Source organism: Ranitomeya variabilis, chromosome 3 (assembly GCF_051348905.1).
Source record: "Ranitomeya variabilis isolate aRanVar5 chromosome 3, aRanVar5.hap1, whole genome shotgun sequence".
NCBI classification, from domain to species: Eukaryota; Metazoa; Chordata; class Amphibia; order Anura; family Dendrobatidae; genus Ranitomeya; species Ranitomeya variabilis.
In genome coordinates this window covers 261,184,816-261,328,994 of record NC_135234.1, presented here as the reverse complement: position 1 = coordinate 261,328,994, position 144,179 = coordinate 261,184,816, and positions in this window count along the sequence as shown.

Below are 144,179 nucleotides of genomic sequence, written 5' to 3'. Positions count from 1 at the left end.
GTATGTATATTTACAATAGCATGTGATGGCCAATACCTAATTATGGATTAATGTGTGGTAAGTATATAGAATTGGCAGTAACTATCAGTTGTCCTTACATCAATACTTTATACCACAGATTATTCATACAGTATAGTTTCAAAGAGGCTTAGAGTGACCCCAACCCAGTTATTTATCCGACATATACCAGATATAAACCAACATTCCAACTCATAATTTGCATCCAGATTTACCAATTCAAATTGTCTATTAGGTTAGTCACTGTCAATAAATATGCATAGCAGCAAAATGGAGGCTTAATTAATCAAACAATGACTATGAACCTACATATATGGGACCGTACTACCCCATGAACCTTTATCATGAGCGTCCCTTATGTTCATAACCATATAGTCTTTGTATTCCTAGAGATAAGCTGTATTTTCATAAGACGCCAGCATATACATAAAATGCATCATTTAGCAAACCCATCACTCTGGGTGGATCTCACCCGAAGTTGCAGAGAATCCACATGTCTCTCGAAGAGGGTGAGAGAAGCCTCCGTTACATATGGCGTCTCCCGATGCGTTTCGTCCAATGGGACTCTTCAGGGGAGCGTGCTGACCTGCAATAGCCGCCTTACAGGTATCCCCGCTTCTGTGGTTTAAAAATACTGCATACGGAGGCGCGCCCGAGAGACTCCGCCCCTCGCGTGTGACGCACTTCCGGTGCTTTGAAGGCCACTTCCGGTATACGGAGCTCTAGTACGGAAAGAGTGAGCATCGGTAGTCATGGAAATAGATCAATGGCTGCACTCAAAATTTACTGTGCTAAGGCAAGGAAATGTGTAATACATGAAATGTGAATAGCATAATGGCTTGTGAAATTTATGAAAAAACACATGAGATTCTTAGCACAAGATTTGGCCAAAAGTTGTGAGCCCATCCACCAAACGTCAAGGTAATCTCAAAACGGATGGGTACCTGAGCTGACTGCCTAGTGTGAACACTTACCTATGGCTAATAACATGGTAAAGCCTGCTTTTATAGGAAGCTCAGAACCAACTGTGTTTGGATGTAATTAAAATCACAGCATGGTGAAGGGTGGGGCGTGTTGTGGATTCTGTTTGTGGGCTCCCTCTGGTGGTTACTGCTGGTTTTTTTGATTAGGGTTTTTTGCTGACCGCTCAGACCCCTTTTGTATCGTTCTGCTTTCTAGTTTACAGCGGGCCTCAATTTGCTAAAGCTATATACATCATCTCTATGTGTGTGCCTTCCTCTCATTTCACCGTCAATACATGTGGGGGGCAACTATATCTTTGGGGTCCATTCCTCTGGAGGCAAGTGAGGTCTTTATTTTCTCTGCAGTACTAGTTAGCTCTTAGGCTGGTGCGTGGCGTCTAGAACCAACGTAGGCACGCTCCCTGGCTATCTCTAGTTGCGTTTGTCAGGCGTAGGGCAGCGGTCAGCCCAGTTTCCATCACCCTAGAGCTCGTCCGTTATTTATTTGTACTTTGCTTGTCCTGTGCTATCCCTAGCCATTGGGGATTCATGACAGTATAGCCGGCCCACAAAGTGTTAATTGTTTGGGCTGAAGCAGGAGAAAAAGAAGTGTTTAAGGGAAAATTTTTTTTTTTCCCTTCAGAGTTTTGCTGCCTAGCCCTTAATTGCTGTCTAGCTGCTTCTTACCTCCTCTTAACCCTTGAATGGCTCTGATCTTAGCTGTTTAACATGGATGTCCAGAGTTTGGCTTCCAGCCTGAGTAATCTCGCGGCAAAAGTTCAAAACATACAGGATTTTGTTGTTCACACTCCCATGTCTGAACCTAGAATTCCTATTCCAGAGTTCTTTTCTGGAGATAGATCTACCTTCCTGAATTTCAGGAACAATTGTAAATTGTTTCTTTCTTTAAAATCTCGCTCCTCTGGAGACCCTGCTCAACAGGTCAAGATTGTAATATCTTTCCTGCGGGGCGACCCTCAGAATTGGGCATTTGCATTGGCACCAGGGGATCCTGCATTGCTCAGTGTGGATGCATTTTTTCTGGCATTGGGATTGCTCTATGAGGAACCTAACCTGGAGATTCAGGCTGAAAAGGCTTTATTAGCCCTCTCTCAGGGGCATGATGAAGCGGAAATATATTGTCAAAAATTTCGGAAATGGTCGGTGCTTACTCAGTGGAATGAGTGCGCCCTGGCTGCAAACTTCAGAAATGGTCTTTCTGAGGCCATTAAGGATATTATGGTGGGGTTCCCCACGCCTACAGGTCTGAATGAGTCTATGGCTATGGCCATTCAGATTGATCGGCGTTTACGGGAGCGCAAACCCGTGCACCAGTTGGCGGTGTCTTCTGAACAGGCACCTGAGACTATGCAATGTGATAGAATTCAGTCCAGAAGTGAACGGCAAAATTATAGGCGGAAAAATGGATTGTGTTTTTATTGTGGTGATTCAGCTCATGTTATATCAGCATGCTCTAAACGCACAAAAAGGGTTGATAAATCTTTTGCCATTGGTACTCTGCAGCCTAAGTTAATTTTGTCTGTGACTCTGATTTTTTCACTGTCTTCCATTTCCGTCGATGCCTATGTGGATTCGGGCGCTGCCCTGAGTCTTATGGATTGGTCATTTGCTAAACGCTGCGGTTTTAGTCTGGAGCCTCTGGAAGTTCCTATTCCTCTGAAGGGAATTGACTCTACACCATTGGCTATGAATAAACCACAGTATTGGACACAAGTGACCATGTGCATGACTCCCGTTCATCAGGAGGTGATTCGCTTCCTTGTACTGTATAATTTACATGATGTACTAGTGCTTGGTCTGCCATGGTTACAAACTCATAATCCTGTCCTGGACTGGAAAACAATGTCTGTGTTAAGCTGGGGATGTCAGGGGGTTCATGATGATGCACCTCCGATTTCAATCGCTTCATCTACTCCTTCTGAGATCCCTGCGTTTTTGTCTGACTATAGGGATGTTTTTGAGGAGCCTAAGCTCAATTCGCTCCCTCCTCATAGAGAGTGTGACTGTGCTATAGAATTGATTCCTGGCAGTAAGTTCCCTAAGGGTCGTTTATTTAATCTGTCACTGCCAGAGCATACTGCTATGCGGAATTATATTAAGGAGTCCTTGGAAAAGGGACATATTCGTCCATCTTCGTCCCCTCTGGGAGCAGGTTTTTTTTTCGTGGCAAAAAAAGATGGTTCCCTGAGGCCTTGTATAGATTATCGCCTTCTGAATAAGATTACAGTCAAATACCAGTATCCATTGCCATTATTAACTGATTTGTTTGCTCGCATTAAGGGGGCTAGGTGGTTCACTAAGATAGATCTTCGCGGTGCATATAATCTGGTGCGGATAAAACAGGGTGATGAGTGGAAAACCGCATTTAATACGCCTGAGGGCCATTTTGAGTATTTGGTAATGCCTTTTGGACTCTCCAATGCTCCGTCAGTCTTTCAGTCCTTTATGCACAATATTTTCCGTGAATATCTGGATAAGTTTATGATTGTGTATTTGGATGATATTTTGGTGTTTTCTGATGACTGGGAGTCTCATGTTCTACAGGTCAGGAAGGTGTTTCAGGTTCTGCGGGCCAATTCTCTGTTTGTGAAGGGCTCAAAGTGTCTCTTCGGAGTCCAGAAGATTTCTTTTTTGGGGTACATTTTTTCTCCTTCTACTATTGAGATGGATCCCGTCAAGGTTCAGGCTATTTGTGACTGGACACAACCTACATCTGTTAAGAGCCTTCAGAAGTTCTTGGGGTTTGCTAATTTTTATCGTCGGTTCATTGCTAATTTTTCCAGTATTGTTAAACCTTTGACTGATTTGACTAAGAAGGGTGCAGATGTTGCTGATTGGTCTCCTGCGGCCGTGGAAGCCTTTCGGGAACTTAAGCGCCGGTTTTCTTCTGCTCCTGTGTTGTGTCAACCAGATGTTTCACTTCCTTTTCAGGTTCAGGTTGATGCTTCCGAGATTGGTGCGGGGGCGGTTTTGTCACAGAGAAGTTCTAATGGCTCGGTTATGAAGCCATGTGCATTCTTCTCTAGAAAATTCTCGCCCGCCGAGCGCAATTATGATGTGGGTAATCGGGAGCTTTTGGCCATGAAGTGGGCGTTTGAGGAGTGGCGTCATTGGCTTGAGGGTGCTAAACATCGTGTGGTGGTCTTGACTGATCACAAGAATCTCATTTACCTTGAGTCTGCCAGGCGTTTGAATCCTAGACAGGCTCGTTGGTCGTTGTTTTTTTCTCGTTTCAATTTCGTGGTTTCGTACCTGCCAGGTTCAAAGAATGTGAAGGCAGATGCTCTTTCCAGGAGTTTTGTGCCTGACTCTCCTGGAGACTCTGGGCCTACTGGTATCCTTAGGGATGGGGTAATATTGTCCGCCGTATCCCCAGACTTGCGACGTGCATTGCAGGAGTTTCAGGTGGATAAACCGGATCGTTGTCCACCAGAAAGACTGTTTGTTCCGGATGATTGGACCAGTAGAGTCATCTCCGAGGTCCATTCTTCTGTGTTGGCTGGTCATCCTGGAATATTTGGTACTAGAGACTTGGTGGCCAGGTCTTTTTGGTGGCCTTCCTTGTCTAGGGATGTGTGTACCTTTGTGCAGTCTTGTGAAGTGTGTGCTCGAGCTAAGCCTTGCTGTTCTCGAGCCAGTGGGTTGTTGTTATCCTTGCCCATCCCGAAGAGGCCTTGGACGCACATTTCCATGGATTTTATTTCTGATCTCCCGGTTTCACAGAAAATGTCCGTTATCTGGGTTGTGTGTGACCGCTTTTCTAAGATGGTTCATTTGGTGCCCTTGCCTAAGTTGCCCTCCTCCTCTGAGTTGGTCCCTTTATTTTTTCAGAACGTGGTTCGTTTACATGGGATTCCGGAGAATATCGTTTCTGACAGGGGATCCCAGTTTGTGTCTAGATTTTGGCGGACGTTTTGTGCCAAGATGGGCATTGATTTGTCTTTCTCGTCTGCATTCCATCCTCAGACGAATGGCCAGACGGAGCGAACTAATCAGACCTTGGAAACTTATTTGAGGTGTTTTGTTTCTGCTGATCAAGATGACTGGGTTGCTTTTTTGCCACTGGCCGAATTTGCTCTTAATAATCGGGCTAGTTCTGCCACGTTGGTCTCTCCTTTTTTTTGTAATTCGGGGTTTCATCCTCGTTTTTCCTCTGGTCAGGTGGAGTCTTCGGATTGTCCTGGAGTGGACGTGGTGGTGGACAGGCTACATCAGATTTGGAATCAGGTGGTGGACAATTTGAAGTTATCTCAGGAGAAGACTCAGCAGTTTGCTAATCGCCGTCGCCGCGTGGGTCCCCGACTTCTTGTTGGGGATTTGGTGTGGTTGTCTTCTCGTTTTGTCCCTATGAAGGTCTCTTCTCCTAAGTTCAAGCCTCGGTTCATCAGTCCTTATAGGATCTCGGAGATTCTTAACCCTGTATCTTTTCGTTTGGATCTCCCAGCATCGTTTGCTATTCATAATGTGTTCCATCGGTCGTTGTTGCGGAGGTATGAGGTGCCCGTTGTTCCTTCGGTTGAGCCTACTGCTCCGATGCTGGTGGAGGGAGAATTGGAGTATGTTGTTGAGAAGATCTTGGATTCTCGTGTTTCCAGACGCAAACTCCAGTATTTGGTTAAGTGGAAGGGTTATGGTCAGGAGGATAATTCCTGGGTGGTCGCCTCCGATGTTCATGCGACTGATTTGGTCCGCGCCTTCCATAGAGCTCACCCTGATCGCCCTGGGGGTTCTTGTGAGGGTTCGGTGACCCCTCCTCAAGGGGGGGGTACTGTTGTGGATTCTGTTTGTGGGCTCCCTCTGGTGGTTACTGCTGGTTTTTTTGATTAGGGTTTTTTGCTGACCGCTCAGACCCCTTTTGTATCGTTCTGCTTTCTAGTTTACAGCGGGCCTCAATTTGCTAAAGCTATATACATCATCTCTATGTGTGTGCCTTCCTCTCATTTCACCGTCAATACATGTGGGGGGCAACTATATCTTTGGGGTCCATTCCTCTGGAGGCAAGTGAGGTCTTTATTTTCTCTGCAGTACTAGTTAGCTCTTAGGCTGGTGCGTGGCGTCTAGAACCAACGTAGGCACGCTCCCTGGCTATCTCTAGTTGCGTTTGTCAGGCGTAGGGCAGCGGTCAGCCCAGTTTCCATCACCCTAGAGCTCGTCCGTTATTTATTTGTACTTTGCTTGTCCTGTGCTATCCCTAGCCATTGGGGATTCATGACAGGGGCGTTCAAGTCAGAAAAAATAGTACATAGTAAATATAAGAAAACTGACTGAACAACCATATAGTCTGAACTGGTGGATAACCAGAAAAGTCATATAGCAAATAGATCAATGGCCTTAGCACAGTAAATTTTGAGTGCAGCCATTGATCTATTTGCTATATGACTTTTCTGGTTATGCACCAGTTCAGACTATATGGTTGTTCAGTCAGTTTTCCTATATTTACTATGTACTATTTTTTCTGACTTGAACGCCCCGCCCTTCACCATGCTGTGATTTTAATTACATCCAAACACAGTTGGTTCTGAGCTTCTTATAAAAGCAGGCTTTACCATGTTATTAGCCATAGGTAAGTGTTCACACTAGGCAGTCAGCTCAGGTACCCATCCGTTTTGAGATTACCTTGACGTTTGGTGGATGGGCTCACAACTTTTGGCCATATCTTGTGCTAAGAATCTCATGTGTTTTTTCATAAATTTCACAAGCCATTATGCTATTCACATTTCATGTATTACACATTTCCTTGCCTTAGCACAGTAAATTTTGAGTACAGCCATTGATCTATTTGCTATATGACTTTTCTGGTTATGCACCAGTTCAGACTATATGGTTGTTCAGTCAGTTTTCTTATATTTACTAGGTAGTCATGGAAACGCATAGCGCTCATCTACTACAACCATACGCCGCACCGGAGATGATAACCACTTTATATGCTCCTTACCTTGCAGCCAAAATAAATGTGCAAGGCTCATATAGAGCTCTCTTGCACATTTTGCTGTGCCCCTACTAAGCATAACTAAATGTTTATAATAGAAATGAATAGGGTTGAGTGAAACGGATCGGTCAATTTCATAAATCGCCGACTTTCGGCAAAGTCGGGTTTCGTGAAACCCGAGCCGATCCCAGTGTGGGATCAGCCATGCGGTCGGCGATCTTCGCACCAAAGTCGCATTTCATATGATGTGTTCAGCGCCATTTCTCAGCCAATGAAGGTGGATGCAGAGTGTGGGCAGCGAGATGACATAGGTCTCGGTCCCCACCATCTTAGAGAAGAGCATTACAGTGATTGGCTAGCTTTCAGCGGCGTCACAGGGGCTATAAAGGGGCGTGCACGCCGACCGCCATCTTACTTCTGCCGATCGTAGCATAGGGAGAGGTTGCTGTAGCTTCGTCAGAAGCAGGGATATTGTTAGGGAGGAAATATAAACCCCCAAACTGCTTGTGCTGTAGCGATTTCCACTGTCCAACACCACCTTTTCTTTGCAGGGACAGTGGAGGCTAGATTTCTGTGCATCAGCTCTGTAGCTTATAAGGCTGCCTGATAGCTGCATTGCTGTTTGTACGCCGCTGAGCAAACCAACTGCTTTTTTCAAAGCAAAAATCCTGTTGCTTCTTTCTGCACAGTTCTCTTGTTTCTTTGTTTGTCCACACTTTTGTGTGCAGCAGTCCTTTTTACTGCTGGCTGCCATACTTGTCCTGAGATCATTGTAGGGAGATTGTTATTGTAGCACAGTCCCTTTTTTTATATATATCAGCTAGCCACTGTCTGCCACTGAAGCTGTGTAATGTAATACAGTGGGCCTGATTTTTCCAGCAGTCTCCCACACCTATAAAGGGAAATTTCTATTGCCACTAAGTGCATCTGCGTCAGTCCTGTTTGTGGCATATCTGTCAGCCACTTTCTGACACTGAAACTGTGTAGTGTAATACAGTGGGCCTGATTTTCCCAGCAGTCTCCCACACCTATTAAGGGAAATTTCTATTGCCACTTAGGGCATCTGCGTCAGTCCTGTTTGTGGCATATCTGTCAGCCACTTTCTGACACTGAAACTGTGTAGTGTAACACAGTGGGCCAGGTTTTTCAAACAGTCTCCCACACCTATAAAGGGAGATTTAAATTCACAACAAGTTTACGTACACCTTCTACCTGGTTTTACAGTACCATATAACGGTTGTTAGTTTGGTTACATTTTTCCAAGAATGAGGAAGTCTGGAGGAAGAGTTTGTGGCCGTGGGCAGTCATTGCCAGCTGGTAATGATGGTATTGGTGGTGGAGCATCAGGTGGTCGTGGGAAAAGCAAAATAGCACCTAAGTCTCGAGTTGTTGAGCCAGCGTCATCGTCTGGCTACACAAGGCCTCGAACGCTCCCTTTTCTGGGAGTAGGAAAACCGCTTTTAAAGCCGGAGCAGCAGGAAAAAGTTTTGGCTTTCCTTGCTTACTCTGCATCTAGCTCTTTTGCCTCCTCTTCGGAAAGTGCAAAATTTAAAAGCAGCGCGTCGTCAGTGGATGCTCCCGGTCAGGAACAAGTCCCTTCCTTGTGTCCTTCACCCAGAACAACAGTGAAAGATGCGTCAGGCGACACAACAGGTTACTCCATGGAGCTCTTTACACATACCGTGCCTGGGTTAGAAAGGGAAATTGTTAACAGGCCATGCCCATTACAAGATGAATCGGACATGGAGTGCACAGATGCACAGCCACAGCTAGATTATTATGCTGTTCCATTGACTCAGATCACAACATTGCCCTCGCAGTGTACTGAGCCACAATCTGACTCTGATGAGACTATAGTGCCCCGTCGCGAACGCCATAGCACCGGCTTACAAGGTGACACAGAGGAAGGTGCACAGAACATAGAAGAGGAGGTGATAGATGACCCAGTTGTTGACCCCGATTGGCAGCCATTGGGGGAACAGGGTGCCGCTGGCAGTAGCTCTGAAGCGGAGGAGGAGGAGCCGCAGCAGGCATCAACATCAAAACATCTTTCATCTGGCAGGCCCGTATCTGGCCAAAAACGTGTGTCAAAACCAAAAACATTTGTAGGACAGCGTGGCCATCCGGTTAAAGTAGCACAGTGTGCAATGCCTGAAAAGGTATTCGATAGTAGGAAGAGTGCAGTCTGGCAATTTTTTAACCAAGATCCGAATGATCAGTGCAAAGTGATCTGTAAGAAATGCTCAAGGACCTTTAGCAGAGGTCAGAATGTCAAAAATTTAAATACAACTTGCATGCGTAGACATTTAATCGCCATGCACTTGCAAGCCTGGACTAACTACCAAACGTCCCATAACGTTGTTGCACCCGCTGACAATGAACCTAGTCAGCAACGCTACATTCCTTCCCTCACTGTAAGCCCACCGTTTACGACACCACCAGTAGCAAATGTGGAGGTATCGTCGCAAGGCCAAAGCAGTCAGGGAATCACCAGGTTCTTGGTAGGAAACACTGTATGTAGGCTAACAGCAAGAATACCATCACCAACCCTCTCTCAGTCTGCCATGTCCACCACCACCACCCCTAGTTCCACCATATGCAGCTCTCCAGTCCAGCTCACCCTACAAGAGACTCTCATTAGGAAAAGGAAGTACTCGTCCTCTCATCCGCGTACACAGGGTTTGAACGCCCACATTGCTAGACTAATTTCGTTAGAGATGATGCCCTACCGGTTGGTTGAAAGCGAAGCTTTCAAAGCCCTGATGGCCTACGCAGTACCACGCTATGACCTACCCAGTCAACACTTCTTTGCGAGAAAAGCCATCCCAGCCCTCCACCAGCATGTCAAAGAATGCATTCTCCATGCACTCAGGCAATCTGTCAGTAGAAAGGTGCACCTCACAACAGATGCATGGACCAGTAGTCATGGCCAGGGATGCTACGTGTCCATCACGGCACACTGGGTTAATGTGGTGGATGCAGGGTCCACTGGGGACAGCCATATTGGGACAGTTCTGCCTAGCCCACGGTCTAGGAAACAGTTTGCTGTAGGCGTTCGCCACCCCTCCTCCTCCTCCTCATCCTCCAGCAGAAGCAAGAGCTCGTCCACAGACCGCAGTCGCATGACCACTCCATCCGCAGCTGCCAGTGTTGCACACGAGGTGTCCCATTATGGAACAGCTAGTGGTAAGCGTCAGCAGGCTGTGTTGGAAATGAAGTGTTTGGGCGACAACAGACACACCGCGGAAGTTCTGTCCGAGTTCTTGCAGCAAGAAACTCAGTCATGGCTGGGCAGTGTACATCTTGAGGCAGGCAAGGTAGTCAGTGATAACGGAAGGAATTTTATGGCTGCCATAGCCCTTTCACAACTGAAACACTTTCCTTGCCTGGCTCACACGTTGAACCTGGTGGTGCAGTGCTTCCTGAAAAGTTATCCGGGGTTACCCGCCCTGCTCATGAAGGTGCGAAGACTTTGCTCGCACATCCGCCATTCGCCCGTACACTCCAGCCGTATGCAGAACCATCAGCGATCTTTGCAGCTTCCCCAGCACCGCCTAATAATCAACAAGGTGGAACTCCACACTGCACATGCTTCAGAGGCTGTGCGAACAGAGGCGTGCTGTTATGTATTTGTGGGAGGATACACATACACGGGCAGGCAGTTGGATGGCAGACATGGAGTTGTCAGGTGTGCAGTGGTCGAAGCTACAAAACCTGTGTCAAGTCCTTCAGTGTTTTGAGGAATGCACACGCCTAGTTAGTGCAGACGACTCCATCATAAGCATGAGCATCCCCCTAATGTGTCTGCTGATGCAAAGTTTGACGCACAGAAAGGAGCAGGCGTCTGCAGCTGAGGACGAGGGAAGCCTTGATGACAGTCAGCCATTGTTTGCTCAGGGAAGTCTCCTGGACGAGGTGGCGGACGAAGAGGAGGAGGACGAGGAGGATGATGGGGATGAATATTTATGGGAGGAGGAAGCTTCTCAGGGGGCAATAGAAACTGGTGGCATTGCAAGGTCAGGTACAGGGTTTTTGAGGGAGACAAGTGATGTTGATTTGCCAGAAAGTGCTCCTCAACCCAGCACAAGCAGTGAATTGACACCTGGAACATTGGCCCACATGGCGGATTATGCCTTGCGTATCCTAAAAAGGGACCCCCGCATTATCAAAATGATGACCGATGACGATTACTGGTTGGCCTGCCTCCTGGATCCACGCTATAAAGGGAAATTTCAAAATATCATGCCACATGAGAACCTTGAGCAAATATTGGCTACCAAACAAGTAACTCTTGTAGGCCGTTTGGTTCAGCCATTCCCAGAACACAGTGGCAGTGATGGTTCTCACACAAGCTGCAGGGGGCAACATGGCAGAGGTGTTAGAGGTGCACAAATCCGAAGTGGCGTTGGACAGAGGGGTTTTATGACCAGGTTGTGGAGTGATTTCGCAATGACCGCAGACACGACAGGTACTGCAGCATCAATTCAAAGTGACAGGAGACAACATTTGTCCAGTATATTTACTAACTATTTTTCCTCCCTTATCGATGTTCTCCCTCACACGTCATTCCCATTTGATTACTGGGCATCCAAAATAGACACCTGGCCTGAATTGGCAGAATATGCATTACAGGAGCTTGCTTGCCCAGCTGCTAGTGTGCTATCAGAAAGAGTATTCAGTGCTTCTGGTTCAATACTGACCGAAAAAAGGACTCGTCTGGCTACACAAAATGTTGATGATCTAACCTTCATTAAAATGAACAAATCATGGATTTCTAATTATTTTGCCCCACCTTTCCCTGCTGACACCTAGCTTCCCTGTTAAAAGGTCTTGCTTTTGGACTCGTCTTACAGACTTCTCCAATTTCTCCATTTGCAGCTGCTGTATGTCCACGGTAGGCCATTTTTACACCTCCCTAAATGGGCTGACTCCCCCCACGGGGCCGTGGTCACCACTTGGCGCAAGCACCCGTGCGAGTGCTGTTTGGCTGAACAGGTGGGTGTGCCCACTTTTGGGTGACGGCACTGGCACAGGGTCCCTCATAGTACAATGAAGTGTCTCTGGCCGTGGTGGTGCACACCCAACGTCAGACACACCGTCGTAACATGAGGGGCCCTGGGCCAGTAGCGCCGCCCACGAGAGTGTCCCCCCCAGCTCAAACAGTGCTCTACCACTTGCAAAATTACCTCTCACTGCTCCACCACTGTTTAGTCTGTGCTGTTAAATCCTTCAATGGCACTGCCAATACCAATTTGTTGACATGATTGATGCTAGTAAAAATATTCAGGGGCCCTGTCCTACATTTACACCAGTTAATACTTTGCGCCAACTACCACTGTCTGCAAGTCAGCAGAGGAGCCCACCTATGTACCTAGGTATGCCACCTGTTTATTTGTGAAATTTTTTTTTTGCCAGACCTTAACCTCACTTTATTATTTTGGCCTACTAACTGTGTCAGACACTCCTTACAGTTGTCCTCCACTGAACAAAGCTAGGCCGCCTGCATACTCCTGTAACCTATTTTTAACTGCATTTTGCCTATTACTTTTTTGGTCCTACTAACTGTGTCTGCCCCTCGTTGCAATCGTCCTCCGCTGAACACACCAATGCTGCCTGTGTACCCCTGTAACCTATTTAAAACTGCATAGAGCCTACTTTTTTATTTTAGGCCTAGTAAGTCTGTGCCACTCCTTCCAATTAAAATGAAAAAATAATCTCCAGCATGGATCTTCTAAAAAGTCAATTTATTGGAAACACTTAAAATGCAAACATTTGCAAAATACAAATGGGGATCCCAGGTGGTCAACGCCGACGCATTTCGACCATCAGGTCTTAGTCATAGCATGAAAATGGAACCACATATTAACATTTTATACAACACAGAACACTAAAACAACAAGTGCTTAGATTAAAACTCAGGTGGGCAATCAGGACATTCATTATATTAACCCTCTATGAACCGCAAAAGAGAAAGACATAGCCATGGAAAAAGAACCACATCGGTGTATCAAAAAATTACACTCGCCGGAATAATAGAACCAATTCACAGTGTGTACAATATTAAATATCACCTTCTTATGGAAAAAAAAAATATATATATATAGCCACTGCTACATGAGTCTGCTGGTACATTGACCCAGACCACTACATTCCCCTTGCACTCTACAAAGCCAGAATCTGACCCTGCTGAAAGTCAGGTTCCCCTTCCCGCATACTATACCACCTTACACGGGGACAAAGAGGAAGGCGCAGATGAAAGTGCAGGTTCCTTCATCAGGTGGGGAGGGCATACTCGTTGGCGACGTCACTGTCACAGGGCCCCTCATAGTACGCAAAAGTGTCTCTGCCGGTGGGAGGTGCCCCCGCCATCAAACACAACGCCGTACTTTGAGGGGCCCTGTGCCAGTGCCAATGCGAACGAGTGGGCCCCCCCTGCTTGTTCAGGATCACAGCACTTGCAAAGTTGAAACACTGACCTCTCCCTGCTCCACCGCCATGACGTAGTCCGCGTTTCCTGGGCCCACGAAAAACTTGAGACAACCCTACCTCCCCCACAACTTTAGCCAAATGACCCCCAATTTTCAATGCCTAACTATTATTATAAGGTAAATTAAGATTCACAAGTTTAAGTGACACAAATTGATGTTTTTGACATTAAAATGGGCACTATAGGTGTTTTCCTGTCCTCCACTCACTGCCGACTTTGCTTCCCCATTGACTTACATTGGGTTTCGTGTTTCGGTCGATCCCTGACTTTGAGCGATAATCGGCCGATTTCACTCGACTCGACTTTTGACAAAGTCGGGTTTCGCAAAACCCGACTCGATCCTAAAAAAGTAAAAGTCGCTCAGCCCTAGAAATGAGTATTAGGCACCACATTTGAAAGGACATACTACATCATTAATACTCTGTGATGTCCACCCCTTAGGGTATGATTCAGCATTTCCTCAGATTATTCATATAAACACCCACTACAGCCGTTCCATAAGGAAAGATGTAAAAAGGACCAAAGTTATATGAATATAGTATAAAGTATTAGAAATTATAAATAAGGCCAGATGATGACCTAGGGGAAAGTGGAGAAAGTATCGCCAGCAGCAGCTGTATATATTATGCTGTTTTTAAGATATGGATCATGGTAAGAGGGATTTTGTACGGGACACAACCTAGGACCTAAAGATAGAAAAAGAGGCAGAATTACCCTATTATACCCTATATCAAGGTAGCCTACACTCCTATTCCTGCCTATGGCGGAGGTTGGCACCCTAATAAGAAACCTGCGCATATGGCGCCCCCGCTCAACGTGGGCTATCCCTATCTGGCTGTCCCTATTCACCCTATGCTCAAATAAAGAAATATAGAAAAAGCGGGTACACACCAATAAAGTAGGATAAAGGCCCAAAACATACATAGGAGGGGGGAGGGTAAATTTTAGTGGGTGCTATTGTAGGAAGCTGTATGCAATGTAGCCAGGAAAAATGTGCCTGAATAATATGTAATGCAGAAGTTGGTAAATGAAGTCTCAAAACCTGCCTAACACGGGGGTTGGCACCCAGTTGGCCAGTCCTCGTGGCTGGACAGTTTTCAGGTTGAATATCCATTTGCTCTCTTTCTGGAGTATCCGTTTGTCCCAATCACCCCCTCTCATAAGAGGTAAGATTTTATCTATCCCCACAAATGTAATCTTTTTGAGATTGCCCTGATGGAAGGAGTTCATATGGCTTGCCACCGGAGTTTCTCTCTTATTAGCAATGTCTCGTATGTGCTCGCCCACTCTTTTGCGAAATTCCCTCTTTGTTTTCCCTACATACTCCAAACCTCATTCACATGTGGCTTTATAAATAACTCCTTTTGTGCAGCAATTGATGAAATGTTGAATGGAGTAGGTGGTACCAGTGACATTGCTAACAAATTTCTTTATGGGTGTGATGGAGGCACAGGCCTTGCAGCTCCCACATTTATAACAACCTCTGACCTGAGAAACTGAATTTCCCTTTTCGTCATAATGGCTATGAACCAACCTGTCACCTAAAGATCTCCCTTTCCTATAGGTGATTTGTGGAGATGGAGAAATGTGTTCTTTTATGTCCTTATCCATCAATAGGAATGGCCAATGCCTTTGGAAGATATTTCTGATATCACCTGCTCCATTACTGTACCCAGTAATGAACCGTATGGTCGTGTCGCCCTCTGATTTCAATTTCGGGGACAATTATATTAGATCAGGAATTGTCCCTCGACATTTAAGAATTACATTGACACCAGGTTATCGCTACAAAAACCCAGCTTTATTGGCAAAGTGGGAGAAATAGGCTATGGAAAGTTCAATAAGGCTGATGAAATTACTGCTAGAGGAGGAAAAGCAGAATTTGGTTGGTCTTAATGACTCTTTAAAGGAACAAATAGAAGTCACAAAAAAATTTGCTTCCGAGCCTGATTTCTCTAAAAAGGAAATACAGTTACAAAATTCTGTAGAGAGATTTCAGTACCATCTTAAGGAAAAAAAACATAAATTCTTTATAAGAGATCTCCAAGAATTTAAAGAAAATAAAGCTTACTCTTTTTCTACAACTAGGCCTCCCAGAAGAATTGAGACGGATATCTCTTCTTCAGATACTAGGCCAAGTGGACAGAGGGGCAGAGGAAAAGGAAGGGGAAGGGGCAATACTTGGGGGCGAGGTGGCAACAAGAGATCCCCTCCAAGAGGCGTTTTTTTAGAACTGAGCTACCCCCTCAGAAATCGTACCAATCCCCCCACCTAAAAACTCAGGTCATTAATTTATCAACTAGACCATTGAGTACAGAGGAGACACTTTTATTGGGGAAGGGTCTCTCATTTGTTCCAACTTCAGATATGGATATTTTTGAAATAATCAAGGACCTTAATTTGGTTGTGAGACGTCTAAAGTGGAAGAAATTCTTCCTGAAAGAGGATAAGAGACAATGTGCTGAAATAGGCATTTGTCACGGGAGACCTAGGTAGAATAGAGCTAATAACCCAGGCCCCTGCGATTTCCCTCAGACTAGGGAAACCCTGACTGACCCTCTATCCAGAGTTTACACTGATGGTGTGCATGTCTGAGCCTCCACCCTCGCCCTATCTCCTGTTTCAACCCTAGGCTGAAGCCACCACCCAGTGAAGAGATAATACTCCAATACCCACAGTTAGCACAGACAAGGATAAAGGAAAAAAAAGCACCATGCCGCAGTCACTCAGGAATACACTAAAGTGCAAAGGGCAACACAAATACAAATATGGGAAGGAGAAAATAAGACAAAGGGAAATACACCACCAGCAACGATACTCCAACTACTAGCTCACCACTCCTGACCGAGGTAACAACGCACAAGACAGAAGCTATAATCGGCGACGCCCAATGTTCAGGAGAACTATTTAAAGGCAGTGGGCATGGCCCAGCTTCCAATCCGATCACCAGGTAAATTAACCCCGGACCAGCTAGATAAAATCTAGCCGTCGCCAATGAGCGCATAGTGGACAAAAGCGGAATTACTGCTGTCTGTCGGACGGCCTGGTCTGAACAGCGTCCAACATGACAGCATTGCAGATGATCTACTGCAAGATGTTCAGTTACTGTTCCATCTGAGTGACCCGATTCCGAATTTAGATGGTATTGGCCCATTCACAGACCTTAGAAATAAGAGTTCCAAAATGCCCCCGCCAATGGGAGATCTTGGCTCCATTGATATATTTCTAAATTTGGTCACAGAGGAAATTATGAAACTGCCAGATTTGCAGAGGAGATACTAATATAACCTATCCAAGAGTGAAATGGCATGTTTATGCAATCTCGAGAAGGACCATAGTATCACAATAAAACCCTCTGATAGAGGGGGCAATGTGGTCATCTTAGATACTACTAACTATCGGTCCATGTGCCTTTCAATATTGGACAGGGATGAGGAGTACAAGGTTTTGAGTTACAACCCAACAGGACGCTTTCTGGAAGAATTAAAAAGCATAATTGAAAGAGGCTTTATGGATGGTGTGGTGGGGAAAGAGGAGAAAGATTTTCTGGTGCCCAAAAACCCAGTCACCCCCACCTTCTATTGCCTCCCCAAAATACACAGGGGGACAACTCCCTTAAAGGGAAGACCCATAGTCTCCGGTAATAATAGCCTCACAGAGAGACTGGGTATCTATATTGACAAAATACTCAAACCTTTTGTATATGCTTTGAACTTCTATGTGTGGGACACCACCGACCTTTTGGGCAAATTGGATGGGGTGTACTTGGAACAAGACATGATATTGGCCAGTATAGATGTGGAGGCATTATATTCCTCCATTCCGCATGACAAAGGCCTGATGGCTGTGAACCATTACCTAAGCACCAGAGGCAGACAGTACGATAGACATAACAAATTTGTGCTGGAAGCTTTGAAATTTTGCCTCACGAGAAATGTGTTTCTTTTTGACCGTAAATACTTCCACCAGCTCAGGGGCACTGCAATGGGCAGCCCTTGTGCGCCCTCGTATGTAAATTTGCTCCTTGGCTGGTGGGAGGAAACTGTTGTTTTTGGGGACACAGTCACCGGTCCTGATGAAAGGATTGTACTATGGTTACGATACCTTGACGATGTTTTTGTCATTTGGAAAGGAAGTACTAATGATTTTGATAACTTTGTAGAAGGCCTGAACGTAAATGATATAGGCCTACATTTTACGCATGAGGCCAATCCAACAAAATTGGCATTTTTGGATATATGTATAGAGAAGGACCAAAGTGGGGCAATTTCTACCAGGACCCACAGAAAGGATACGGCCACAAACGCATTACTCAGATGGGAAACTAGTTATCCGGTTTCCTTGAAAAGAGGTATCCCTAAGGGCCAATACTTAAGAATCCGCAGGAACTGTTCAAATCAGAGTTCCTTCCAGGAACAGGCCAAGGATCTCCGAGGCAGGTTTCTGGAAAGGGGATACCTGGATGGAGTTTTGAGAAAGGCCTACAAGGAAACTGTAAGGAGAGAGAGAAAGGAACTATTAACCTTGAAATTAAAATCAGAGGGAGACACGACCATACGGTTCATTACTAGGTACAGTAATGGAGCAGGTGATATCAGAAATGCCAAAGGCATTGGCCAATCCTACTGATGGATAAGGACATAAAAGAACACATTTCTCCATCTCCACAAATCACCTATAGGAAAGGGAGATCTTTAGGTGACAGGTTGGTTCATAGCCATTATGGCGAAAAGGGAAATTCGGTTTCTCAGGTCAGAGGTTGTTATAAATGTGGGAGCTGCAAGGCCTGTGCCTCCATCACACCCACAAAAAAATTTGTTAGCAATGTCACTGGTACCACCTACTCCATTCGACATTTCATCAATTGCCGCACAAAAGGAGTTATTTATAAAGCCACGTTTGAATGCGGTTTGGAGTATGTAGGGAAAACAAAGAGGGAATTTCGCAAAAGAGTGGGCGAGCACCTACGAGACATTGCTAATAAGAGAGAAACTCCGGTGGCAAGCCATATGAACTCCTTCCATCAGGGCAATCTCAAAAAGATTGTATTCGTGGGGATAGATAAAATCTTACCTCCTATGAGAGGGGGTGATTGGGACAAACGGATACTCCAGAAAGAGAGCAAATGGATATTCAATCTGAAAACTGTCCAACCACAAGGACTGAATGAATTACAGCCCTTTAGCTGTTTTTTATAAGCGTTTATTTACCTTCTTTATCATACCATACTCTTATGTCCACCTTATCAAGACAGTAGGGACAGTTAGGGAGGGATAGCCACCGAGGACTGGGGGCGCCACTTGCGAAGGTTATTAGGGTGCCAACCCCCGCGTTAGGCAGGTTTTGAGACTTCGTTTACCAACTTCTGCATTACATATTATTCAGGTACATTTTTCCTGACTACATTGCATATAGCTTCCTACAATAGCACCCACTAAAATTTACCCTCCCCCCTCCTATGTATGTTTTGGGCCTTTATCTTACTTTATTGGTGTGTACCCGCTTTTTCTATATTTCTCTATTTGAGCATAGGGTGAATAGGGACAGCCAGATAGGGATAGCCCACATTGAGCGGGGGCGCCATATGCGCAGGTTTCTTATTAGGGTGCCAACCTCCGCCATAGGCAGGAATAGGAGTGTAGGCTACCTTGATATAGGGTATAATAGGGTAATTCTGCCTCTTTTTCTATCTTTAGGTCCTAGGTGGTGTCCTGTACAAAATCCCTCTTACCATGATCCATATCTTAAAAACAGCATAATATATACAGCTGCTGCTGGCGATACTTTCTCCTCTTTCCCCTAGGTCATCATCTGGCCTTATTTATAATTTCTAATACTTTATACTATATTCATATAACTTTGGTCCTTTTTACATCTTTCCTTATGGAACGGCTGTAGTGGGTGTTTATATGAATAATCTGAGGAAATGCTGAATCATACCCTAAGGGGTGGACATCACAGAGTATTAATGATGTAGTATGTCCTTTCAAATGTGGTGCCTAATACTCATTTCTACTATAAACATTTAGTTATGCTTAGTAGAGGCACAGCAAAACGTGCAAGCAAGAGAGCTCCATATGAGCCTTGCACATTTATTTTGGCTGCAAGGTAAGGAACATATAAAGTGGTTATCATCTCCGATGCGGCGTATGGTTGTAGTAGATGAGCGCTATGCATTTCCATGACTACCGACGCTCACTCTTTCAGTACTAGAGCTCCGTATACCGGAAGTGACCTTGAAAGCACCGGAAGTGCGTAACACGCGAGGGGCGGAGTTTCTCGGGCGCGCCTCCGTATGCAGTATTTTTTAACCACAGAAGCGGGGATACCTGTAAGGCGGCTATTGCAGGTCAGCACGCTCCCCTGAAGAGTCCCATTGGACGAAACGCATCGGGAGACGCCATATGTAACGGAGGCTTCTCTCACCCTCTTCGAGAGACATGTGGATTCTCTGCAACTTCGGGTGAGATCCACCCAGAGTGATGGGTTTGCTAAATGACGCATTTTATGTATATGCTGGCGTCTTATGAAAATACAGCTTATCTCTAGGAATACAAAGACTATATGGTTATGAACATAAGGGACGCTCATGATAAAGGTTCATGGGGTAGTATGGTCCCATATATATAAGTTCATAGTCATTGTTTGATTAATTAAGCCTCCATTTTGCTGCTATGCATATTTATTGACAGTGACTAACCTAATAGACAATTTGAATTGGTAAATCTGGATGCAAATTATGAGTTGGAATGTTGGTTTATATCTGGTATATGTCGGATAAATAACTGGGTTGGGGTCACTCTAAGCCTCTTTGAAACTATACTGTATGAATAATCTGTGGTATAAAGTATTGATGTAAGGACAACTCTATATACTTACCACACATTAATCCATAATTAGGTATTGGCCATCACATGCTATTGTAAATATACATACTGAATATATAAGCCTCGGTAGAAGGAGTTGGTACACCTTGGATGGTTTTATATTTACATAGGAGTGATAGAGGGTGGCATACTTATGGATGATTTATAAGAGGCTAATGGTTGTCATACTAATAATTTGACATAGTAACTTGGTGGGATGATTGTATCCAGTATGATTCTTCTATTTACCTATCTATAGTTATAGGTTTTGAGATCAGCCAACACTGTCAATAAATTTTGTCTGTTCTTTTTCCTTTTCCCTATCCTGTTTTGGTTTGGGTTCACACAGGCACAAGGGTCCTTCCCTTTCCCCTGTTTTGTATACGTTATATGTGTATTGATTTTACCTATACCAAATAAAGGTTAAGTTTTATATCTTCATCCAATTGCTATTTATATACGGTTTGCGATGGCCCGTACCGACGGATTACTGTGAAAGTAGCCTTAATCAGGCTTCCGTGAGAAGTCCATGTTCAGATTTGAGCACTGGACAATAGGTGTCTGGTTCAAACCCTGAACTATACAGTTTGAGTGGGCTCATCTGTACATACTAACTTTTCTAGTGGGAATACACTGGAACTGGTCTTCTCCAAGCTCTGCTCAGTGTATGATTTTACTATCACCTCTGTAGCTCTCTGACCACAAGATTCCATAGCGTCTTCCGGCATCTCCTCATGGTTCCTCTGCTCCCTCCATGCTAGGATGCCTGCATATTCACCGTCCCAGCCCTGGCTTGGTCCTTGACGTGCTGCTGCTTCCTGGTTGTGTGCACTGCAGTTCCCGACAGCGTGCACCTAATACGTGTGTGAGAGCACTTCCCTGCTTTTAAAAGGCATCTATATATATATAAGAGGCATTGTGATTACTTGCTAATCCCGCCCCCTGCAAGTAGCTCCGCCCCCCATCACATCACCACACATAATCCTGCCCCCCATCCCATTACCACACACAATACTGCCCCCCCACCACATCACCACACATAATCCCGCCCCCCACCACATCACCACACATAATCCTGCCCACCCATCACATCACCACACATAATCCCGCCCCTTCAACACATCACCACACATAATCCCGCCCCCAACACCTCACCACATAATCCCGCCACCCCACCACATTACTACACATAATCCCGCCCCCCACCACATTACCACAGATAATCCCGCCCCCCACCATATTACCACACACAATCCAGCCCCCACCATATTACCACACATAATCCCACCCCCACCACATTACCACACATAATCCCACCCCCCACCACATTACCACAGATAATCTCGCCCCCCACCACATTACTACACGTAATCCCGCCCACCACCACATTACTACACATAATCCCGCACCCACCACATTACGACACATAATCCCGCCCCCATCACATTACCACACATAATCCCACCCCCCACCACATTACCACACATAATCCTGCGCCCCCACCACATTACCACACATAATCCCACCCCCCACCACATTACCACACATAATCCTGCGCCCCCACCACATTACCACACATAATTCCGCCCCCCACCACATTACCACACATAATTCCGCCCCCCACCACATTACTACAGATAATCTCGCCCCCTCACATTTCCACAGATAATCCCACCCTCCAAAACATTACCACACATAATCCCACCCCCACCACATTACCACAGATATTCCCGCCCCCCACCGCATTACCACACATAATTCCACCCCCCCACCACATTACCACACATAATCCCGCCCCCCACCACATTACCACACATAATCCCGCCCCCACCACATCACCACACATAATCCCGCCCCCCCACCACATCACCACACATAATCCCGCCCCCCACCACATTACTACACATAATTCCCCAACCACATTACCGCACATAATCCAACCCCCCACCACATCACCACATAATCCCGCCCCCCACATCACCACACATAATCCCGCCCCCCACCACATTACTACACACAATCCCACCCCCCACCACATTATCACACATAATCCCGCCCCCCCACCACATTACCACACATAATCCTGCCCCCCACCACATCACCACACATAATCCCGCCCCCCACCACATCACCACACATAATCCCACCCCCCACCACACCACCACACATAATCCCAACCCCCCACCACATCACCACACATAATCCCACCCTCCACAACATTACCACACACAATCCCGCCCTCCCACCTCATTACTACAGATAATCCCACCCCCCACCACATTACCACACATAATCCCACCCCCACCACATTACCACACATTATCCCGCCCCCACCACATTACCACACATAATCCCGCCCCCCACCACATTACCAAACATAATCCCACCCCCCACCATATTACTACAGATATTCCCGCCCCCCACCACATTACCAAACATAATCCCACCCCCCACCACATTACCACACATAATGCAGCCCCCCACCACATTACCACACATACTCCTGGCCCCCACCACATCACCACACATAATCCAGGCCCCCACCACATTACCACATATAATCCTGCCCCCCACCACATTACCACACATAATCCCGCCCCACCACCACATCACCACACATAGTCCCGCCCCCACCACATCACCACACATAGTAGATCACCACACATAATCCCGCCCACCACATCACCACACATAATCCCGCCCCCCACCACATCACCACTCATAATCCTGCACCCCCAACACATCACACATAATCCCGCCCCCACCCCATTACCACACATAATCCTGCCCCCCACCCTATTGCCACACAATCCCTCCCCCCACCCCATTATCACACATAATCCCGCCCCCCACCCCATTACCACACATAATCCCGCCCCCCCACTACATTACCACACATAATCCCGCCCCACACCCCATTACCACACATAATCCCGCCCCTTCACCCCATTTCCACACATAATCCCGCCCCCACCACATCACCACACATAATCCCGCCCCCAACACATCACCACACTATTGTTATTAACTTCATTTTAAGTTAATTCACCACCTGCGTAAGCGCTATTGAATGTTGCCATTATTTACTTTAGTTTAATCACCAGCAGCGTTAATTAGATAGCAATGAGCGTGCCGAGCGTTAGCTGGCTGGAAACATCTAGTCTTATATAATAGGCACTCTCCCCTATAGGGAGGTGGCTGAGCATCTCCTATAGTTTAGTTTTAAATGTGTTAGTGTGTGCCTAGTCTGTTAGAACCATTCCTATATCCTGTGTTCCCTAAATCTATTATTGAGATTTGACATCCTTTACTATCCCTGTAGTTGTAATAAAACAAAACCACAAAGGGCCACATCCATATAAAGGTGCCACTAAGACTACTCCCCATGTGGTTGTCTTAAAGATACACCTAATGGACTCTCCCAGAAACTACTTAACAACGCAGAAAAATAGGAGTACCAAGTCCAATTATTTAAGAAAATTTAAATTTTCTTAATCACAACAAATAAAGTATTACAGACTAGGATCAGGTAGTGATGGGATGGCTACCAATGCCCAGACATTCTGATAATATAATAGGCAGTCAATAGGGTGCTTAGTGCATAGATATATTTGAGGGAATCGACATTAAAGGTACAAATGTTACCAAAAGATCATTGTAAATGTGCGCTTGATCAAAGGAGCCCATAGTCCCCTCAACATAATATATCAGTGTCTGAGCACGCGTCACGCCAACACCGACGCACGTTTCGCCTTTCTTTCTCAAGGTTGGGTGGGTTAAAATTTTTAAAACCTGCTTTTTTTCCAGTACGGTTCACATAATATTTTTGTTCCAAAAATTGACTATTGTCATATATACTGTAGAACCCGCTCTCTCTGTGAAATTTCATTGGTTAGAAATAAAACCAAAAATTGTCATGCTATAGGTGTACAAATTTGGTTTTTGAAAAATTAAAAATTGACTATTGTCATATACACTGTTGAACTTGGTTTATGGGAAATTTAGTTTGTTTGAAATAAAGAATAAAAATTGTCCTGCTATAGGTGTACAAATTTGGTCCCTCCGTACTCTGGTCCCCAGCCGCCACTGTTTCTCCTGCTGTGATGTGGTCTTATACCAGCACCTGTTCAGGAACTGTACCAGTGCCCTTACCAACACAGTAACTGTGATTGTCCACTCAAAGATTGACATATGGACAAGCGCTTGTGGCCAGATTGTGGAAGTTGGGGCTGAGTCCCACCCTGTCATGGCACAAGAGCTACCGTTGCTGAGGATTGCAGGCCCTACTTCAATCAGGGTTTCCTCCCCCTCCTACAGCAGTTCCTGCACCCCATCCATCTCCTCCTCAGCCTCCATATCTGTTATGCTATCCACATCAGCTGGAAGCTCTGCAGCACTGCTTCAGAGAAGCAGCAAGAGGCTCTGCTAAAGCTAATTTGTCTATCAGACAAACAGTACACTTTGGGAGAGTTATTGAAAGGAATAACAGACCAGACAGTTCAGTGGCTCTCGCCAGTGAAACCTACTATCAGACAAGGTCGTGAGTGATAATGGGCGTAACCTGGTGGTGGCTGTGAAACATTTCAAGCTCACACATGTACCATGTGTTTCAGCATACAAGTTCCAGCTCACTAATTGGTGTGCAACATGACCACACTGCACATGCTGGCAAAGCTTTGTGAGCAGCAGAGGTAAGTTGTGGAATACCAGCTTCAACACGCTGATTGGTATTCTGGTCTGCCTCCACATATAACAAATGAAGAGTGGACTTTGAGTACTCCACAAAGATGGTGATTGGCAATGACTAGTGTTGAGCGATACTGTCCGATACTTGAAAGTATCGGTATCGGAAAGTATCGGCCGATACCGGCAAAGTATCGGATCTAATCCGATACCGATACCCGATACCAATACAAGTCAATGGGACTCAAGTATCGTACGGTATCCCTGATGGTTCCCAGGGTCTGAAGGAGAGGAAACTCTCCTTCAGGCCCTGGGAACCATATTAATGTGTAAAATAAAGAATTAAAATAAAAAATATTGCTATACTCACCTCTCCGACGCAGCCTGGACCTCAACCGAGGGAACCGGCAGCATTCTTTGCTTAAAATGCGCGCTTTTCCTTCCTTCCGTGACGTCACGGCTTGTGATTGGTCGCGTGCCGCCCATGTGGCCACGACGCGACCAATCACAGCAAGCCGTGACGTAATTTTCAGGTCCTTCTAGGCATTCAGCATTTTAAAATTACGTTCCGGCTTTGTGATTGGTCGCGTCGCGGTCACATGGGCGGCGCGACCAATCACAAGCCGTGACGTCACGGGAGGCAGGACACGTGCGCATTTTAAATATTAGCAATATTATCAGCGCAATGATCCCGCTTCTGTGCCTACTTTAAAAATTGCTTGATGGCAATTAAACATGAAGCTTTAAATGTAGACCAGGTGCAGACAGAAGAAGACCTGAGACAAGGAGATATTATCCAGCCCAGCATCATCTCATCTGCTCAGCACCGACTGGGTAACATTAAGGAGATGGAGGCTGAGGAAGAGGAAAAGGAACAGGAGTTGGCAAAAGAGGCTGGTACTCACACAAACTTTGCCCCGCCTCTTCTACGTGTTTGGGCTGAGGAGAAGAATGAGGAGGAAGAGATGGAGTAGGAAATGGAGAGTAGTCATCAAGGTGGAGACAGGGAAGTGTTGGATGTAGGGTTCTTGGCACATTGGCCAGCTTTATGTACTGCTGCCTTTCCTGTGACCCTCATGTTAAATTAATTTCATCCGAAAAAGAGTACTGGTTGTTCACTCTGCTAGAACAATGCTTCAAGGAATACTTTGCATCTCCTCTTCCTAAGGTGGAGAAGTCTTTTAAAATGGTGCTATATCAGAAGACCATTGTTGAAAATATGTTGAAAGAATTTCCTCAGACAATGCTAGCCACAGGGGCAAACTTTCAACCAAGGAGGAGAGGTAAGGGAGACACACATCATGTTCAGCAGAGGCAGGGGTACTCTGCCAAAAGTCTGGGCCAATTTATGACACCCTCCCAGTGTCCATGCCCTGATGACCAGGAATTTTTGACAAGGTGGGAAAAGTTTTTAAAAATTGTCAAGCAGTACCTGGTAGACCAAACTAGCGTACTTCCTAATTCCTCTGCGGCCTTCAGCTACTGGGTCTCAAAGCTGGACTCCTGGCATGAGCGGTCACTCTATGCCTTAAAGGTTTTGTGCTGCCCTTCCTCCTAGTGTGAGTGAGTCTTTATTGCCAAGGAAGGGGGGTCACAACAGACAGGCACTGGACTGTCAACAGAAAGTGTTGACAGGCTCACTCTGATAACAGTGAACTAAAGGCCCCGTCTCACACAGCGACGCTGCAGCGATACAGACAACGATGCTGATCGCTGCAGCGTCGCTGTGTGGTCGCTGTGTGGTCGCTGGGGAGCTGTCACACAGACAGCTCTCTCCAGCGACCAACGATCAGGGGAACGACTTCGTCATCGTTGAAACTGTCTTCAACGATGCCGAAGTCCCCCTGCAGCACCCGGGTAACCAGGGTAAACATCGGGTTACTAAGCGCAGGGCCGCGCTTAGTAACCCGATGTTTACCCTGGTTACCAGCGTAAATGTAAAAAAAAAAAAACAGTACATGCTCACCATCTGTTGCCCGTCAGGTCCCTTGGCGTCTGCTTCCTGCTCTGACTGATCCAGCCGGAAAGTGAGAGCGCAGCAGTGACGTCACCGCTGCGCTCTGCTCTCACTGTACGGCGGCTCAGTCAGAGCAGGAAGCAGACGGCAGGGGACCTGACGGGCAACAGATGGTGCGTATGTACTGTTTGTTTTTTTTTTACATTTACGCTGGTAACCAGGGTAAACATCGGGTTACTAAGCGCGGCCCTGCGCTTAGTAACCCGATGTTTACCCTGGTTACCAGTGAAGACATCGCTGGATCGGTGTCACACACACCGATTCAGCGATGTCAGCGGGACCTCAACGACCAAAAAAAGGTCCAGGCCATTCTGACACGACCAGCGATCTCGCAGCAGGGGCCTGATCGCTGGTACGTGTCACACATAGCGAGATCGCTACTGAGGTCGCTGTTGCGTCACAAAACTTGTGACTCAGCAGCGATCTCGCTAGCGATCTCGCTATGTGAGACGGGGCCTTAAGCCTGGATTAGACTCGACTTTTCCACACCACCAGATGACATCAGCACATAAAGTAAAGTGCTTTTAATGTCTAAGATTTGAATGGGGCCCCCCAGTTGTTGCCTTCAAGGGTGCATGGATGATCCTGTTTGTAATTTTTTGCAGGATTTGCATTTTGCATGTAGCATTTACGAGTCTAGGAGTACCAATACATTACAATTTGAACAGAATGTGTATGAGGCCCTCCTTTATGTCTAATAAAGGTGGTATATGAGTCCCTAGGAGTCTCTAATTTTTGGCACTTCTTGCTTCCTTTATAAATTCCATTGAAGTTTTTATTTTTTTAATAAAAAAATCTTTTTTTACTTAAATTATAATTTTTGTTAAATCCTTTTTAAATTTTGCCTTATATGCACATCATTATACAGGAAAAATGTTTCTTAACTTTTTTCCTGTAAACTCCAATTTCTTCAAATTATTTTTATTCATTTTTAAAGGGAAGGGTTGCAATGCACACATAAGAAAATATACATAGAAATAATATATGTAACAAGAAAAATAGAAGGAAAAGGGAAGGGAGAAACAGAAAGCAGATAAGAGGGACATAGGAACATAAATAAAAACATATACATAAATGGTCAAATGAACCTACTGCACCTTATACAATATTTGCAGAAAAAACAACTTAGTATATTAAGTCGTAAAATAAATGGTATAGATTCCCACTATGCATATTTTGATCATATGTTTTATTTGTAGGACTTCTATTCATGAGGATATATCGAGTTCCATATGGACCATTTAAAGTCATAACTTGAAAGTGAGTTATTTCTGATTGCTTATGTAGATTCAAACGAATTATTGTTCATAATTCTGTCTATAACTTCTGTCATAATAATGTTTGAAAAATAATATGCATCTAGGATTGCTACACCTACACCACCTTTTAATTTTTACTGAAAGAGTAGAGATGAGCCAATATTTAAATGTTCGGTTCAGATTATGATTGACGAATTTGTAATATTTGCCAATTTACTCTTCGAATATTCGCCAAACATAGCCGAAAGCCATTCAAGTCAATGGGAGGCAAAAGCAAACGCATGCACAACTCCTTCTAATGGCCCCAAAAGCTAACAAAACATATCAAATTAGGGGCAGAAACCAGGAAAGTGGCCTTAATTTAATCACAGTACAAATTGTAGCATGGCACTGCAGCAATCAACCATGCATGCGGTATCGTTGTCTGAGCCAGCAATTACAGCTTTCAACTGAACGTCAGAGGATGAGGTGGGTAAGCGATCGGTGTAGGACTGCTGTGCTGGGAGCCCTGATACCATCTACAACAGATGAACCTGCATTCATGCTGAGTCACATTCAGGTGGCACAAATATCAGATTCATAAACTAAAATTGTCAGAAAACTATAAGGATAGTAGTAACACTGGTAGTTGACTCCAATGAAGTGGAGGCCTAACGGTTTCGGAAGCCTAGTGCTACAGGTATTACACATGAAGGAGACCCAACCAGGAATCAATACATTTAAAAACAATATTGGCAGACATCACCAAAGTGGAATCAATTTAACCACAGTATAAATAGTACAAAAGGGACTGACAGGTCTTTCACTACTCCCAACCCAATAGATGGACACCCAACCAGGAGTGTTCACATTTCCAAAAATTATTGGCAGACAACACCAAAGTAGCATCAATGTCACCACAGTATAAGTAGTAAAATAGGTACCGACAGGTCTTCCACTACTCCCTACCCAGCAGTTGGACACCCAACCAGGAGTTTTCACATTTCAAAAAATGATGGCCTGATACTACCGAAGTGGCATCAATTTTACGAGAGTAGAAATAGTATAATAGGGACCGACACATCTTCCACTACAGCCATCCCATCAGATGAAGACCAACCATGACTACACATTTCCACAAATTTGTGTTATCTGCAGCAGCAGCAACAGCAGGCTCTGGAGCCACACTAAAGATATCATAGAGTGCAGGTACGCAAGATTAATGCAGCACACTAAAAGATTCAACATTGCCTAGTCTGTACAGTCTACGATTGGGGTGCAAAAGTCCTTTGAGATCCATGGCTTGTTCATCTTGATGAAACTTAGGCAGTCTACACTTTCAGGGGACAGCCTGCTGTGCTTATCCATCAGCATACCAACAGCAGTGCTGAAGACATGTTCTGGGAGAACACTGGCTGCCATGCATGATAAAACCTCCAAGGCATGTGAGGTGAGCTCAGGCCACTCATCCATTTTGGAAGACCAAAATGTGAAAGGGTCCAAACCCTCCCTGATGATTTTGAAATTCAGTTCTAGATACTCCTGCACTATCCTCTCCATTTGTTCACAACGTGTAAGACTTGGACTCTGTTGTGTTGGTGCACGAGCTGGTCTAAAAAAACTGTCAAAAGACTCACAGAAATTGCTTCTTGAACTTACACTACTGCTGCTGCTACTAATGTTTTGGCATTGACAAATTGACGTGCCGGACATTGAAAGTCTAGAGCTGCAATGCGCATTGTGTGTTTCTACGCTGTCTTGGGGAAAAGCTCTCTTAAGGTTGTGTAAAAGCATTTTTCGATACTCCAGCATTCACAGGTCCCTTTCCAGGGCAGGAAGATCTGGCAAAATTTGGTTTTATAACTTGGATCTAACAGAGTGGCAACCCAGTAGTCAGCACTATTTTGAATCATAAGTATACAGGGATCATGTTGCAGGTAGTGCAGCAAGAAGGCGCTCATTTGTTGAGTTCTACCATGAGCTCCAACCCATGCTGTGTTGGTGGCTGGGTAACAATGATGCTTGTTTCCTCCGTCCCCTCCCACCAACCACAAACAGAGCGGGGATGATTATCCTCTTCGTCTCCTTACAGTTTTTTGCCCATCATCTCTTCCACCTCCATTTGTTTCTTGGATTTTGTACATTCACTAACAGTTTTTCTGTTATCACCAACCCCCATCGATCACAGTAATCCACTCTCCCTTGACACCCGCCTGTGTGATGACAGTCTGGGACTTTGAGACAATTTTACCTCTTCCGCATCCTCCTTTGCTTCCTCCTCTTCCTCTGGGACTACCACTTCCTTCCGCATGCTATTCAAAGTCTACTCCAGTATGGCGTCATCAGCGCTATCCATCTTAACAGCCATTTCGAAACTATGCAGAAGGGTTCAAAGATCCTTAATCTGTGCCCGCTCTATAAACATGATATGCATCATGTCTTTTCTGCGTTGGCCCAGGCTACGTGACATGACATACTGTGTCTGGGCTCGTTACTGCTGCCACAGTCACTGCAACATGTTTATAGTGGAATACCATCATGTCGGCACATCGCATATTAAAATGTTAACTTGCATGGACAAAGACCCGTGTATCGATGCAGGTCGATGACCTGAGGGGTACAGACGCTGGAAGTAAGCACACAGCTTACATGCTTTCTGCACCAGCTCACCCAGGCCAGGATAGTGGCGAAGAAAGCGTTGTACCACCAGGTTGAGGACATGAGTAATGCAAGTCAAGTGCGTGAGCTTGCCTCGCCATAGGGCCACCAGGTTTTCACCATTATTGGACATGGCCTTCCCTTGATGCAGGTTCAGCAGAGACAGACATTGTTCAAACTATGCTGTTCACAACTCTTCAGCTGTATGACTGCGATCTCTACGGCATATCAATTTTAACACTACCTGATTGCAATGAGCTCTGGCTGCACAGTACAGAGGTGGTGGGGACTCGCTCTGCACTGATGGAACTTGTGTCTCATTAAGGCAGAGGGTGAGGGTGAAGGTGGAGGCCCTAGAGGAGATAGAGGAGGAGGCAGAAGCTGTCCATGAAGTGTTAAATATGGAGGTTAGTCCTGCAAGCCTTGTGGATTCCAAGACTTGTGGAGCAGCACCTGCAACCACACCCACTAGAGTCACCCAATGCCCAGTCAGCGAGATGTAACGCCCTTGGCCATGCTTACTCGACCAAGTGTCTGTGGTGAAATGCACCCTAGTAGACATATATTTCGTCAAGTAATGGGTGATGTTGTCTGTGACATGCTTGTGTAGTGCAGGCACAGTTTTCTTAAAAAAGTAATGGCGACTGGGCAAATGGGGGACTGTGACAGCCATCAGTTTTTGGAAACCGTCTGTATCTACCAGGTGGAAAGGCAGCATTTCTGTGGTCAACAGATTGGAGATGTGGAGTTCAACCTCTTAGCTTTTGTCATGCATAGGAGGAAACAATCTTTTATGTGACCACAACTGCGATCTCATGGGCTGGCTGCAGAGTTGAGAGAGGGCCGAGTATGGTAAACTGGACCATGACAGAGGTGTAGGTGGAGATGCTACTGTTGATTGAGAAAGTTGTGGTGTGCTTATTCTCTGAGATCTGTTAAAAAAGGCAGGCCTGTCCAATTCCATTACAGCTGATCACGGTCTTTCATGCAGCCTGACTGGAGCGTGTAAAGAACCCAAGGTTCTGCTGTCAGACACCTGCATTACAATATTTGGCACGGTAACAGAGAAGAAGGAAGAAGCAGCAGATGTGATTGATGGGGTGGCTGATAAGGTCGAATTGTCCACATTATAAAGCAGTAAGATTCCCAGAGTAACGCATGTTGTTTGTGCATGTGAAGGTTCATACATGTAGTAGTCAAATTATTGCACTTTTTACCTCTACTCAGGTTTTTTTTTTTGCAAAGTTGACAGATTACGTGAGTTGGCTCATCCTTTGCAGTATCAAAAAAGCCCAGGCTAGGTGTTAGGACTGGCGGAATGCACAAATAATAGCAATAAAGAATATGAGGTGCGTTCGCAGTCTGGGGTCCACCGTGCAGAGATGACACCTGCTGCTCGGTATATGGCAGTATAGAGAAAATACTCACATGGGTTAACTTCACCCGGTAAGAAGGAAGCGTACCCTGTTAATTCACAGAGACACAATACCACACAGAGAGTGTAAGCTAGAGTCACAAAAGCCTGTCCCTAGACTCGGGAAGAATTCCTCTAGACTTTCTACACTCGAGAGTGCGTAGAGCACCGCACTGGCGGGCACTACAAAGAGACGCTGTAATGTGTGCTGAGTGTGCAGGTTAGCACTGTCGGGCGCTAGGTAGCTTCCACCATTCGCAAGCAGTCATCAACACTAGGGATGGGAATGATTCGGAGCTTTCATCCATCGACAGACATTCATATACACACACACGTTAGCAAGTTTACACTAGCACATGGCCGAGCGGCCATGCAAACCTTTTATAGCAGTAGCACACTGGGACCTTCCAGATGGTCCAATAGGAACCGCAACAGGACCTGAACATGTGACCCCCGACCTCCAATGGGAGGTCGTCCCGTGGGCATGCTCAGTATGAAAAAGCGGCACTTAGTCCCAGAAAGGCCTGCTCTCTGCTGATCAGTGCTGGCTACAAAGGCAGAGCCTGGAAAGGCAGCAGTAACCAGTCACACAGTATCAGCTTGAACCAGACACTGGGACCAACGTCTCTGCTGAGCAGGTTTCACTGCGGCTGAAGAAGAATGGGAGACTGCAGTGGACATGGTCCGAGATTCGCCCTGTGCAGCAGCGGGAACTCGACACCTAACACTAGCCTTTGTCACCTCTGCAAGCTGCAGACCTGCGGACACTGCTGGTCACACCCTCATTGTGGCTGAGGATGAATTGCTCGTCGTGGCAGCATGACTGCGTATCTGTGAAGTACAGCGCAATGTAATCTCGCTTTCCTCCTCAGATGATCTAGTCAGCTGTGTGCCTCTGTGCCCATGCCAACTGGGATCTAATACCTCCTCATCATCATCCTTTGTGTTATCACATTACTCACCCTTGGAGTCGCCTGCCTTCCCTTCCAGCCCTGACAGCACAGTACAGTCCACATGAGCCTCAATTTTCTGAGTCTCATCAGGACCCCCGGAGGTTAACATCTGTTGATGATGGTCAGGATCCTGCTCGGTCCCTACTTCGTCCTGCTCCGGATCAAAGCTAAAAAAATTTTGGGGATCGGTGCGGATCTCCTTTTGAATCTTTGAAACTTTTGAGTACACTTCTGATGACCATGGCATAGAATATTTTAACATCTCTTCAGACTGACCCATCTGTGGTTCCGTACAGTCAGTTGTATGACATGACATGACATGATATGACAGCTTTATATCACTGCCAACCACAAAATTACAACGTGAATTATGGTGTGCTGTATCACATTTAGCAACAGAAAAAAATAATATTTTTTAGTGCGCTTGAGCCTTGCATACAGTGGAATTTCACCACCACTAAATAACAAGGTGAGATATGGCTTTGAATCACAGTAGCAACTACCCCAAGAAAATACTTCTTCATGCACAACAGCTCAAAGCACAGAACAATATCACCACACCACTAAATGACATGATGGGATATGGCATGCTGTTTCACATTTAGCTATTGAAAAAATAAAATTTAGAAGGCTATACTCGTGCATGGAGCACAATAGAAGCAGTACATATCACACTTATATGACATGTGCCCTGTTATCTTTGACTGTGAACCTCAGTAATGGCAAAAAAAATTGCTGGAAGGTCGATTTCACAGCCATATAGGACACTACCCAGCTAAACTATCTGAGTAAGAAACAACTGCCTAGCTAACTAGCTAAAATCTAGCTGCTAACATTGCCCAAGTTAGGAGCAGCCTCTCTGTGCTGTTACAGTGTCAAGATGGTGCTAAAACAAGATGTCTACTCTTTGTATAGAGAGGGACATGTGATTTCAGCAGCCAATGACACAAGCTGTTGTGTCTGGTCATTGTGGATGTTTCGTGCACCCTGATTGACTAGCTGCAATGTGCACACATAAAGTTAGGAGAAAAAATTCCTGTCTGCAGCACCTCACGCCTCTGAGTTCTGCAAGCCCCCTCCCCTCATCAATCACATTCCCCATGCTCACGATACACCATTATCGTTGCAAAAGTGATGCAAATACTTTTGTGGCAACGCAATTATTTTCCTGCACTTTTTACCGAATGTTATCTATTTTTCCCAATTTTATAAAATTTTGCTAGTGTTTCCAATCATGAAACCGACTGTGCCATGTTGGTGCCAAATTTAGGATTGGCAATCGTTTTCTGAACAAATTCATTCATCACTATTTAAGGAGAATATGTTTAGCAATCCTTGGAGATTTGGTACTCCAAATAAGTTTGAATTTGAGTTCTTGTAATTTTTTTAACCAAATTCCTTGAATAATTATGGGAATCGAACGAAAGATAAACTGGAATTTTGGTAGAAGAGACAATTTATAGAGAATAATCTTCCATAACCAATAGGTTTCTATTTTTCTCTTTTGGATATGTCATTTTGTAGATCTTTCGAAATATCAGTTAAGTTTTCATCTATTATTTTGATTTTGCGATTTGTTCATTTTATGCCTAGATATGATATATTATGTTCATCCTATGATGAAGGGGATTCATTTTTAATAATATTGGATCATTTCGTATCTATGTGGTAACCTAACATTTTTTATTTACTTGTGTTTAATTTATATTACAATATTTTGGAGAATTTCTCTATTATATTAGATATTTCACGGACGGAATTACTGTAAGTGGGTCAGTCAAACATAAAATTACATAGAGACCTATCGTATTTTGCCTAGAATTAGTGGCTATTACTTTTAAAACATTATTTATTCTAATTGTTTCTGCCAGGGTTTTATACTAAATGAAAAAAGGATCGAGAAAAGTGGGCCTCCCTGTCTTGTTCTATTTGAAATGTTAAGATTTTTGGATAGAAGATTATTGACTAATAATTTGGCTGTAGGAAAAGAATATAAAGCTATAATGACATTAAGAATTCAGCCATTAAATGCTAACTTAGATAATCCTGCTTGCATATATTTCCAATTCAATCATTGAAAAGCTTTTTTAGAATTTTAATGGAATTATTGTGGCTGGTATTTTTTCTTTTTCCATGTATGAAATTAGGTCAATAGTTCGTCTTGCACCATCAACGGATTGTCTGTTTTTTAAAAATCCGAGTTTACCTGGGTGAATTAAGTTGAGAAGAAATTGTGAAATTCTGTTTGCTACAATCTTGGCGAATATTTTAATATCAGTATTTAATAATGATATTGGACTATAGTTTAGCACTGGAGTAGGATCTGATTGTTGTTTGAATAACTGCAACTGTGGCTTGAAGATTTTCAGGTGGTAATTCACTATCAGAAATTGCTTGGTTATACATTTTCGGTAAGGGTGAAGTAATTAGCTGTTCAAAAGTTGAGAACTAGTCATTCGGAAAACCATCTGGTCCAGGGGCTTTATTTTCTTTTAAATTATTTTAGCAAATTCTACTTCCTTATTTGAAAATGGAGAATTTAGGTAAATTAATTGTTCTTCCGGAAGTTCAGGAAACTGAATTCTTGATAAAAGGTGTTCTATATCCTCTTCTTTGGATTCCGACATTTCTTTATTGTCTTTGAGATTGTACAAGGAGTGATAGTACCTAGCAAGAGCATCCGAAATATCCTTCAGGTTAGAAAGTAAATAATTAAATTTTTGAATATATGAGATTATTGTTTTCATTGTTTTTGTAATTTTATTTGCCATTCATTTTGACATTTTGTTATATTGAAAATAGTCTTTAGCTTTTATTGATTGTGTCATCTTGTCAAATTTTTCTAATAATAAATATTTGAGTTCAAACCCAGTCTCCTGATCTTTTTATGTGTGTTATGTGAAGAATGGGATTGTTGCTCTTTTTCCTCTTGTTGAATAGTATTAATAACTCCTTATACCTCTTCTTTGACTCATTTATTAGATTAAGTATTTAGTTATATTAGTTTGCCCCTTAATACAGCCTTGTGTGCATTCCATACTGTTTTTTGTAATATGTCTTGTGTAGTATTTTCTTTGAAATAATTTTTCTATTGCACAGTTGATGAGATGAGTTGCATCTACATAACTTAGGAATGGGGCTTTGTTGCAAAATTGAAACGTAGCAAATACCGGAGAATGATCTGACCAGGTGATCTTCCCTATTGAAACATCCTTAAATCTTACTAAAGAATGGATGTTTGTTAGAATCAGATCAATTTGGAAAAAGTGTGGAATCTATTTGAATGAAAGGAAACTTTCTTAAATGTCGAATTTAAGCATCTCAAAAAATCATATAAATCTTCTTGTTCTTGGTTGATTCATTTTTAAACTCCAATTTCTTATCAATTTTGAATGTTTTATTGTCATTCCTTAAAGTGGAGTGAAAGTGTGGCATTATTGTCCTTAACAGCAATCTGGGAGTCATAAATGCTTCCAGAGGTCTTCCACATTCTGTTCTCCTTCCATGCTAGGATTTCCAATTAACTCCTAATATACTTGCTACTCAAAATGAGCATCCCAGTATTAGGAATTGATCGTTTCGAGTAATGAATTTTAATTTTAAAATGCTCGCTCATCTGTAACAGGTAACCATCTTCTGTTCCAGAGTAGCATCACCCTGTCTACTTTCTTCCTCTATCGCCACCTGCTCTGCATGCAAAGCTTAATTTTTCGCTGTGAGCAGTGAGTATTTGAGTAGACACAGAAGAGAAATGATAATGCTAATTATGTTGTCATCACCGCTCACCATCTTGGTTGATTCCTTGAAGTTTTGGAATATCGCACATATGTCAGACATCAATGGGAATTTGTCAGTTGTTATGTACAGAGGCTTAGCGGAATACCAATGGGAATGTTGAAGCTAGTATTTTACTACCATCTTCTGCTGCTCACAAAGCCTTGCCAACATACGGCGACATCTGTAGCTGACTTGCGGAAATGGTCATTCACATAGGGTACTTTGACAAGAAGCTCAGGCAAATTGGGTAGGTATTTACAAAGTGCTGAATCACTAAGTTGAGCATGTTGGCCAGGCATGGCAAGTGTGCAAGGTTGCCAAGCTTCAAAGCCACTGCCTGGTTACACCTATTATCACACATCACCATGCCTAGTTGTAGGTTCAGCGGCCAGAGCCACAAATCCTGCTGGTCTGTTAGACCCTTCAACAACTGAGCTGCAGTGTGCTGTTTGTCACTTAAAGTTTAAGCAGAGCCTGTTTCTGCTTTGTCGAGGATTCATATGTGCATTAATCACAATATTCCATATATATTTAGATAACCAATAACAGAAGAGCTAGACAATATGGTAATTAACTAACCACCCCTAACTACTCCTTTCTATATGCAATTATAAAACTATGTATGTACAATAAATTGTCAGTATTGATGGAATGTTATTGACACAATGGTGTGCAGTCTCATTCCTTGAGTGCTCAAAATACTCAGTCTTATTGGGAACGGCCACAGCACACACAGAGATAGATTTATCCAAACCAAATTTCAATAACAACTGGCGCCCAATGTGGGGCATGGATGAAACACACAGGGGACCCTGCTGACCGGAGAGACGGAGGTGCTGGCCACGGCCTTGGTTCACGGGACGGAGACTGCGCAGCTCCATAAGTAAGGTAAGAAAATGTTATCATCTTACCTGAAAGTCCCCTGTGCCCAGTCTGGGTCTATGCCTTTTGCCGGTCAGGTGTGGTCACCAGCGCATTCCCAGGTAGTGTAAAAAGTCCAAGCCCGTATCCAACAAACCCTGGGATATAAGTCAAGGTGTCTGCTGTGTGCCGTGTATGTGTTCCATGTTTGTGTAAGATCCAGGAGAAAGTTGAAACGGTGACTGTTTTGCTTGTGGTTGCCGGGTAACAGACCGCAGGATGTCAAATCTCTTGATAAGTTATTGCAGGATTCCCATGCAACAGGAGGGACAGGTCGTCCCGGGGACAGGTGTTCCCAGGCTCCAGGCTCAGGTAGTGATGACTTAGAGGGCTACTGCAGATCCCCGTAGTGCCGGCGAGCCAGTTAAGACGACCGGACCAGGGTGGTAGATTTCCCGCTTGTTGTGTTTCTCACTCAGGCAGCCCGGGCACAGTTGTGCCCAGTGCGATTGGCAGTAGTCTCTTCCCAGAGCAACCTGCACATGTCACAAAACAATAAAAAGGGCATCGGTTCTCCAGGACGTGTATCTGTTTGTTAATGTCACGTATTGCTGCTTTAAGTGATAACAGTTGTAAGTGCATACAATTGTAAAGGAAAGTTTTTTTTCTCTTTTCTGAACTTCTTCTCCACGCTGCAAGCAGAGATATATGCATTGTAAATCACACTGTCACATCTGTTTTTGCAAAGCTTCCTGTTTCTGCATTCTGAGTAGTGCTATGGTGTAGCAATTTTTGAAGAAGTGAAACTAAATGGTATCTATCATTTTTGCTGTGACATACTTGTTCTCAGATACATGATTTTAGACATTGGATACGGCAGCATAAGAAAAGGGGAAGTGTGTGTGTCTGACTGCGTTTGAGCACAGAGGAAAAAAAAGTGAAAAGCCGTTTTAACTTTTTACTCTTTTGAAGGTTTTCCTTCTGTCTTTTTTCATTTTAAAGGTTTTTTTTTAAGTTTTTTTATTAAGTTTTCCAAAGTTATCCTTTCTGTCTCTTTTTTTTTTTTTTTTTTTATTCCTTATTTAAATTTTCAATAAACAAAAAACAGGTTACAAGAACTGGTGCTCACAACATTTCAGGTCTAAAGTGGATAGCCTTAGGTATAAAGAAACAATAAAGAAAAATATGAGGCTAAGAGATGTGACAGGAAGGACTGTGAGAAGGCTAGTTAATATTATTGATATTTGAGGAAGGATAAATGGCATATAAAGTGACTAAATCAAGCTAGTATTGGGTATCAAAACGGAGGTGGGGCTGGCCAACGCAACGCCCTTGGAGATGTTTAGTGGGGGAAGGGAAAGCCTCATAATGGTGTACAAGTGGAGACATTTTTCAGGAAGGATAACCTTATCCAGAACCAGAGGGAGGAGATGAAAATTTAACCAAGGAAGCCAAGAGGTATGAAATTTCTCGTGGGTGCGTGTTTCCCAGCTGGACAGTTCCTCTAAGCGGTACAAGTCTTGGACCTTAAGGGTCCATTCCTTTAGCGTTGGGGAGGTTACCCGTCTCCAGTGCGTTGAAATCAAATGTTTTGCAGCTGCTAGTAGAATGGGTAGCAAATCGTGTTTTCTTGGATTAAAAGAGGAAGAAGGGAGGGAGAGTAAGACATCCTGGGGAGCAAGGTCTCGATCCATTAGGTCCATACTGTGAAGAGATTTGTTTATGTCAGACCAAAATGGCACTAATCCCGGACAATACCAGAAGATATGTGCTAAGGAACCCACGGAACGAGAACATCTCCAGCACAGTGGGGAGTCCGCTAATCCTAAATGAAACAACCGATCTGGGGTCCGGTACCACCTAGAGAGAATTTTAAATGCGTTTTCTTGCAGTAAGATACATCTGGAGAACCCATGAGAGTTGGCAAGCACTTGTTGGGTTTCCTGGGGGGATAGTGTAATCTTCAGCTCTGATTTCCAAGAGGAGAGGTATAAGGGTTTAAATTGAATTGGGTCTATGAGGAGGTTTGTATATAATTTAGAAACCAGTCTAGTGATTGGTGTTTTTAGTCTCACTAATAGATCGAGCCAAAACCATTCTGAGGAGTGACCCACATCTGATTTGAATTTCGTCATGATGCGGTGTATGTGGTATTTCTGGAGAAAATTAGAAGGTTGTTTTGTGGTATTGGTCGGCCAATTATCATTGCAAGGTATCTGATTTGATAGAAGTTGGGAGATTGGAACATTTGGTAGGGCTGTCCAAAGTCCAAAAACATCTTCATATTTAGGGTCCACCAGCCATGGTATGACTTTAATCGGAATATTATCGAGAAAATAACAATACAGAAGTTGGTTTGGTATAAGGGAACGTCTTATAGATAAAGTGTTATGTAAGATCTCATCAAATTTTCTTTGTGGGTGGAAGAAGGACAACCAAAGATAAAGATCAGCCTCTTCTCCCAGCAGAGAGAGTTCTAGGTTTGTGTTAAGGTTGTCTGGATTGGGTTTCAACAGACTCATCCAACTGGCGAGTTGTATGGCTTTATAATAAATTTTGATATCAGGTAGACCAAGACCACCCCTACCTCTGGGAAGAGAAAGGATTTTTAAAGGGAGTCTAGGTTTTTTATATTTCCATACAAATTGAGAGATCAATAGGTTAGCTGAATGGAAGAATGAGTTAGGAAGGGGTATAGGGACCATGTTCATGGTATAAAAAATTTTTGGGAAAATATAAGATTTTATGACATTGATTCTTCCTATCCAGGATAAGTATGGTAGATCATAATTTTTTAGATCTGTTTGGAGTTGTACCAGGAGGGGAGTATAATTGTATTTGTATAGGGAAGAGGGATCCGCCGTTAAATAAATTCCAAGATATTTCAATTTTTCTGTGGGCCAATTGAAGGGAGTTTTTTCTTTCAACTCCGAAATGTCTGAAGTCTTTGACGAGACATTTAAAGCTTCAGACTTATTCGCGTTTATTTTGAAATTAGAGGTCTCGCCGAAATCAGCGAACAGAGTCATAAGCTTAGGAAAAGATGTTTGGGGGTTAGTGGTCAAGATTGAAAGGTCGTCAGCAAAAGCAGCCGCTTTGACTTCCAACTTGCCCATCGTAAGGCCCTTAATATCAATGTCTTGTCTTATCTTTTCCACCAGGGTTTTCATGACCATGATAAAGAGGGCGGGTGAAAGAAGACAGCCCTGTCTAGTGCCATTGGTTATTTTAAAGGGTTCAGAAAAGATACCATTTACCCCGACTTTAGCAGATGGTTCCACGTAAAGGGACATTACAGCGTCTATAAGAGCTGGTGGGAAGGCAAATTTTTGCAATGTGCAGACCATATAGCGCCAACTAATTCTGTCAAACGCTTTCTCAGCATCTGTTGACAGAATGGTTAGTGGCGTCTTAGTTCTCCTTGCATAAGAAATGGCATGAAGAATTTTAGTGGAGTTGTCTTTGCCTTCACGACCCCTCACGAAGCCCACCTGGTCAGGGCGAATGATTCCACCCAAGACACCGTTGATCCTTGAAGCCAATACCTTAGCCCACAATTTCAAATCAGTGTTGAGCAGTGAGATGGGACGGTAGTTGCTACACAGGCCGTCATCCTTCCCCTCCTTTGGTATAATGGCAATGTAAGCCTCCAATGTTTGGCGAGGTGGGAGCTTCCCTTCAAAAAAGGAATTAAAGAGATTTACTAGGTGGGGGAGAAGAATGTCAGAAAATTTTTATAGTAACCCACCGGAAAGTCGTCTGGGCCAGGTGCCTTACCACTAGGGGTGATTTTTAAGATGTCCTCCAGTTCTTTTAGTGTAATTCTAGCCATAAGAGCTTTACAGTCTTCAGGGGAAATTGTCGGAAGGGAGAGAGGGGCCAGGAAATTTTGAATTTTGGCTGCAGCTGTTGAACAATCTTTCATGTCATCAGAGAGGGGTAAATTGTAGAGGGATTCATAATATTGACGAAAAGTCTCAGCGATCTCTCTGGAGTCTACTACTCTCTTATTTGCCTTCGTGAGGATACTTTTTATGTATTTTTTCTCTTTTTGTTGCTTTAGCATCTGTGTGGTGAGTTTGCCACTTACATAGTTACATAGTTACATAGTTATTAAGGTTGAAGGAAGACTTTAAGTCCATCTAGTTCATCCCATAGCCTAACATGCCCTAACATGTTGATCCAGGGGAAGGCAAAAAAAACCCATGTGGTAAGAGTAAGCTCCACCATGGGGAAAAAAATTCCTTCCCGACCCCACATACGGCAATCAGACTAGTTCCATGGATCAACGCCTTATCAAGGAATCTAATATATATACCCTGTAACATTATACTTTTCCAGAAAGGTATCCAGTCCCCTCTTAAATTTAAGTAATGAATCACTCATTACAACATTATAAGGCAGAGAGTTCCATAGTCTCACTGCTCTTACAGTAAAGAATCCGCGTCTGTTATTATGCTTAAACCTTTTTTCCTCCAGACGTAGAGGATGCCCCCTTGTCCCTGTCACCGGTCTATGATTAAAAAGATCATCAGAAAGGTCTTTGTACTGTCCCCTCATATATTTATACATTAACATAAGATCACCCCTTAGCCTTCGTTTTTCCAAACTAAATAGCCCCAAGTGTAATAACCTATCTTGGTATGGCAGACCCCCCAGTCCTCTAATAACCTTGGTCGCTCTTCTCTGCACCCGCTCCAGTTCAGCTATGTCTTTCTTATACACCGGAGACCAGAACTGTGCACAGTATTCTATTACCATGCATATAAAAGCGGTGTCTGCAATACATGAACAATTTAGCTGATTTCACATTTAGCAGGTCTTTGAGTTTGTTACGAAGGAAACTAAGTTCTTGGTGAGACCCAGGTGATTTAGTAGTTTTATGGGTGCGCTCTGAAATATTTATTTGATGGAGAAGAGATTGGATTTCTTTATCTCTCTGTTTTTAATGTACGAGCTAAGTGAAATTAAATTAAATAGGAGTGTAAAGACAGTACACAGCTGGTCTGCACAAACTTTAAGGACACGTGAGCTGAGTCCATCAGGTCCAGCAGCTTTACCAATGTTAAGTGACTTAAACTGCCTCCTCACATCATTTTCGGATACTCTAAAATTAGTCTGCTCCTCCTCCAATATCGATGTTGCAGAATTGGGGGCAAATTCTGCAACATCGATATTGGAGGAGGAGCAGACTAATTTTAGAGTATCCGAAAATGATGTGAGGAGGCAGTTTAAGTCACTTAACATTGGTAAAGCTGCTGGACCTGATGGACTCAGCTCACGTGTCCTTAAAGTTTGTGCAGACCAGCTGTGTACTGTCTTTACACTCCTATTTAATGGAAGTCTACAAACACAGAGGGTACCTGTGTTATGGAAAACTTCCTGTCTGGTGCCGGTACCCAAGACTTCTTCTCCTGCAACCCTAAATGACTATCGTCCTGTAGCCTTAACATCTCACGCTATGAAGGCCTTGGAAAGATTAGTGCTTGCTCACTTAAGACCAAGGGTCAATGCTTTTATCGATCCCCTTCAGTTTGCTTACCGACATAGATTGGGGGTGGATGATGCTATTCTTTCTCTGTTACATAGTGTACATTCATTTCTGGAGACTGACGGAACCATGGTGCGAGCGATGTTCTTTGATTTCTCGAGTGCATTTAATTCTCTGCAGCCACCTTTACTACACAAAAAGATGACTGATGTGAAGGTGGAGGTGGGGATGAGAAATTGGATAACTGACTACCTATCAGATCGGCCACAGTTTGTACAGATGGGAGCAGTTGTGTCAAGCAGATTATTGAGCAGTGTAGGTGCCCCCCAGGGAATGGTGCTTGCAACCTTTCTATTCACACTGTATACATCGGACTTTCAGTATAAATCTGATCTTTGCCACCTTCAAAAATTTTTGGATGACTCCGTGGTTGTGGGATGTATTAGGGGAGATCGGGGGGATGAGGAATATAGAAGGGTGGTGTCGAATTTCGTGGATTGGTGCAATGGTAACTATCTACAACTAAATGATAAGAAAACCAAGGAGTTGGTGGCCAACTATAGCAGGATTAAGTTGGAATGCTTACCGATCACTATTGCTGGTCAGGAGGTAGAGCAGGTGGAGAGTTATAAATATTTGGGGGTCCATTTGGATAGCAAACTGGACTGGAGATGCCACTCAGAGACTGTCTACAAGAAGGGGATGAGCAGATTGTATTTCCTAAGGAAACTGAGGTCTTTTAATGTGTGCAGCAAAATGTTAGAAATGTTCTACCAGTCTGTGGTGGCAAGTGCCATCTTTTTTGCAATCATATGCTGGGGTAATAGTGTGCGGGCCTCTGATGCTAATAAGCTGAATAAACTTATCAAAAAGGCAAGCTCTGCTGTCAGCTGCAATCTGGACTCTCTTGAGGAGGTAGTGGAGAGAAGAACTCTGAAAAAGTGTATGGCAATTATGAACAATAATGCACATCCACTATATGAGCTATTCATGAGACAGAAGAGCACCTTCAGTAACCGGCTAATACTTCTAAGGTGTAAGAAGGAAAAATTTAGGAAATCGTTTGTGCCAACTGCTATGGGGATGTACAACAATAACATTAGGGTTAAATCATAAAGGGGATTGTCTACTTTATTTCTTCTACATTTCAGTTCACCCGCTGTGTATGTCCTATTCTAATGTATAATGTCCTTCTGTCAACAAACTGTCATGTCAATTAAGTAATTCATTTTATGATTCTTATGATGTAAGTTGTGCTGCTGTGATACCATAATTTCCCATGGGATCAATAAAGTGTATCGTATCGTATCGTATCGTATCGTAAATGAGTTCTCCTCTGAGGACGGCCTTGTGCGTTTCCCATATGATAGAAGTAAGTTGTCTAGTATTGATGTTCTCGTCGAAAAATTGAGAGATGGTAGTTTTTAGTTTATTCACATGTTTTGGGTTATCAAGCTGTGATTCATTAAGCCTCCAGGTCATGGTAGATCTAGGTAGGGTGGTGATGAAGATTTCAATGAAAACAGGGGCGTGGTCTGAGACTGTGATTACACCTATACTAGAAGATTTGATTAAATGTTGAGCTCGAGATTGTACAAGAAAATAGTCTATACGGTGGTAGGAGTTATGTGGGGGCGAGAAGAAGGTGTAGTCCTTCGTAGTGGGGTAAAAGCTACGCCAGGGATCTATTAATTGTAGAGAGTTTAATTTATTTAGGAGTTTTCATCTCGATTTTTGAGGTAAAGAGGAAGAGCCGCTAGAGGCGTCTATATTGGGTTGTAGTGTTAGATTTAAGTCGCCACCCACAATCAGTAGGCCCTCTTTGAAAAGCTGTAAAGTGTCTAAAGATTTGAGTATCCATTGTGTCTGGTTAGTGTTAGGGGCATATAAATTGACTAAGGTTACTTTTCTTTTGTGTTGGCCAGTAGACCTTTTATAAAGATATATCTGCCCTCCAAGTCTGCCAGACTATCTTCAACCGTGAAGGGGAGTCCCTTTTTAAGCGCTATACTTACACCCTTGGAAGCAGAGGAGGAACAGCTATTGTACCAGGTGGGGAAAGACGAGAAAGACATATTTGGAACTCTCCCTGATTTGAAATGAGTTTCTTGAAAGAAAGCTATTTGTGTTGTTTGTTTCTTTAGCAGTGAAAAGATCTGGCTACGTTTTGCGGGGGAATTTAAACCTTTCACATTAAAGGACACTACCGTGACCGTGCCCACGTCAACCCGATTAGTTGCCATCAATTCCTTCCTCAAGGTCCTCTGTCACATCATAGAGCCTGAAAAAACAATAAAACAGGGTGATTAACCAACTATGTACAAAATAGTTCTCGCCTATCGCGGGGGGGGGGTACGGGAACCCAAACATAAGCGAGGAAGTCTAAGTGGTGACCTCTTAACTATAGGTTTCCTATGAAGAGAGAGGAAACGTAAGAAAAATGGAATAATTTTCAAGAAGATAGTAGGATAATAGTAGTGAGAATCCCGGAAGTGGAGACCGACAGGGGTAAAAAGTATCAAGGCATAACAATGTAAAGGTCTCTCCAATTCCAGGGAGATCTAACTCCGTCGTCTCTGGCCTATAAGATGGGGAGAGAAACAACGGCATCAGAAAAAAAGGGAAATTTTGGAGAGGCATAAAGTAAAGAAAAGAGTGTTACTCAGGAGTCAATCAATAATTGATGCTTTAGTCAAATGACAACCAACCCAACACTTTTGACAAAGTTCAGGTTGGGAGAACTTTAGAAGCGATTTTCTTCGGCCTAGGAGAAGAGTGTTTTTTCTTGACTGTCCATTCCTGCGATTTTGTCAATTTAGGGAAGCTCCAACCTGTATCGACTGGCATCCAGGAGGGAATATCCATTGGTGAGATGTCAAGAGTCTTCCAGGCGTCTTCTAGGTCAGCCGGGGTTCGTATTGTAATCTGACGGTTGCCCATTGTGATAGCTAGACCAAAAGGATAAAGCCACTTGTACATCAGGCCACGCGATCTCAGTTCCGTTAGGAGCGGTTTAAGAACCCTCCTTTTTGCAAGGGTAGATAGGGCAAGATCTTGGAAAAATTGTAGCTGGGCGCCCTCATGCGAGGGATTGTCCTGTTCCCTTGCGCTAGCTAAAATCGCTGCGGTGTCGACAAAGCTCAGAAGGCCGCATATGATGTCCCTTGGCGTTCACCTTGTTTTGGCTTGGGTTTAAGGGCACGGTGTACTCTTTCAATGACGATGGAGGCCGCCCTCTCTTTGCCAAGGAGGTTAGAGAAGATTTCTCTGGAGACCTTATCAAGTGATTCGCGAGCAAAAGATTCAGGAACACCTCTCAGCTTGATATTCTTTCTTCTGCTGCAGTTTTCCTGGTCTTCCGCAGCAAGGAGGGCTGTATTTAATTGGTGTTATTGTTGTAGAAGTTGGTCACGGAGGCAAATTATTGCATCTGTCGCTTCCATGTTGGTGGACTCCAGGGTTTCCACTCTCTGGCCCATGTGTTGCAAGTCTGCACGTAAGCCAGATATTTCCTCTAAGAGTGGCTGCATACTTTGTGCTAATAGCTTCTTCATAAAGGCTCTGGAGATTGGCGCTGAATCTTCCAATTTGGATTCGCAATCCGAGCCTTCCCCACTAGAGTCGGAGTCCTCCAAGATATCCGGGGAGATGGGTCTTTTAGATAATTTTTTTGAAGGAGTTTGTGTCATGTCGGACCCTTGTTTGAGATATTTTTCCAGATTTCCATGTGTTTTACGATTCTGATTGTCAGCAAGAGGTTTAGCTGATTGTTTATCACGCTCTTTGTTTGTTTTACCCATTCTTTTGGTTTCAACTTCTTGTACCAACTATTTGAAGGTTTTCTTTTCTTTTTGTGTTTTTATATATCAATATTTCTGAAGTTTTGCCATGGGGAATAAGGTGGCCAAGCAACAGGAGGGTCTTTTACTTCCTGGAGAGCAAACAATCCCCCAGATAGTTGCAGAACACGAAGGTGTTAAGTATGTGAAGAATTTTGGAAGGTATAAGGTATGTGAAATTCATAAGAATGGCAGACTTCAAGCTGCGGAATGGCATGACGTAGAAAGGAAAATAAGGGAAGTTAGCTGATGTTAAATTGCTGAATACTAATACATGGTATACAGTAGCAGCAGAGCTTACATCGCTTAGGTGGTACAGAAAGTTATGTGAGCAAACCAGGAAGTGATTTTTATGTGTATAAGATGGGGAAAGGTGTTAAACCATCAGCGCCTCCCCATACATTGGGCATGTGCAGTCTGCTCTGAACAGAATCCATTGTACAGGGAGACTTGCTCAGCATGTGGTGCACCCCGCTCAACCTTGGTACAGGGAGATGGCACTGTTTCTCTGGCCATGCCGTCTCAGGCTGCATCAAAGAAGAAGGAATTCTCTTCTTGTCTTTCTCCTCCATCTTTCTCCTCTCCTCCTTCTTCTGCACTGCCATCTCCTCCTCCTCTTTCTCCTCCTCTTTCTCCTCCACACCCTTCTCTTTCTCATTACTCCACACCCCCTTCTCCTATACACATCAACCCCTCCTTCTTCAGGAGCAGAGACCTTTAGACTACTTTTCAGCTCGCCTGGATCCAGTTGCAAGGGTAGTCTCTTCCTCCCGCATGAGAACAGCAGTTGTAGCACACACCCTCCTGGACAGGACGGCTGACATAATTGGAAAAACCATTGGAAATCCCTTCTTCTTCCTCATCTCCTCCTCCTTCTACACCACACCCACCCCCTTCTTCACACTCTTCATGCCCTCCTCCTTCTCCTTCACCACACCCTATGCCTCCTTCTCATCCCCTAAAACACTCCCCCCTTCTCCAAACCTCCTGTCCTTTCCTCAGTCAGTCCTTTCTCTCACTCTTCACCTCCGCCTTCTGCGCAACTTACATCTCTACCTTCTTCTTTTCCTCTGCACCACGTATATCCTCCTGTTTCACACTCTCCTTCTCCTGCTTTGTTGCCTGTTGGGCAGATGCCAAGTTCAAGCAGTGTGGTGTCTCTGTATCCGGTGCTCACAGCACAAGGCACATTCTATGTTCCAAATACAGCCCAGCCTCTGACAGTCATGGTATCGGGGGAGGAAGGTGGGGATCCCCTTGTAGACAGTACCCCACAAGCCTCAGCAGGCTTTCCCCAGGCACATCCAGCAGCAGGCGGCTCAGGTCCAGGGACAGGGGGGACCACTGGCACCACCATCTGATGATGATCAATGTCACCAGTCAGAGCTGCCTACATTCACACCAACATAGAACTATAAGCCAATGCTTCAGCAAGGGGGGAGACATCCTCACATAAAAAAGCAACTTCTAAGTCCAAAATCAGTCAGTGTATGACCCCAGCACATGCTATCACAACTATTCCTCTGATGAAGATGAGGAGGGAACATCATACATGCTGTCCAGTACTAGGAAAAGAAACCCACAGGCACCAAGAATGCAGGGGCAGATAGAGGCACCACCATTACACTATGTGCACTTCACCCCAAGTCAGTGACCAGCATTCTCAACAGTCTTCCAGACCCAGGGATGCATCTCATGCCATTTTACCGAAGAATTTAGCAGAACCAGTGAACATATGCATCCACCTGGAATTATCTCTGGTCTATAAATGGAAATAAAAGCAGGTGATGCACTCTGGTCAATCATGAAGGAACAATTCAGACTTCTGGCAGAATTAGATTTACACGCTTGGGAGTCAGGGCCACAGCTAATTGAACAGCTCAGAGAGTGGGCCAAAGGCAGATTGGCAGGACAAGCCCTCAGCTTACATGACATGAGCCAAGACAAGACAGAGTCTGTAAAGAAGTGCATGGACTGAGACAGCCAATCAGGAAACCACTGATAGTGGCTAGGCCCGGGACCTGGTCAATAGCAGTGGACTGATCCAGCAAAACGGGTTATGTGTGCCTGGGAGACTGCTTAGGCCGAAACGTTGTATGACATGATGGCAGAATAAAGACTGTTTGATACCCTCTTCACCTGGAACGGATGCTGCTTCTTTTTCTATTTCTGTGTTTATTGCCGATTGTCGCCAAAACTGCCGCCATCATAGCGCCACAAAGAGTGCGAAGAAGGAAACGGGTGCCGTGCTGCTGAGAATGCCGGAAGGGGAGCCAGAGGTGAAGATGCTGCAAAGTGCCGAGCGACACACCGGAAGAACCACTGCAGACTCCGGAGAGGAGACACCGACCTCAATAAGGTTAGCAAAGGGGAGAAGCTATATCAGAGCAGTGGGAAGAAGTGATAGCAGATGCAGCTGCAGCTCCTGTAATGCCCCAAGACCTTGGGTTGGATGCAGCCGCCGGTTTCATGGCACCCCCGGGTCTCACCACGGACGCACTTGTAGGCCCCATCTTACCACAGCAGCTTCATTCAGCAGGCCAGACCCCGCTGTCGCTATAGTACCCATCATGCCGTTGTCCACAGTAGCCAAAGGGATTGAGTCCCAACCACGGGTGCAGAAGACAGCCCCTCTCATGGTGACCACTGACCTGGAAGTGCAACCACACTACAAAGAAGAAGTGTCAAGTGTTACAACTGTGGTAAGTTTGGCCATTTCCGGAACCAGTGCAGAGCACCCATGCAGCCCAATAGTTGGTCCAGAGAAACAGGTCAAGGAGGAAGTACAGAAAGCAGTGAAGTACCCCGTCCATAGGATGAGGCAAGCAAGCCAGGTCCGCAAGACACTACGCTCCTGACATGTAAAACCCCATCTGCAGGACCAATACCTCAAATTACCCTGAAAGTGGATGGCGTTGTCAGATTTTCTCTTATGCACACTGGTGCAGCCAGAAGTGTGATGAGACCTGTCGAACTCGCTGATCCCACCTGCCTATCATAATCCTCTGTGTCTCGCATGGGCATTGATGGTCAAGTCAGATATTCTCAGCTTACAAAGCCTCTGAGCGTGTGCACTCAACCAGGACACTCTATCCTGTCCCAGTTTGTGGTGTCAAGGACCTGCCACTCAACCTGCTGGGAGCGGACCTACTGTAGAAGCTGAAGACAACGACAGTGTTCCAGGAAGATGGGACCATGACACTTTCTTCATCCCTGACCCAAGAAGAATCATGCTGGTGGCCCTACAAGAACCTTAAATAACCGATGAGGCCTACCCAAGGAGGTACTGGACGTAGTACCAGAAAGTCTATGGTCTAAGGGACCCCAGGACATGGGAAAACTTCAAGTTGCCTCAGTACGGGTGTCACTCAAGCCAGGTACCCCGTACCCTCGTAAGGCCCAGTATCCCCTGTCCATCGCCTAGAGTTAAGCTGCCTCTGACCAACTGAAGGTCTATCTGGAAATAGGAATCATTGTTCCTTGCACATTGCCTTGCAATACCCCGCTTTTCCCGGTCAAGAAAAAGACTGTAAAAGGAGAGCCAGCCAAGTTCAGAATGGTACATGACCTGAGAGCTGTGAATGACGCCATGGTGTTTGAAACTCCAATTGTGCCGAATCCGCACACTCTGCTCTCGAATGTGCCTGCCACAGCAAAAGTGTTCACAGTGACCGACCTGGCTAATGTTTTCTTCAGAGTTCCCCTTCACCCGGATGACCAGTACCTGTTTGCCTTATCTCACCAGGGGGGACAGCACACATGGACAATGATGCCACAGCGCACCGAGAACAGCCCTTCACAGTTCACCAAAGCAATGTCCACAGTCCTTGTCAACTGGGTCACAGAATACACAGAAGTAACCCTGCTACAATACGTGGACGATCTACTCCTTTGTGCAGTTGACTTTGACATGTGTAAAGCCCATTCCTTGTCTCTCGTACTCTACCTGGTGGAGCAGCACTGCAAGGTCTCAAAGAACAAATTCCAATGGTGTCTGAAGCGAGTTACGTTCCAGAGACACTGTATTGCTCACCAGGCGAAACACCTGACAGATGACCGGAAGACCACAGAGGAGAAGATGGTTCCTCCAACAACTCCAATGGTGCTACAGGCCTTCCTTGGTCTAGTTTCGTATTGCAGAGCCTGGATCCCTGATGCCTCAGTCCTAATGCAGCCCCTGTATGATTGCGTCAATGTAACCCCGTTCCTCCTGACAGATGTAGCCTTCAGCTCATTCAAGAAGTTAAAAGGCTCTGTAGTCTCAGTGCCAGCACTAGGCCTACCTGACTACGAGAAGCCATTCCGTCTCCACCTGATGGAAAAAGAAGGCCTTGCTACTGGAGTCCTGACGCAGCTTCAGGGGGGAAAGCAGAGACATTTAGACTACTTTTCAGCTTGCCTGGATCCAGTTGCAAGGGGAGTCTCTTCCTCCCGCAATTGAGCAGCAGTTGCAGCACACACCCTCCTGGACAGGACGGCTGACCTCATTGGAAAAACAATTGGAAATCCCTGCTCCGCATGACATCTCAGCAATCCTCAACCAAACCCAGCCAAAACATCTCTCCACAGCTAGGCATCTTCGCCTTCAGTGCTCTCTACTCCTGCCTGACAATGTCACCATTTCCAGATGCACAGTCCTCAACCTGTCCACTCTACTCCCACTCCCAAGGGGGGATACAGATAAGGACCCTCAGATCAAAATTCTGATTAAAATCTGCATGATACCTTCCGTAGGGATCTGTATTTGCCCTGGCCAGGTGACCATGATTGCCTCAGCATCATGCAACAGGAAACAGCAGGACGACCCAAGGTGGCAGAAGAGCCACTGACCAACCCAGAGTTGATCCTCTATGTGAATGGCTCCAGATTTGCAGATGATAAAGGAAGATTCCACACGGGATGTGCAGTGACCAGCAATCAAGAGATCCTGTGGTCCAGAAGTCTGCTGCCTAGTCTGTCAGCCCAGGAAGCAGAACTGATAGCGCTGACAAAGGCCTGCCAGATTGCAGAAGGCAAAACTGTGAACATATACACCGATTCAAGGTACTCGCATGGCATAGCATGCGACTTTGGACCCATCTGGGCTGCAAGGGACTTCATCACGGCAAGGAGAACAACCGTGAAGCATCATGGAGCCATCAAGGACCTGCTGGACGCACTCCAACTTCCAAAAATGGTGGCAGTACTAAAAGTCAAAGCACATGGAGAGTTGAACACAGTAGAGGCACGGGGTAATAACATGGTGGATATGGCAGCCAAAGAAGCAGTCAAAGGAAGACAATATGGAGAAGTGGCAGAGGTAATAGATCCAGACGGCTACTACATGACGACTGAAGACAAGAAACCTGACCAGATGATGTCCTGGGATCTGCTAAAAAAGCTGCAAGAGCAAGCCCCAAAAAGACAAGAAGGAATGCTGGATGCAGAAGGGGGCAACACATGAAGAAGGAAGGGTATACGCAATGGACTACAAACCCTGTTTACCCCGAAGCATGTACCCTATGGTGGTCCAGTGGGCACATGGGCCCACACACAGATCAAAGACACAGATGAATGATCTGATTGATGCTTACTAGTTCGCTCCAGGGATCTCCACCCTAACAGCCAAGTTCAGTAGCAGCCGTTTGACCTGCGGCAAATGCAACCCTGGAAGAATGGAGAAAGTTCCCACACATCATCTTGCCAGACCACTGTACCCCCTCCAGAGGGTCCAGATAGACCACATCCAAATGCTGCTAAGTGGAGGATTTGAATATGCCCTTGTGGTCGTGGACATGTTCTCAGGATGGCCAGAAGTTTTCCCAGTGAGGAACCAGTCAGCAAAGACTACTGCAAAGAAGCTACTCTCAGAGACGAGATATGCAGCTATGGGGTCCCAGAAGTGATAGAGAATGACCAGGGACCCGCATTCACAGCAAATCTCACACAAGACATCTGGTTAGCAGTAGGGTCAGACTTAGGCCTACACACTCCTTACAATCCCCAGAGTAGCGAGAAAGTGGAAAGACTGAATGGGACACTTAAGAACAGGATGTTGAAAGTTTCCCAAAGGACACGCAAACCATGGCATGAGACACTCCCAATCACACTACTTAGTGTAAGGCACACTTCCAGAGGCCCAGAAAAGCTGTCACCATATGAAATTTTGTTTGGGTCTAGTCCCAGGTTAGGGGTGTTCTTTCCCTCAGCAGCTAATTATGCAATATGATACTTTGTCTGCTTATGTAATTGAACTCACCAAGAAACTTGCTAACGTCCATTCTCGAGTTTTTTTCTTCATTGCCAGATCCAGATTCAGTGTCCGGTAAACACTTCTTGAAGCCAGGAGACTGGGTGTTGGTGAAAAAAGTTTGTAAGGAGAACACAGGATGTGCAGTGACCAGCAATCAAGAGATCCTGTGGTCCAGAAGTCTGCTGCCTAGTCTGTCAGCCCAGGAAGCAGAACTGATAGCGCTGACGAAGGCCTGCCAGATTGCAGAAGGCAAAACTGTGAACATATACACCGATTCAAGGTACTCGCATGGCATAGCATGCGACTTTGGACCCATCTGGGCTGCAAGGGACTTCATCACGGCAAGGAGAACAACCGTGAAGCATCATGGAGCCATCAAGGACCTGCTGGATGCACTCCAACTTCCAAAAATGGTGGCAGTACTAAAAGTCAAAGCACATGGAGAGTTGAACACAGTAGAGGCACGGGGTAATAACATGGTGGATATGGCAGCCAAAGAAGCAGTCAAAGGAAGACAATATGGAGAAGTGGCAGAGGTAATAGATCCAGACGGCTACTACATGACGACTGAAGACAAGAAACCTGACCAGATGACGTCCTGGGATCTGCTAAAAAAGCTGCAAGAGCAAGCCCCAAAAAGACAAGAAGGAATGCTGGATGCAGAAGGGGGCAACACATGAAGAAGGAAGGGTATACGCAATGGACTACAAACCCTGTTTACCCCGAAGCATGTACCCTATGGTGGTCCAGTGGGCACATGGGCCCACACACAGATCAAAAACACAGATGAATGATCTGATTGATGCTTACTAGTTCGCTCCAGGGATCTCCACCCTAACAGCCAAGTTCAGTAGCAGCCGTTTGACCTGCGGCAAATGCAACCCTGGAAGAATGGAGAAAGTTCCCACACATCATCTTGCCAGACCACTGTACCCCCTCCAGAGGGTCCAGATAGACCACATCCAAATGCCGCCAAGTGGAGGATTTGAATATGCCCTTGTGGTCGTGGACATGTTCTCAGGATGGCCAGAAGTTTTCCCAGTGAGGAACCAGTCAGCAAAGACTACTGCAAAGAAGCTACTCTCAGAGACGAGATATGCAGCTATGGGGTCCCAGAAGTGATAGAGAGTGACCAGGGACCCGCATTCACAGCAAATCTCACACAAGACATCTGGTTAGCAGTAGGGTCAGACTTAGGCCTACACACTCCTTACAATCCCCAGAGTAGCGAGAAAGTGGAAAGACTGAATGGGACACTTAAGAACAGGATGTTGAAAGTTTCCCAAAGGACACGCAAACCATGGCATGAGACACTCCCAATCACACTACTTAGTGTAAGGCACACTTCCAGAGGCCCAGAAAAGCTGTCACCATATGAAATTTTGTTTGGGTCTAGTCCCAGGTTAGGGGTGTTCTTTCCCTCAGCAGCTGATTATGCAATATGATACTTTGTCTGCTTATGTAATTGAACTCACCAATAAACTTGCTAACGTCCATTCTCGAGTTTTTTTCTTCATTGCCAGATCCAGATTCAGTGTCCGGTAAACACTTCTTGAAGCCAGGAGACTGGGTGTTGGTGAAAAAAGTTTGTAAGGAGAACACTACTCGATCCCAGATTTGATGGTCCTGTCCAAGTGCTGCTGATGACACCAACCTCTTTGAAGCTGGAGGGAAGACCCACTTGGATCCACTCATCACATTGCAAGAAAGCTCCCCTACCAGAGGATGACACCCAAGCCAGAATGATGTTGTGGATGCCCTGCCTGACCGAATAGATGACCTACCTGATAAAGAATACATATTGCTCACTACACATGCTGTTGACTAAGCGACTGATTGCAACGAACCCCCGTTAGGGACAGATCTCCTGACCGCCCATTTGCGAAAAGTCTGTACGGAGTGGGGCGTGTGCGCTAGGCACGTGTCAGTTCACCGGCAGCACAGAAGAGTTGCAGCACTTTGAGACAGGAGGCTAGGATTAGGGCAAGTGATATCTAAGGGGGGCTTGTGATAGAAATATATATATCATGTAGATCTCACTTGCATGTATACTCATATATACTCACAGCTAATATATACATTATAATCAATGGCTTAAAATGGCTCACATAAACTGATATAAGCCAGACAGACTGTATGGGGTTTTCCATGCAAAAGCAGAACAACTCCAGATGTATTAAGTGATGATCAGATGTCTCATCTCTGTCCTAAGATGCAGAAAGATGCAGAGAGCTACATTTTAGTTGCTTAATCAGCATTCATATGTGCATGAATCACAATATTCCATATCTATTTAGATAACCATTAAAGAGGAGCTAGACAATATGGTAATTAACTAACCACCCCTAACCACTCCTTTCTATATGCAATTATAAAACTATGTATGTACAATAAATCGTCAGTATTGATGGAATGTTATTGACACAATGGTGTGCAGTCTCATTCCTTGAGCGGTCAAAATACTCAGTCTTACTGGGAACGGCCGCAGCACACACAGGGATAGATTTATCCAAACCAAATTTCCATAACAATCTCTAACTCAGGCTTATGGATGGATCTGGATAAAGTGTCTGCCTTTCTTAACTGGCCACGTCCTCAAAGGGTAAAGGCAATTCAACGCTTTCTCGGGTTCGCAAGTTACTACCGGCAGTTTGTTCCACATTTCTCTACTCTGGTCTCCTCAATTTCTACCTTGACTCGCAAAGGGTCTAATCCTCACATCTGGTCTTCAGAAGCTGATGAAGCATTTCGGTCTCTTAAGCAAGCCTTTGCTTCCGCTCCTGTACTTCATCGTCCTGAGGTCAACAAGCCTTTCATCCTTGAGGTAGATGCTTCTGCCATTGGCGCTGGTGCGGTACTTTCCCAGAGATCATCTTCTGGACAATTGGCTGTGGTTTCTTTTCCAAAATCTTCTCCGTCTCAAAGAGAAATTAAGCCATTGGCGACAAAGAACTATTGGCCATCAAGTTGGCGCTGGAGGGGTGACGGTATTTGCTGGAGGGAGCTGTTCATCCTTTCAAGATCTCTACTGACCACAAGGATCTGGAATACATCCGTTCTGCGCAAAGACTAAATCCCGACAGGCCAGATGGTCGTTATTCTTTGCCTACTTTGACTTTGAATTACATTTCCATCCTGGCAACAAAAGCTTTAAAGGTAATGCCTTGTCCAGATCTTTTCTTTCATCCGATGTTGAAGAAGAACCTTCACATATCATGGATCCCAGCAAGATCAGTCTTGTAGCTCCGATCAGCATGTCTTCTTTACCTCAAGGTAAGACCTTCGTCCAGGCCAACAAGAGGTCTCGAGCTCTACGTTGGGGCCATGCCTCCAAATTAGCAGGCCATGTAGGGTACAAGAAGACACTCGCTCTCATCACATGCTATTATTGGTGGCCGTCTCTCCTACAAGACGTCTGAAGTTTTGTCGCCTCATGTCCTTCTTGTGCAAGGAACAAGGTTCCTAGACATTTGCCCTCCGGTCTCTTGCATCCGCTTTCAGTTCCTTCGGCTCCCTGGCAACACATCACCATAGATTTTATTACTGATCTTCCTCGCTCTTCTGGACATTCGGTCATTTTTGTAGTCGTGGATCGATTTTCCAAGATGGCTCATTTTGTCCCTTTGCCTGGTTTTCCTTCCGCTCCAGAGTTGGCAAGAATCTTCATAGCTCACATCTTCTGGATTCACGGTTTTCCTCTACACATAGTCTCTGATAGAGGAGTCCAGTTCACCTCTCGATTCTGGCGCGCTCTATGCAAGCTGATGAATATTACTTTGGATTTCTCTACTGCTTACCATCCACAGACCAACGGACAAGCTGAGCACACTAACCAAATTCTAATGACTATTCCATGCGAATTCTCTTGGATCTCTCCGCAGCATTCGATACTGTGGATCATCAGCTCCTCCTCACTATGCTCCGCTCCATCGGCCTCAAGGACACGTTCTCTCTTGGTTCTCCTCCTATCTCTCTGACCGATCCTTCACTGTATGTTTTGCTGGTTCCTCCTCCTCTCACCTTCCCCTTACTGTTGGGGTCCCTCAAGGATCAGTCCTAGGCCCCCTCCTCTTCTCTTTGTATACTGCCCCTATTGGACAAACAATCAGTAGATTTGGTTTCCAGTACCATCTCTATGCTGACGACACCCAATTATACACTTCTTCTCCTGTTATCACGCCGACCTTTTTAGAAAACACCAGTGATTGTCTTACTGCTGTCTCTAACATCATGTCCTCCCTCTATCTGAAACTGAACCTGTCAAAAACTGAACTCCTCATGTTCTCTCGCTCTACTAACCTACCTTTGCCTGACATTGCCATCTCCGTGTGCGGTTCCACCATTACTCCAAAGCAACATGCCTGCTGCCTTGGGGTCATGCCTGCTGCCTTGGGGTCATCCTTGATTCCGAGCTTTCATTCACCCCCCACATCCAATCACTGGCTCGCTCTTCTTATCTGCATCTCAAAAACATTTCTAGAATTCGCCCTTTTCTTACTTTTGACTCTGCAAAAACTCTTACTGTCTCACTTATTCATTCTCGTCTGGACTATTGTAACTCTCTACTAATCGGCCTTCCTCTTACCAAACTCTCCCCGCTCCAATCTGTCCTGAATGCTGCTGCCAGGATCATATTCCTCACCAACCGTTACACCGATGCCTCTACCTTGTGCCAGTCATTACACTGGCTACCCATCCACTCCAGAATCCAGTACAAAACTACAACCCTCATCCACAAAGCACTCCGTGGCTGAGCACCACCCTACATCTCCTCTCTGGTCTCAGTCTACCACCCTACCCGTGCCCTCCACTCCGCTAATGACCTCTGACCTGATTCTTTGGAATGCACTACTTAGGTTAATACGATTAATCCCCAATCCCCACAGTTTTAAGCGTGCCCTAAAAACTCATTTGTTCAGACTGGCCTACCCCCTCAATGCATTAACCTAACTATCCCTGTGTGGCCTATTAAAAAAAAAAAAAAACATAATCAGGTTCCTCGCATCATGTTCTCATACACTTTATGCAGTTAATAGCACTCTGTGTCTGTACTGCTACATACTTAGGCAGTTAACTGGTTCGTCCTCTCTATAAGTTGTAAAGCGCTGCGGAATATGTTGGCGCTATATAAATAAAAATTATTATTGTTATTATTATTATTAATGACCTATCTCCGTAGTTTTTCTAACAGTCATCATAATAACTGGGCTGATTTGCTTCCGTGGGCCGAGTTCAAGTACAATAACCATATCAATTACTCTTCTTCCAAATCTCTCTTCTTCATCGTTTATGGGCAACATCTTGGAGTTCCTCTGCCGGTGCTTCCTGACTCAGGTGTGCCAGCGGCCGATCTTCTGTCCGAGGAGTTCTCCACGGTCTGGCAGGAGACCAAAATCGCTCTTGAAGAGGCACATGCCAGGATTAAGAGACATGCTGATAAGAGACGCCTGGATCCTCCGTCATATCAGCCAGGTGATAAGGTCTGATTGTCTTTCAGGTTCATTCATCTTAAGATTCCTTCGTATAAATTGGGTCCTCGGTACATTGGTCCTTTCGAGGTTTTGGCTCGTATTAATGATCTTGCCTACAAAATTGAAATTGCCAGCTTCACTTCGCATACCCAACTCTTTTCACGTTTCCCTTCTGAAACCAGTCGTTTTCAATCAGTTTCATGCTTCTCCTGCTCAAACTCCTTTGCCAGTTTCTGACCCGTATATCTTTGAGGTTAAAGATATTCTTGCCATGAAAAGGTCTAGAGGTAAAGCTCTCTTTTTAGTTGATTGGAAGGGTTTTGGTCCCGAGGAGAGGTCTTGGGAACCCCATGAAAACATACAGGCTCCTCGTATTTTAGCCAGATTCCTTTCTGGTCTTAGAAAGAGGGGGAGTAAGGGGAGGGGTATTGTCACGGCACCACTCAGCGCCGCCGCACCGCCTGCCGCTCCGCATGCTACTCTGCCCCCTGCTCGCCGACATACATACCCTCTCTGGCGCGCTCCTCCTGCAGGCGCGCATTCTTCCTTCTTCTCCTCCTGATTCTCCGCAGCTTCCTGGTGTCTGTCGGGTGCGCGTGCTCACTCCATCTCCCTCTGCACATGCGCACTTCCTCTTTGTTATGCTGGCCCGCCGCTTCTCCTCTCTTTGACCCTGGAGGACCCTGACCCGAAAGTCCTTCTGCGTCTCTCCTATTTAAGGTAACTCCTTCCTCTGCTCCATGACTGATTGTCATTTGTCCTCATTTGGCCCAGGTCCCTCTGTACCTTGCTCTGTCCTGTATGTTCGCCATACCTTGCTCTGTCCTGTGCGTTCGCCATACCTTGCTCTGTCCTGTGCGTTCGCCATACCTTGCTCTGTCCTGTGTGTTCGCCATAACTTGCTCTGTCCTGTGTTTCCACCATACCCCACCTGTCCTATGTTTCCGCCATATCCAGTCTGTCCTGGGCATCCGCCATATCCTGCCTATTCTTAGTCTCAGTCATTGCCAGTCAGTCCTGTGTCTCCGTTATAGCTAGTTCTGCGTCTTTTCCGCTCCTACTTCCTGTCCCCGGGTATCAGCTTCTGCGACAACAGTCTCCCTTGGGCCTGCCCCTAACACTCCCTGTATTGGAGGTGGTCCACCTGGCAAGCTCACCCTTGGGAGGTTCGTTGTCGTGGTTCTGTGGGTTCACTTTAGGAGTTCCAAAAGAGCTGACAAAGTGTCTGTTGAGCGCCCCCAGTAGGGCAGTGGTGTACTCGGTACCGGGTCCTTCGGTTCTCGGCGGGGATGTAACGGTGGCTGACACAGTCTGTGGCCCTAGGGACGTCCGTTGTAAATGGGGGAAAAGGTCTTTAAAGGGATAATGTTCGAGACGCCACCTGTGGTATTCGGTCAGGGTGACCGACGCTGCTTAGGGGTCCGCTGGGGTGATGTAATGGCAGCTAGATGGTATACCTTCCCACAGGCAAAGTGTATCCCCAGGGCTTCCCAGAGTGTAGATGGTGAATGGTGTGTGGCGCAGTGAAGAACGAGGACACAAGGTTGCAGTCTCTTTACCTTTACTGAAGGCTTCAGCGTCCACAGTCCAGGGTACAGACCACAGGGTAGGCAGAGTCTGGCCGGTCCGAAGGCAAATCCAGAGTCCCCTTATCCAGGTGGAAATCAGTAGCCGTCCTCTAGTGCCTGGATGTTGTAGTACCTCCCTGCTGAGCTTCTCAGTAAGGTCCTCACAACTGATGTTGGTGTTCTAGATGTTATTTCTCTTTCTCTCTGTCCCCCAGATGGAATGGATAGGACAAACCCTTATGACTGATGGCCTGAGGCTTTTTACAGGGACTCTACCATGCCCCAGCCCCCACAAGTTGCCACCATGCCTCCTGGGTATAAGGTCGGGCAACCAATATGGAACTAGTTGTCCTGCTGGTCTCTGGAGCCAGGCTTGGAGACATTGACTCCCTCGGTGTTCCGGCTACCGGATCCTGTGCCTCAGAAAGGAGGCAGCCTTTTGCAGGGCAGAACTCCTTCTGGTTTCCTCTCCTTTTGCTATGACTTCGTTTCTCACCCTCTACAATACAATTCGCTGTTCGTGTCTCTTTCTTAGGATGCTGCCACACGTGGGGCAAGCGCAGCTCCGTGGCCTTCTGTCTAGGCCTCTGACAGGATCTTACCCCTGTCAGGGACCTCTCTGTCTGCAGCTCCTAGATGTTCCTCCTTCCCCTCTGTCTGCCTGACAGGTGCTGCCTGGGTGAAGCCCAGTCAGCTTCTGCCTAACTTTCTATCCAGTCAACCAGTTTTACCTAATTGTGAGGAGTGCCCTTATAGATAGGAGCGTAGCTCCCCCTGGTGGACTGGAGTGTGAAGAGTGGTGTATGGTTTGTGATACCTGGTAAAGAGATCTCCTTTATTGCCTTCAGACGTAACATCACTCCCCCTGGTGGAAGAATGACGTTACTGCAACGACCAGGACTCTGGGGCGCTGCATCTGTAATACATTAGTGCCTACTCCGCTACCAAACCCTAAATTATTTTCAGATATGGGCAATATTATTACAGAATAGAATCTATTTGAATTAGCCCTGAAAACAGCTGTTAGTTTAATGTAGCAACACCAATGACTGTTATGTAATCAAGCCTGCTCTATGTGTCCATAGTACAGCAGCTAATCGTCACTAAAATGCAGTTAACTTCAGTATTATAGAAGATAATCTATTTGAATTAGCCCTAAAAAGGGTTGTTGGTTTAAGCTTGCACACTTAGGTACATAAATGCTGTTCAACACACTGTTCCTTTTTCTGCACCTCTCCTTACGCTATTCCTGGGTACAATGCAAGGATGTATGACAGCACTGGGTCTTATATAGACCCAATGACACTATGCGGTCTGCCAATTACAGTAAACAACATGGCTATGGCATTACTGTGATTGCTAGGCAATCCTCACATGTTTAGTGGCTAAAAATCAGGCGCCAAACATGCAGGGCAGGAAATTGAGCATGGTGTCCGTGTACCCGGATACTCAATCCTTTTTTGAGTCTCTCAAACTGTAGGATGCTTGAACGAGCCTAGAGCAGTTCCGAGCACACTAGCTCCCCAACATCAGCAGCACAGATGCAGACCCACATAAATGCACTTCCACCAACATATTTCACTGTAGGTATCATGCATTTTTATAAATGCATGGTCCCTACAGTGAAACATGGTGGTGGCAGCGTCCTTATGTCCCTATGTCTGACTAGGTGACATTTGCCTCTGAACTCACTGATTGTACATATCACTGTCAATATGACATCAGCGCTGCACACAATATCAGCAAAGAATCAATGCTTAATTTTTGGAGCGTTAGAAAAGTAAAGTTTGTCAGTTTTTTTTTAACAAACTGCAAACTGCAGCCAGGAAACCAGAGCTTTGCAATACTGGAAAATCACTTTAACCCCTTTCTGACATTGGACGCAACAGTACACCAATGTCAGATTCCCCCTGTTTGGTGCAGGCTCTGGCGCTGAGCCCGCATCTTTCATGTTAGCTGATATATACAACTGACATGTGCCCGCAACAATCTCGGGTGGAATCGCGATCCACCCGCAGCTGTTACCTAGTTAAATGCTTCTGTCAATTTCTGACGGCGACATTTAGCTTGCGCTTACCGGAAGCGTGTCCTAAATCCCACCCATCGGTGACCCTGTCACATGATCGCAGGTCACCGATGGGTTGGCATGACAACCTGAGGTCTCCAGCAGACTTCTATGGTTGTCATTGTTGAATTTGTATGTGCACCACCTGGTCGTCAGCGCTCATAGCAAGTGAGCATTTCTGCTACACACAGGTGATCTGATCATCGCCTGGGTGTAGCAGAGGAGATCATACAACTGCAGCATCTAGACTATTGAAGCATGTAAAAAGTAAAAAAAAAAGTTTTTACAAATTATATATATATATATATTAATAAAATAAAAAAAAATGTTCAAATCACCCCCCTTTTTCCCCATTCAAAATAAAACAATAAAAAAATAAATATACACATATTTGGCATCAGCGAGTTCAGAATCACCCAGTCTATCAATAAAAAAAAAATAATCAGATCACTAAATTAATCAGATCACTAAACAGCACAACGAGAAAAAAATTCAAAACATCAGAATAACTATTTTTTGCATGCAGCTACATTGCAATAAAATGCAATAACTGGCAATAAAAAGATTGTATCTACACCAAAATGGTATCAATAAAAACAATTGCAATTTCACGGCACTTGGAATATTTCTCCCGATTTACAGTATGCAATATGTTAAAACCAATGGTGTCCTTCAAAAGTACAACTTGTCTCGCAAAAAAAAAAGCCCTCACATGGCCATATTGACTGAAAAATAAAAAAGTTCTGGCTCTGGGAAGAAGGGGAGCAAAAAACGAAAGCGCAAAAATGAAAATACCTATGGTCGTGAAGGGGTTAAAGAAATAAAGTGTAAATCTTCTGTCGAAACATTGTAATTTGTCTTTTGAACTGTATTGGAAATAGATACAAGCACATTACCTTCCATGAGCTTTGTTTTACTACTTGCTGAAGGTCTTGAGAACTCTTAGCGCTCACTCACACGGGTGTATAGGACTAGTGCTATCCGATGTTTTATCTAATAGTATATGGACCAATGTTATTCTTTTGGGCAGTGTTAAATTTGGAATGAGATAACATTTAAAGCATGCAGAGATTTGCAGAGGAAATCCTTTGTCACATACACATTCAAATTTATGGGTGCATGGAAATCATGGAACTGCACTTGGATGACATGTCAGTGCAATCCAATTTCCGTGGACTCATACAATGGAGAAGATGGAGAAATTTGGTTCTCCATCTTCTTCTCAGCTATACTATGGTTCTATCATGTGAGAGAATCGGAGCACACTATTCTGAAATTTGAATCACACTCGGATCAGAGTTTTACTAGACTGTCATTAACCCCTTAACAATCAATGACAGACAAAGCACGTCATGAGCGGGTATTAGTTCCCGCATAATAACGTGTTATGTCCGTCATGACTTTAAACTGTCACTGCATTTAGAGACGCAGTGCCAGTTCTGTACCGACAGCTGTCACTGCGTGACTGATTGATCACAGCATGATTGCGCAGAAGGTGCTGAAATATCGGAACCTTCTGGCCGATCACAGGAGCTCGGCGCTGCTAGTTGCCAAGGTCCTGTATTAACAGCCAGGGATGGTTCTAGCAGTGCCACTGGCTGTTTAACCCCCTATATGCTGTGATTGAGAGCTCCCAAATCCCAATACCCCCCTCCCTTCTGAGCCCCTAAGTGAGCATAAACCATATAAGCGTGCTCATGTTTGGCAGGGGTATAATTTCCACTTGAGGAGGGTATTCTGCTCTTTTAGAATTTAGGGGCTCTCTATATGGAGTACACAAACTATCTAGGAAAATCTGTGCTCATGGAGGCAAATAGTGCTCTGTCCCTCCCGAGTCTCTCTGTATGGCTAAGTAGTACTGTACAGCCATACATACGTTCAGTGAAAATTGTGGGACAAATTTTAGTGCCATTTTTACCCAATTTCATGTGTGAAAATGTAAAATCTGGGGCTAAAACTAAATTTTGATGGTAAAAAGTGTAAATTATTTTTTCTTCACTGCCCAATAGTATAAAATTCTGTGACACACCCATGGTGTCAATATGATCATTGCACCCAGAGATGAATTCATTGAGAGGTGTAGTTTGTGAAATGGGGTCACTTATGGGGGGATTCTGCTTTTATGGCGCTCCTTCCCTTCTGAGATTTCTACTGTATCTGAAAAGTAGTTCCTGATTGTAGGGTATCGGCACAATCTGGAGAAATTACAAAACAAACCGTGAGGTGAATTTTCTACTAGCCCTTATCAAAATTAAAAATTTGTTGCTAAAACAATATTTTAGCAGTAAAAATGTAATTTAGTTTTTATCCACTGCCCAATGGTATAAGTTTCTGTGATGTACATGTGGTGTCAACATGCTCACTGCACCCCTAGATGAATTTATTGAGAGGTGTATTTTGTAAAATGTCACTTATAGGGGATTTCTGCTGTTCAGGTGTAGCGACCCGGTCCAGACTGGGTATGCCCCTTTAAGTAACCCTGGACTGTGAGTAGCTAGTGTATACTGCAACTCACTCCTAAGTTATCCTTTTACAGTTATATGGTTTAAATGAATCCAAAACATTGATAAGTGACCCTGTCACCAAGGTACAATAGGAGGAGCTACCTCCAGTCTCTGGGGAGACAAGTACCACTAAAAAACGGAGCAAAAACATCCACTTCAACATATTTATATAAAAATATTCAAATAAGTTTATTATAGTCACCTTAATATATCAATATACAAATCACAAAGATACAAAGTACAAAATGTGCGTGCTGTCAGCACAAACATACAGCAGGAGGCATTACAAAGAGAACATGACAGTAGCCAAGTTTAGAGGGGGAGTACAAAAATGGACCCTTCTGGTTGCAGCATTAGTCCCTATTCGATATATAGCCATGTACAGGTCCTTCTCAAAAAATTAGCATATAGTGTTAAATTTCATTATTTACCATAATGTAATGATTACAATTAAACTTTCATATATTATAGATTCATTATCCACCAACTGAAATTTGTCAGGTCTTTTATTGTTTTAATACTGATGATTTTGGCCTACAACTCCTGATAACCCAAAAAACCTGTCTCAATAAATTAGCATATCAAGAAAAGGTTCTCTAAACGACCTATTACCCTAATCTTCTGAATCAACTAATTAACTCTAAACACATGCAAAAGATACCTGAGGCTTTTAAAAACTCCCTGCCTGGTTCATTACTCAAAACCCCCATCATGGGTAAGACTAGCGACCTGACAGATGTCAAGAAGGCCATCATTGACACCCTCAAGCAAGAGGGTAAGACCCAGAAAGAAATTTCTCAACAAATAGGCTGTTCCCAGAGTGCTGTATCAAGGCACCTCAATGGTAAGTCTGTTGGAAGGAAACAATGTGGCAGAAAACGCTGTACAATGAGAAGAGGTGACCGGACCCTGAGGAAGATTGTGGAGAAGGACCGATTCCAGACCTTGGGGAACCTGAGGAAGCAGTGGACTGAGTCTGGTGTGGAAACATCCAGAGCCACCGTGCACAGGCGTGTGCAGGAAATGGGCTACAGGTGCCGCATTCCCCAGGTAAAGCCACTTTTGAACCATAAACAGCGGCAGAAGCGCCTGACCTGGGCTACAGAGAAGCAGCACTGGACTGTTGCTAAGTGGTCCCAAGTACTTTTTTCTGATGAAAGCAAATTTTGCATGTCATTCGGAAATCAAGGTGCCAGAGTCTGGAGGAAGACTGGGGAGAAGGAAATGCCAAAATGCCTGAAGTCCAGTGTCAAGTACCCAGTCAGTGATGGTGTGGGGTGCCATGTCAGCTGCTGGTGTTGGTCCACTGTGTTTCATCAAGGGCAGGGTCAATGCAGCTAGCTATCAGGAGATTTTGGAGCACTTCATGCTTCCTGGCACCTGCTCACAGTGCCAAAACCACTGGTAAATGGTTTACTGACCATGGTATTACTGTGCTCAATTGGCCTGCCAACTCTCCTGACCTGAACCCCATAGAGAATCTGTGGGATATTGTGAAGAGAAAGTTGAGAGACGCAAGACCCAACACTCTGGATGAGCTTAAGGCCGCTATTGAAGCATCCTGGGCCTCCATAACATCTCAGCAGTGTCACAGGCTGATTGCCTCCATGCCACGCCGCATTGAAGCAGTCATTTCTGCCAAAGGATTCCCGACCAAGTATTGAGTGCATAACTGAACATTATTATTTGATGGTTTTTTTGTTTGTTATTAAAAAACACTTTTATTTGATTGGACGGTTGAAATATGCTAATTTATTGAGACAGGTTTTTTGGGTTATCAGGAGTTGTAGGCCAAAATCATCAGTATTAAAACAATAAAAGACCTGACAAATTTCAGTTGGTGGATAATGAATCTATAATATATGAAAGTTTAATTGTAATCATTACATTATGGTAAATAATGAAATTTAACACTATATGCTAATTTTTTGAGAAGGACCTGTATATACATATCATTAGGTCTAATAGTACCCATCCCACGGCCACCACATAAATGAAATCACACAATTAAATACAATAGCTGCTTACCCATTGGTAGTCAGGGTTCGTACCCCCACCTCACTTGGCCCCCCGGACGCGCGTTTCGCGTGGCTTTTTCAACAGGGTATGTGTGTAGCACGTCTCATTGTGCTTTAAATATACTTAAAACTGGAAATAACGCCGGTAATTCCGGCGCATGCGCAGTAGCGTCCAGAGTTCACCAATCAGCGGAGCCATCACTGCTGGGCGTGTGTCAGGGCGGAGCTCCGCCGTCTGACTACCAATGAAAACAACACCCAGCTGTGGCAGACAGCCCCGTCAGAAGGTGAGAGCAATGGACGGCACCGGGCATGCACACTACCGACGTCCATTTTCTAAAAGACCATGGCGGCGGCCATCTTTGCAGTGACAGGTAAAGTCAGATTACCGCAATAGGACACAAATATGGAGCGCTAAGTGGACATAACAAACAATAAGTGGCAAGTATGTGAATTCGTGTATATATAGAAAGGAATCACCATCATCCCATATAATGGACAAAAATGGGCATGTAAGTCTCCAACACCCCTTTTCTTTGAAAATCATAGGAGTGGCCATCATTATGGGGACCATGCGCAACTGAATTGTCCTAAAGTCCCAATTGGCCCCATATCTTAAAGGGCTCAGTGAATAAAAAAGTGATGTAGACATGAATAAGAGATGGACTACACCATCACTACAAGGGAAATAAAAACCATACATACTCTATACATATTGGCACTACACATAACAAAGATCGAATAAGTACATATAAATAGCACCGCTAAGGGTGACCCGTGCTGTTATGATCCTTAGTGCCTGAGGATCACAGATAGGACTAGCTAAGTTACTGAACATAGAACAAGCTCTAGGGAGGTGGTAACTGGACTGACCGCAAAACCTGATCCTAACCAAACACACTAAAGGTAGCCGGTGAACGTGCCTAAATTCCTGGACGTCTCGATGCAGCCTGAGAAACTTGCTACCCCTATAGAGAAAGTAAGACCTCACTTGCCTCAGAGAAATGACCCCAAAGATATAGGAAGCCCCCAACAAATAATAACGGTGAGGTAAGGGGAAAATACAAAACGTAGAAATGAAAACAGATTCAGCAAATGAGGCCCACTAATACTAGATAGCAGAAGACAGGCAGGGAACTGTGCGGTCAGTAAAAAACCCTATACAAAATATCCACGCTGAGAGTTCAAGAACCCCCACACCAACTAACGGTGTGAGGGGAGAAACTCAGCCCCCTAGAGCTACCAGCAAGCAAGGGAATCACATATTAGCAAGCTGGACAAGGACAAATAAATAACCAAAAAACATATTGAACACTGATGAGCAAAAAATAACCAAAAAGAAACTTAGCTTCTCTTGGCGAGACTGATAACGAAGGAATTCAGGAAAGATCAAAATAGCACTGAATACATCGACAGCAGGCAACAACTGATAGTCCAGGTGAGCTAAATAGGAAACCAGCTAACAGATAACGAGACAGCTGATCCAGCCTCAGACCTGCAGAATGACACAAAGAGCCACCAGAGGGAGCCCAAAGATAGCACTCACACAGTACCACTTGTGACCACAAGAGGGAGCCCAAAAACAGAGTTCACAACAGTACCCCCCCCTTGAGGAGGGGTCACTGAACCCTCATCAAAAACCCCAGGACGATCAGGATGAGCCACATGGAAGGCATGAACCAAATCGGCCGCATGAACATCAGAGGCGACAACCCAGGAATTATCCTCCTGACCATAGCCCTTCCACTTAACCAAATACTGAAGCCTCCGTCTAGAAATACGAGAATCCAAGATCTTCTCCACCACGTACTCCAATTCGCCCTCAACCAGCACCGGGGCAGGGGGCTCAACAGAAGGAACCACAGGCACCACATACCTCCGCAACAAAGACCTATGGAACACGTTATGAATGGCAAACGACGCTGGGAGGTCCAGACGAAATGACACCGGGTTAAGGATTTCCAAAATCTTATAAGGACCGATGAAGCGAGGCTTGAATTTAGGAGAGGAGACCTTCATAGGAACATACCGAGAAGACAGCCATACCAAATCCCCAACAAGAAGTCGGGGACCCACACCGCGACGGCGGTTGGCAAAGCGCTGAGCCTTCTCCTGTGACAACTTCAAATTGTCCACCACATGGTTCCAAATCTGCTGCAACCTATCCACCACAGAATCCACCCCAGGACAGTCAGAAGGCTCAACCTGACCCGAGGAAAAACGAGGATGAAAACCAGAATTGCAGAAAAAAGGCAAAACCAAAGTAGCAGAACTAGCCCGATTATTAAGGGCAAACTCGGCCAGTGGCAAAAAGGTAACCAAGTTGTCCTGATCAGCAGAAACAAAACATCTCAAATAAGTCTCTAACGTCTGATTAGTTCGCTCGGTCTGGCCATTCGTCTGAGTATGGAAGGCCGATGAAAAAGACAAATCAATGCCCATCTTAGCACAAAAGATCCGCCAAAATCTGGACACAAACTGGGATCCTCTGTCAGACACAATATTTTCAGGGATGCCGTGCAAGCGGACCACATTCTGAAAAAATAGAGGAACCAAATCGGAGGAGGAAGGCAACTTAGGCAAGGGCACCAAATGGACCATTTTGGAAAAACGATCACACACCACCCAGATGACAGACATTCTCTGAGAGACTGGAAGATCCGAAATAAAATCCATGGAAATGTGCGTCCAAGGTCTCTTCGGGACAGGCAAAGGCAAAAGCAAACCGCTGGCACGAGAACAGCAAGGCTTAGCCCGAGCACAAATCCCACAGGACTGCACAAAGGAACGCACATCCCGCGACAAGGAAGGCCACCAGAAGGACCTAGCCACCAAATCTCTGGTACCAAAAATCCCAGGATGGCCTGCCAACACCGAAGAATGAACCTCGGAAATAACTTTGCTGGTCCATCTATCTGGGACAAACAGTCTATCTGGTGGGCAACAGTCAGGTCTATCCGCCTGAAATTTCTGCAGCACTCGTTGCAAATCTGGGGAAATGGCAGACAAAATCACTCCCTCTCTGAGGATACCAGCTGGCTCTGAAACTCCCGGAGAGTCAGGCACAAAACTCCTAGAAAGCGCATCAGCCTTCACGTTCTTCGAACCAGGCAGGTACGAGACCACGAAATCGAAACGGGAGAAAAACAACGACCAACGAGCCTGTCTAGGATTCAGCCGCTTGGCAGACTTGAGATAAATCAGATTTTTGTGATCAGGCAAGACCACCACACGATGCTTAGCTCCCTCGAACCAATGTCGCCACTCCTCAAATGCCCACTTCATAGCCAACAACTCCCGATTACCAACATCATAATTCCGCTCGGCAGGCGAAAACTTTCTCGAAAAGAAAGCACAAGGCTTCATCACAGAGCAATCAGAGCTTCTCTGCAACAAAACAGCCCCTGCTCCAATCTCAGAAGCATCAACCTCGACCTGAAAAGGAAGAGAGACATCAGGCTGACACAAAACTGGAGCCGAAGAAAACCGGCGCTTCAGCTCCCAAAAGGCCTCCACGGCCGCAGGAGACCAATTAGTCACATCAGAACCCTTCTTGGTCAAATCCGTCAAGGGTTTAACCACACCAGAAAAATTAGCAATGAAGTGACGGTAAAAATTAGCAAAACCCAAGAACTTCTGAAGACTCTTAACAGATGTAGGCTGAGTCCAGTCATGAATAGCCTGGACCTTGACTGGGTCCATCTCAATAGTAGAAGGAGAAAAAATAAAACCCAAAAAGGAAACCTTCTGTACTCCGAAGAGACATTTTGAGCCCTTCACAAATAAGGCGTTAGCACGTAGGACCTGAAATACCATCCTGACCTGCTTCACATGGGACTCCCAGTCCTCAGAAAAGACCAAAATTTCATCCAGATACACAATCATAAATTTATCCAGATATTCTCGGAAGATGTCATGCATGAAGGACTGGAACACAGAAGGAGCATTAGAGAGTCCAAAAGGCATCACCAAGTACTCAAAATGACCTTCGGGCGTATTAAATGCTGTTTTCCATTCATCCCCCTGCTTAATACGCACAAGGTTATACGCACCACGAAGATCTATCTTGGTGAACCAACTGGACCCCTTAATCCGAGCAAACAGGTCAGATAATAATGGCAAAGGATACTGAAATTTCACCGTGATTTTATTTAGAAGACGATAATCAATACAAGGTCTCAGAGAACCATCCTTCTTGGCCACAAAAAAGAATCCTGCACCAAGAGGGGAGGAGGATGGGCGAATATGTCCCTTCTCTAAAGACTCCTTTATATAGCTCCGCATCGCGGCATGTTCTGGTACAGACAAATTAAAAAGTCGTCCCTTTGGGAACTTACTACCAGGAATCAAATTTATAGCACAATCACAATCCCTATGAGGAGGTAGGGCACCGGATCTGGGCTCATCAAATACATCCTGGTAGTCCGACAAAAACTCAGGGACCTCAGAAGGAGTGGAAGAAGCAATTGACACCAAAGGAGCATCGCCATGAATCCCATGGCAACCCCAACTTGAAACAGACATAGCTTTCCAATCCAGTACTGGATTATGGGCCTGCAACCATGGCAGACCCAAAACGACAACATCATGCAAATTATGCAGCACAAGAAAGCAAATCACCTCCTGATGTACAGGAGTCATGCACATGGTCACTTGAGTCCAATACTGAGGCTTATTCTCAGCCAATGGTGTAGCATCAATTCCCCTCAGTGGAATAGGGAATTCTAAAGGCTCCAGGACAAAACCACAGCGCCTGGCAAACGACAAATCCATCAGGTTCAGGGCAGCATCTGAATCCACAAAAGCCATAACCGAGTAGGATGACAGAGAACAAATTAAAGTAACAGACAAAATGAATTTAGGCTGTATAGTACCAACGGTGACAGTTTTAGCGATTTTTTTTAAGCGCTTAGAGCATGCTGAGATAACATGAGTTGAATCACCACAGTAAAAGCACAACCCATTTTGACGTCTATGATTTTGCCGCTCAATTCTGGTCAGAATTCGGTCACATTGCATGGACTCAGGTCTCTGTTCAGAAAACACCGCCAGATGGTGCGCAGATTTGCGCTCCCGCAAACGCCGATCAATCTGAATGGCCAAAGCCATTGAGTCATTCAGACTTGCAGGCGTGGGGAACCCCACCATAACATTCTTAATAGCTTCAGAAAGACCTTCTCTGAAATTTGCAGCCAGGGCACACTCATTCCATTGAGTAAGCACTGACCATTTCCAAAATTTTTGACAATACACCTCAGCTTCATCCTGGCCCTGAGAGAGAGCCAGCAAGGCCTTTTCTGCCTGGTTCTCAAGATTAGGTTCCTCATAAAGCAATCCAAGCGCCAGAAAAAACGCATCCACATTCAGCAATGCAGGATTTCCTGGCGCCAGGGAGAAAGCCCAATCTTGAGGGTCGCCACGTAACAGGGAGATAACAATTCTAACTTGCTGAGCGGAATCACCAGAGGAACGAGGTCTCAAAGAAAGAAATAATTTACAATTATTCTTAAAATTCAGAAACCTAGATCTATCTCCAGAACACAAATCAGGAATAGGTACTTTTGGCTCAGACATAGGACTGCGAACAACAAAATCCTGAATGCTTTGCACCCTTGCAGCAAGATGATCCACACTAGAAGTCAGACTCTGAATATCCATGTCTGCAGCTGAACTCAAAGCCACCCAGAGATTAAGGGGATGAGAGAAGCTGGACAGACTGCAGCAAAGGGAGAGTAAAAAAAAAAAAATTGTACTCAGGACTTCTCTTATCCCACTTCTGCGATGCATTAAACACTTTTTGGCCTGCTGTACTGTTATGATCCTTAGTGGCTGAGGATCACAGATAGGACTAGCTAAGTTACTGGACATAGAACAAGCTCTAGGGAGGTGGTAACTGGACTGACCGCAAAACCTGATCCTAACCAAACACACTAAAGGTAGCCGGTGAACGTGCCTAAATTCCTGGACGTCTCGACGCAGCCTGAGAAACTTGCTACCCCTATAGAGAAAGTAAGACCTCACTTGCCTCAGAGAAATGACCCCAAAGATATAGGAAGCCCCCAACAAATAATAACGGTGAGGTAAGGGGAAAATACAAAACGTAGAAATGAAAACAGATTCAGCAAATGAGGCCCACTAATACTAGATAGCAGAAGACAGGCAGGGAACTGTGCGGTCAGTAAAAAACCTTATACAAAATATCCACGCTGAGAGTTCAAGAACCCCCACACCAACTAACGGTGTGAGGGGAGAAACTCAGCCCCCTAGAGCTACCAGCAAGCAAGGAAATCACATATTAGCAAGCTGGACAAGGACAAATAAATAACCAAAAAACATATTGAACACTGATGAGCAAAAAATAACCAAACAGAAACTTAGCTTCTCTTGGCAAGACTGATAACGAAGGAATTCAGGAAAGATCAAAATAGCACTGAATACATCGACAGCAGGCAACAACTGATAGTCCAGGTGAGCTAAATAGGAAACCAGCTAACAGATAACGAGACAGCTGATCCAGCCTCAGACCTGCAGAATGACACAAAGAGCCACCAGAGGGAGCCCAAAGATAGCACTCACACAGTACCACTTGTGACCACAAGAGGGAGCCCAAAAACAGAGTTCACAACACCGTGCATTAAAAGGAAAAAAATATAAAAAGGAAAAAAATACATATAAAAATGTACACATGTGAAAAATATCGACAATAATTCATATTTCTTGGGCTCCATATGGGTGGACAAGAAGAATCCAATGCGGTACCGTGTCAAATCTGTAGCCATGGACGTTACTAAACACTTGCTAAAAAGAAGACACAAAAAAAGTCAATACAACGAATTAAAATGAATGGTGGATCATTCACATGGGAGAGGATAGTCAGGCATGAAGTAAAAAAAATATATATATAACCGTATGTACTACTGCACACATGTAGAGCAGAACTGAAGCTGTGAACAAGGAGCATAGCTAGAAGACTCATACGGGACAATATACGAGTCACAAAAATGGGGCGAAACTTAATTGTTCATTTAATCCCCTAGGGGTGAGGGTATCAAGGGTGACAATCCACTTGCACTCACATTGTGCAAGTATTTTTGTCATATTGCCACCCCTGACCCCTCCGTGTATTCTATCAATACCTCTCACTTTTAAACCCCTAGGGTCTGATCCGTGGAACATCCGAAAATGTCTCGGTATAGTCTTCAAACCTGACGGGTCCGACACTTCTTTTGCGGCCAGAATATCTCTTACGTGTTCGCGTGTCTGAACTTTCAATTCCCTCAACGTGAGACCAATATAAATCAGGGAGCAGGGACAAGTAGCGTAATATACCACAAATGTGGTACTGCATGAGATAAATTCCCTTATCTTAAATTCCCTTCTCCCATCAGAGTTCTTAAAGGTCCCACATCTAAGAATGTTCGGACACGCGACACAAGAACCACACGGAAAGCATCCTTTCCTGGGGCTGCTCATATCAAGAAACGTTCTGTTTCTTGCTATGTAATGGCTTCTTACCAGTGTGTCTTTCAGGTTTTTACCCCTTCGTTGTGTCATAAGAGGAAATTCCGTCAGGCATGAAGCCAAGGTACTATCAGTTTGTAGCACGGACCAGTGTTTGTTAAGCACCTCACGGATACGGTGCCACTGACAGTTAGAAGTGGAGATGAATCTAACTGTAGACTCATTGTTCGCTCCAGATTTGTTAGATTGCCTAAGTAAATCCTCTCTCCGTGTTGCTTTTGCCCGTCCATACCCTGCCCTGATGCTGCGACGACTATAACCACGTGCCCTAAAGCGCTCAGTGAGGATGGCGGACTGACTCTCGAAGCGGGCTTCTGTAGAGCATACCCGCCTGTTCCTCAGGAATTGCCCAACTGGGATGGCTTTAATGACAGAATAATTGTGTGCCGAGGAGGCATGTAGCAAGGAGTTCACCGATGACTCCTTGCGATACAAGTCGGTTTCAATAGAGCCATCCTCGGCAACAACTAAGGTAATATCCAAAAAATTAATTTTATTGGAATGCCACGTGTAGGTGAATTTTAAATTAAAATCGTTAGTGTTCAATACCTGCATGAATTTTGATAGGCTGGTCTCGCCACCCTTCCAGACCATCAAAATGTCGTCAATGTAGCGAAACCAGCCTACCACCGGGTCCGCGGCATGTGCGCCATCACCCTGGAAGATGAATCTTTCCCAGAATCCCAAAAACAAATTAGCATAAGATGGCGCACATGCCGCGCCCATTGCAGTACCTTGTAACTGTAAATAAAACCTGACTTTGAAAACAAAATAATTGTGAGTTAAAATAAATTCAAGTAACTCCAAAATAAATTCATAAAAATGGCCATCCCAGTTGGTAGTCTCAAGGAAAAAGCGGGCAGCCCTCAGACCGTCTTCATGTCTAATTGATGTGTATAAGGATTCAACATCGATGGTAACCAAAATCATATCCGCCTCGAGAGACAGTCCATCCACCCTCCTAAGTACATCAGTAGTGTCTCTGACATAGGAGGGGAGCGTCTCCACCAGAGGTTTTAGATAAAAATCAACAAATTTACAGATGTTCTTACACAACCCTCCTATGCCAGAGACAACAGGCCGTCCGGGTGGACTCACGGCGTCTTTATGCACCTTGGGCAGGGCATAGAACGTGACAACTTTAGGAAACTTAGGCATATGTCCACCAAGGACTTTCTTTGGGACAATACCCGACTCATTTGCTAGAACCAAGATATGCTCCAATTTCCCAGAAAATTGTCTCTGGGGAGACAAGACAGAGTTCTGGAAAGATGTGACCGAGAGCAGACCTCCGGTGAGGAGTCTTCTGACCCCTCCAGGCTTGGAGCCTGGAGGTTCATCCTTCTCTTCATCTCAAGACTTATAGCCAGGTATAATGCCTTGGATCTCCCCTGACTTCTACAGCCTAGATGGTTAAAGGCTTTTAACCCTTTTAACCCTGGATCCCTGCTGTCCGGTTTATGACATGTTTCTCCAGCATTACGTCACACTAAATGAGTACAGAAGAACCTATTGCTTCTCTTTTTGAGGAAATCTAGGGTCCCCCGCCTCACTGCAAATTATCCGTTATTTACATTAAGTATATTTCTCCACATACCGTGACCACCTGAGAAAATTAATACAGGATTTCAGGTCTGTATATATTGCAATATATTCCCTCTTCTGCCCTTATGCAACCAAGAGACTTTGAACTCTCTTATAATTAACTAAAACAGATTCTTAAAGCTCGGGAACCTCAATTCTGTGTCAGAATCCAATCCTCAACTGTATTGGCCGTGGATTCCTCATTGTGAACTGTAAACTTCTATTTCCATGTTATGTCTCTCCGTTCTGCTGAAGTAAAGCAGCTGTTATCTCCGAGACCTGTTGTCTGTGGTTATTTAGTCGGCTTTGTACACTGCGTGGGGGTGGATAACAGTGAACGGAATAGCTCCATACCAGGGCTATTGCACAGGCACCTCAGGAGCTCTGCCAATGTGACATGGCACCCTCAAACCACTCCAGCAAAATCTGTGTTCCAATATGGTGCTTCTTCCCTTCTGAGCTTTGCTTTGTACCTCAAAAACAGTTTTTGACCACATATGGGGTATAGGCACACTCAGGAGAAACTGCATAACAAATTGTACAGTGGAATTTCTCACATTACATTTGTAAAAATAAAAAAATTGGGGTTAAAAGAACATTTTTTGTGGGAAAATATGATTTTTCTATTTTCACTGCTCAACCTTATAAACCTCTGTGAAGCATGATGGAGTTTAAAATGCTCACCACACATTTAGATGCATTCCTTAAGGAGTCTAATTTCTAAAATGGCGTCACTTTTTGTGGGTATCCACTGTTTAGAAGTACCTGCGTCTCTCCAAACATGACATGATGTCCGCTCTTGATTCCAACCATTTTTGTTTTAAAAAAGTCAAATGGTGCTCCTTCCCTTCTGAGTTCGGCCATACACCCAAACACTAGCTTTATTCCACATATGGGATATACTGAGGAGAAATTACAGAATTAATTTTGAGGTCAATTTTCTCCTCGGTCCCTTGTGAAAATAAAAAAATTGGGGCTAACAGAACATTTTTGTTGGATAAATGTGATATTTTTATTTTCACAACACTACCTTATAAACCTTTGTGAAACACCTGGGGTTCCAAGGTGCTCACCACACATCTAAAATAATTCCTTAAGAGGTCTAGTTTCCAAAATGGGGTCACTTGTTGTGGGTTTCTACTGTTTAGACACACCAGGGCCTCTCCAAATGCAATATGCCATCCGCTAATTATTCCAGCCAATTTTGCGCTCCAAAACTAAAATGGCGCTCCTTCCATTCTGAGCCCTGCCATGTGCTCAAGCAGTAGTTTTCCACTACATATAGGGTATTGGCATACTCAAGAAAAATTGCACAACACATTTTTAGGTCCATTTTGTCCTGTTACCCTTGTGAAAATTTAAAATATGGGGCTAAAACAATGCTCATTAACTTACAAAGTGGCTCTGTCCTTAAGGGGTTAAATGGAATCTGTCAGCAGGCTTTTGTTATGTAATCTGGGGACAGCATGAGGTATGGGGTAAAACACAGAATTAATCAATATCTCACATGCCAAGCTGTGTGCTGTTCCTTACTTAGACTGATGGTTTAATTGCCTAATGATTATTATTGCTGTTACTAACTGGTACCAGCTTCCAAGTCCGACTGATAAGCAGCTCACTGTTTATAGACTATATACATAGAGAACCAGAAACACATGGGCCACTTGCACATTGAACAAGTCTGTAGGAACCTGTTCACACCTCCAGAAAACTTGAAGACACAAAAGAGCACAGTGAGGTCAAAAATACTCTGTTGTAAAAAAAAAAAAAATCACAGTGAGTGGGGAGTCCACCACTCCTCTGTGGGTCATTTGCATTTAAGCTGTTCCATCCTGCATGTCCACATGGATAGTCCTTCTCTGAACCCTGCTTATACAGGTACTATACAGATGATCAGGTTTTAAATACATCAGATAGGGATTGCATACATTAGTTAGGACTGCTCTATAAGGGTATACCTTGACGATTTGGTGGAGCAGCTTAGTATACATTTTTTTGCAAAAAAACGTATCAACTAAATACCCTGTTTTCTTTACATCTTTTGACTAGCACTTGCTGATTACTGTGATTTTTTATTTTTATTTTTTTTTTTACAACAGAGTATCACTGTGCTCTTTTGTGTCTTCATATATACATAGAGAGCCTAGTGTAGATGGGGACAGCGTTTTAGCTCTGCTGCACTACTAAATCTATAAACTCTGATTGTGTTAGAACAACTGCACCCAGTAAACTAAGTGATACATTGTTGGATTCAGGGTCTCCTTGCCTATACCATGCTGATCTCAGATGAGGAAGCAAAAATCTGAGGACAGATTCCCTTTAAATTAATCGATTCGAGAATCTACGCTCATGTGACCACCGCCTTACCAGATTAGCTAGAGATTGTGCTATACATCCTTATTACACCTGCCATAATTTATCTCTGAGGTTTCCAAATGTTACATTGCTGGAATCAGGGTCTCTGTCTCTACATTATGCTGCTCTCAGTTCAGTTGGAAAAAACCTCCTGACAGATTCTAATGAAATAGTGTCTTATAAGCAGCTAATGCATGAACACACTTTGAAGTCACTCACTTGTAGTATTTTTTATGCTTGCTTTTTTAGCACCAACCTATTCCACAGCACCCTACAGACATTCTTATCTCACACTGTCTCCAGTGCGGCTCACTATCTATCTTCCCTATCAGTCAGGCTTTGGAGTGTGAGACAAAAACTACACATACCTGGGAAGAACATAAAAACTCAAGCAGTCATGGTCCATGGTCGGATTTGAACCAAGGTTCCCAGCTCAGCAAAACAATAGTGCTAACCACTGAGCCACCATGATGTGCTACTATATCCATCATCATGGCTTGTTGCACACATTGTCAATGTTTTTAAATAACATACATTTCAACATTTCAATCTTCTAAAATCTAAATTACCCAAAGCCAATGTGATCATGAGAAAAAGAAAAACATGTAGCCATTAAGCAATTGCCATGCAGCCCAAAGATGAGAACTTATAAGTATTCTATTGCATTGCATCCCTAAATTCATAAAAGAGTTGAATGATTGGCCCCTGTATGTATTTATGGGCTATATATACTAAAGTACATTTGAATCTGCCTTATACATTCACTGGCCACTTTATTAGGTACACCATGCTAGTAACGGGTTGGACCCCCTTTTGCCTTCAGAACTGCCTCAATTCTTCGTGGCATAGATTCAACAAGGTGCTGGAAGCATTCCTCAGAGATTTTGGTCCATATTGACATGATGGCATCACACAGTTGCCGCAGATTTGTCGGCTGCACATCCCAAAGATGCTCCATACAAGGCAGGATGGATCCATGCTTTCATGTTGTTTACGCCAAATTCTGACCCTACCATCCGAATGTCGCAGCAGAAATCGAGACTCATCAGAACAAGCAACGTTTTTCCAATCTTCTACTGTCCAATTTCGATGAGCTTGTACAAATTGTAGCCTCAGTTTCCTGTTCTTAGCTGAAAGGAGTGGTACCCGGTGTGGTCTTCTGCTGCTGTAGCCCATCTGCCTCAAAGTTCGACGCACTGTGCGTTCAGAGATGCTCTTAGGCCTACCTTGGTTGTAACGGGTGGCGATTTGAGTCACTGTTGCCTTTCTATCAGCTCGAACCAGTCTGCCCATTCTCCTCTGACCTCTGGCATCAACAAGGCATTTCCGCCCACAGAACTGCCGCTCACTGGATTTTTTTTCTTTTTCGGACCATTCTCTGTAAACCCTAGAGATGGTTGTGTGTGAAAATCCCAGTAGATCAGCAGTTTCTGAAATACTCAGACCAGCCCTTCTGGCACCAACAACCATGCCACGTTCAAAGGCACTCAAATCACCTTTCTTCCCCATACTGATGCTCGGTTTGAACTGCAGGAGATTGTCTTGACCATGTCTACATGCCTAAATGCACTGAGTTGCCGCCATGTGATTGGCTGATTAGAAATTAAGTGTTAACAAGAAGTTGGACAGGTGTACCTAATAAAGTGGCCAGTGAGTGTATATAACTATCATTGCAGAAAGTACAATTGACAATTGGGTTCAGTTTTACTTGTGGCCACTAGATGACAGCAAAGTAATTAGAAATGGCAAGTACAACTACCTGTGGTGAGAGGCTAGACTCGATGACTGCATATTCACCAGTCATTTCCCTTCAGGATGAGAAAGCAAAGCTGAATATTACTGATATATTGGGTTCTTAAACAAAACTGGAATGAATGAATAAGTGAAATTACATGAAACCAGTAGCAAACAACGACACCCCCATTTATTTCTAAGTACAGGTGGGTAGATCAGTTTCAGAGCATCAATGACAGAAGGTGGTTAGAAATGGATGATGTGACACAGGTGACATCACTCCTCCTACAGAAGAGTATTCAGTTCCTGTGCTCGGCCGACGGCACACTGGTCCAATAGATCCACATGGGGCCAATGATGTCCAGAATTTTAGAAACATGACAGGCATATTTTTTTCATAGGGCCATCTGAATTCGGCCTTAGGCAATGTGGACTATTCCCTAATGGATTGATGATGCCAAACCATCACATTTTTTCAATATAAGCAGAGTCCTGGATGACAGAAAGGATTGTACTGTCGCAATGACAGGTTTCATACTTGGAGACTCCCATCACTGCAGTTCGCTCATTAAGAGCTACGTAATAATAGAATCCAGGGTGATTTTAGAGAAATACAGTTCTGGCCAGGAAACTCCACAGATCTCAATCCAATTAAACACCTGTGGTTAATCTGCAAAAAGCATTAGATGTTCCAGAACAGAAATTGTGATAAACTCCAAGCATGGATTAGGTAAGAACTGGTTGTCATTAGGCAAGCTCATATCCAGTTCCCAGAGCGAAGGGCAAAAATATTGAAAAATATGGCGTCAACACCATAAATATTAAGTTTTTGGATAAACCAGATGTGTTTGTCTCTAAATGTACCTTACAAAAATAAAATCAGCTGACTAAAAGACTTAAGTAGTAAACTATGTGAAAACCAACATTTTTATTTCAGTCTCAAAACTTTTGGCCACTGTCACAAGAGTGTTTGGTGAGATTTTTACCTTAGTATTTGTAAACCAAAACCAGGAGTGGGTGATAAATACAGAACTGGTGACGTGTTTCTATTATACTTTTCCTCTGATTGTTCCACTCTTGGTTTTGTGTTACAAATACTGAGGTAAAATACTGACCAAATACTGAAAATGCAAACGTGGCCCTCTACACAAATATGGAGATGACAATATTGTCTGCAAGTCCTGTTGTGTGAAAATTTTGTAAAGTAATTTGCATTTTTTTGCTAGAAGGGAAGCCTTTTAGCTCTGACTTGCAGATCGTTTTATGCCCACACTGCTCTTCCAGCCTAAAATCTTTTTTTTCTTCTTTACCATGAATTGAGAACATGCACAAACAGGCATTGCACGAATCCTAGTCTAAGCACTTCCTCCTTCACATATAGGGGGTTGACTTTTGGTTTTTGGATCTCAGACAGTTTTACGTTGTATTTTTTGCTACAATTGTAATGCCGCAATGCATTACTGGAACCGGGAGCATTGCGACCATCGCGAGAAGCAGGAAGGCTTCTGGGGATGCTGGAAGGTGAGAATATCACGATTTTTTATTTTTGTTTATTATTTTTTTACATTATGTCTTTATCCTGGATCCGGAAGAAAAGCTGATCCGGCGCAATCAGTTTTTACACTAATTGTGCCGGATCCAGCAATCCGTCCAGCCGCTGGATTATGAGTGATGGAGTGGGACGGATGTGTGAAATTAGCCTAAAAAGGAGCATTCATTTAAACAGCTGAGCTAGTCTGTGCCAGTTATCAATTCTGACACATGCTCAGAATGTGCTCCCTGCTCTATCTTCCTTTGATTGAGCAGGGGCATTGTACTGCCTTGCTGAGTCTAAGGAGAAGCCACCAAGAGAGGGCACTACCTTTGCGCATTGAAAAGGATAGGACATCAAAAGGACAGGACATGGCTCACAGGGAGAGCATAGATCAGACATCTATTTTGGGGTCTGGGCTGTTCACTGCTCTCCCTGCGTGCCTCCTTTTACACCTTTCAATGTGCTCTAACAGTGCACTCTCTCGCTCTCTCACCACTTCTCATTGGAGCCAGCAAGGGAGCGCACTGTCACTGCACATTCAAAGGAATGTAGAGAAGGGAGGGCATTCTGAGCATGCGTCAGAAATGAAAGACATCCCTGATGAAACAGCATTTCAGGGTGAAAACATCAGCGGTAGCCGTTACCATAGCCCCGGCTCCCTGATGACGTCTTGTTTAAGTAACCTAGCATGCACTGGAGATTCTCAAACAAAGATTCTTCTGAATGGAAGTTTAAAAAGACAGCAGGAACATAAAGTAGAAAGGGAATAGTAGGGAATTTTTAATTCAAGTATGTTAGAAAAGTTGCCTGGTATGGTATTAGATATGTATATAATCACCACGCTAAAATTGAGATATAGTCAGGGTGTATAAAAGTAGGGTGCTTTCAGTCTATAAAGGCCCCGTCTCACATAGCGAGATCGCTAGCGAGATCGCTGCTGAGTCACAAGTTTTGTGACGCAACAGCGACCTCAGTAGCGATCTCGCTATGTGTGACACGTACCAGCGATCAGGCCCCTGCTGCGAGATCGCTGGTCGTGTCAGAATGGCCTGGACCTTTTTTTGGTCGTTGAGGTCCCGCTGACATCGCTGAATCGGTGTGTGTGACACCGATCCAGCGATGTCTTCACTGGTAACCAGGGTAAACATCGGGTTACTAAGCGCAAGGCCCCGCTTAGTAACCCGATGTTTACCCTGGTTACCAGCGTAAATGTAAAAAAAAACAAACACTACATACTCACCATCTGATGTCCGTCAGGTCCCTTGGCGTCTGCTTCCTGCTCTGACTGAGCGCCGCAAAGTGAGAGCAGAGCAGTGACGTCACCGCTGCGCTCTGCTCTCACTGTACGGGTGCACTGTCAGAGCAGGAAGCAGACGGCAAGGGACCTGACGGGCAACAGATGGTGAGTATGTACGGTTTGTTTTTTTTACATTTACGCTGGTAACCACGGTAAACATCGGGTTACTAAGCGCGGCCCTGCGCTTAGTAACCCGATGTTTACCCTGGTTACCCGGGTGCTGCAGGGGGACTTCGGCATCGTTGAAGACAGTTTCAACGATGCCGAAGTCGTTCCCCTGATCGTTGGTTGCTGAAGAGAGCTGTCTGTGTGACAGCTCCCCAGCGACCACACAGCGACCACACAGCGACGCTGCAGCGATCAGCATCGTTGTCTGTATCGCTGCAGCGTCGCTGTGTGAGACGGGGCCTTAACACAATATTAGTTGATTGTACTCACTTGTTCTAGCATTGGTGGTGCAGTGTGTATAAATCAATCAAGGATTTCAGCTGACTGGTGAGGCTGCTGAAATGGCAGGCGCAGTACTGCATAAGGTGCGCGCCTCTGACTGTGGAGCCCATATAACAAGCAACAATAAAATACTGTCAGTGCCCACTTCCCCCCTCGCACCACTCCCCTTGGTGATGGACTAATTGGGATGTCCCGGCCGGCCAACCGGCCAATAGTTCTTAAAGGGGAAGGTGCCTACGGCCACACCTACAGGGGTTAAATCCAGGTGTCCGGGCCAGTAACTTCCTCTTTTCCGCGACGGACACCTGGAAGCTTTTGTCCCACCCTCCCTCCCTTATAGTGGATAATAGGGGTAAATGGCCACACTAACTGGTATATAGAGGTAAACGTGTAAATTATATGTAATATAAAAAAAAGTGTGTATATATAACTAACCATTATTAACTTTATTAAGTCACAGCGGAAGAAGCGGAGGAGGGCAAAGGTTCGTAACAGCTCGTTGGACCAACTCGCCTGTCGATCGTGGACAGAAGCTCGGCACGAGCCACCCGTTATGAAATGTAATTGCCCTTTCTCTGCTTATGTAATTAATAAACTGTGACCAACTTGTTCAAGGACTGTCTGAGTTTAATTACGGGATTGGTGGGAGGGGGAAAGGCACTGGATATGACACATTGGTTTCCACAGTCTGTATATATTGGTTAGATGCGTTATATTGCACCTTTAGAATATACCACATATATATAGATAAGGTGCACCTAAGATTGCTAAATGTTGTTGCCGTGCACTTACTTGTGATATCTTTGGTGGTATAGGGTGATTTGCAGAACCCATGTTGTATTTGGCCAGAGGTCCGGTATTGCTGCACCCAGGAACACCGCCAGCAAGAGAGAGTATGACCACATAAAGCGGTGTTGCAAGAAGAACTCTGCTAAGCATAGAGGGAAGCCAGGAGCTCACGTGCTCCGGCCGGAAGCAGCGCTGAGGATGCAGCATGGTAAGGGGGTGGAGCTTAGTGTGACGTCACAAAATAGCAGGGACAGGTGCTCAGTTGGGACAATTGCCAACGCATTTCAAGAGGTGCCTCCTCTCTTCGTCAGGGCTGTTCCCTCCGCTGGCAGCCCGTCTTTTATAGCTCGCCTCCTCTTCTCACAATTAAGTCTGCATGTCGCCGATTGATTGTACGTGTGCTAAGATTGGGGATCACTGATCAGAATTGTTCCAATTATGCTTAGATCACTCGCCCATTTAGCAATTACTTCTGTGTGCCATTGGTTAGTTAAACATAAGAATTGCTAATGTACAGCAATCTCTGATTCAGTGGAAAGTTCTGCATATAAAACGATGCCATAGATACTGGCCAGATGATATTTGTCACTGGGTTCTTGATGGTTTTGGACATGGTGTTTATATATTTAACTACTTGTGTTCAAAATACATAATATATATATATATATATATATATATATATATATATATAGACAAGTATTCACTTAATAACAAACTTTGGTAAAAAAATATATATAGTAAAAAAGTGTCTCAGTTAGGCTGGTTTCACACTTGCGTTTTGATCTGCAGCGTTTTTAAAAAAAACGCATGTGGTGAAAAAACGCATGTAAACGCGTGCAAACGCTGCGTTTTTACATGCGTTTTTTCCTGCGTTTGCGTTTTTTAAACGCATGCTGAGAAGTGTGTGACAGCTGCCAATCATCAAAATCAACTAGAAAACCCACTATAAACAGAAATAGCTAGGGTTAGGGTTAGGGTTAGGGTTAGGATCCCTAGTAACCCTAGGGATCCTAACCCTAACCCTAGGGATCCTAACCCTAACCCTAACCTAACCCTAGGGATCCTAATCCTAACCCTAACCCTAAGGGTTAGGATCCTAAGGGTTAGGGTTAGGATCCCTAGGGTTAGGGTTAGGATCCCTAGGGTTACTAGGGATCCTAACCTTAGGGTTAGGGTTAGGGTTAGGATCCCTAGTAACCCTAGGGTTAGGGTTAGGGTTTTCTTGTTTTTTCTTGTGTTTAGGGTTAGGGTTAGGGTTTTCTTGTTTTTTCTTGTGTTTTCTTGTGTTTTTCTATAAAAACGCATGTGTTTTTAACGAAAGCAAATGCATGTGCTTAAAAACGCATGCGTTTACATAGACAGCAATACAATTTTTTGCTGCGAATAAACGCATGTGGTTTTTTGCGGCAAAAAAACGCCGCTAGAAATTACTACAGGTTGCATTTCTGCAACTAAACGCACGCGTCAAAAAACGCATGCGTTGCCGAAAACGTGTCAAAACGCATGCTAAAAACGCATGCGTTTTTTACTGTTAAGTATAGAAAAAAAAATGCATGCATTTTTTAGCGCTAAAACGCTGCAGATCAAAACGCAAGTGTGAAACCAGCCTAAAAACATTCAATTTTATTAATTAATATGCCAAAAACGTGTGTGCATCATAAAAAAAAATAGAGGTTTAAAAAACTAAAAATTAAAACCATTGGATACATTGCTACACTATAGTACATATGTAAAAGAGATTATATCAGTGAGACATGTGTCTAGAGGTTTTTATTCAAAGATTGGCTAAAATGCATATACCGTAGTTCAATTTCTTGATTTTGGCCTCTTGGGGCCAGGCTGTCAAGAGTAGATATCCATTTTGATTCTATCCTGGACATAGCTTTTAAGAAATCACCACCCCTAGGGTTTTGTCGGACTACTTGAATGCTAGAAAAAAAGATTCCATGGCAAGATTGATTGTGTTTTTTGAAAAAAAGACGGGACAATGGATGCCCTTTGAACCCTTTGCTGATATTATCTAGGTGCCCCTTAATTCTGTACATTAGGCATCTTTATGTTCCTCCTACATATATTTTGTCACATGGACATTTCAAAATGTAAATGACCCCTGTAGTTTGGCATGTAAAATTGGCTTTAATTTAGTGGCAATTTAATTTTTTTGTGTCCATAAAAGAAGTATAGAGTTTTTTCTCGATTAATGCGCGTTTGCAGAAAGAACATTCTCTCACCTAACAAAAATATTCAACCTTTCTCTCACTTCCGGTATTTTTCCCTCCTCATTTAAGCATGCCATCATACATCCATTACTTAAAGGGCCACTGTCACCCCCTCCAGCCGTTATAAACTAAAAGAGCCACCTTGTGCAGCAGTAATGCTGCAGTCTAACAAGGTGGCTCTTTTAGTTTTTGATTCAGTTATTACCTCAATAAAGCGTTTTAAAAATTGGCCACAAATACCAGATTTTGTACCTGGAGGCGGTCCGAAGCCTCCTCTGTGAATCTCCCAACTGCCGTCACTCTTCTCTTCAGGGGCGATGGTCGCCGCCCCCTTCGCGCTGTTTCTTCTTAAATCCGGCGCCTGCGCTGTGCGTGCCTGCCTGGGGCCTGCGCAGTGTTCATTGTCAGTCACAGCTCAGATGCCGGGTGCCTGACTGCGCCTGTGCGGGCAGTGCGGCCACCCTGTTGCTGAATCCCTGCCCCGCACTGTGTTATTCATTATGCACAGTGCGGGGCTGGGGTTCCTGGGAAGGCGGGGGAGCGTCTGAGCTGGGGAGCATCTGAGCTGGGGGAGCGTCTGAGCTGGGGAGCGTCTGAGCTGGGGAGCGCCTGAGCTGGGGAGCATCTAAACAGCGCAGTGCGCATGCCCAGGAACCCCAGCCCCGCACTGTGCATAATGAATAACACAGTGCGGGGCGGGGATTCAGCAACAGGGTGGCCGCACTGCCCGCACAGGCGCAGTCAGGCACCCGGCATCTGAGCTGTGACTGACAATGAACACTGCGCAGGCCCCAGGCAGGCACGCACAGCGCAGGCGCCGGATTTAAGAAGAAACAGCGCGAAGGGGGCGGCGACCATCGCCCCTGAAGAGAAGAGTGACGGCAGTTGGAAGATTCATAGAGGACGATTCGGACCGCCTCCAGGTACAAAATCTGGTATTTGTGGCCAATTTTTAAAACGCTTTATTGAGGTAATAACTGAATCAAAAACTAAAAGAGCCACCTTGTTAGACTGCAGCATTACTGCTGCACAAGGTGGCTCTTTTAGTTTATAACGGCTGGAGGGGGTGACAGTGGCCCTTTAAAAAACCATCTCTTGACCAACACTGTGCCGCTAATTATAGACTGTCAGGACTCTGAACATTTTTTACCTTTTGTGCATTACTGCCCTCTTCCAAGATGGCGTCTTTGGTCTCATGTGCACTGTGTCTTCCTGCTATAAAACTCCACCCCAGCCTTCAGTCTGTGCTAGAGTATTCTGCCTTGCATCCAGCTCCTGACCTCTGATTACTCCCTGGCTATACACCTGCTCCTGTGAACCTGTGTGGTGATCCTGCTACTCTGCTCAGAGTTCCTGCTGCATACACAAGTTTCCAGTAATCCTCCTTCATCTGCTGCTCGTGTTTACTTCATCTGCATTTGCTGGACATGTAAGCTGCTGCTGCTTTGCATTAACCTGAGACTATTAATCAGGCCTCCCTGGTTGAGCTAAGATATGATTTGAACTGCCTATAAGCATATCTATCTGTGTCTGGACTAAGACAAGTATTTATTCGTGTCAAGTATCCTCAAGAATAACTGTGCTTCATAGACTTTCTGCTTGATTGCATTTTTCTCTGAAGACTGCTAAGCTGCGTTTATTATTTGCACCAAGTATTGTGGACTTGAGTTTCTCTCTGCACCTGTTTGAATCACCGTGTGATAATATAGACTTTACCACTTATAAAACTGTGTCCTGTAGTTGTCTTGTTCCACGCAAAGAGTCTCCTGAGTTATCCCCTATAATTATTACATAGACCTGTCTCTAATCTTCCCTTCATCTCTAAACTCCTCGAACGCCTGGTCCACTCCCATCTTACCCGCTATCTCTCAGATAACTCTCTTCTTGACCCTCTTCAATCTGGCTTACACTCTACTGAAACTGCCCTCTTTAAAGTCTCTAATGACCTACTAACAGCTAAATCTAATGGTCACTACTCCATGCTAATTCTCTTGGATCTCTCCGCAGCATTCGATACTGTGGATCATCAGCTCCTCCTCACTATGCTCCGCTCCATAGGCCTCAAGGACACCGTTCTCTCCTGGTTCTCCTCCTATCTCTCTGATCGCTCCGTCGCTGTATGTTTTGCTGGTTCCTCCTCCTCTCACCTTCCCCTTACTGTTGGGGTTCCTCAAGGATCAGTCCTAGGCCCCCTCCTCTTCTCCCCTATTGGACAAACAGTCAGTAGATTTGGTTTCCAGTACCATCTCTATGCTGACGACACCCAATTACACACTTCTTCTCCTGTTATCGTGCCAACCTTTTTAGAAAACACCAGTGATTGTCTTACCGCTGTCTCTAACATCATGTCTTCCCTCTATCTGAAACTGAACCTGTCAAAAACTGAACTCCTCGTGTTCTCTCCCTCTACTAACCTATCTTTGCCTGATATTGCCATCTCCGTGTGTGGTTCCACCATTACTCCAAAGCAACATGCCCGCTGCCTTGGGGTCGTACTTGACTCCGAGCTTTCATTCACCCCCCACATCCGATCACTGGCTCGCTCTTCTTATCTACATCTCAAAAACATTTCTAGAATTCGCCCTTTTCTTACTTTTGACTCTGCAAAAACTCTTACTGTTTCACTTATTCATTCTCGTCTGGACTATTGTAACTCTCTACTAATTGGCCTCCCTCTTACCAAACTCTCCCCCCTCCAATCTGTCCTGAATGCTGCTGCCAGGATTATATTCCTCACTAACCGTTACACCGATGCCTCTACCCTGTGCCAGTCATTACACTGGCTACCCATCCACTCCAGAATCCAGTACAAAACTATTACCCTCATCCACAAAGCACTCAATGGCTCAGCACCACCCCACATTTTCTCTCTGGTCTCAGTCTACCACCCTACCCGAGCCCTCCGCTCCGCAAATGACCTCAAGTTGGCATCCTCAATAATCAGAACCTCCCACTCCCGTCTCGAAGACTTTACATGTGCTGCGCCGATTCCTTGGAATGCACTACCTAGGTTAATCCGATTAATCCCCAATTCCCACAGTTTTAAGCGTGCCCTAAAAACTAATTTGTTCAGACTGGCCTATCGCCTCAATGCATTAACCTAACTACCCCTGTGTGGCCTATTTAAAAAAACAAACAAACAAAAAAAAAACATAATCAGGTTCCTCGCATCATGTTCTCATACACTTTATGCAGTCAATAGCACTCTGTGTCTGTACTGCTACATATTTAGGCAGTTAACTGGTTCAAGCAGCTTTACATGAACACCCGAGCCTTACACTATGGCTGGTCAAATAACTAAAGCAATTGTTACCATCCACCTCTCGTGTCTCCCCTTTTCCTCATAGGTTGTAAGCTTGCGAGCAGGGCCCTCATTCCTCCTGGTATCTATTTTGAACTGTGATTTCTGTTATGCTGTAATGTGTATTGTCTGTACAAGTCCCCTCTATAATTTGTAAAGCGCTGTGGAATATGTTGACGCTATATAAATAATAATTATTATTATATTATTCTCTCCCTCCAGCCAGAATATATATAGGGGAGCCAACCACAAGCTGTATCAGAGCTCCCCCTTCGGGCCTGGAGTAAGAACATGTTGCATGTTTGTGACACCTGATAAAGGAATCCTTCCTCGCTTCCAAGCATGACATCACTCTCCCCATGAGGAAAGCAATGTCACTGTAACAGCTGGTTACCTGGGGTGTTACAATCACAATCAAGAAGTTTATTATTTCTCCCAATGTTTCACAGGAACTAAAGGAATGTGGAAAGAAAAATGAACATTTAACTTTGTTTCACAAAAACTTTACTTTAGCTCCAAATTACTTATTTTCACAAATTTAAACAGGAAAAAATGAACCCTAAAATTTATTGTACAATTTTTCCTGAGTATGCTGATTCTCCAAATGTGGGGGAAATCCACTGTTTGTGTGCATGACAGGTCTCGGAAGGAAAGGAACAACATTTGACTTTTTGAATGTAAAATTAGGAATAATTAGAGGACGCCATGTGGAGTTTGGAGAGCACCTGATGTTCCTAAACAGTGGAAACCCCCACAAGTAACATCATTTTGGAAACTGGACCCCTTAGGGAATACATCTTGAACCCAAAGGTGCTTCAAATAACTTTTATAAGTTAGAGCTGTGAAAATAAAAAAAACACATTTGACCCACAAAAATTTACTCTTAGCTCCAAATTTTTCATTTTCACAAGGGTAACAGGAGAAAATGGGCCCCAACATTTGTTGTGCAATTTCTCCTGACTAAACTGATATCCCATGTGTGGAGGAAAACTTCTGTTTGGATGCGTGGCAGGGATTAGAAAGGAAGGAGTGGTGTTTTGGAATGCAGACTTTGATGGAATGGTCATGTTTGGAGAGCCCCTGTCACTTATACTGCACAAGGAACAGTGTAAAAATAAAACCAATTCTTCTCGTGCTGTTGATTTTTTCATTCTGCCTCCAAAAGATGGCAGTAAGGTTCAGCTCACATTTATCCTGCGCTCTGCGCTGAATACTTACACCTAGGTTTACCTGTAAATCTCTGAAATATGTGAGTCAGATGGAACTCCAGATGGAAGATTCCCTATAATGAGGCAGATGGAGGCACTGTGGATATCATCTGACCTGTGATCCGACGATGTCTGTCTTTTAATTAGGCTCGCATAAAAGTGCCCTCACCTACAGTTTTCTGCACCTCTAAAATAAAAGATACCACTGAACAGAGTCCTGATGGAGTCCAGAGTAACTCTGATGTCTTATTATAGTGTCTGCCTCCTCAGGGATTTCAATTATGTCACTCGAAGATTTAAAGGGAAGCCCCAAGGTAAGTTCTCAGTGTAGATAAATGTGATCCAAATTTTGGGGTAAAATGCTTCCAATAAAAGCTTCAACTCAATCCACAAATAAAGCTAATCCCCACTCAGGTCACTCATCTGTCGTTAACACAAGTATAGGGGGCTTCCTTGTTACTGGTAGCACAAAGGTTCTGGAAAAGCAAAATGGCCCCTTGCCTCCCCCAAAAAATTCATTAAATTATGTGCTCCCAAATCCAGATGTCCCTTCCCTTCTGAGCCCCAGTGTGCCTCATCCACATTTAGTATCCACATGTTTGGCATTTCTGTAGCGATGAGAGCCCGCCTAATTTACAGATGCATGGTCTGGGCTCAATGCACAGGAACTACAACTGCAGTTTTCAATTGTCACTCAGCAACATCCACTGTTACTTGTTTTTAGAAAACTACAATGGAGTCATAATCGTCACGACACCTGTAAATAAATTCCCAAAGGGGTATAATTTCCAAAATATTTGCCAACAGCCCTCCGTGTCTCCCGAGTCTAACAGTATTGCAAGCAGGACGGTACAGCCACCTTTGGGGTATTTCTACATTCAGGAGAAATTGTGGGACAAATTTTGGTGCCATTTTTACTCATTTTCTCATGTGAAAATGTAAAATCTGGAGCTAAAACAAAATTTTGATGATAAAAATATAGTTATTTTTTCTTCATTGTCCAAATGGTATTAAATTCTGTGACCCACCTGTGGTTTCAATATGATCACTGCACACCTAGAAGATTTCATTGAGAGGAGTAGTTTGTTAAATGGGGTCTCTTATGGGGGTGTTTTGCTGTTCTGGCACCTCAGGGGCTCTGCCTATGTGACAGGGCACCCACAAACTAGTCAAGCAAAATGTGAACTCCAATATAGCACTTCTTCTCTTCTGAGCTTTGCACTGTGCCTCAGAAGTAGTTTTTGACCACATATGGGGTATAAGTTTAAGCAGGAGAAATTGTACAACAACATTTTGGGGTGCATTTTCTCCTGCTATCTTTGTGAAAAAAAATTAAGGCTAAAATAAAATTTTCATGGGAAAAATGTGATTTTTTAAATTTCCCTGCTCTATGTTAAAAACTTCTGTGAAGCAGATGGGAGTTAAAGGTGCTCACCACACATCTAGTAAGATTCCTTGAAAGGTTTAAATTCCAATATGGAGTCACTTGAGGGCCTTTCCACTGTTTAGGCACTTTCCAAACGTGACATGACACCAACAGACAATTCCATCAAAGTTTGCATTCCAAAATGTCAATCCTTCTTTTCTGAGCCCTGCCGTGAGCTTAAACAGTATTTTACCCCCATATATGGGGTATCTGCGTACTCAGGAGAAATTGCATTAAAAAAATGCATAGTTTTAAGTTCTCATGTTACCCTTGTGAAAATGTAAAATTTAGGACTAAAATAAAATTGTTGTGGGAAAAATTTTTTTTTTCATTTTCACTGCTCAATATTAAAAACTTCTGTGAAGCACCTGGGGCTCAAGGTGCTCACAACACATCTAGATAAGTTCCCTGAGGGGTCTTGTTTCCAAAATAGTGTCACTAGAGGGGGATTTTGACTGTTTAGGCACATCAGAGGCTCTCCAATTATGACATGGCATCTGATAATTCCAGAAATGTTTGCATTAGTCAAACGGCGCTCCTTCCCTTCCAAGCCCTGCTGTGCTCTCACACAGAAATTTTACTCCACATATTTGGTATGACTGTACTCAGAAGAAATTGCAAAACAAACTGTATGGTGCAATTTCTCCTGTAACTTTTGTGAAAATGCTAAATTTGGGACTAAAAAACATTTTTGTGGGGAAAAAGTGTTTTTTTTTTTTATTTTCACTGCTTAATGCTATAAACTTCTGTGTGAAGCACCTGGAGGTTCAAGGTGCTCACCACACATCTAGATAAGTTAGCTGTTGGGTCTGGTTTCCAAAATGGTGCAATCTGTGGGAGTTTTTCACTGTTTTGGCACATCTGAGGCTCTCCAAATGAGACATGGCATCCACTAATATTCCTGCATTTTTTGGATTATAAAATTCAAATTGCGCTCCTTCCCTTCAAGCTCTGCTGTGCACCCAAACAGTAATTGTACCCCACATATGGGGTATAGGCGTATTTGTCACTATTATTTTTTTGATTTGTGGTAGCTCTTGTACTGCTATAATTTAAATGCTGCTTTTTTGGTCCAGCAAGAGTTATTTTTGCAGACCAGCCTGGAGTTAGGAGCTCTGTGGTGTGAGTGGTATAGCTGCTTTTCCTGCAGCGAAGTTTTGATTCCCAGTGTCATATCTGAGTCGCCCGTTAGGGCAGTGGGGATACTCGGCACCGGGTTCGGTCACAATTAAAATGGTGGTCACGGTGGCAGCGACCCGGTCCGTGGCCCTGGGCACCCAAGTAAAAGGGACAGTCTTTAAAGGGTGATGCCATGATGCCACCTGTGGTTTTCGGTCAGAGGTGATTGACACTGCTTAAAGGGGTCCTCTGGGGCGATAGTGCTGCAGCAAAGATTCCCACTTCCCACCAGTGAAGCGGGGTCCCCAGGGTTCCCGGTGTGTTTGGCAGGGATGGTGAATGCCAGCAAATAAATTAAGGACACAGGGTTGCAGTTTTAACCTGGTTTACTGGTGTTAAGCAGCTTCAGTCCAGGGTATCGGCAACAGGTGTAGATGAAGTCCAGGCAACCTGAAGACAACTGGAAATCCCTTTGACAGGTCAGTTTGGGAGCCTTCCACTATGCGCTGGTCTGTGGTCCCTTGCTGCCTGTAGTTGTCTATCAAGGTCCTCTTTTTCCCCTGTCCAGGGACAGTACCTGCATGGTAGGCAAATTGAGCCATCTCTTTGGGGTCTCTGTCCATGGTGACTCCGGGCTCTGATTGCTGCTGTACCTCAGGTATTATATGGGCAAGTCCCTTTTAGTTTCCTGCCATCCGGTTCTGCCGTGGGACCTGTAGTTCCTCATGACCTTGGGCTCCTGGTGCCCGGTTTCTGCTTTCAGCTTAGAGAGGCCCAGTCGAAGGCCTTCCTAGTTCTTAATTCCTTCTGTGCTCCTTCACTGTCTGCTACCAACTGTCAATTGTCTGCTTGTCTGCACCATATTAACTGACTCTTCCTCCAGACCAGGATGTATATAGGGAAGTTCCCCTTAAACCGGGTTTAGAGCTCCCCTTTCTGGCCTGGATTCAGAAAGTGTTGCATGTAAGATTACCTGCCAAAGAGAACCCTCCTGTCTCCAGGCATGGCACTACCCTCCCTGAGAGGAAAGCAGCACCACTGTGGCACCCAAACTCCTGGGGTGCCACATATCCTCTGCTGCTTGGAGCTTTGCAGCAGAGCCAGTAGCTGAGTAATGATTCTGTTATTTTTTTCTGTCCCGTGTTTGTCACTTCCCCCTGTATTTTTACCATCTGCAGTGGTGATGTAAGAGGGTGAGCTGTGATCATACCAGGGGAGAACTAGGACCCTGTGGTGTTTGTCTGCTGCAGCAAAGAACAGGTGCTGCGTGTGCCTGGGAATCTGTGTGTGCTGGTGGGTGGGGCCTGGTGTCAGCAGTCTAGTGCTGACAGGAAAGCTTCCTGATGGAAGGAGAGTCTGCTCTGAGAGACTGTGTGTGGAGCAGCTTGTGAGAAGCTAAGGCTTCTTTCACACTTCCGCTTTTACAATCTGCACGGGATCCGTCAAAATGTTGAAATGACAGATCGTGTGCAGATTGTAAAAAACGGGTGCACTGAGCCCATTTTTCTGACGGACCTGTCGAGGCTATGTGCAGCTGTTGTGTATGCGCATACACAACACAACCCAGGTTTAAAAATAATTAAAAAAATAAAAAATCGCAATATTCTTATCTTCCGGCATCCCACGCAGTGTTACCGATGCTCGCGATGCTCCCGGCAGCTGGATTTTCCAGTAATACCTTTTATGCAATGATCTCTGATGACATCGCTGTCTCGAGAGACCGCGACATCATTGGGTCATTTCGCAATGCATCCATGGGAACGCTATCTGCCGGGAGCATCGCGAGCATTGGTAATGCCGGAAGGTAAGAATATTGCAATTTTTTATTTTTTTTTCATTATTTTTAACATTATATCTTGTTACTATTGATGCTGCATAGGCAGCATCAATAGTAAAAAGAGAGAGAGAGCAAGCGAGAGAAAATTTCCCTGACAGGAAATTCTTCCACGCATGCTCAGTTTCAAAAGACGGAACCCGTTGCTGGATTCCTGCTTTTCACAGTCAGCGACGGATCCTGCGCCCATAGGCTTCTATTATAGCCAACGACGGGCAGCGCAGGACCTGTCACTGAGCGATTTTCTGAAGTGCAGAAAAAACTTTCCTCTGACCGTTTTATCTGCCCGACGGACAGCAGTTTTCCAACGGATCCAGTGCACGACGGATGAAACGGATGGCCATCCATCACAATCCGTCGCTAATATAAGTCTATGGGAAAAAACAAGATCCAGCAGAATAATTTGCTGGATCCTGTTTTTTCAAAAAACAATGGATTTCGACGGCAGCTAAAAGACGGAAGTGTGAAAGAGGCCTAAGAGACTGGACGCTGTAAGAGACTGTTTACTCCAACTCTCTTCAACTTTGTAGCCTGAGGCTTTGCTGTGGAAAAAGACAGAACGTTCCTGAGAGATATGTGACAGTGGAGCTCTGTAGAGTCCCTATTTGTGATGAGCGGAGAAGTCATATTGGACACAACTTTTACACAGAGACAGAAGAATTCATGAGGACTGCAGGAGTAAAGATGGCATCTTGAGGTGACTGAACTATAAGTCTCCGGCGTTTGGGCTCGGCATCGGCCAACAAGACAAGGAACCTGGTGTTGCTGCATGTCATTGGGGCCGAAGATCTGGGACTGGCTGCAGCCTATGCAATCTTTATGCCTGAGGGGAGACTCACCTCAAGATAAAGGTACCATATAGTGATAGATACCTGGGTATCCCTAGGTGAAGCACTTAAAGGACCTTTGAATTATATTTATATGTATTGCTATTGTAGGTTTGTGTAGGTTATACTCAGTGTGCCAGTCCAGGGGGTCCCTTGATAAACTACATTTGATTTACACCTGTTCTCTGAGTACCTAAATTGACCTTCCTGATAGGTAAATTTATTTTAAATCCCAGTGTAATACACTTTTCAGGAAACCTTGGATTGGCTTAGTGATTTCTGCTCCGGCTGAGTGTGTATACTGTATTAGGGTATTTCAATCTGTTTCCTTCACATAATAAGTTAACTTTATCTGCTATTTGAGTAATGACAATTCTGGGATTTCTGCCTCAGTCTCGGTTTGTGACTCACTGGATCTTATTCGGACCTCTGGTCATTACAGTAAGGCTAGCGTCCTTGCCAGCCAGTGCAATAGTCAGGGTATATTGACATGACAATCAGGGACGAGGCACGTGATAGTGGTGAGGGGGAGGACCCGCATAGGGTGTTAGGGTAGTTTAGGGACAGGCACAGGTTGGAGTCAGGAGGTGTCCCATCCCTCGCACACTACTGTTAGGGCCTTCTCCATTCTTGTCACTGTCTTATTTACCCATGTCTGAGCGTGACATTATTGCGGAACCATCAGGTTTCATTTGCTGTAACCTTGTGGATCAGGTGACTGAGAAGGTGAATCCTTGCTGGCAGCTACTCTTTAGCTGGTAACCACTCCCACCATCCTTTAAATATTCACAATATTCATCAGCTGTCTGTCAGCAATAGAGTACTGTTACAATTAATTTTGGGATTCATGGCAGCTCTGGTTCTGCTATAATTTAAATGTTGATTTTTTCCTTTTGATTGAGCAAGAGTTACCCTCAGTAATCCATGCTAATAACGTGTTCCACAGGTCATCGCTCTGGAGACTTGTTGCACCTCTGCAACCTACCTTATTAACATCAATATCAGGCTTTGTTTGGTGTAACCTTGAGGATCAGGTGACTGCGGAGTTGAATTCTAGTAGGTTGATTTGTCCTTACCATAAGTCAATTCCGGTGAAGTGCGGAGTTAAGGGTCTAGAGGCCCCTCGTTTAAAGGGGGGGGGGGTACTGTCATGATTCATATTGGGATTCGTGGCAGCTCTGGTTCTGTTATAATTTAAATGTTGCTTTTTTCCTTTTAGTCCAGCAAGAGTAATTCTTTGCAGACCAGCCTGGAGTTAGGAACTCTCTGGTGTCAGTGGTGTAGTTGCTGCTGCTGATGCGGAGCTTGGTTTCCTGGTGCCATACCCTCAGCTGCTTGGAGCTTTTCATAGGAGCCAGTAGCTGAGTATTAATTTATCTTTGTCTGTCCCGTGTTTGTCACTTCCCCTGTGCTTTTACCATCTGGTGAGGCTAGCATCCTTGCCAGCCAGTGCAATTGGTAGGGTATATTGAGGGGACAATCAGGGACTAGGCTAAGGATAGAGTGATAGGGGAGCTTAGAGACAGGCACAGGTTTGGGGTCAGGAGTAGTGTTGAGCATTCCGATACCACAAGTATCGGGTATCGGCCGGTATTTGCTGTATCGGAATTCTGATACCGAGATCTGATACTTTTGTGATATCGGGAATCGGTATCGGGATCAATATTAATGTGTAAAATAAAGAATAAAAATAAAAAATATTGATATACTCACCTCTCCGACGCAGCCTGGACCTTACCGATGTAACCGTCAGCTTCCGTTCCTAAGAATGAGCGCTTGAAAGACCTTAGATGACGTCGCGGCCTGTGATTGGTCTCGTGAGCGGTCACGTGACCGCCACGTAACCAATCACAAGCCGCGACATCATCTAAGGTCTTTCAAGCGCTTGAAAGTCCTTAGATGATGTCGCGGCCTGTGATTGGTTGCGTGAGCGGTCACGTGCTCACCCCCTGTCATCGCTGGATCGGTGTGTGTGACACCGATCCAGCGATGTGTTCACTTGTAACCAGGGTAAACATTGGGTTACTAAGCGCAGGGCCGCGCTTAGTAACCCGATATTTACCCTGGTTACCATTGTAAAAGTTAAAAAAAAAAAAACAGTACATACTCACCTTCTGATGTCTGTCACGTCCCCCGGCGTCCACACGCTCCTGCAGGGAGCTTTCCCTGCACTGACTGTGTGAGCTCCAGCCATAAAGCAGAGCACAGCGGTGATGTCACCGCTGTTACTGCCGGCGCCGCTGACACATTCAGTGCAGGGAAAGCTCTCTGCAGCAGCGCGTGGACGCCGGGGGACGTGACAGACATCAGAAGGTGAGTATGTAGTGGTTTTTTTTACTTTTACAATGGTAACCAGGGTAAATATTGGGTTACTAAGCGCGGCCCTGCACTTAGTAACCCGATGTTTACCCTGTTTACCCGGGTGCTGCAGGGGATTTCGGCATCGCTGAAGACAGTTTCAACGATGCCGAAGTCTTACCCCTGATCGTTGGTCGCTGGAGAGAGCTGTCTGTGTGACAGCTCCCCAGCGACCACACAACGACTTACCAACGATCACGATCGCTGGTCGTGATCGTTGGTAAGTCGCTTAGTGTAACGGTACCTTTAGTATTGTGGTTCAGGATCAGCACCAATGTCAACACTAGAGGACTCTGATTCATTTAACTGTGAACACAGGCCTGGACAAGCACTCTCTCAGTACTCTCTCTTTCCAATAAGAACTGTCCCTGAGTTGTGCAATGGCTTCACCTATTATAACCTCTGATGAGATAATGCGGCCAGCTAATCACAGTAATGCCACTACCAAGATGGAAACAGTGACTCAAAGGCAATCCCAGCATGCTTATTGGCTATGTAACAGGCACCAAACATGCAGAGTGGGGATTCACGTTTAATTTTTGAGCACCACCTAATGCTCATCGAGTGCCGAGCACTAGTGATGAGTGAGTGTGCTCGTCAATGCTCATTACTTGCTCGAGCATCAGTGTGCTCAGGATGCTCATTAGTCGGCTAGTACTTTTGGAATATTCAAGCAATAGCTTGAGTTCCTGTCCCACATGTTTGACACTTTGTAGACAGCCAATGAACATGTAGGAATTGCCAGACAGTCACTGTAGGTCCATAGACACCTTGGTTGTGGCATTACTGTGATTGGCTGGCCGCATAACGCCATCAGGTCTATATAAGATGCTGTGCTCAACAAACTGTACCCCAGACACAGGCAGCATAGGGAGAGGTGCTGATGAGAGAGGGACAGAATTGTAGCTGTGCATTAGCCAGGGATTCAACTACATTTATATTTCTGCTAAGTACAACAACAGTCCTTCTTAGGGCTAATTATAACAAAAGTCTGCGACTGTTTAATTATTTGTATATATTTTCCATGTATTTTGGTGCCTTGATAACTAAAAAATTCTTGAAAAAAATTCTAAATGTCAGGACAGGCCACAAACATATTGGATCTTCAGCAAACTCGGGTGTTAATCTTCGGCAGGCAGCTTTCTTTTGCCATCAATAGGAACTGCGTGATTGGCAGTTGGCAGTCAGGTGGTTAGTGACATAATGAAAGGTCCTTATGCTGTCAAGAAACTTACATTGGAATTTAATTCATCAACCGTGTTTCCCCAAATTAGTGTTATGGCTTTGCGGAAGTGTATTAATTTGAATGACCGTTTCTGTTTCATTTGTGGTGAATATACAGTGTTGAATCAACAGCTAAATATTAAAGACTTTGTGAAAAAAGCATACTTCGCATATTTTGGACTAAAACTTGGAGATCAAGACTAAGTTTCATAGCCTCATAAAGTGTGCAATCGATGTGTTGAGGACCTCCAAAATTGGTCCAAGGGTAAGAAAAAAGCTTTCCATTTTAAGATTCCTATGGTACGGCTAGAGCATAAGAACCATAGTGACGACTGTTACTTTTGTTCATGTAATGTGAAAGGGTATAATTCCAAATGGAAGCATTCAATTTCATACCAAAATCTTCACTCATCAATTTGTCCCATCCCTCATGGCACCGATGTACTAATATCCAAGGTCCCTGCTTCCTTGGAAGAGATACCTAGCTCTGATGAAGGTGGAGTCATATCTGAACCTGAGAGTTGGCAGCAGAGGGTGCTCACATTCGGTGAAAAAAATGTTCTTCGAGTTTCTTTGGTACCTCCATATAAAGTTCTTCCACTACCTCTTCACGTAAAATTGGGCTTGATGAAGCAATGCTAAAAATCAAGAGATGAGGAATTCTTCAAATACTCGGTCACCAAGTTTCCAAGCCTCTCGGAGGCAAAATTGAAGGAAGGTGTTTTCATCAGACCAGACATTAGAAGGCTTACAGCTGATAAAGAGTTTGTCGATACCATGGCAGATCCACAAAAAAATGGGTGGAATGCATTTAAAAAAGTCATAGAGAAATTTTTAGGCAATAAAAAAAACCTGACTACAAAAAGCTGAAAGCATTTCAAGCATTTCAGTTGCCTGATGTGTTTGAAAGTGCATTTCCTTCATTTCCACCTTGATTACTTTCCTGAATATTTGGGAGCTGTGAGTAAAGAGAAAGGTGAACGATTCCACCAGGATATTAAAGAGATGGAAAGAAGATTCCAGGGAAAATGGAGCATTACAATGATGGCAGACTACTGTTAGATGCTTCAGAGACACGCTCCAGATGCTACTCAGAAGAGTAAATTTGCCAAGAGGATCCTAACAGGGATAAAAATTCAATTTAAGTGAGCTCATTTCAGTGCAAAAATTATTTTCATGAAAAATTTGTAATAAAAAATTATTTTTTTAGAAGTCTATTTTCATTTATTTTGTGGTATTGCCATATTTAACATAGTTACCTAAATTGTCAGGAAACATGATGTCCTATAACACTGGTCAACACATATAAATCAGCAGCAAAGGTAATATGTAATATGTCTGTTTTATGGAGATTAATGTGCTGATTCCAAAAATATGCTTAGTTTTGCTCTACCACATAAGGTTTTTGAGATAGAAGTATTTTTGTTATTGTGTTATTTCTGCATTTTCAATGAATGCGGTTTTCCTATGTTATTCCCATTTCTTTGCTTGTCTTACTTAATTGTGGATTTTCTTACAGGGACAACACCAGTAAAGGTTTTAGTGAGTTTTATGGGAAGGAGTATTGACAGTGTAGTCAACCAATGACTGCTTCTCGGAAAGTCACATATTATGGGGAGGAGCTAACTGTTATGAGGCGGTAAGATTTGAGTCAGTCAGAAAAGGATGGTGATGGCAGCAAGGACTGGTATGTGAGACTCTGACAGGAAACAGGCCATCGACAGGGATCTGACACCTGCCACAGGTAGATAGAAGGGAAGGCAGCAGACAGCCGCCATTATGAGTGGATTTTCACTGCATTTCTGGGAGGGCAAGTTGCTTCAGAGGGAAGAAAACAGCTCAGCCACTGAGGTGTAACTGAGTGAGGGTCTCCATAGAGAAAGAACCTGAAAGCATCCAATATCACACTGAGAAACTGCCTGTCTGCAAATGTTCATCTGTAAGGAATAGGCTGTCCCGTTTACCTCACAACTGTATATAGCTATAGTATCTACCAGATTACCTCCAGTAAAATCAACTCTAAAAACAAGCTGCCTCTGTCATCTCTGGGGAAATATCTACATATATTAGGTTGGCTCATCGCATTTTTTTTGGTTTGTCACCACCATTGAACTGAACTTACACTACTGTTTGATCTGATTTAACCCCTTTCTGACATCGGGCGTAATATTACGCCGATGTTGGACTCCCTCCCTTTGATGTGGGCTCTGGCGGTGAGTCCACATCTTTCTCATCACATGTCAGCTGTTTTGAATAGCTGACATGTGCCTGGAATAGCTGCAGGTAAAATTGTGATCTACCTGCGGCTATTAACCCATTAATTGCCAATGTCAAATGCTCACAGTGGAATTTAACTCACGCTTCTCCACCCACCAGTGATCCCTGTCATGTGATCGCGGGTCACTGGTTCATTGCCATGACAACCAGAGGTTTCCTGTAGACCTCTATGTTTGTCACTGCCGGATTGCTGTGAGCACCAACCAGTGTTTTGCACTCATAGCACGGTGCTCAGTGTGTCTGCTGGATGACAGGCTGCATGGTTGCATCATGCATCCTGCCATCTAGATGAAGCAGAGCTGGACCCATCATGAGACAAATGGATTTAAAGCATCTCTATGGATTTAAAGCATCTCTACGGAAAGGTGAGGAATACTATTTTTTTTACCACCTTTATAGATGATGAGGGTAGTAGGAGAGGTTGTAAGTATGGTTTAATTAAGCATATTAAAGGAGTCTATGTCTTTTTTCAATTAAAGGACTTTTTTCTGGGTGTCTGTGTTTTCTTACAATGTGACTGTGGGGATAGTAATGGGGGTATCTCATTGACACCTCTCCATTACTATTACTAATCTCAGGGCTTGATGTCACCTGATGGTGATATCAACCCCCTAACTATTACCCCACTTGCCACTGCTGCAGGGCAAGTGGGAAGAGCGAGGCTAAGTGACAGGATTGGCGCATCTTAGAGATGTGCCTTCTCTGGGGTGACAGAGAGCTGATGTTTTTAACCAGAGGGGAAGAATCCATGGCCCCTTCCTATCCTATTAATATCAGCCTGCAGCTGTCCGCCTTTGCTGGTTATTAGTTATAGGGGGACCCCATGTCATTTTTTTGGAGGGTCCCCCATTTTAATAGCCAGCAAAGGCTAATTATACAGTTGTCAGCTGATATTAATAGCGTGGGAAGCTCCAAGGGTATTACCCCCTTCCCAGGCAATAAACATCTGCCCCCAGCCATTGGTTTTGCCTCTGCTGGTTACGAAAATTGCAGGGAGCCCATACCATTTTTTTTCCAAAAAAGAAGCTTTTATTAATTAAATACATGTCCAGTAATTTGCACACACAATGTACTAATTGTACTTGTTACAGACATTTATATATCTACCTATTCTATTTGTATTTACTGTATCTAATCCATCTCTTCTATCCTGTCGGCTCCTGCAGTGATTTTACAGAACACGGCAGATGAATTAGTGGCTTTTCTTCTATCTACATATCTATGTAATATATATATATATATATATATATATATATATATATATATATACAGTATATATAGATATATATATATATATACTGTATATGTCACTGACATATACACTCACCGGCCACTTTATTAGGTACACCATGCTAGTAACGGGTTGGACCCCCTTTTGCCTTCAGAACTGCCTCAATTCTTCGTGGCATAGATTCAACAAGGTGCTGGAAGCATTCCTCAGAGATTTTGGTCCATATTGACATGATGGCATCACACAGTTGCCGCAGATTTGTCGGCTGCACATCCCAAAGATGCTCCATACAAGGCAGGATGGATCCATGCTTTCATGTTGTTTACGCCAAATTCTGACCCTACCATCCGAATGTCGCAGCAGAAATCGAGACTCATCAGACCAAGCAACGTTTTTCCAATCTTCTACTGTCCAATTTCGATGAGCTTGTACAAATTGTAGCCTCAGTTTCCTGTTCTTAGCTGAAAGGAGTGGTACCCGGTGTGGTCTTCTGCTGCTGTAGCCCATCTGCCTCAAAGTTCGACGCACTGTGCGTTCAGAGATGCTCTTAGGCCTACCTTGGTTGTAACGGGTGGCGATTTGAGTCACTGTTGCCTTTCTATCAGCTCGAACCAGTCTGCCCATTCTCCTCTGACCTCTGGCATCAACAAGGCATTTCCGCCCACAGAACTGCCACTCACTGGATTTTTTTTCTTTTTCGGACCATTCTCTGTAAACCCTAGAGATGGTTGTGCGTGAAAATCCCAGTAGATCAGCAGTTTCTGAAATACTCAGACCAGCCCTTCTGGCACCAACAACCATGCCACGTTCAAAGGCACTCAAATCACCTTTCTTCCCCATACTGATGCTTGGTTTGAACTGCAGGAGATTGTCTTGACCATGTCTACATGCCTAAATGCACTGATTTGCCGCCATGTGATTGGCTGATTAGAAATTAAGTGTTAACAAGAAGTTGGACAGGTGTACCTAATAAAGTGGCCGGTGAGTGTATATATTCTACTCTAACCTGTCAGTGTGATTTTACTGTTCGCGCACATGAATGAATTGCCAGCTTTCCTTCTTTCTATCTATCTAGCTATCTATCTGCTGTATGTAAAAGCTCATGTTAAAATCGCATTGCAGTTGGATAGCAATCGCACTGCACTCGGATGTAAATTGGATGCTAGGTGTGAAAAATCGGATTGTACCCGATTGACACTCGCATTACACACGTGCGACTCTTGGCAGGGAGACTCAGAACGATTTTCCATACTGTAAGTGTAACGCTGGCCTAACGCAAATTTTCACAGATGATGGACCAATGGTGTACTGTTACAATGGCCTCTTTGAATAACTGTATCAAGAGTATTTTGTTGCAGATTTGCGATTGTTTATTGACTCATCCCAGAGAAGTTTGAAAGCAGTGTTGCTTCACAATGGGAATATGAAACCATCTGTCCCCTATTGCTCTCTCGTGTCATCTAAAGGAAAGTTATGCAAATCTGTCAGGTGTTTTGGATGCTATAAAATATAAGCATCATCAATGGAATATCTGTGGAGATTTGAAAGTGTTTGGTCTGCTAATGGGAATGCAAGGAGTTTCCACGAAATATTGTTGCTTCTTGTGTTTATGGGACAGTAGAAATACAGTAGAGCATTATGCTCATCATGATTGGGGACAGAGAAACATCTATGCTCCAGGTAGAGACAATGTTCAGCATAATCCTTCAGTTGCTCCAAAAAAAAATCTTTCTTCCTTCACTGCATATAAAGTTGTGCCTGATTAAAAGCTTTGTGAAATCCATGGCAAAGACAAATTCACAAGTGTTCCAGTATATTTCACAGAAATCCTCCAGCATTTCACCAGCAAAACTGAAGGAAGGGGTATTTGTTGGTCGTCAGGTCAGAGAGCTTATGAGAGATGATGTATTTGAAGGAACTCTATAGAATAAGGAATTGAGATCTTGGAAAAGCTTCAAGTGGATCTGTGAAAAGTTCTTAGGAAAAAAGAATTCTCCAGAATATGTTGACGGTATTCAGGAACTGCTAAATGCATACTAGTGTCTTGGATGTCGCATGTCTCTGAAAATGCACTTTTTACATTCACATTTAGATTTCTTCCCTCAAAATCTTGGGGATGTAAGCGATGAACAAGGCGAGCGGTTTCATGAGGACATTAAAGTAATAGAACACCGCTACCAGGGTTTTTGGAATGACTCAATGATGGCAGATTACTGTTATATGTTATACAGTTGTGCTCAAAAGTTTATATACCCTTGCAGAATTTTTGCTTTCTTGACCTTTTTTCAGAGAATATGAATGATAACACCAAAACTTTTTCTCCACTCATGGTTAGTATTTGGGTAAAGCCATTTATTTTCAAACTACTGTGTTTTCTCTTTTTAAATTATAACGACAACCCAAAACATTCAAATGACCCTGATCAAAAGTTCACATACCCCATTTCTTAAAACCATGTATTGCCCCTTCTAACATCAATGACAGCTTGTAATCTTTTGTGGTAGCTGTGAATGAGGTTCTTTATTTTCACAGATGGTAAAGTGGCCCACTCTTCTTGGCAAAGAGCCTCCAGTTCCTATAAATTCCTGTCCCACTTTGTAGGGTGGCGCGGAGCACCATTCTTGAAGCCAGATGAGTGTGAAAAAGTTGTTGGATGGATAGCAGATAATGCTTCCTGTCACTTTGCCCATGCCACTCTGTCTACCACATGGTCCAGTCTCAGTAGCCGTGATTCTGAACTACATAATCCTCACCCTGATCCTCCTTCCTCCCACCATGCCAAGTGCCCGGAGACTTGTGATCCCACACTTGGACAATCCAAAAAGTTGCTCACATATCCATTTATAGATTCTGGCCTCTTGCATGGCCTGTTTCAACTAGAACATTAGGAGCTCGCATGTAGCGATGCTCAAATATTTGAGCAGCCAAGCTCACAAGAAGGCGACAGTGGGAAATTGCAATTACTGTTGCAAGAGCTGGCTGATGATGAGATACATTTGCCATCATGTGGTGTTGTTACATCAGCAAGTCAGGAGGAGGACCAGGGTGCGGAAGTGCAAGATGAGGTTATGGATGATGAAATCACTGACAAAACCTGAGAAGGTGACTTGCAGAGCGAGGACAGCAGCACACGGAGGGAGATGCAGAGCACCACAACAGGCAGAAAGAGGCAGTGGGGCAAATGATCCCTAGAGCACCAACACGAGTGAAGTTGCAAAGCCAACAGTTTGGTGTTCTTAAGTCTGGCACTTTTTAAAGACAGCCCAGGTAACCCAAAAAAAGGCCATTTGCAACATTTGCCATTGCAGCATCAGCAGGAGCAGTACAACTACCAGCCTGACCACCACCAGCATGCTCAGGCACATGCTAGCAAAGCACCCAACTACTTGGGCCTAATGCCAAGCTCCAGAAACAGTGTCTATGGGTGACACCACTGTCTTTTCCCTTGTTCTATGGACATGAAAATCCTCTGTCCATGACGTAGGCGAAGATGACTCCCACCCTGCACCTGGATCCTGGATTCCAGCACAGCAGCGTTCAGTTTTCTCTACCCCAATCATTGGAAAGCGTAAAATCGCTGACACCCACCCACTCACAGACTACAGTGTTAAACAGCCACATTTCCAGACTGCTTGCCCTGGAAATGTTGCTGTTTATGCCTGTGGAGACGGAAGCTTTCCGCAACCTCATGGTGGCGGCCATCCCTCCGTACTCGGTTCCCAGCCACCACAATTTCTCCCAGTGTGCCGTCCCCACCTTACACAAGCATATGTAGATAACATCAGTCATGCCCTGACCGACTGTGACTGGGAAGGTCTACTTAACCACGGACACTTGAGCAACTGCTTCAGGCAAGGGACTCAACATTTTTCTAATGGCACACTAGGTGAACATTGTGGAAGGTGTGACCTAGTCGGACCCTGGGACAGAACTCGTGCTACCAACACAGAGGATTGCAGGCCCTGGTTCAATCAGGGTTGCCCCAATCTTCTACAGCAGTTCCTGCACCTGCTTCTTCTCCTCAACCTTCATTTCAAAAACATCAACATCAGTCTCAAGCTGGAAGTGGAGCGGCCCCCAAATGCAGGGCAGCGAGGTACTTGGTACCGGGTCCCTCGGTCTCGGTTCTAGGGGTGTCACGGTGGCCCGACCCGCTCAGTGGCCCTGCTAAGGGTCGCCCAAATAAAGGTGTAGGTGAAAGTTTGTCATGTGTTCGTGATGCCACCTGTGGTATTCGGTCAGGGTGACCGACGCTGCTAGGGGTCCGCTGGGGTGATGGAATGGCAGCTAGATGTTGTAACTTCCCACAGGTGCAGTATGTCCCCAGGGCTTCCCTTGATGAGTAGATGGAAATGGTGTAGGTCGCAGTAAATGATGAGGACACATGGTTGCAGTCTCTTTACCTTTTTTACTGAAGGCTTCGGCATCCACAATCCAGAGCACTGCTAACAGGGCTGGCTGAGACCGGCCGGTCCGAAGGCACATCCAGAGTTCCCTTTGCAGGTGGAAATCAGTAGCCTTCCTACTAGCGCCTGTGTGTTGTAGTACTTCCCTGCTGAGCACCACGGGATAGTCCTCACAACTGTCGTGTATGTTTCTGTTCTTTCTCTCCGTCCCCCAGATGGTTTGGATAGGACGCACCCGTATGACGGGGTAGGCCTGGAGTTATTTTATAGGGACCCTAGAGATGCCCCTCTCCCACAATTGCCTCCATTGTCTTCATTAGGTGTAAAGGTGAGACAGCCAACCTAGAGTTAACAGCCCTGTCGTAGTTCAAAGTAATGCGTAGAGTCTATTACTTCCTCGGCGTTCCGGCCGCCGGCTACGTGCCTCAGAAGGATGTTGCCGATCTTGGGGCACGACTCCTCCTGGTTTTATCTCCTTTGTGCTGTGATCTTGTTTCTCACTTCTCCACAATATACTTCGCTTTGTGTCCTTTCTTAGGATGCTGCCGCAATGAGGTGCAGGCATGGCTCCGTAACGATCTGTCTCGTGCTAGGCCACTGCCAGGATCCCACCTCTGACAGGGACCTCCCTGAGTCTTCCCAAGAAACTCTCTCTCTCACTAGATGTTACCTGGGCAAAACCCAGTCAGCTTCTTCCTAACTTCCTATCCAACCCCCAGTTTTACCAGAGTGTAAGGAGTGGCCTAATACATAGAACCTTTTGCTCCCCCTGGTGCCCGGAGTGTGAAGTGTAGTGTGTGACTGTGATACCTGGTCAGGTGAACTCCTTTAGTGCCATCAGACGTACCATCACTCCCCTTAGCGGCAGAGCGACGTTACTGCATCGACCAGGACTCTGGGGCGCTGCAGAAGCACTGCAGCACTGCCTTGGCAAAGGGGCAACAAGCTCTGCTGAAGCTAATCTGCTTAGGTGACAAACCGCACAATGCCGGGGATTTGTTAAAAGGTCTAACAGACCAGACTGATCTGAGGCTATCGCTCCTGAACCTACAGCCAGGCATGGTCATATGTGACAATGGCTGTAACCTGGTGGCAGCTCTGAAGCTGGATAACCTCATACACGTACAATGCCTGGCCCATGTGCTCAACTTAGTGGTTCAGCGGTTTCTCAAAAATTTACCCAGATCTGCCTGAGCTACTTGTGAAAGTATTCAGTGTGTGCCCATTTCCGCAAGTCAGCAGTGTTTGCAATGTTCAACTCACCAATTGATTTGCAATGTCTCCACATGTTAGAGTAGTTCAATACCAATTACAGCATGCACATTGGTATTCTGGTCGGCCTCTGAAAATAAGAGCTGATGAGTAGGGATGGATGTCTGACATCTGTGCGGGTCTCCAAAACATTGAGGATTTGACGAAGATGGTGAGTGTCGATGATGCCATAATCAGCATCACCATCCCAATTCTGTGTCTATTGAATCACTTGCTGCTCACATTTAAAAAGAAGGCTTTGCAAGTACAACAAATTGAGATGGAACCAGAAATAATACAGGGTGATGCCTCACTCCATCTTCTCAGTGCAGATTGGATGCTAATGAGGAGGTGGACGAGCTAATTGCCTGCCTGTGCTACAGATGGTAATACCCACACCACCTTCATCACCGTCTATCAGAGTGGATGGCCTGAAGACGAGGAGGAGAGGAAGGATGAGGAGGAGGACGAGGAGGAAGAAAACTTGGACAGTCGTCCTCTTGGTGGGGACAGGGAAGTCTTGGCTGTTGGCCATTTGGCACACATGGATGTGTTTATGTTCTGCTGCCGTTCCTGTGATCCTCACGCTGTACGTATTTTGGCCAACACTAATTACTGGTTGGTCACCATTCTGGACCCATGCTACAAGGAGAACTTTATATCTCTCCTTCCCATGGTAGAGAAGTCTAATAAAATGTTTCAGTACCAAAAGGCTATAGTTTGGGGGTCCCCAACCTGTAGCTCGGGAGCCACATGTGGTTCGCGGTCCCATGAATTGTGGCTCACGGCTGTCTGTCAGCTTGGTTCATTAGCTCCAGTTGTAGCAAACAGTTATGAAGAGCACATCTGAAAATGGTGAATTTTGTGAACAGCCCTGCACAAAAGAGCAGATCTGGATGCACATATACTGGTCTTAGGGGTTTTGAGATGATTTAAGTATGGTACGCTGGAGAAAAGATGACACCACCTCTCAGAGGAGGGGTTTGAAGCTGGATGTGACAGTGTCTTGGGAGTGCTTTATAGGAGAATACTGAATGGGGAATTGTAGGAACCCCTGGATCTTTGTATACTGCTTTGAGATGATTGATTTTTGTGGAAAAGTTTTGGTTACCATTATTGTGAGGGAGCAGGAGCTGAATGTAGCTCGCGACCCTCTCTCAAGGCTGGATATGGCTCGCGACCCTCTCTCAGAGCTGAATGTGGCTCTCAAGGTCAGAAACATTGGGGACCTCTGCTATAGTTGAAGAATAATTCAAAATATTCCCATTTGACAATGCTGACAGCAGAGGTCACAGTTCGTTGGACAACCAAGGAGTGCAGACTAGGGAGACACACATCAGATGCAGCAGAAGCAGGGGAACACTGTCAAAAGTCTGGAACAGTTTTTTCAGATCCTACCAACACCCAGGTCCTGATGTGTGGGGTCCTCTAACAAGGAGGGAAATGTTTTAAAAACTCCTGAAAGAGTACCTTGCCGACTGTACAAGCATCCTCCGTAATTCCTCTGTACCTTACATTTATTGGATATCCAAGCTAGACACATGGTATGAACTGTGTCTCTATGCCTTTGAGGTCTTGGCCTGCCCTGCTGCTAGCATTTTGTCAGCGCGGGTTTTTAGTGCCGCCAGAGATATGAGCATCTGCCTGTCAACTGAAAATGCTGGCAGGCTGACTCTTATCAAAATGATCAAGAGCTGGAATGGGTCAAACTAATGTACACCACCGGATGACCGCAGCGGAACATAAACTCAAATCCAGTGATTTTTTTTTTACCCAATTTGCATTCCCCCCTTTCCACCCACACATGGGTGTGCACTTCAGGATTTCATCTTTTTTGGGTAATCTTCCTCCTCCACCACCATATCAAAATGGTGAATAAAAGAAAAACTGAGTGAAACATCAAGAACTAGTCTGAACAGGTGCGTAACAAAAAAAGCAACTTGCATATCAAAATCCGAAAATGGTTGCACTTAATTGTGGTAAAGCATGTCAATGTGAAATACATGAAGTGAGAATAGCAAAATGGCTTTTGAAATTTAGGAAAAATACACATGAGACGTTTAGCACAAAATCTGGCCAAATAGTGTGAGCCCATCAATATTCACCCATGCATTCAGATATTAGCCATAGGTAAGTGTTCACACTGGGCAGTAAGGTCAGGGACAGGGACCCATCAGATTCATGAGATTACCTTGACAATGGTTGATGGGCTCACACTATTTTGCCAGATTTTGTGCTAAACGTCTCATGTGTAATTTTCCTAAATTTCAAAAGCCATCTTGCGAAAAGCTCCGTTATATTCTCTAGCAGAGTTGATGAAATCATAGTCCTTGATGCTGCTCCATCAAATAAATCGCTTTTTTTCAGGGCTGATTAAAATAGATTCTATTCTGTTTTAATAATAATGCTCTTATCTGCAATTCATCTACTGTGAGATGTTGCAGTGGCTTATGACTGGCATCTAATCAGGGATTATGGCCTGATAAATTCTAAGCCTTGCTCCCTTTTTTCCAGGGACTCATTGACTGATTCATGTTTTTTAAAATAATCTGTACTCAGAAATTCATCAAAGCTGCCAGTGTTACTTGCGTTCCTCCAGAATTTGTTGCTGCCACGTACATGAAAAAATATTTTCATGGCCGGTTCAAATCCCTTCTTTATTCTACAATAATATCTCTATTATCTGCAAATCGTCTGCAATGAGGTGTTGCAGTAAGTATAGCGTATGACTAATCAAGGATTATTGCCTTACTAGATGGTGGCCCGATTCTAACGCATCGGGTATTCTAGAATATGTATGCGTAGTATATTGCGCAGCCCACGCAGTACATTGCGCAGCCCACGCAGTACATTGCGCAGCCCACGTTGTATATTGCGCAGCCCACGTTGTATATTGTGCAGCCCACGCAGTACATTGCGCAGCCCACGCAGTACATTGCTCAGCCCACGTTGTTTATTGCGCATCCCACGTAGTATATCGCACAGCCCACATAGTATATTACGCAGGCCACATTGTATATAGCATCGGGTATTCTAGAATATGTATGCGTAGTATATTGCGCAGCCCACGCAGTACATTGCGCAGCCCACGCAGTACATTGCGCAGCCCACATTGTATATTGCCCAGCCACGTAGTATATAGCACAGCCCATGTAGTATATTGCCCAGCCACGTAGTATATAGCACAGCCCATGTAGTATATTGCCCAGCCACGTAGTATATAGCACAGCCCATGTAGTATATTGCCCAGCCACGTAGTATATTGCCCAGCCACGTATTATATAGCACAGCCCATGTAGTATATTGCCCAGCCATGTATATAGCACAGCCCATGTAGTATATTGCTCAGCCACGTAGTATATTGCCCAGCCACGTATATAGCACAGCCCATGTAGTATATTGCCCAGCCCACGCAGTAATTAGCAATGTGGGCATCATATCCCTGTTAAAAAAAGAAATAAAATAAAAAATAGTTATATACTCACCTTCCGGAGCCCCCGGATCCAAGCGATGCTCCTCACCCGCTCCGGTCCCAAGAGTGCATTGCGGTCTCGCGAGATGATGATGTAGCGGTCGCGCGAGACCGCTACGTCATCATCTCACGAGATCGCAGCATGGAGCGTCGGGAGGAGCTGGTAAGGCCTGTTGTCGATCCGGGGGCCTACAGACGGTGAGTATCTAACGATTTTTTATTTTTTTTATTATTTTTAACATTAGATCGTTTTACTATTCATGCCGCATAAGCAGCATGAATAGTAAAAAGTTGGTCACACAGGGTTAATAGCAGCGGTAACAGAGTGCATTACACCGCGGCATAACGTGGTCTGTTACCGCTGCCATTAACCCTGTGTGAGGGCAGACTGGAGGGGAGTACAGTGCGGGCACTAACTGCGGGGGGGAAGGAGCGACCATTTTTCCGCCGGACTGTGCCCGTCGCTGATTGGTCGTGGCTGTTTTGCCACGACCAATCAGCGACTTTGATTCCATGACAGACAGAGGCCGCGACCAATGAATATCCGCGACAGACAGACAGACAGAAAGACGGAAGTGACCCTTAGACAATTATATAGTAGATTATTGCAATCCTTGCTGCTGTTTTTTTTCTATGCATTCATTGACCAATTCAAATTTTTTATGGTCATTCGTGCTCAGAAATTCACCAAAGCAGGATAAATTAACTGATTTAATGTGTCCATTGACAGCTTCTCTGTAGCATATTTATGTAAGAGGTAGTGGTGGGAGACTTTATGCAACTGGAGCTGAAATTATTCTCCAGTGCTTTTTCATCCATTTCTGGGTGGTTCTTGAAGTATGTTTGGGGTCATATCCTGCTGGAAGACTTAGGATGCAAGCAAGGAGCGCAACCAGGAGGCGGTAGCGTAGACAGACAGGCCAATCAGCAACAAACAGGAAGACGAAGTACCAGAAGTCACAGCAATGCACATGGTCAGAGACAAGCTAGAGATCAGAACCAGATGGGAGCGCGGGTCCCAAAACATGAGACAAAAGATGTAGTCGGGGTACGAGCCAAAGAGTCAAAGCCAGACGGAAAGCAGGAGGCAGGGTTCAGAATTCAAGCTGAGTCATATACTGTAGGAACCACGAAACGCACACTAAGTCAGGGATAGGGAACAGATCAGGCACAAATACAGGTAATCAGAGGTAGAAGGATCACTAGGGTATATAGATCAGCTGCTCAAGTCAGGGACTGGAACTCTCACTGACAAATGCTACAAGGGGTGGCACCAATAAATAGCCACCAAGGAACCAAAGAGAGGCAGGAAAGGATAACCCCACAATAACCAGGCCGGGGAAGGAAAATCAAGAAGCAAACCCCAACCTAGATCATGACAGACTCATTCCATTTATGATAAACAGTAGATTTATGTGTTTTACCAAAATGCTTTATCTTGATCTCATCTGTCCACAAGACACCTGCTGGCCTTCTATCTATAGAAAGGGCAGCCCGATGGCCTTCTACAAATAGTGATGGCCCTGAAAACAAAAAAAGTAAAAAAGTTGTGACTTTCCATGTGTGTGATCATATCTCACTCACCACATGGCCAGATAAGGTATTCAAATTATAAAATTACATTTCACGTTGAATTTTTTTTCACCACTGAAAGCAATGCAGTGCAAAATGCATCCCAAACTCTGCATGGGAACATAGCTCAAGGAGTGGAGGAGCATTTTTCTTATTTATTTTGCCTTATATATGGATCGCCCCCAGGCGCAGGGCAGTGGGGTTCTCGGTACCGGGTCCCTCTGTCTCAGTTCTGGGGATGTCACGGTGGCCCGACCCAGTCCGTGGCCCTGCTAAGGGGCGCCCAATTAAAGGCGTAGTTTGTCAAGTGTTCGTGACGCCACCTGTGGTATTCAGTCAGGGTGACCGACGCTGCTAGGGGTCCGCTAGGGTGATGGAATGGCAGCTAGATGGTATACCTTCCCACAGGTGAAGTATGTCCCCAGGGCTTCCCTTGATGAGTAGGTGGTAATGGTGGATGCTGTAAGGTGCGATGAATAACGAGGACACAAAGGTTGCAGTCTCTTTACCTTTTACTGAAGACTTCAGCATCCACAGTCCAGGGCCTCCGTTGCTACGCGCCTCGGAAGGATGTTGCCGATCTTAAGGCAGGACTCCTCCTGGTATTATCTCCTTGTGCTGTGATCTCGTTTCTCACTTCTCCACAATATACTTCGCTTCTTGTCCTTTCTTAGGATGCTGCCGCAATGAGGTGCAGGCGCAGCTCCGTAACGTTCTATCTCTTGCTATGTCTCTGTCAGGATCCCACCCCTGACCAGGACCTCTGTCTGCAGCTCAGATGTTCCTCCTTCTCTCCCTGTCTGCCTGACAGATCTTCTCTGGGTCTAACCCAGGCAGCTTCTCCCTAACTTCCTATCTAACCCCCAGTTTTACCAGAGTGTGAGGAGTGGCCTAATAGATATAACCTTTTGCTCCCCCTGGTGGCCGGAGTGTGAAGTGTAGTGTGTGACTGTGATACCTGTTCAGGTGAACTCCTTTAGTGCCATCAGACGTACCATCACTCCCCCTGGTGGGAGAGCAACATTACTGCAACGACCAGGACTCTGGGGTGCTGCACTTACACGCCATTATCCTGGAAAGAATGTTTCTTGATAGTGATGGGCGGACACCTGGATGTTCAGGTTCAGCCGAACAGTTACAAAAAGTTTGGGTTCGGGTAACAGAACAGTACCCAGACCAGAACAGTACCCAGACCCGAACCCGAACCCCATTCAATTGAATGGGGAGCCTGAACATCCAGTGTTTGATGTGCTGTAATGTGCATGACAGCGTGGCAAACACATCTTCTGAATGGCGTTGAAAATATCCCAGCCCATCAGAGAGCTGCTGTTTCCAAGCTGTCAAAAGACACTGTGAGCGCTCAGCTGTGATCGGAGGTATAAAGTTCACCTTCAGTCACTGGTGTCAGCTTTTGGGACAACTGCTCCCATCATCCGACACCTGCTGCCGCTAATAACAGCTAGAGCAGGAGCAGCGGATGGGAGTATTCATCAGCCGCTCCTGCGCTGTAATTAAATAATTTAAAGAAAAACAGTTTATGTTCCCCTGTATTTTTGTTAACCATCCAGGCAAAACTCACAGCTGGGGGCTGCAACCCTCAGCTGACCGCTTCAGCAAGGCTACTTATCAAGACTAGATGGGTCCCTTTGCGTATTTTTTAATTATTTAAATAAATTAAAAGTGAATTGCGCGCCTTTTGGGCGCGCGCTGTGATTACGAACCATGCAATGGGGTGTAACCACGCAGCAGACTGACGTATGTGCAGACTAATAGCAAGCATAAATACCTGGCGTACCTCTCCTGCTGCTCCTACCTTGTGTATGAAAAAGCTCTGTAGTTAATACTGTTAAGGTAGAGCTATTCGATACCGCTATCCATGAAGAAAGTGAACAGGTAGAGCTATCTGATAGCGCTATTCCTCAATGTTCCTGAGCGTAAGCTATTTCACATGATTGAGCGCACTTGGGATCTTCCCCCAAGATCCTGCCCATGCCCAATGTTTGGTCCGTAGACCGGGGCTAGGAGTTAGTCCCGCTTTTGTGTACAAAATTTTTTGGCTTTTACAATTGTTAAAAAGCTGAACAAAAGACTTCTTTGTACACACAGTTGACAGGAAACCATGTGTCAACGTTAATAAGTTTACCTTGCTTCTTTGTCTTGGAGTTTGATCTTAACCCCTTAATCCCGTATGACGTACTATCCCGTCAAGGTGACCTGGGACTTAATTCCGGGTGACGGGATAGTACGTCATACGCGATCGGCCGCGCTCACGGGGGGAGCGCGGCCGATCGCGGCCGGGTGTCGGCTGCATATCGCAGCTGACATCCGGCACTATGTGCCAGGAGCGGTCACGGACCGCCCCCGGCACATTAACCCCCGGCACACCGCGATCAAACATGATCGCGGTGTACCGGCGGTACAGGGAAGCATCGCGCAGGGAGGGGGCTCCCTGCGGGCTTCCCTGAGACGATCGGTACAAGGTGATGTACTCACCTCGTACCGAACGTCTTCTCCCTGCAGGCCCCGGATCCAAAATGGCCGAGGGGCTGTATCCGGGTCCTGCAGGGAGCACTTCCGGGTCGGAGCAGGCTGCAGATGAAAGCTGCAGCCTGCTCCGATGAAAGGATGATCGCAGATCTAATAGAGTGCTGTGCACACTATCAGATCTGCGATCTGTGATGTCCCCCCCTGGGACAAAGTAAAAAAGTAAAAAAAAAAATTTCCACATGTGTAAAAAAAATAAAAAAAAATTCCTAAATAAATAATAATAAAAAAAAAAATATTATTCCCATAAATACATTTCTTTATCTAAAAAAAACAAACAAAAACAATAAAAGTACACATATTTAGTATCGCCGCGTCCGTAACGACCCAACCTATAAAACTGGCCCACTAGTTAACCCCTTCAGTAAACACCGTAAGAAAAAAAAAAAAAAAACGAGGCAAAAAACAACGCTTTATTACCATACCGCCGGACAAAAAGTGGAATAACACGCGATCAAAAAGACGGATATAAATAACCATGTTACCGCTGAAAACGTCATCTTGTCCCGCAAAAAACGAGCCGCCATACAGCATCATCAGCAAAAAATTAAAAAAGTTATAGTCCTCAGAATAAAGCGATGCCAAAATAATTATTTTTTCTATAAAATAGTTTTTATCGTATAAAAGCGTCAAAACATAAAAAAATGATATAAATGAGGTATCGCTGTAATCGTACTGACCCGACGAATAAAACTGCTTTATCAATTTTACCAAACGCGGAACGGTATAAACGCCTCTCCCAAAAGAAATTCAGGAATTGCTGGTTTTTGGTTATTCTGCCTCACAAAAATCGGAATAAAAAGTGATAAAAAATGGTCACGTGTCCGAAAATGTTACCAATAAAAACGTCAACTCGTCCCGCAAAAAACAAGACCTCACATGACTCTGTGGACCAAAATGTGGAAAAATTATAGGTCTCAAAATGTGGAGACGCAAAAACTTTTTTGCTATAAAAAGCGTCTTTTAGTCTGGTTTCACACTTGCGTTTTTATCTGCATGCGTTTTTTAAAAAAACCGCATGTGTGAAAAAAATGCATGTAAACGCGGTAAAACGCATGCGTTTTTATAGAAAAACACAAGAAAACAAGAAAAAAACAAAAAACCCTAACCCTACCCCTAACCCTACCCCTAACCTGAAATACGTGGCACTGAAATACGTGGCACTGAAATATACATTTATATACGTATATAAGTGCCACGATATTTCAGTGGCCACGTATATAAGTGCCACGTATATAAGTGCCACGTATTTAAGTGCCACGTATTTAAGTGCCACGTATTTAAGTGCCACGTATTTAAGTGCCACGTATTTAAGTGCCACGTATTTAAGTGCCACGTATTTAAGTGCCACGTATTTACGTGCCACGTATTTTTCAGTGCCTGAAATACGTGGCACTGAAATACGTGGCACTGAAATATCGTGGCACTGAAATATCGTGGCACTGAAATACGTGGCACTTAAATACGTGGCACTTAAATACGTGGCTCTTAAATATGTGGCACTTATATACGTGGCACTTATATATGTGGCACTTATATACGTGGCACTTATATACGTGGCACTTATGACTGTCAGAAAATGTTCAGTAAACGGTTAGGGGTAGGGTTTCAGGTAGAATTGGGGAGTTTCCACTGTTCAGGCACATCAGGGGCTCTCCAAACGCGACATGGCGTCCAATCTCAATTCCAGCCAATTCTGCGTTGAAAAAGTAAAACAGTCTTCCTTCCCTTCCGAGCTCTCCCGTGCGTCCAAAAAGGGGTTTACCCCAACATATGGGGTATCAGCGTACTAGGGACAAATTGAACAACAACTTCTGGGGTCCAAGTTCTCTTGTTATCCTTGGGAAAATAAAAATTTGGGGGGCTAAAAATCATTTTTGTGGGAAAAAAAATATGTTTTATTTTCACGGCTCTGCGTTGTAAACTGTAGTGAAACACTTGGGGGTTCAAAGTTCTCACAACACATCTAGATAAGTTCCTTGGGAGGTCTAGTTTCCAATATGGGGTCACTTGTGGGGGGTTTGTACTATTTGGGTACATCAGGGGCTCTGCAAATGCAACGTGACGCCTGCAGACCAATCCATTTAAGTCTGCAGTCCAAATGGCGCTCCTTCCCTTCCGAGCTCTGTCATGCGCCCAAACAGTGGTTCCCCCCCACATAGGGGGTATCAGCGTACTCAGGACAAATTGGACAACAACTTTTAGGGTCCAATTTATCCTGATACCCTTGTGAAAATACAAAACTGGGGGCTAAATTTCATTTTTGTGAAAAAAAAAAAAAATTATTTTCACGGCTCTGCGTTATAAACTGTAGTGAAACACTTGGGGGTTCAAAGTTCTCACAACACATCTAGATAAGTTCCTTGGGGGGTCTAGTTTCCAATATGGGGTCACTTGTGGGGGGTTTGTACTGTTTGGGTACATCAGGGGCTCTGCAAATGCAACGTGACGCCTGCAGACCAATCCATTTAAGTCTGCATTCCAAATGGCGCTCCTTCCCTTCCGAGCTCTGTCATGCGCCCAAACAGTGGTCCCTCCCCACAAATGGGGTATCAGCGTACTCCAGACAAATTGGACAACAACTTTTGGGGTCCAATTTATCCTGATACCCTTGTGAAAATACAAAACTGGGGGCTAAAAAATAATTTTTGTGAAAAAAAAAATAATTTTTATTTTCACGGCTCTGCGTTATAAACTGTAGTGAAACACTTGGGGGTTCAAAGCTCTCAAAACACATCTAGATAAGTTCCTTAGGGGGTCTACTTTCCAAAATGGTGTCACTTGTGGGGTTTTTTAATGTTTAGGCACATCAGGGGCTCTCCAAATGCAACATGGCATCCCATCTTAATTCCAGTCAATTTTGCATTGAAAAGTCAAATAGCGCTCCTTCCCTTCCGAGCTCTGCTATGCACCCAAACAGTGGTTTACCCCCACATATGGGGTATCGTCGTACTCAGGACAAATTGCACAACAACTTTTGTGGTCTAATTTCTTCTCTTACCCTTGGGGAAATAAAAAAATGGGGGTGAAAAGATCATTTTTGTGAAAAAATATGATTTTTTATTTTTACGGCTCTGCATTATAAACTTCTGTGAAGCACTTGTTGGGTCAAAGTGCTCAACACACATCTAGATAAGTTCCTTAAGGGGTCTACTTTCCAAAATGGTGTCACTCGTGGGGGGTTTCAATGTTTAGGCACATTAGGGGCTCTCCAAACGCAACATGGCGTCCCATCTCAATTCCAGTCAATTTTGCATTGAAAAGTCAAATGGCGCTCCTTCCCTTCTGAGCTCTGCCCTGCGCCCAAACAATGGTTTACACCCACATATGGGGTATCAGTGTACTCAGGACAAACTGCACAACAATTTTTGGGGTCCAATTTCTTCTCTTACCCTTGGGAAAATAAAAAATTGGGGGTGAAAAGATCATTTTTGTGAAAAAATATGATTTTTTATTTTTACGGCTCTGCATTATAAACTTCTGTGAAGCACTTGTTGGGTCAAAGTGCTCAACACACATCTAGATAAGTTCCTTAAGGGGTCTACTTTCCAAAATGGTGTCACTCGTGGGGGGTTTCAATGTTTAGGCACATCAAGGGCTCTCTAAATGCAACATGGCGTCCCATCTCAATTCCAGTCAATTTTGCATTGAAAAGTCAAATGGCGCTCCTTCCCTTCCGAGCTCTGCCCTGCGCCCAAACAATGGTTTACACCCACATATGGGGTATCAGCGTACTCAGGACAAATTGCACAACAATTTTTGGGGTCCAATTTCTTCTCTCACCCTTGGGAAAATAAAAAATTGGGGGTGAAAAGATAATTTTTGTGAAAAAATATGATTTTTTATTTTTACGGCTCTGCATTATAAACTTCTGTAAAGCACTTGTTGGGTCAAAGTGCTCACCACACATCTAGATAAGTTCCTTAGGGGGTCTACTTTCCAAAATGGTGTCACTTGTTAGGGGTTTCAATGTTTAGGCATATCAGGGGCTCTCCAAATGCAACATGGCGTCCCATCTCAATTCCAGTCAATTTTGCATTGAAAAGTCAAATGGCGCTCCTTTGCTTCCAAGCTCTGCCATGCGCCCAAACTGTGGTTTACCCCCACATATGGGGTATCAGCGTACTCAGGACAAATTGTACAACAACTTTTGGGGTCTATTTTCTCCTGTTACCCTTGGTAAAATAAAACAAATTGGAGCTGAAATAAATTTTGTGTGAAAAAAAGTTAAATGTTCATTTTTATTTAAACATTCCAAAAATTCCTGTGAAACACCTGAAGGGTTAATAAACTTCTTGAAAGTGGTTTTGAGTACCTTGAGGGGTGCAGTTTTTAGAATGGTGTCACACTTGGGTATTTTCTATCATATAGACCCGTCAAAATGACTTCAAATGAGATGTGGTCCCTAAAAAAAAATGGTGTTGTAAAAATGAGAAATTGCTGGTCAACTTTTAACCCTTATAACTCCGTCACAAAAAAAAATTTTGGTTCCAAAATTGTGCTGATGTAAAGTAGACATGTGGGAAATGTTATTTATTAAGCATTTTGTGTGACATATGTCTGTGATTTAAGGGCATAAAAATTCAAAGTTGGAAAATTGCGAAATTTTCAAAATTTTCGCCAAATATTCGTTTTTTTCACAAATAAACACAAGTTATATCGAAGAAATTTTACCACTAACATGAAGTACAATATGTCACAAGAAAACAATGTCAGAATCGCCAAGATCCGTTGAAGCGTTCCAGAGTTATAACCTCATAAAGGGACAGTGGTCAGAATTGTAAAAATTGGCCCGGTCATTAACGTGCAAACCACCCTCGGGGCTTAAGGGGTTAACGCTTGTCTCTCCGGACCGGAGATGTTAAACATCCTTGCTTTAGGCAATTTGGCCCCTGGTTTAAACCTGATAGTACAGTCATAGGAGCGATTAGGAGCGATGTGGCGGCAACTCTGAACAACCCTTCTCAGAGAACACATCCGCAAAATCCAGAAGTGACTCAGGAACGCTTGAAGTCACAGCAGACACACATGTGGCCAGGCAATTCTCCTGGCAGAATTCGCTCCACTGAATTATGTCCTGAGTTTTCCAATCGATAACCGGGTTGTGCATGGACAACCATGGGAAACCCAAAACCACCTGTGCAGGAAGATTCCTGAGCACCTTACATGTAACCTGCTCGGAATGTAGAACCCCAATGTGGAGTTTCACCTCAGCCACAAACTCAGTAATCTCCCCCTGTGAGAGAGGAGCTGCATTGATGGTGACCACGCGGATAGGATGAGGCAGTTTTTCGATCCTAAAACCTGCTGTGCGCGCAAACTCCTCATCAATGAGATTTGTGGCAGAACCACTATCCACAAAAACAGTTATTGGCAGCTCTCTGCCAGCGATAATAACTTTGGCAGGGAGCATGCATTGAGAAACCACCATGGAGGATATGCATAAGCTCAGATTGTTCTCCTCCACACCCTCTGAGCTTAGAAGTTTTCCGCCGTTACGTTTTTCCTTAGACAGCAGAGGACAAATGTTAACAAAATGAACAGTTTTACCACAGTAAAAACAGGCTCCCTGCTTCTTGAGCACAGGGGCTCGATGCTTAACATGTGACACCCCTGCGATCTGCACATGCTCCGTGGGCTCACCTGCAGCAACCTCACGTGAACCTACATCTTCTCCCAGGTGTGTTCAGTCGTTTTAATTGTTTTTAATGTGTCGGGTTTAGGTTGTGTTTTTAATTGCACCTTATTGTAAGGGTCAAGAGTCAAGAGTCAAGTGTTCGGTTTTAATTATGCGTGTTTACTTTTCAGATTTTCGCATCTTACACCCTTTTGTAGCAGGATGGTTCATTCATCGGTTGATGGGTCTGGATATCCAAGTGGAGACCATGAGTTCATGAGATAAGACTAAAGGATCTCCTCAAAGCCGAATACTATGAGGAGATGTTTGGAGTCTAATGACAGCTTCTTGGTCGGATGTAACATCAAGAGGGCATTATGGTTCCAGGGACATCCCATGCTCTATCACGGATTGAGAAATCACCATCGTTGCATTTATGCTGCTTGGACAAATAATTTGGAGTATGGGGAATCTCACTTGTAGTGGCCATCCTGGAGTGTATGGCATAGGATGTTTCCATTGATGTTGATATACATAGGATGATCTATCTGGGACATTGATGTGTAATTGATCCCACTTGGGACATTTATGTTTAATTAATCCCATCTGGGACATTGAGTCACTTTGATTTATGATTACAGTGAAAGTTTACAAGATATGGATTACGGAGTGGCCAGTATGGTTATGAATAATGATTAATGTCCATGTGATGTTTTCTATCTAATCATGGGGTTGGTGGCTTCATCGTGTGAAGAATGCTCAGGGGTGTGGGGGTACCTACTAGCCTTATATGGGTAAGGCCCTGTGTCATGTGGATATTGGGTTCTATGTGAGTCACGCTATTCCCGGGCGCTTTGGGGGCGATGGTGGTTTTTTTGCACCCTGTTCTGCAGGTGGGGTGCGGATGCCCCTCGCTATTCCTTTGCGGTTGGTGTAGCGTATAGATATAGCCTAGATGTGTTGGGTAGTTACCCCCTTGTAAATATTCATCTGGAAGATATATTGCTGTAGATGTCTCTGTACGCCTCCTGTCATAGCCGATGTGTGGGCGTGTCTGGCTGTATTCCGCGAAGCGGTCCTCGGCATTTGATTGGCTAAAGAGCCGGGGCCATTCCCCTGTGTGTCATCAAAGATTGGGTGTAAGATCGCTGCGGCAAAGGAGCCAGGGTCAGCCCACTTTTTGCATTGGCAGATGGGTGGAAGGCGGATCCGGAGGCGGGACCGATATGTAGCGGTGGGTACCCCCGGGTGACGCGTTAGGGATATCCCTATTTGTGTATTCTGATTGGTGCACGCGGATTTTAAAGACTCATGTTGCCTGATCCTTGACACGCCCCCAGGAGGAAGCGGATGTGAAACGCGCGTCGGGGTTGTCAAGGGATAGCGTGCCACGAGGCTGGGATCAGCGATCCACTAAGGTAATATGTATTGGGCTGTTTGCCCATTTGCTGTGGATTCCAACAGTGACAGCTTAAGGAGGATACATGCATGGCTGGTGTGCTTATATTGAGTTGCACAGAGGCGTATTGTTTGCATTCGGTGGATAAGAGATATTGGCTGTTTCCGTCGCTTACCTTGAATATACATATATTCTGATTCTGAGGCACTATTTTAATGTTTGTTCATTGTTTATGTGTTAATAAAGGTTAGGTTTTTAGATTTAATACACTTCGTGACTCAGTGGTCAGTATGTTCATAGTTTATTTGGAGTGTGACCCATCCTTTATCTGAGGAAATGGGTTGGTGCTTTATGCTAATTATCTTCTCCCATAGGCAGCGTCTCAGGCTCCCCTGTTATGGTTCCCAATGGCAGGGGAACATCAGAAACATAGAAAAACGGACAAGCTCTCGGGTGATGGAAACTAGAGCTGACCGCGATGCTAAACCTATACACACAACTAATAGTAGCCAGGGAACGTGCCTACGTTTTCGCTAGACGTCTCGCACCAGCCGGAGGACTAACTACCCCTAATAGATGAAACACAGTCCTGGCTTGCCTCCAGAGGAAAATTCCCCACAGGAGATAGTAGCCCCCCACATATAATAACGGTGAGTTAAGGTGAAAAGACAAACGTAGTATGAAAACAGATTTAGCACAGCGAGGCCCACTAACTATATAGCAGAAGGATACAATAGTGGACTTCGCAGTCAGCTACAAAACCCTATCAAAAACCATCCTGAAATTACCTTAAACTCATGTGCCAACTCATGGCACCGGAGTGGCAATTTCAGCCCACAAGAGCTTCCAGCTGCAGAGAATCACATAACTGCAAACTGGACAAAACATACAAAAATAGACTAAGGACAGAAATGTCCAACTTAGCTGGTCAGCAGACTGGGAGCAGGTACATGCAACAGAAAGACTCTGGTTACATTGATGGCCGGCATTGGAATGACTGAGGAACAAGGCTAAATAGGAAACTCCCACATCCTGATAGAAACAGGTGAAAAGCTCACAAGACACCAGTACCACAAGCGACCACTGGGGCAGCCAAATAACCGAATCACAACAGTACCCCCCCCTTAAGGAGGGGGCACCGAACCCTCACAAGAACCACCAGGGCGATCTGGATGAGCCCTATGAAAGGCACGGACCAAATCAGAGGCATGAACATCTGAAGCTGAAACCCAAGAATTATCCTCCTGACCGTAGCCCCTCCACTTAACCAGATACTGAAGTCTCCGTCTGGAAACACGGGAGTCCAAGATTTTCTCCACCACGTACTCCAATTCACCCTCAACCAGCACAGGAGCAGGAGGCTCAACAGAAGGCACAACTGGCACCTCATACCTCCGCAATAACGACCGATGGAAAACATTATGGATAGCAAAGGATGCTGGGAGGTCCAAACGAAAAGACACAGGGTTAAGAATTTCCAAAATCCTATAAGGACCGATGAACCGAGGCTTAAACTTAGGAGAAGAGACCCTCATAGGGACAAAACGGGAAGACAACCACACCAAGTCCCCAACACGAAGACGAGGACCAACACGACGATGGCGATTAGCAAAATGCTGAGTCCTCTCCTGGGACAACTTTAAATTGTCCACCACCTGACCCCAAATACGATGCAACCTGTCCACCATAGTATCCACTCCAGGACAATCCGAAGATTCCACCTGACCAGATGAAAAACGAGGATGGAACCCCGAATTGCAAAAGAAAGGGGAAACCAAAGTGGCAGAACTGGCCCGATTATTAAGGGCAAACTCCGCCAACGGCAAAAAGGTGACCCAGTCATCCTGATCAGCAGACACAAAACACCTCAAATAAGTCTCCAAGGTCTGATTAGTACGCTCCGTCTGGCCATTCGTCTGAGGATGAAATGCAGACGAAAAAGACAAATCAATGCCCATCCTGGCACAAAACGCCCGCCAAAATCTGGACACAAACTTAGATCCCCTGTCAGAAACCATATTCTCCGGGATACCATGCAACCGAACCACATTCTGAAAAAACAGAGGCACCAACTCAGATGAGGAAGGCAACTTGGGCAAAGGTACCAAATGAACCATCTTAGAAAAACGGTCACACACCACCCAGATGACAGACATTTTCCGAGAAACAGGGAGATCAGAAACAAAATCCATAGAGATGTGCGTCCAAGGCCTCTTAGGAATAGGCAAGGACAACAACAATCCACTAGCCCGAGAACAACAAGGCTTGGCCCGAGCACAAACATCACAAGACTGCACAAAAGTACGCACGTCCCGAGACAGGGAAGGCCACCAGAAGGACCTAGCCACCAAATCCCTGGTACCAAAAATTCCCGGATGACCTGCCAACGCAGAAGAATGAACCTCCGAGATGACTCTACTGGTCCACTCATCCGGCACAAACAATCTACCAGGCGGACAACGATCAGGCCGATCCGCCTGAAACTCTTGTAAAGCACGTCGCAGGTCAGGGGAGACAGCAGACAATATCACCCCATCCTTAAGGATACCCGTAGGTTTGGAATCACCAGGGAAATCAGGTTCAAAACTCCTAGAAAGGGCATCAGCCTTCACATTTTTAGAACCTGGCAGATACGAGACCACAAAATTAAACCGAGAGAAAAACAATGACCAGCGCGCCTGTCTAGGATTCAGACGTCTGGCCGACTCAAGATAAATCAAATTCTTGTGATCAGTCAAGACCACCACCTGATGTCTAGCACCCTCAAGCCAATGACGCCACTCCTCGAATGCCCATTTCATCGCCAAAAGCTCCCGATTACCAACATCATAGTTTCGCTCGGCGGGCGAAAATTTTCGAGAAAAGAACGCACAAGGTCTCATCACTGAACCATCTGAACTTTTCTGTGACAAAACCGCCCTCGCTCCAATCTCGGAAGCATCAACTTCCACCTGAAAAGGAAGTGAAACATCAGGCTGGCGCAACACAGGGGCAGAAGAAAAGCGGCGCTTAAGCTCTCGAAAGGCCTCCAGAGCAGCAGGAGACCAATCGGCAACATCAGCACCTTTTTTAGTCAAATCAGTCAAAGGCTTGACCACGCTAGAAAAACCAGTTATGAATCGACAATAAAAATTAGCAAAGCCCAAAAATTTCTGAAGGCTCTTAAGAGAAGTCGGCTGCGTCCAGTCACAAATTGCCCGAACCTTAACAGGATCCATCTCAAAAGAAGAAGGGGAAAAAATGTACCCCAGAAAAGAAATCTTCTGAACCCCAAAAACACACTTTGCACCCTTTACAAACAGAGAATTGGTCCGCAAAACCTGAAAAACCTTCCTAACCTGTTGAACATGAGACTCCCAGTCATCCGAAAAAATCAAAACATCATCCAGATACACAACCATGAATTTATCCAGATATTCACGGAAAATATTGTGCATAAAAGACTGAAAGACCGAAGGGGCATTTGACAAACCAAAAGGCATTACCAAATACTCAAAATGGCCCTCGGGCGTATTAAATGCGGTTTTCCACTCATCCCCCTGCTTAATTCGCACCAAATTATACGCACCGCGAAGATCAATCTTAGAGAACCACTTAGCTCCCTTAATGCGAGCAAATAAATCTGTCAGCAATGGCAAAGGATACTGATATTTGACTGTGATCTTATTTAAGAGTCTATAATTAATACAAGGTCTCAAAGAACCATCTCTTTTGGCTACAAAAAAGAACCCTGCTCCTAAAGGAGACGAAGAAGGACGAATATGTCCTTTTTCCAAGGACTCCCTAATATACTCTCGCATAGCAGCATGTTCAGGTACAGACAGATTGAATAAACGACCCTTAGGAAATTTACTGCCAGGAATCAAATCTATGGCGCAATCACAATCTCTGTGAGGGGGAAGAGAATTAAGAGTAGACTCCTCAAAAACATCACAATAATCAGACAAAAAAGCCGGGATCTCAGAGGGAATAGATGAAGCAATGGAAACCAAAGGTGCGCCCCCATGATTTCCCTGACATCCCCAGCTTAGTACAGACATTGTTTTCCAGTCAAGGACTGGGTTATGGGTTTGCAACCATGGCAATCCCAGCACTAATACATCATGTAGATTAAACAACACAAGGAAGCGAATCACCTCCTGATGGTCTGGAGTCATACGCATAGTCACTTGTGTCCAGTATTGTGGTTTATTACTAGCCAATGGTGTAGAATCAATACCCTTTAAAGGTATAGGGACTTCCAGAGGCTCTAGATCAAACCCACAGCGCCTGGCAAAGGACCAATCCATAAGACTCAAAGCGGCACCAGAATCCACATAAGCATCCGCGACAATAGAAGATAATGAACAAATTAAAGTCACAGACAAAATAAACTTGGACTGCAAAGTGCCAATAGCAGAGGATTTAGCAACTTTGTGTGTTCGTTTTGAGCATGCTGATATAACATGAGTTGAATTCCCACAATAGAAGCACAACTTATTTTTGCGCCTATAATTCTGTCGTTCGCTTCTGGACAGAAAACTATCACATTGCATACTCTCTGGTACCCTCTCAGAAGACACCGCCAAATGGTGCACAGGTTTGCGTTCCCGTAAACGCCGGTCAATCTGAATAGCCATTGTCATGGACTCATTCAGACCCGTAGGCGTAGGAAACCCCACCATGACGTCTTTTACGGCATCAGAGAGACCTTCTCTGAAATTTGCCGCCAGAGCGCACTCATTCCACTGAGTAAGCACAGACCATTTTCGAAATTTTTGGCAATATATTTCGGCTTCATCTTGCCCCTGAGAGAGGGCTATCAAGGCCTTTTCAGCCTGTATCTCTAAATTAGGTTCCTCATAAAGCAACCCTAAGGCCAGAAAAAACGCATCCACATTGAGCAACGCAGGATCCCCTGGCGCCAATGAAAATGCCCAATTTTGAGGGTCACCCCGCAATAATGAAATCACTATTTTAACCTGCTGTGCAGGATCTCCAGCAGAGTGAGATCTCAGAGAAAGAAACAATTTACAATTGTATTTAAAATTCAGAAAACAAGATCGATCTCCGGAGAAAAACTCTGGTAAAAGGAAGTTTAGGTTCAGACCGAGGAGCATGTATAACAAAATCTTGTATATTCTGAACTTTAGCAGCAAGATTATTCAAATTTGTAGCCAGACTCTGGAGATCCATATTTCAACAGATAAAATCTGAGCCATTCAGGGGTTAAGAGGAGAGGAAAGCAGGAGACTGCAATTAGAGCTGGAGTGCAACTTCAGAGAAAAAAAAAAAAAAAAAATTCCACACAGTTCCTTTTTCTCTCCTGCTTCAGCCCATAGATTAAGCATGTAGGCCGGCCATACTGTTATGGTTCCCAATGGCAGGGGAACATCAGAAACATAGAAAAACGGACAAGCTCTCGGGTGATGGAAACTAGAGCTGACCGCGATACTAAACCTATACACACAACTAATAGTAGCCAGGGAACGTGCCTACGTTTTCGCTAGACGTCTCGCACCAGCCGGAGGACTAACTACCCCTAATAGATGAAACACAGTCCTGGCTTGCCTCCAGAGGAAAATTCCCCACAGGAGATAGTAGCCCCCCATAATAACGGTGAATTAAGGTGAAAAGATAAACGTAGTATGAAAACAGATTTAGCACAGCGAGGCCCACTAACTAGATAGCAGAAGGATACAATAGTGGACTTCGCAGTCAGCTACAAAACCCTATCAAAAACCATCCTGAAATTACCTTAAACTCATGTGCCAACTCATGGCACCGGAGTGGTAATTTCAGCCCACAAGAGCTTCCAGGTGCAGAGAATCACATAACTGCAAACTGGACAAAACATACAAAAATAGACTAAGGACAGAAATGTCCAACTTAGCTTGTCAGCAGACTGGGAGCAGGTACATGCAACAGAAAGACTCTGGTTACATTGATGGCCGGCATTGGAATGACTGAGGAACAAGGCTAAATAGGAAACTCACACATCCTGATAGAAACAGGTGAAAAGCTCACAAGACACCAGTACCACAAGCGACCACTGGGGGAGCCAAATAACCGAATCACAACACTCCCCCTCACGCAAACGGCGATCAATGCGGACAACCAGACTCATAGCGGAATCCAGAGATGCAGGAGCCTCGTACATCAGGAGGGCTTCTTTAACCCTTCCAGAAACCCCATGAATAAACTGACTCCGCAGCGCGGGATCATTCCACAGAGTGTCGACCGCCCAGCGGTGAAATTCAGAACAGAAATCCTCTGCAACACGCACCCCCTGTCGAATAGTGCGTATCTTAGATTCTGCTAGAGCCATTCTGTCAGGATCATCGTAAATGTCTCCAAGAGCAGAAAAAAAACTCTCCACTGAGTTAAATGCAGCAGAATCAGAAGGCAAAGAACACGCCCATGCTTGAGGATCCCCGTTTAGTAATGACAACATCAGACCCACACACTGAGCCTCATTACCTGAGGAGATCGGGCACATACGAAAATAAAGTTTGCAAGCTTCACGAAAAGTAACAAATTTACTGCGTTCCCCAGCAAACCTTTCAGGCAAAGGAAACTTAGGCTCAGCAACTTTACCTGCCACTCCAGCTTGCACATTAGACACTGCTAGTCCCTGTTGCTGCACTGCCCCCCTCAACTCAGTGACCTGTAGGAACAGCGCCCTCAACTGGCGAGTTACGGAAGTCATGGGATCCATGGAATTCAAATAATGTTGGCCAATTATAATGTCATGGAAAGCCTAGGTAGGCAAGAGTTAATAACCCAGGCCCCTGTGATTTCCCTCAACTCTGGGAAACCCTGACTGACCCTCTCCCAGAGTTTACACTGATTGTGTGCATGTCTGGGCCTCCACCCTCACCCTGTCTCCTGTTTCAACCCTAGGCTGAAACCTCCACCCACCACCCAGTGAAGAGACCACTAACCAATACCCACAGTTAGCACAGACAAGGATAACGGAAAATATACACCACGCCGCAGTCACTCAGGAATACACAATAAGTGCACAGGGCAAAACAAAAACAAATATAGGAAGGAGGAAAATATGACAAAGGGAAATATACACCACCAGACACGATACTCCTTTTCCTAGACCATCACTCCAGACCGAGATAACCAAGCACTAGACAGAAGCTATAATCGGCGACGCCCAATATTCAGAGGAACTATTTAAAGACAGTGGGCTTGGCCCAGCTTCCAATCCGAGCACCAGCTAAATTAACCCCGGACCAGCTAGACAAAATCTAGCCGACGCCACTGAGCGCATAGTGGACAAAAGCGAAATTACCGCTGTCTGTCGAACGCCCTAGTATGAACAGCGTCCAACATGACATCTACAGTGTTATTCACTGTAATATTCACATACACCAGATTTAGCATGGTGATTAAAACCTAAAGAGGGTGTATCCTTATAGGAGTTGTCCACCTTTCCAAACAAATTTTTTTTAACACTTAAATGATTGCAATTTTGGGTTGAAAAAATATTTTTTGCAATTGCGTTTACTTATATATGCACCATTTTCCTCAAACAGGTGCTCTATTATACTGTTCATTGTTGACCGCAGAATCAGTTAACATTTTGGCCATGTCTTTATTTTATCCGATGTGTTGTGGTTTCCTGTCTGTGTGACAGCTCCCCAGCGACCACACAACGACTTACCAACGATCACGGCAGGTCGTATCGCTGGTCGTGATCGTTGGTAAATCGCTATGTGTGACGGGGCCTTTACTGTACTAAATAAAGATTTATTTTTTTTGTTGCATTGACTGATATTATTTGAGCCACATGTGCTTCGTAGGTTTAGGTTTTTGTTTTCTTTCTGGTTTTTGGCAACACCATGTGCTAACTGGATGATCTCTTGGTTGAGGGTCTTCTAGAGCAGCTCAGCTGTGCCTTGGTGCTATCTTTAGGTCTATGCTATTTGTCTTTCTCCACTTTCTCAGCACTATCTGTCTTATGAACCCTATACTGTCCTATTTCTTCCAGTCAAAGCAAAAAAGCCTCACCTGCCTTGGTGTACCCCTACCATCAAGAAAGCTGCTCCTGCTCTGAAAACCCTAATCTTCAATCTTGATCTAAGAGACTTTATCAGCCCAATTTCTTCTGGACAAAATTGTAAAGTTGCTACTAAAGCTGACCCCCCTCCCAGCTCATTGAGACATTGATAAACGATTCCAATCTGCAGTGGGTACGGAAAGTATTCGGACCCCTTTACGTTTTTCATTTTTTGTTTCATTGCAGCCATTTGGTAAATTCAAAAAAGGTAATTTTTTACGCATTAATATACACTATGCACCCCATCTTTTCTGAAAAAAATTAAATGTAGAAATTTGACCCTACAGGTCACTGAGTTGAGGGGGGCAGTGCAGCAACAGGGACTAGCAGTATCTAATGTGCAAGCTGGAGCGACAGGTAGAGTTGCTGAGCCTAAGTTTCCTTTGCCTGAAAAGTTTGCTGGGGAACGCAGTAAATTTGTTTCTTTTCGTGAAGCTTGCAAACTATATTTCCATATGCGCCCGGTCTCCTCGGGTAATGAGGCTCAGCGTGTGGGCCTGGTGTTGTAATTATTAAACGGGGATCCCCAAGCATGGGCGTTTTCTTTGCCATCTGATTCTGCTGCATTTGACTCTGTGGAGAGTTTTTTTTCTTCTCTTGGAAACATTTACGATGAGCCTGACAGAATGGCTCTAGCAGAATCTAAGATACTCACTATTCGCCAGGGGGAGCGAGTTGCAGAGGATTACTGTTCAGAATTTTTCCGCTGGGCGGTCGACACTCAGTGGAATAATCCAGCGCTGCGGAGTCAGTTTATTCATGGGGTTTCTGGAAGGGTTAAAAAAGCCCTTCTGATGTACGAGACTCCTGCTTCTCTAGATTCCGCTATGAGTCTGGTTGTCCGCATTGATCGCCATTTGCGTCAGGGAGAGCATGAGACGCCGCCTGTGGGAGAAGGTTTAGGTTCACGTGAGGTTGCTGCAGGTGAGCCCACGGAGCCTATGCAAATCGCAGGGGTGTCACATGTTAAGCGTCGAGCCCCTGTGCTCAGGAAGCAGGGAGCCTGTTATGATCCTAGTGGCAAGGATCGCAGGATGGACTAGCTAAGTAACTGAACAGACGACTAGCTCTGGGGAGGTGGTAACTAGATTGACCGCAACCTGATCCTATCCGCAAACAACTATAGTAGCCGTGGAACGTTACCTGAAAATCCTAGAGAAACGGCCTGAGAAACTGACTATTCCTGGAGGGAAAGAAAGTCCTCTCTTGCCTCAGTGGAATGACCCCAAAGATATAGAATAGCCCCCCACAAATATTAACGGTGAGTTAAGGGGAAAGCACAAACACAGAGATGAAATCAGATTTAGAAAATGAGGCCCGCTAATACTAGATAGCAGAAAATAGGAAGGAAACTGTGCGGTCAATAAAAAACCCTATTCAAAATATCCACGCAGAGATTGCTCGAGCCCCCGCACCAACTAACGGTGCGGGGGAAGCAACTCCGTACCCCAGAGCTTACCAGCAACAAGAAATCACATATTAGCAAGCTGGACTAGACTCATCTTACACAGAAATCATATTGCAGGCAGATGAGCAAAAAATATTCAAACAGAACTTAGCTTATCCTGAAGAGGCAGAAAACGAGATAATCAGGAGTAATCAGAATAGCACTGAATACATTGACAGCCGGCAACAAGTGGAAGTGAAGCAGAGCTAAATAGGAACCTCCCTGGTGAATAACGAGACAGCTGATCCAGCCAGACCCGCAGGATAATAAACCAAACCACCAGGGGAAGCCAAAAAACCAAAGTCACACAATACCATCTGTGACCACAAGAGGGAGCCTGAAAACGGAGTTCACAACAGGAGCCTGTTTTTACTGCTTTATTTTGTTAACATTTGTCCTCTGCTGTCTAAGAAAAATGCAACAGCGGAAAACTTCTAAGCTCAGAGGGTGTGGAGGAGGCCAATCTGAGCTTATGTTTATCCTCCATGGTGGTTTCTCAATGCATGCTCCCTGCTAAGGTTATTATCGCTGGCAGTGAGCTGCCAATTACTGTTTTTGTGGATAGTGGTTCTGCCACAAATCTCACTGATGAGGAGTTTGCGCGCACTGCTGGTTTTAAGATCGAAAAACTGCCTCATCCTATCCGTGTGGTCATCATCAATGCTGCTCCTCTCTCACAGGGGGAGATTACTGAGTTTGTGGCTGAGGTGAAACTCCACATTGGGGTTCTACATTTCGAGCAGGTTACATGTAAGATACTCAAGAATCTTCCTGCACAGGTGGTTTTGGGTTTTCCATGGTTGTCTATGCACAACCCGGTTATTGACTGGAAAACTCAGGAAATAATTCAGTGGAGCGAGTTCTGCCAGGAGAATTGCCTGGCCACATGTGTGTCTGCTGTGACTTCAAGCGTTCCGGAGTCACTTCTGGATTTTGTGGATGTGTTCTCTGAGAAGGGTCGTTCAGAGTTGCCAACACATCGCCCCTATGAATGTACTATCAGGTTTAAACCAGGGGCCAAATTGCCTAAAGCAAGGATGTTTAACATCTCCGGTCCGGAGAGACAAGCGTTAAAGGATTACATTGCTGAAAGTTTGAGCAAAGTGCACATCAGGCCTTCATCCTCGCCTGTGGCAGCAGGGTTCTTCTTCGTTAAGAAGAAAGATGGAGGACTACGCCCGTGTCTGGATTTCAGGGAGTTGAACCAGATTACGGTTCGTGATCCATACCCTATGCCATTGATACCGGATTTGTTCAGTCAGGTGGCAGGTGCTAAATGGTTTACCAAGCTTGACCTCAGGGGGGCGTACAACCTCATAAGAGTCCGTCAAGGTGATGAGTGGAAGACGGCTTTTAATACCCCTGAGGGTCATTTTGAAAATTTGGTGATGCCATTTGGGTTGACTAACGCACCTGCAGTGTTCCAACATTTCATTAATGATGTGTTCTCGCATGTTTTGGGGAAATTCGTTATCGTGTACCTAGATGACATTCTCATATATTCTTGCGACCGTGATACTCATTTCGATCATGTCAGGCAAGTGTTACAGCTTCTCAGAGAGAATAAGCTGTATGCTAAACTTGAGAAATGTGTATTTTCTGTTCAAGAGTTGCCTTTCTTGGGTTATATTGTGTCTGCTTCTGCTTTTAAAATGGACGCCGCTAAGGTGCAAGCGGTGCTGCATTGGGAATGGCCTGATAACCTGAAAGCACTTCAGCGGTTCCTTGGGTTTTCTAACTACTATAGGAAGTTTATCAAAGATTTTTCCATCATTGCTAAACCGCTAACTGACATGACTAAAAAGGGTACCAATTTCTCCGTTTGGCCTGAGGCTGCTGTGCGCGCATTTGAATTTCTTAAGAACAGTTTTGTTTCAGCCCCCATTCTTGTGCAGCCAGACGTATCTAAACCCTTTGTTGTGGAAGTCGATGCATCTGAGGTTGGTGTGGGGGCAGTACTATCACAAGGCTCATCTTTGAGTGATTTGCGTCCATGCGCCTATTTTTCCAAGAAACTGTCGCCCGCCGAACGTAACTACGATATCGGCAACAGGGAGTTGTTGGCAATCAAGTTGGCCTTTGAGGAATGGCGACACTTCTTGGAGGGGTCGGTTCATCAGGTTACTGTTATTACCGACCATAAGAATTTGCTTTATTTGGAGTCTGCCAAGCGTCTGTCTCCCAGGCAGGCTTGCTGGGAAATATTTTTCACGCGCTTCAACTTTGTTGTCACTTACAGACCTGGGTCTAAAAACACTAAGGCGGATGCTCTGTCCAGGTGTTTTCCGGGGGGAGAACCTCTGGAGGATCCAGTACCCATCCTCCAAAAGGGTGTTGTGGTTTCGGCTCTCACTACCGAGGTTGAGGCTGAGATTGCCGAGGCTCAGGAGGAGGTACCATCTGAGCTTCCCATCAACAAATCTTTTGTACCACTTCATCTCCGCTTAAAGGTTTTGGCAGAGCATCATGATGCTGTCCTGGCTGGCCACCCAGGGGTTAGAGGTACCTTGGAGTTGGTGTCACGTCGGTTTTGGTGGCCCAAGATCCGACAGGACGTGGTCTCATACGTGTCAGCTTGTACCACGTGCGCTAGGGCTAAGATGCCCCGCTCCCGTCCTGTTGGCACACTACTTCCTCTTGAGGTACCTAGTAAGCCATGGACGGAAATCTCCATGGATTTCATCACTGATTTGCCCTCCTCAGCTGGGAACACGGTCATCTTGGTGTTTGTTGATCAGTTTTCAAAAATGTCGCGCTTTGTGTCTTTGCCTTCGTTGCCTAACGCTAAGACTCTGGCTCAGGTATTTGTGCAGGAGGTGGTCAGACTTCATGGGGTTCCGTCTGACATCGTGTCTGATAGGGGTACTCAGTTTGTGGTAAAGTTTTGGAAAGCATTTTGCTCACGGCTGGGGATCAAGTTGTCTCATTCTTCTGCGTTTCATCCTCAGTCAAATGGTCAGACCGAGCGTATGAACCAAAATTTGGAACAGTACTTACGCTGCTTTGTCTCTGATAACCAGGAGGAGTGGTCGACGTTCCTTCCTTTGACTGAGTTTGCCATCAATAATCACCGCCAGGAGTCGTCTGGGGAGTCTCCTTTTTTTGTGTTTACGGGCTACATCCTCAATTTTGTACTTTGAGTCAGAGGGGCTCTTCCGGCGTTCCGGAGGAAGACCAGTTAGGAGCACAATTGTCATCAGTCTGGAGGAGAGTTAAACAGCGCCTGTTGAGTGTGGGTGCTAGGTACAAACGTGTGGCTGACAGTAGGCGTGTGCCAGGTCCGGACCTGAGTGTGGATGACTGGGTGTGGTTATCCACAAAAAACATAAGACTCAAGATACCATCCCTTAAATTGGGTCCAAGGTTTATTGGTCCATTTAGAGTCGCCGCCGTCATTAACCCTGTAGCGTACTGATTGGAGCTTCCTACAGTGTATAAGATACACAACGTGTTCCACAGATCGTTGCTAAAAAAGACGATGGGTCTTGTGGACGCGACACCAATGCCTTCTCCAGTCTTGGTGGATGGTAATTTGAAATTTGAAGTCTCCAAGGTGGTTGACTCTCGTGTAATGCGTCGCACTTTACAGTACTTGGTACACTGGCGTGGTTATGGGCCTGAGGAGAGGTCCTGAGTACCAGCCTCAGACGTTCATGCGGATCGGCTGGTCAGTATGTTTCACCGCCGCCGTCCGGACAAGCCGGGTCCTATAAGTCGTGAGGGCCCTGGGGTCCCTCGTAGAAGGCGGGGTAATGTCATGTCGGACGCTGTTCATACTAGGGCGTTCGACAGACAGCGGTAATTCCGCTTTTGTCCACTATGCGCTCAGTGGCGTCGGCTAGATTTTGTCTAGCTGGTCCGGGGTTAATTTAGCTGGTGCTCGGATTGGAAGCTGGGCCAAGCCCACTGTCTTTAAATAGTTCCTCTGAACATTGGGCGATGCCGATTATAGCTTCTGTCTAGTGCTTGGTTATCTCGGTCTGGAGTGGTGAGCTAGGAGTTGGAGTATCGTATCTGGTGGTGTATTTCCCTTTGTCTTATTTACTCCTTCCTATATTTGTATTTGTTTTGGCCTGTGCATTTATAGTGTATTCCTGAGTGACTGCGGCTTGGTTCATATTTTCAGTTATCCTTGTCTGTGCCAACTGTGGGTATTGGTGTAAGATCTCTTCACTGGGTGGTGGGTGGTGGTTTCAGCCTAGGGTTGAAACAGGAGATAGGGTGAGGGTAGAGGCCTAGACATGCACACCATCAGTGTAAACTCTAGGAGAGGGTCAGTCAGGATTTCCCTAGTCTGAGGGAAATTGCAGGGGCCCGGGTTATTAGCTCTTGCCCACCTAGGCTTCCCATGACAGTTGATCTTTTATATATTAAAGCAATTTTGTTACTGTTTCTCATATCATGTATTTTCTTTTCAATAAAGTTAACCCCTTCCCATTATTTAAAGCACCTATACATCATGATCGGATAGGGGTTCCCGATCAATGACGTATATGTATGTCATAGCGATGGTGAGCAGCAAAGGAGCAGTGCCAAAAAACTTGATACCAAAGGCAAAGCACCTTTTAAGTGGAAGAAAAATGTTAATTTTCCATTGAGTTAGGTCAAGGCGGGTCACTTCTGGGGCTTCTGCTTTTTTGGCATATCAGGGGATCTTCAAATACAACATGGTGTCTGCTATCTATTCTAGTCAATTGTGCACTCCAAAAGTCATTTGGCGCCCCTTCCTTTCCGAGCTCTGCCATGCACGCAAATAGTAGTTTTCTACCACATATCTGGTACTGGTTTACTCAGCAGAAATTGCACAACAAACTGTATGGTCCATTTTCTTCTGCCACCCTTGTGAAGAATGTGGGGCTGAAGCAACATTTTTGCAGGAAAATGTATTTCTTTATTTTCATGGATCATGGTTACAAAATTCTGTGAAGCTCCTCAACCAGAGGGGACTCTTGGTCTTCCTTTCCTGCGGCGGTCCTCATGTGAACCAGTTTCTTTGTAGCGCTTGATGGTTTTTGCAACTGCACTTGGGGACACTTTCAAAGTTTTCCCAATTTTTCAGACTGACTGACCTTCATTTCGTAAAGTAATGATGGCCACTCGTTTTTCTTTACTTAGCTGCTTTTTTCTAGCCATAATACAAATTCTAACAGTCTATTCAGTAGGACTATCAGCTGTGTATCCCCCAGACTTCTGCTCAACACAAATGATGGTCCCAACCCCATTTATAAGGCAAGAAATCCCACTTATTAAACCTGACAGGGAACACCTGTGAATTGAAAACCATTCCTGGTGACTACCTCTTGAAGCTCATCAAGAGAATGCCAAGAGTGTGAAAGCAGTCATCAAAGCAAAAGGTTGCTACTTTGAAGAACCTAGAATATAAGACATATTTTCAGTTGTTTCACACTTTTTTGTTAAGTATATAATTCCACATGTGTTAATTCATAGTTTTGATGCCTTCAATGTGAATGTACAATTTTCATAGTCATGAAAATACAGAAAAATCTTTAAATGAGAAAGTGTGTCCAAAGTTTTGGTCTGTACTGTATATATATATCTATATTTCATAGAGCGCAAGATAGCAGAAAAGCCGGTAATTCAATTACCGGCTTTTGATATCTCCTTCCCAAACCTGACAGGATATGAGACATGGTTTACATACAGTAAACCACTTCATATCCCTTTTTTTTTGCATATTCCTCACTACTTATGTTAGTAGAGTGTGTGCAAAATTTGGGGGCTCTAGCTGTTAAAATAAAGGGTTAAATTTTGGAAAAAACTGGCGTGGGCTCCCACGCAATTTTCTCCGCCAGAGTGAGAAAGCCAGTGACTGAGGGCAGATATTAATAGGGACCATGAATATTGGCACCACCCCCTGGCTAAAAACATCTGCCCTTAGCCACCCCAGAAAAGGCACATCTGTAAGATCCGCCTATTCTGGCACTTAGCCTCTCTCTTCCCACTCCCCTGTAGCGGTGGGATATGGGGTAATAAAGGGTTAATGCCACCTTGCTATTGTAAGGTGACATTAAGCCTGGTTAATAATGGAGAGGAGTCAATAAGACACCTATCCATTATTAATCCAATAGTAGTAAGTGGTTAATTAAACACACACACATTAAGAATAAAGTATTTTATTGAAATAAAGACACAGGGTGTTGTAATAGTTTATTATACTCTTAATCCAAATGATGACCCTCGTTCTGCAAAAAAAGGAAAAATAAAAAAACAACAATATCCCATACCTTTCCGGCGCTCAGTCACGTCCCACGATGTAAATCCATCTGAAGGGGTTAAATAATTTTACAGCCAGGAGCCTGCTAATGCAGCTGTGCTCCTGCCTGTAAAATCTGGAGAATGAATGGAAAGCAGGGGAACGTAGCTACCTACACTTGCGGTGCTGCGCCCCCTGCTGGCATAAACTCATATGACCTCTAGCGTGGGAAAATATTCAGACAAATACCCATGCTAGAGTTCATTTATTTTATTATTTTATTAATGTAATTATTAATTATTATTACCGTATATACTCGAGTATAAGCCGAGATTTTCAGCCCAAATTTTCAGCCCAAACGCTGAGGAGCTGCAAGCAAGAGAGGTGAGTATGTGTTTTATTATTTTTATTGCAGCAGCAGCAGCACAGCTTTCTATGGCACAGCTATGGGGCAATTATGAACGGTGCAGAGCACTATATGGCACATCTATGGGGCAATTATGAACGGTGCAGAGCACTATATGGCACAGCTATGGGGCAATTATGAACGGTGCAGAGCACTATATGGCACAGCTATGGGGCAATAATTAACGGTGCAGAGCACTATATGGCACAGCTATGGGGCAATTATGAACGGTGCAGAGCACTATATGGCACAGCTATGGGGCAATTATGAACGGTGCAGAGCACTATATGGCACAGCTATGGGGCAATAATGAACGGTGCAGAGCACTATATGGCACAGCTATGGGGCAATAATGAAAGGTGCAGAGCACTATATGGCACAGCTATGGGGCAATAATGAACGGTGCAGAGCACTATATGGCACAGCTATGGGGCAATAATGAACGGTGCAGAGCACTATATGGCACAGCTATGGGGCAATAATGAACGGTGCAGAGCACTATATGGCACAGCTTTCTATGGTACAGCTATGGGGCAATAATGAATGGTGCAGAGCACTATATGGCACAGCTATGGGGCCATAATAAACGGTATGGAGCATCTATTTTTATTTTTGAAATTCACCGGTAGCTGCTGCATTTTCCACCCTAGGCTTATACTCGAGTCAATAAGTTTTCCCAGTTTTTTGTGGCAAAATTAGGGGGGTCGGCTTATACTCGGGTCGGCTTATACTCGAGTATATACGGTAATTATTAATTTAATTATTTTATTAATTTATTTTAAAAGCTAGAGCCCCCAAATTTTGCACACACACACACACACACTACTAACATTAGTAGTGAGGAATATGCAAAAAAATAAGGGATATGAAAGGGTTTACTGTATGTAAACCATGTCTCATATCATGTCGGGTTTGGGTAGGAGATAGCAAAAGCCGATAATTGAATTACCGGCATTTCTGCTAACTTACGCTCTATGATAAATATATATATATATATATGTGTGTGTCTCACTGACATTATATATATATATATATATATATATATATATATATATATATATACTGTATATATGTTTTAAAGAATATTTGAGCCCATGGATCCATTCTATGTCCATTTTGCAAACTTGCGAGAAAATATTGCAGTACGGATGCCATACGGAGGTTTACATGCGCAAAATACGCAGACACACCCTGCCTACAGATGACATACGGATCACTGTTTTGGGATAATTTCTGCGTATTACGCATGTAAAATACGGATCGTATTTGCCTACGCTCAGTGTGACCCCTGTCTTACACTGGACTCTGTCTGGCCTCGGATCAGCTGTGTTTTTTTCCAGAGGTGAACTGTCGACCATGCTTTTATGCATGCTTAAAAACACGGACATCGCTGGATCATAGGCCAGACAGCGTCAACAGTGCCTCCATCTGCCTCAGTATAGGGAATCTTCCGCTGGGGGTTCTGTCTGAAATCGCATTTAAAAAATTTACATGGAAACCCCGGTGTAAGCGCAGAGTGCAGGATGAGCCAAGCATTACTGCGACCTTTGGAAGACAGAATGAATAAATCAACAGCTGGTGAAGGATTGGTTTTATTTTTTACGCCGTTTCTCAGGCGGTATATGTGATTAGATTACTTTATTCTTAGAGTTGATGCGATACCAGATTTATATCGTTTCTTATGTTTGTGTGCTATCACACACTAAAAGATGATATTTTTGGCAAAATAAAGTTTTTGCATCTCCATACTTTCTGAGAGATATGTTTTCCGACAGAGTCATGTGCTTGTTTTTTGTGGGACGAAGTGATATTATTGGCACCATTTTCAGGCTCATTACATTTTTTGATTGCATTATATGTTAGTGGTCGAGTTTCCCCCTCTGCACAGGGGAAATCTCGGGCCATCTCCGCTGCGGTCTCCCATTCTTCTCCTGCCGCAGTGGAGCCTGCTCAGCAGAGACGTCGGTCCCAGCGTCTCGCTCAGGCTGACTCTGTACAAAGAGTTATTGCTGCTTCTCCTGCTTCTGCCATTGAAGCCAGTGTTGGGCAGCGGCGAGCAGACGCTCCTGGGACTAAGTCCTGCTTTTCCCGTTCTGAGCATGCCCAGGGTAAGATCTCTCAGTGGAGATCGAGGGTCACATGTTCAGATACTGCAGTCTAATCTATTGGTCCTTCTAGGAAGGTCCTGTAGGTGCGCAGGCTCTGTAGCAGCCTCTCATTGGTCTTCCTAGGAAGGTCCTGTACGTGCTGCAACTATTTAAGGCTCACATGGCCGCACGGCCATGTGCTAGTGTCTTTCTAAAGTTATGTGCTTTGCGCCAGTGTGGTCATGTGAGTGTGTGTTCAGGGACCCGGCTGAAATAAGCCCCTAGAATGCTGGCACCTCCGGCGAGGATATTGTGTGTGTATGTATTCAGGGACCTGGCCGAAATAAGCCCTTAGAATGCTGGCACCTCCGGCGAGGAGTTATGTGTGCATGCATGACCACTGACTGCTCTCTTTTGGATAGTTAGCCTGTGCCTCTGTGAAGTCAAACAGGACACAGAGCTTTGCTTTCTCGGCTACTCTGTGAAACTAACAGAGCTAGTTCATACTGCCATATAGTGCCGCCGTTAACTAGCAGCAGGTTCTCCTGCACGGTGGACCCCGGGCTGCGAATGCATCTACTTCAATAAAACATTTATATTTACTCGGTGCATTCTGCTAGCCCTAACATTATATTCCAAAAGTTTAGGAAAATTAACAAAAAGCAGCAATTCCGTAATTTTTGGGGACTTTTTATTTATGCCATTCACCATATAGTAAAATTGATAAGGCACTTTAATTCTTTGTGTCAGTATGATTACAGCGATGCCACAAATATATAATTTTTTATGTTTTGCCACTTTAACACAATCTATTTTATAGAAAAAAGAATTATTTTTGTATTGCTTTATTCTGAGAGCTATAACTTTTTTATTTCTCTGCTGATGGACCTGTATTGCGGATTGTTCTTTGCAGGACAAAATGATTTCAACTATAACATTTTTATTTACATTCGGCGTTTTGATTGCGTTTTATTCAATTTTTTCAGCACTTTTTTTAATGAAAAACATTTGCCACGTTTTTATTACAGTTTTTATACCAGTTACTTGCCACAGGCGAGTTTGAATGAGCATCACATGCTTGAAACAAAGATGTTTACCCAAAATTTTGGAAAGGTGCCAGGAATCTTGTCAGAGGCATTTTTGGAGTTTTGTTGGAAAATATTTCCAACTTTTGCCTTTTTTTCTCCGTTTATTTGTGTTGTTCCAATGCACACAAAGGAAATAAACATGTGTATAACAAATCATGTGTAATTGCAATAGTTTTCTGGGAGAAATACGGTACTTCAATTTCTGGAACAATTTCAAGGGTGCCAACACTTTCGGCCATGAGTAAATGGAGCCAATCACAATGTTTTTGTAGCCCAGCACTATGCGCTGAACTACGATTTTCCTCTGTCACCACTTACCTGCGCTTGCAGTGTTCTGAGGCTACTAATGTCAGTATACTAATCTGTTCTTACTGCTAAAATAAGTTATCAAAGGGGGTTAATGTCACCTTTGACTTGTAAGGTGACATCAAGCCGGCTTAGCAATGGAGAGGAGTCAATAAGACACCTATCCATCACTAATCCTATAGTTGTTAATAGGTTAACCCCTTCCCGACATTTGACGTACTATCCCGTCGAGGTGGGGTGGGCCCGTATGACCGCCGACGGGATAGTACGTCATAGCCGATCGGCCGCGCTCACGGGGGGAGCGCGGCCGATCGCGGCCGGGTGTCGGCTGCATATCGCAGCTGACATCCGGCACTATGTGCCAGGAGCGGTCACGGACCGCCCCCGGCACATTAACCCCCGGCACACCGCGATCAAACATGATCGCGATGTGCCGGCGATGCAGGGAAGCATCGCGCAGGGAGAGGGCTCCCTGCGGGCTTCCCTGAGCCCCCCGCAGCAACGCGATGTGATCGCGTTGCTGCGAGGGTCTTACCTCCCTCCCTGCCTGCTCCAGACCCGGATCCAAGATGGCCGCGGATCCGGGTCTTGCAGGGAGGGAGGTGGCTTCACAGACGCCTGCTCAGAGCAGGCACTGTGAAGCAGCCTGCACTTCAATCAGATCGGTGATCTGTCAGAGTGCTATGCAAACTGGCAGATCACCGATCTGTATTGTCCCCCCCTGGGGCAAAGTAAAAAAGTAAAAAAAAAAATTTCCAAATGTGTAAAAAAAAATAAAAAAAAATATTCCAAAATAATGAAAAAAAAAAAAAATATTATTCCCATAAATACATTTCTTTATCTAAATTAAAAAAAAAAAACAATAAAAGTACACATATTTAGTATCGCCACGTCCGTAACGACCCAACCTATAAAACTGCCACACTAGTTAACCCCTTCAGTAAACACCGTAAGAAA